Genomic DNA, 144,179 nt, shown 5'->3' on the forward strand with positions numbered 1-144,179 from the left:
CTAGAATAAAGTCGCAATTTATTCGGGTTTTGTGTCAACAGGTTGTTAATTTTAATCTCTGTTTAAGAGTGTATAGGCCGTAAGAATTTTCGCAGGCCGGTTGTTGCAAGCATAGCTGTGAAGGTTTTACAGGGCAACAAGACACAAACGCAAGTCTAAACGAAATGGGGAGAACCCAGGGATACAAAGGAGGAGGACGAGGAGTAGGAGGAGGAGGAAAGGCGGGAAGGCTCGGCGCTTGAGGACATCATCATCATCAGGCGCTACTAATAACTCCTAGTAGCGAGGAGCCCCGTACACATTGTCGCTTTGGTCTTATACAGTGTGTTTCACCTAAGACTTCACAAAATGTTTAAAAATAGGCTTTTTGAACTAGAAGGGCGCTTTTTTTCGGCATAGCACTGTCAGCGCTGTAATACATCAGAATACAACTAAGAAGTGTTAACTAGCAGGCTGGTTCACTAATGTTTAATAGTTAATTTTTTTACCTATTACCATCAGGTTTCTTATATATCCACAAGCGTTAGGCCATCATTAGTAATATACATATCAGTTTTTAAAATTTAGAAAGCGTATGGTTACCCTCGGCTCTGTGGCCCAACAAATTTTAGCGATTTCGACGAGTTACGTGCATTGGAGAGGTTGCTTTGCCTGCAAGTGTCTCGAAAGCGCATGTATTTTGGCCCGATGTAGCCAAAATTTATTGAGGCACAATGCCAAGGGTAACCGTGTTTTCGAAATTCGAAAAACTGATACGGATTTTGCTTACGTTCGGCTACACACCTCTCAATAATCAGGAGCTTAACAATAATCTTTTAAAAGTTGACTATTCAATTTCAGTTAACCATCCTTCTAGTTAGCACCTCTTGGCTGTATTCTGATATACTGCACCGCTGACAGTCATATGCCGAAAAAGCGCTCTTCTAACTCAAAGAGCCTATTTTTATAAATTGTGTAAAGTGTTAGGTGAAGCATCCTGTATGTTCTCACGCTGCAACCTGCCCAGATGAAGGCTGTCTCTAATCTCCAGTGTTAGGCGATCACGCGCTGGTCGACAATGCGACGAAGAATGAAAGGCATTTAATCAAAAGAAAATATGTACAAGCAAGCACTTTTTTAAGGCTTGCTTTAATAAAATCCGGCTGAAGAATACCAGATCAATTTTTGTGCTGTAGAGAACGGTGACCTCCCGTGAGAGGAGAATGCAAATGGGACACATATTGCTAAAAAACTGCATTATTACAAGCAATAAAGCAACTTTACTGGAATATGGACATGGCACATTGAGCATGGCAGTGTTCTCTCAGAGGTTGCACGATCTTGTATTTCAACAACACGGTCCCCCAAAAAATTTTAAAACCTATATTTTGTTTTTTTCTAATAGTCACGGCTACTATCCAAGGATATTCGTAACATACCTACTTCCATTATGAAAGAAATGTCTTGGCTGCAATGCACAGAAGAAGAGGAAGCTTAACTTCAGGTGAACAAGAGGTTTCAAACACTTCGCCTGATGCAAAGCGCACGTTGAGAAAAGATAAGGTTGTCAAAAAGACTCACCGCCTCCTCACACTAAGTTCCCCGCTGACCTCATATTGAAAACGGCCCACCGATGCGAAAATGAAAGTACCCAGATAATAAACCTTGCCGTGACGTCATGCTGAAGAAGCCATACCGCTTAATTACCTCCGGCACCGCACATTTGCGCGAATCCCTCCGTGTACGGCAACCGTCCCCCGAGTTCTTACCCGAAATGAGGAGGTTGCGCTTTGGAACATCCGGCGGGCTGCCCTCAGTCCAACCGTCATTCGAAACTGGCCTCACTTTCGAAGCTCTCTGCCTCGGGTGTTCATTATACATATCCAGGCAAGTCCATGCCATTATCGGCACCTGCTGTGGGTCTGCCAATTTTTCAGCTCACGATAAGTCAGCACCTGGCCGAAGCGCGACTCTCCCCGAACAGTCCTACATGCTATACTCCTTGAAAGCAGCACCACATCATTCGTCTCTCCTAAGCATCACTGAATCAGCCAACTATTTTTTATCCAGATACCATCAATTTTATTGATATTTTATTGATGATGATATGAACGACCAGCACTGTGTTTGTCGCTTCTTCCTTCGTCATCCTGGCATCTACTCTGGAGTGTCTTCAATCATGGGTCCGTACCGACTAGCTCAGCTTACCATTCTCGGCAGTTTTATTTATTCCCTTAACCATTCTTTCCTTCCCCATTTCTATGTACTTTCCCAGTTTTCTTAGAGCACATGTTTTTTGTTGCATCTAAATCTTTTCGTGATGCCATACCTTGATTTCTAAGAAACGCTTTTTAGTTGTTTATGAGGTTCAAATTGAAACAGTTCTGCGGGTTTGATTTTTTAATTTTATGCCATACTTTTATGCTTTAAATACTTTACAACCGTCATACCATTCTAAAGGGGTAATCGCCCGTCGAACTGCATTTTGAGCGGAAAGGGCCTCGTCAAGTTAAACTTGCGCGGTTTTTAGCCATCATCCCCTCATCGCCTCGCATATCTGTGAAAAATTCACAGGGACACTTAATTACATTATGCGTTGACAGTGCGATAGCATTACAAACAGTGGATGCGTTTAATGCCACTTCCTTTCTGGTGACGTCCCTTCCATCGAGCGAATGGGCGCATTTTATGACCGACGAGTTTTTTTTTTTTTCGATGAGGCTTCTAATGCAATTGCATTAATATGCGCTGTGTCGAATTCAATCTAAAGAATGAGGAAAGCTCAATGCATCCTTTAAGCAGGCGTAGGTCATCGAATACTTAATGCTTCGGCAGACTGCCTAAATTGCGACCTTGTTCGGCAAGCTAACCATGTCATTGAATTTGGTATGAGCAACATCAGCAAACACGACGCGACAAATCAAGCCAATACTAAAGCTTCAGAAAGGCGTCGCATCTGATCACCTACGCGTGAAGCGCACAAATTGACCTGATAGCGTCAATAGCCAATAACATGAAGCCCTTGAAAAGATATTTCCAAAACTCGGCCTCTTTACATCCAATTGCTTTCCATCGACCGCTTTTCGGGAGACGCTAATTCGTTTCCAAGATAGACCCATGCCCTTCCTACGAGGAATTCCGGCACCCGAGCAATGCATTCCGTGCCTCGTCTTTCCTTTTGCTCCACAACATACGAAGTCCTGCGCGCCAGGAACTCGTGGAATGTGTGCTCGGCAGCTGCACCGAACTTTGTGCGAAAAATAAAAGGCAGGAAAGTCGGAATACCGCCGCCGTCTCAGGACAGGCAAATCAGGGGCTGAAGGTTTAACCTCTCGATTCTTTATGTAACCCCCACGAATTTATCCGCTATCTCACTGTAGAGCAATGCCTTGCGTGCAGGGGAATGAATGGAACCGGTGTACAGTCTATTGCATTCCGAATTATGAAATAGAGATTCTTGCACCTCGCAGTTAAAAAGGGCATCAAGACGGTGGTGAGCCCACGGGGCATGACCATACTGGAAGATGTCCTACAACGACGCTCGGCCGTCCAATCATTTCAAGCTGAGAGCTACACTTTTGATGCAAAATCGATTATAATTAGTTACAGCCATTCTCATATCAATTGCAAGTTGCTCCATAGTTCGTAAAGCGGTAAGAAGACGCAAACAGAGACACAAGTAAGAATTAAATGTCAGACGCCGTGTAACTCGATGCCTGACAAGCGTCAGCCCGTCACGTCACAGGGATGCGGCGGCGCAGGCGTCAGCGGTAGCTGTTTGCGTAGGCAAAAGGCGGGACCGCCAGCATTCGGTGTAGCAAAGATTGCGTGTTTTTTTTAGCATAATTCGCCATGTGCCGACGAACTTTCGGGGAGTTGGTAGAGCAGCAATGCGCAAGAAATGAAGCGGCATAAGTTTCAACGAGTTTAAGTCGAAAAAAGCGAAAGCAATGGCAAACAGTCGTGGAGCGGGACAAGTGAGGTGACGGTCAGTTTCGCTACTAGCATTACATTTCTGCCACGGAATTCTAATCAGCTATAGTCGTATACAACTCAAGAACGAAACTGCAGATGCCCCTCAAAGGAGGCCGTCCGGTTAATAGCGTCGACCGGTTCTCGTGGCGTCAAGGTTAACACCCTTAGAACTTATTGAGTGATAACGCAAGGGGTGGTAGATGAAACGGAATTGACCACGACTTCATCGAATTAACCGCGATGTCACGAAAATCGGTCGATGTTATTAGCTAGAAGATCTCCTTTGAAGGGCACCTGCCGCTCTATTCTGAAGTTGTATCTGCGTATAGTCTGCGTCCCTTAATCCCCATGCCTACTCTTTACTCGCGCGGTGAACAGTTCAAGAATCAACGCCTGGAACTCGTTCCCGATATATCGTACTCTCCACATGATAAATTCACACAGAGTATTCAGTGTACGTTTGATCCTACGTTCAAATCACGGAGGCCGTTTTGACGTGTAGCCGTCCACCGGGCTGCGGGTCGAGGATCTCTGAGCCCGAACAGAAACACAAAACAAAAAAGCAGCTGCTGCCAGCCACCTTAAGCGTTCACAGTTAGAAGATAAACGCGAAGTTGCCAAAACAGCGCCGAACTCGGATAATAGTACGACGATTAGTTATTTTCTAAAGCCGGTTCAAGCAAGCGATTACACATCACTATGATCTCGGTAGTCACACGATGTTATTTCCAAGATTAACGGAATTTTCTTGTAGGTCAATCAGAACTTGGCGAACACAGCAAACGCCACATGACGCGAAGTTGAATGCAAATTTTAAAATAAGAAACAGAATCAGTTGAAGTAATTAGCACAACACAGTGAACGTTAATTTAGTTTCAAACTCGAGGCACACGCCTATGTATGCGCTTGTGCAGCTCTCTCAAAGGAAGGGCAGTACAAACAGAACATTTTGCGGACCTCCATAATTTTCTGGTGGAATGAGACTACGTCTTCTGCCACAAACGTCGGTTTTATTAACACAATAAACATAGCGCAAGGCCACCGCGGTGGCTCAGTGGTTATGGCGTTCGGCTGCTGGCCCGAAAGACGCTGCTTCGATCCCGGCCGCGGTGGTCGAATTTCGATGGAGGCGAAATTCTATAGAGGCACGTGCACTGTTCGATGTCAGTGCTCGTTCAAGAACCCCATGTGGTCGAAATTTCCGGAGCCCTTCACTACGACGTTCCTCATAGCCTTAGTCGCTTTGGGACGTTAAACCCCCATAAACCAAACTAAACCAATCAAATCGCGGGAAGAACGCAGGACAAAGACGGGACAGGACAAGCGCTAACTTTCAGCACAGCGGATTTATTGCAGACCAGAAGCATATATACGCAACTGATGCAGCTGACAGAAAGATGAAAAAACATAACAAAACTGCCACATGCCATCATGCCAAGAAATCGAGCTCTTTCATTCATAATGCCACAGACAGCCTGCTGACGCATTGATCTCTTGCCCGTGCTATCTCACACGCTTCCTTGATTTCTCTAGTCAAGTCGCTGTGGTGCCGATACAAAATGACAGTCTTGTCGAACAAGGGATGGCAAGGTGGTTCTGCGTCACATTTTTTGCAATGGGCCGCCAGACCACCAGATGGCCGTCTATGGTGATGTTTCCAACTTCATTGTTTTGCTCTAGGAGGCGCACATTCAAACACCTGCCCGTTTGTCCTATGTAGTACCTACCACGTGAAAGTGGAAGTTTGTATACCACCCCCTTCATTCATGGCACGTGGGCATTTCTGTGCTAAATTCTGCACTGAGGTTTTCGGGTTCGGATAGGGCAGCTCCTTTTGCACACACTCAAAAGTTTCTAGGAGCCGTGAATGCTACTTTTACGGCAGAACGTTGCCTTACCTTTCTTAGAATGTGAGAATGCTTATGCAGGTAGGGAATCACCTGCTACCTTTTTCTTTCTTTCTCTTTTCTTCTATTTTCCTTCTCTCTACCGCTCTCTGTTCCTCGTTCATGTGTGACACAACTTGTCTTATGCGATGCAGGCCTTTGGCGACTGAAGCAATGACATGTTTGGGATAACTCGCCGCCTCCAAACTTTCTACCTGGTTTTGTGCACTTTCTTCCATGGCATGTTCGAATGACTTCCATATGGCGCTCGACAAGAAGGAAAGAACAATGCTTCTCTACACCAACTTTGAGTGCGCAGAGCTTTACGGCAAAGAAAGCTTGCTGGCTCTAGGCTCATACATCCAGCAGGCATGATCGTGGTTGAAACGCAGCCGCAGATCTAAAACTCTAATGCTGTCCTCCGCGGGTAACTCATGAGTCAATGCTAGGGCCTAAAGCACGCATTAAAAGAGTAATACACGCGATACATTAGGATCAGTAAAAACAGGTACACCTAAAACAATTCAGAAATCATCAATGTACTTAGAAAATTTTAAAAACCTCAGATCATCTAGCCACTCATCTAGCCGTCATGCCAAGCAATCGAGCTCTTTCCTTGATAATGCTACAGACGGCCTGCTGACGCATTGTTTTCCTGCCTGTGCTATCTCACGCGCTTTCCTGATTTCTATAGTCAAGTCGTTACGGTGCCTATACAAAATGACGGTCTTGTCGAACAGGAAATGGCAAGGTGGTTCTGCGTCACATTTTTTGCAATGGGCCGCCAGATTATTATTAAGCAGAATACAGCAAGTTAAGTTCACTACGCACTCGGCAGTTCCAAAGAATAGAGAAATGGCATTCTTCTCATTCAAAGCAATTATTTGACTTGAGTGTCCAGCAATTTTTGGCGGTGTGCTGAGTCAAGTGGGAAAGCAGGTCGGACCTCCTATGGATTGTCATGTGAAAAAGGTGCTTTGCGTCATCCACTGCATCGTCCTCTTTCTTTCACTAGCAGTTCTCGCTTTCGCTTACTCAGCAACATAGTCGCCCGCCGTAGCCACGCTGTTACTTGCTGTCAGCTAGGAGCGGAGAAGGGAGCCCGTGCATGTCTCCGCCTGGTAATTATTCTGACGGACAGGTTGAAAAAGTGCACAGCTTTTCTGCAGGCGTATAGAAAAATGTTTGTAACCACAAGCAACGCTCTCGCTTTGAAATATTCGCGTACCCGGATTCGTTTCGAAGGCAGCGACGCTTGTAGTTCTGCAGGCATGCTGCGTTCTTACCTATACACCCTCGTCACTCACGACTGCAGCCCGCCTTTGTTTACGAATAGGACGCTTGGCTTTAACTGTAATTGGATGGTGCGAATGAGTTTCAATATATGAGATACCAATTGTAGCCATCCGGTCTTAGTACTTTTTATCTTGAAAAAAAAAGCAGCTAAACCGCAGATTACTGTAACAAAACAGCTGCACTGCATTTTTTCTTTTCCTTTGCGCATGCTCTCCTTGTTACAGGAGAGACGTCCTTTAATGCTACTCAGCGCGTTCTTCTGGCCACAGGCCAGACACGTCACATGAGATCCCGGAATGAGGCAATCAACAAGCACACAGATAGCATGCATGCTGCGCACACGGTCAGTTAGGTGCACAGATGTTTGACGAGTCCAGTGTATTAGAGAGAAGATACAAGCGGCTTCATCGCGGCCAAGGAGAAGCTACCGCTTGTGGGCTAAACGCAGCTATTCTAGGAGCTAGCCGAGGAGTATTTTTGTGCACTTTCCTGTTTGTGGTCGTTTCTTGAGCGGCCACAAGATTTTCGTGAGAAGAGGAAGGGGGGGGGGGGGGGGGGGGGGGGCATTGTGATGCAAGAAGAACTAATGATGAGGTACATGCATTTGTCTGTTCGTTCGTCGAGGTGATGTAGGGGAATGAAAAAGTCGTGAGTTTAACTTTCATTACCTCCTCCATTTCGCTCCCTTTACCCCTTCCCCTGCGTGTATGGTAACTTGTCAAGCATTTCCTGGAAAACCCCTCCCCCCTACTGTTCCTTTTTTTCAGTCTCTCTCTCTCTCTCTCGTACACTGCAGATTAAATTAAATTAAATTGGTTTTTCGGAGAAAGGAAATGGCGCAGTATCTGTTTCACATATCGGCGGACACCTGAACCGCACCGCAAGGGAAAGGATAAAGGAGAGAGTGAAATAAGAAAGGAAGAACGAGGTGCCGTAGTGGAGGGCTGCCGAATAATTTCGACCACCTAGGGATATTTAACATGCGCTGCACGTCGTAAAGCACACGGGCCCCTTGCGTTTCGCCTCCATCGAAACGCAGCAGCCGCGGTCGGATTCGAACCCGGGAACTCCGGATCAGTAGCCAAGCGCCCTAACCACTGAGCCACCGCCGCGAGTCAGTGCAGATTGGCAAAACTGATTTCTGTTACACAGTGTGACAAAATGGCTATGAATATTAGTAGCATTTTTCTGCATTTATATCTGCGCAGATATAAGTTTGCGAGTAATTGTTTAGAGAGAGAGGCGTTTATTTGCAAGGAAAGGTACAGAACGGTGTATTCCAGAACATTTACTATTTACTAGGAGACACGAAAAAGGGAAATAAAAGGGTTATGGTAGTGATACTGAAATGTATAGAAACACATCATCAACGTCTGTGGCCACAGCCGTGAGTCGGGATCCGCGCTTCTTCGGAAGCGGTGGTACGCCCTTGTTGCCTGGAGGGCTTCCAAGGCCGTAGTCAAGAATCTAGTATAAAATCCTCCAATACTTCATGCTCTAAGTTAAACATAGACTTGTGGAGTTTTGGCTTATCTCTTTGACCTAATTTAGGTGCTATACACATGATTTTAGATGTCATACAAATCAAATCTGAATGTGATGTATGAGTTCTAGCGGGCTCACTTTTAGTGGAGCTGTCGCTTTCGTGTCTTTCCCCAAATACAAGTTCCCAAACTCTTTTCATTTCCCGTGAGTGCGCTGTTACTTCATTGCTTAGCCCATCTGTTTAATGCGTATCGGAGGTGAAAGCAAGGGAAGTGTATGTGTGCACACATAAATTCAAGAGAGACTGTTGACTGGATGATATTAGTTAGGGAGAGAAACTCCTTTCCAATCGATTTCAACTGCTCGCATTGTGGAAGGGTACACTCGTAATTCTCGCCACGGAAGGCAGTAGCAGACATTGTGGCAGACGTCTCCTTACCAAGAAGGCAAGAATGGACCCGCATCAGAGGGTTTCTAGGCGCCACGTTGCTACTCTGTTTCGGCAGCGCCCTGCAAAGGGTCACTTCCTTCGCGCGACGATTCCAGAAAGAAGCGATCGATAGACGCCGGGAGAGGACAAAAGAGAGCAGGTTTCCTTACAACTGCTCCAGCGATATGTGATTCCCTTCGCTCTGTATTAGGCTTCCGGACCTTCCTACATCGAGCTAACGTTTTCGGCTGGTCCATTTTTGCAAAACTTCTCTTTATATTTCGTACTTGTCACTGAATTCTTGAGAATTTGAAGCAAAAAAAAAATCTGCAGAAGCATATTGCAAGATTTAGAGAAGTTCAGAGAATTTTTTGTAAATTTTACTCACAGCTAGGCGTGCTTTAAGTATATAAAATCAAGTAATAATATGTTGTCTTTACTGCAGGCGAAGACAGGCGCCTGTCAAGAGAAAGAGAGAAGAGGAGAATTGAGGCCGAGAAGCTTAACCACGAGTTCGCTACACTGCTCTGAGGGAAAAGAACGAGGGCACGTGAAGGTGAAGGAGGACCGGTTGCTAAGAGGAAAATAGCGCTAGTAAGGAATTTGCGTCTAGTGGGCAGGCCTTACGCCCTCATAAAACGGAGCAGTGCCTGGCAGGCTTTCACCGCCGACTATCACCGGGACCACTGTCCAAGAAACTTCATCTCTGTCAGCGGGCGTGAACCTAGGCTCTCTAGAGCACGGCTTAAGGCTGCCTTTCGATACTGTATTCAGGGCATGCACAAAAAACGTTCGCATATGACATGCAGTGCTGTTCGCCACCCTCAAAACAAAGAAGCCATGGTTCGTTAGTGAGACGCTAAGCCACTCTACGCAACGTTTTAAAAATGCAGATAAACTCTGGTTAAGCGAGCCCACGCAGTGATGCCAATTTTTACAGCGGCAACTTGTACAGCTTAGTTTTCGAGTTCTGTGGCGTCAGCGTTCACCTCGTCATTAAAACACACCACACCACAATGACTGAACAGAACGCAGTGACGCAACAGATGACATCATTGAAGAATTAAAAAACAGCGCAACGACAACGTACAAGAAAGAAGGACAAGCGCTGACTCAGACCTGAGAAAAAAACGCAAGCAGTAATACTCTTCAATAACAACCAGGACGCATGCGTCTCCGTGAACTCTTCTAATCATGAAAATCTAGATACTTAATCTGGAAGTCATGAAGAAGAATCGAAGGCGTGTTTACGCACGTGTCACCATTCACATGGATGTGATATGCCTCACACAGTTTCCCTGTTAATTTCTCCCTATGCCTGCAAATAACATTTGTCTCGTGGAAAAGAGATGTGCACATTTTCTTATCGGGGGAACCCGGAATATTATTCAGGGGGCAATCACAATTATATTGTAATACAAGGTTTGACGATGGAGAACCTTTTACCGAAGTATTATGCTCTCGCAGAGGGGTGTTCACACAGTTTGCGGTTCTTCTGCTGTTCATTTCTGGTACTCTGAGCTCTGTTTTTTGTCCTAACACTGCTCTTCTTGACAACCAGATAGGCCTGGCTTTCCTAATTTCAGTTACTGCTTTCAAAGCTCGCCTGGCTTCTTGGCATGCAAGACGTGCCATTTGCCCGGTTGAGGTGCAGGTGTTGTGCGGAGCTCTGCTCCCGTCGAAAGGATACAGTCGCCGAATGGGCCGCATATTAGCATCGGAGTGGTGGCACCTGCACTGGTTCTACAAGGACTGCCTTTGGGCATTCGGCATGTGGCAGGGACAAGCATCGAATGCGGTGTTTTCGTTAGTGGAAGCGAAGGCAACACACGGAATTCTTCTGGCATTCTTCACGCTCATGGCTACCTGCGAATACGGAGCCTTCGTTTTCTGAGGGAAAGTTACTGGTTCTGGGTGACAAGCAGGTGCCAGAAAGGTTCGAAAAGGTACTCAAGCAAAGCCCGAAATTTTTGTGTCCAGCCATTCCAAGGAAAAGATTAGAAGTTGTGCCTTGGAAGGAGTGTTTCTTGCCAAGCCCGGAAGGAGGGACAACCGAGGTGCGTGGTGGAATATGTTGAGGCTTTGAAAGGGGACAGTTGGAGGGTCCGGGAAGGGGTTGAGTTTTGCTTCCCTGGTGAACTTTCTCTCATCAGAGTATTTACGGTTGCTGGTATCGGATAAAGAATGGCATTTTGTTGTTGTTCCAGAAAATCTGTTCAGGGAAATAGCGGGGAACCCCATCGCAAAAATACTTGAAGCAAGTTCGTATTAACGTCAATAGACAAAAGACAAGCGATACGGTTACTGGGGTAGGGCTTCAGCGTACCGTTAGTAGTTCGCAGAAAAATTGTCTAGATATTTCTTTTCAGAGAAAACACATAAACCCAAAATTTCTTTGCGATCTATAGTCACGGAGCGTAACACCTGGCCGCATTCAATATCAAGTTTTCTTGCAAAAGCACCTCAGCAGTCTTGTGATTAATGATCCGTTTCTTGTTTCTAATTCTGTCTCTATTGTCCAGTATTTTCAACGCTGTAACCCGGATTCAAATGGGATGTTCAGCATTGATGTGCAGGATTTGTTTTATTCCCTACCACAGGATAAGCTCGTGCAGGTGTGTTAAGAAAAGCATAACTATTGAGAATGATGAAGAGAGACTTATTTCGGAACTATTGACGTTTTACCTGCAATCGACTTTTGTCGAGTAAGAAGGTAAACTGTATGCTCTAAAAGCGGGGTGTGCATATGATCTAAAGTAGCACCGGTGCTAATATTTTTCTGTGTCATGTTGAGAGAGTGATGAAATCTAAGTTCGGAGAATGCGGAAAACAGGTCTTAAGGTATATTTCTGATTATTAATTTTTGTGAGCCTACAGGTTTTCTGACGGTCTTTAATAGTTGTGGACAAGGTTTAAATTTACCTTCGAAGTCCCGTAGACAACGAGCTACAGTTTTTGGACTCAAGACTGGTCCTGAGCCATGATCCGTCTGCTGGTCTATCCAGCAGCCCTCAGAGAAGCCCTTGCTTAGTTATCGCGCTGCCATTTTAAGTCAGTTAAATGTAGAAGCCATTGCATGTTTAGGATCAGCAATTTAAAAATCTTGTGTGGATTGAGTGGCAAATAGTTTTTGTTAGTACGTTCAGAGATTACAATTCGGCAGCCTTTCCGGAAGAGTTAATCTTGCTTGCGTGCAAGAAACTCCTGAAGAAACTAAACTCTTTCAAGAATTGCCATCGCAGCCAGAGCCATCCGGTATGAAGAGTCATGCGGCTATAACATATGTTCATCATTTGTCACCTAGATTAAAGAGTGTAGGCGCCAAATATGGTATTCAAGTTCTGTCTTCAGCCCCGAAGAAACTTGGAAATATTTGTGCCATAGTAGACAGGAGAGCAAAGGCTAAAAAACAAAAAAACAACGGGTAGTAGAGCCTGCCAGATAAATCACCAAAATAAGTTCACGCAATGTGCTGAAAGAGTAGTCTATGAAATTGAATTTGCTTGCGGCAGGAAATACATAGGAAAAACCGGAATTGTGTGAACACCCGTCTACGACATCATAATACCTCGTTAAAAGATCCACCATCGTCCTACCTTGCCTTACATAACAGAGATTGCCCCCTGAATAATATCCCGGGTTCCCCCGATAAGAAAATGTGCGCATATCGTTTCCATGAGGCAAAAGTTCTTTTGCAGGCATAGGGACAAATTAACAAGGGAACTGTGTGAAGCATATCACATCCATGTGAATGGTGACACGTGTGTAAGCACACCTTCGGTGCTTCTTCATGACTTTGAGATTAAGTATCTTGATTCTCATCATTAGAAGTTTTTACGGAGACGCATGTGTCCTGGTTGTTTTTGGAGAGTAATATTACCTGTGTTTTTTTCAATAAACCTCAGGTCTTAGTCAGCGCTTGTCCTTCTTCTTTCTTGACCATCGTCGCTGCGCTGTTTTTTACTTCTTCAATGATGCACCAACTCGCTCAGTTTTCGGTTCTTCAACAGATGACATCACTGCAACGTGCCACGCTGAATGGTCTGAACGCAGTCATGATACCAATGACAGCACAGTGTCTTCACGCGCACTCTACCAGGAAAGACAAAATAAATATATTCACCACCGCAAACTGCTTTCGCTGAATCTAGTGTTACACAATGGTAACTGTTCTGTGCGTTATTTCTTTTATCTAACGCCGGTAAATGCCGCTTTCATCTTGCTACCAGACGCGTGTATGTAAGCATGTGCACCTTGAAATTACATGTATTAGAGGCCTGGGCAATAAATTAATAACTGTCATCCACCTTAGTTAAAGGGAATATTTGGTAACAGCATAGGTGGTGTCCGAATTTCACGGTGGCCAGTAAAAGCCTCCGAATCGTTGATGTGAATAAAACCCAAAGGGCGACAAAAGCATGCAAGGTCTTGTCTCCCGTTCTAAAAAAAAATATAGGTTTTTAACGCAAAGGCACCCGTGTACTATGCGATGTCAGTGCACGTCAAAGATCCCCAGGTGGTCGAAATTATTCAGGATCCCTCCACTACGGCACCTCTTTCTTCCTTTCTTCTCCTAGTTCCTCCTTTATTCCTTCCCTTCCGGCTCGGTTAGGTGTCCGCCGATATGCGAGACAGATACTTCGCCATTTTGTTTTTTTCACAAAGACCAATTTTCAGTTTTCGATTTTAACAAATTTGAACCGGGTAGACGTTCGAAAGCATGTGTTTAGCTTAGTTGGTAATGGTATTACTTTGCTGCGGCGTCAACACGTGACGATATTAGACTGAGGTTAAGCTCTGATCGATCTGTTCGTGCCACAGATGGAAGTTAATGAAGACTACGACGTGCAGTACAAAGCGCGAGCGTGTGCTGCAGTTTAACACGAGGCATGTTCGGCTGTGGCGATGGCCTAGTGTTCATTAACAAATTACAGTGCAGTTAGCATACCCAGCAGTTGTGGACTAAAGCATTTCTGAGCGGGAAACCGTTTATGCACACAATATTTTTCATATATTGTAAGATTTCATTATAACAGTCAATATATCCCCAGATCACCTGACGACAGTCTTGTTTTTTTTTCACGTTTTTGCTATCGTCAAAAGCGTTCTCTATTAGTTTTCTATGGCAGTCTTAACTGTTAGATGCAATCACTGAAAACACTTTAACAAAGAGAATTTGCTACTTTTCAGAATAATGCACCATTACTTTTAATATTTTATAACAGTGTCTTATAATTTTCCAATTTTAAAAATTTTTGCCCCAGAAAGTTGGACTTGATCCAACAAAATGCGGTGTCAAATGCACTTTATTTCAATTTCCGTTGCATGATACCCAAAAGAATATTGCAGCTTTGCTATCGATGAAACAATGCTCAATTGTTACTGGAACATTTGTTGACGAACCCTTAGACATGTTCTTTTTGATTGTAGTAGACAGCCTCTGGAGGACACGCATTATGAATAGAAATTGTGAATCTGTCGTTTCTTCAACAGTCCTCCTCAGCAGAATTATAGTTCACCTAAAGGAATTGCATGCCCAGGCCGTGTTATGGCTGAAGTGGCAACCACCCCTAGTGCTGTGCTCTTCAGTACCTTTTTTTATAGTGAATCGTTGCTTAGGTGCGCCGCATTATGTTGTAGTAATGGTGTGGCCTCTGTTGCGTCTCGTCTCGTGCTTGGTTGTTTAGGTGTGTCGTAGTATGCTTTGCGTTCATTTGCGATCGTTTCCTTCATTGTTTCTACATACTCCATGTATATAGATAATTGAATCACTGCAATAAGTACCATCTGTAAATAAAAATGCGGCGGTAGCCTAGTGCTACCGCGCAGCGACATTTGAAGCTGATGTGTTCGCACCGCGGCGGGTACGACTCCCTGTCGTGGATGTTTATGTAGTTTTTTTTTTACCTGCTTACGTGGCGTAGCGTAATTCTTGGTCGGTGTTGATGAGCGTATGATTGCTTTCTCACTAATAGCAACCTCCTTAAGTGCGGAAGAGACAACTATAAGTCGGATAAGTGTAATGCTAGCGTGGACAACAACAGTGTCGGCTGTGCTACAAAACCTATTTTGAATGACAAACTAAGAGCAAAACTAGCTATCGTCACTATAGAAGGATCTGAGCTTATACTAAAGTTGCAGAGCCACTTTGAACGGCAGGATAGCAAAAGGACACGTTAAGTGGAGCTTGAAGGCTTGGAAATCTATAGCTGAGCGTTGTCTTCCTTTTATCACATTAGGATGGCCGAAGGAAGTTTAAGTTAAAGCTCGGCGTTTCCTTGTACCTCACTCGGTTTTCTGCTTAAGTTTTTTTTACATGATAGAATGCTTGAGAGACAGCTATTAAAAGCAGTTTCATCGTTGAAATTGTGCGACATGTGAGCAGCATCGCCTGGAAATAAAGAGAAAAATGAAAATACCGGCAATATTAATGGGAAGAATACAGCAGAGCGCATGTATTTGTAGTGGATACTTTGATTACTCCTGCGGCTTGCCGGCGAAATAGTAATGAAAAATCGCCATATCATTTCTCTTCTGAAAAACGTAGACTCGAACATCAAAATAAGTGCAATTCTTTTCAAGCATCCAGTAAGTATATGCACGCGGAAGCTTTGTACTATGTGCAGCGCAGAACATACTTCTAGCAGTAACAACTAGAGAGGACAAAAATCTCAAGGTGTCTTCCTGATGTCTGCGATAATTAAAATCAGATCAGGGCGTCCATTCACCCCTTAGGTAAGATGTCAAGACTCACCGCGGCTACTGCTTCTGCTTTCGATTTTCCTAAACATGTTCTTCCCCACCCTCTACCCGAACAATTGCCCGGGCTGCCAAGAACCGGTCTATACTGCGGCACTTATTGCTGAAATTCTTGAGCTAATGGCGGCGAGTATGCTGCATTTTTAAGGTCTTTTGTGAGCACTACGCATTACCATTTTTTTTTTTTCATTTTTCTACGCAACTCTTTTCTTCTAGGCGTGTAGGGCAGCCAAGGAAAGTGTGGTATTCAGCAGTTCTGTTTATCTAACCTAGATGTCGCTATGCACACGCCTTATCATGTCAGATGACACATGCATTTTTATATATACCAACCACGAACTCGGGATAAAAAGTGGAGTTGATCGAATCGAAGTACGTTGCAGGTGCCGGAGAACCGCAGCCGCGGTTTTCCGGCTGCTCCGGCGTAGTCTAGCGGGGCATGGCGAAGGATACAACAGTTGGCGACGAGTGGTGAAGTGACCGAACGCTCAAGCAATGAGCCTGCACCAACCGCCCGAGTTCCTGCCGGCGCCCGGGAAGCCCACCATTGCTTGGACGCAGTGGCACTGCCTTTTCAAAATTATCTCCTGGCATCGGGGAGCGACGCCCGCCTACCTGCGCGCCTTAAAGGTTTGCTGCAGCACTGTTTGGGTATGGAGGGCCAACGTTTGTACTATGCGTTGCCGGAGGAGAAACCGTTGACGCCGCCTGCAGGGCAAAAAAAAAAAAAGGAAGGAAGCGGTACGAGCGACCAGTACGATGCAGCGCTGGCTACGTTGGATGCCTGCTTCACTTCAAAAACGAACGTCGTCGTGGAGCGGCATCAGTTCGGACAGCGCACCCAACTGCCTGGGGAGACTGCGACAGCATTTGTCACGGCGTTGCGCGAGCTGGCATTGAGTTGCGACTTCGGTAAGCAAGCTGACGATTTTATCCGTGACCAACTTGTAGTGAGAACTTGCAACACTGTTCTTCGGGAACGCCTACTTCTAGAAGGCACATCGCTCAATCTTTAACGTGCACTGGCTATTGCGAACAGTGTCGAAGAAGCCACGAAATACTAACTTGAGCTGCAGTCATCGGCTGCCAGCATTCAAAAGGTGGAAAAACATCGGATGATATGCCGTACGGAATCGCGGTTACCGTCTCCGCAGCAGCACAAGTCTGTTTTCGTTGCGGGTCTTCAGGCATCTTGCTGATTCCAAGACATGCAAGGCGCGGGGTAAAACATGCAGAAAATACGGCAAACGAGGACATTTTCAGCGTGTCTGTAGGAGCGGCATGCCGAACGAGCGGGCCCTCGCTGTCCAAGAAGTTGACACCTGCAGTGCATCCGGCGATCTCAACGTGTTGCTTCTCGACCGGCAGAGCAAAGGAGGGATACACACAGATGTCCTCGTACAAGACCTATTTATACTTTTCCTCGCAGACACGGGCTCAGCTGTCTCCATTCTGTCGACCACCACGTATTGAAGGTTGAAATGATTTACTATGCAGCAAACATTAGCGTCACTTTACGATTCCCCTCGCCGCAAAATAACCACTGAGGGGTGTTTCACGGCGCCAGTCATCTTCCAGGATCGACACGCCGAGATACTCTTCTACAGGGCACTGACATCGCTATCGACGCTATCGAAGCACTGCGGCTGCACATCAATGGTACGTCACTGCAATGCACCCATATTACGCAAGCGCCACAAGTCCTTGACCCTGAACTGTTCTGCCAATTTTCGCACTTCTTCGATGGGTAGTGAGGGCTGGCGACAAATTTTGTTCATAAAGTCAAGATAACAGAAGGAATCACTCTTGCTGCTGCTAAGTTGCGGTGTTTGTCATTTTCGGTGCGAGACCAGGTGTGCGAAGAGCTGCAGCGCCTTGAGCAAGAAGATGTCATAGAAAATATTGACGCGTCTGAAAGAGGGCCGCCAATCGTAGTAGTTGCAAATAAAAACGGCAAGAAAAGAATTTGCGTCGATATGCGCGAACCGAACAAAGCGATTGTCGTTGACAAACTTCGCTGCCGCACTTGGAAGAACTATTGCATAAACTTAATGGCGCAAGGTATCTTTCAAATATTAATTTAGCAGCTGCATATCACCAAGTCGCACTGAGCCCTGAAAGCAGAAAATTGACTACCTTCATAACCGATAGTGGACTGTAGAGATTCAAACGCGTCTGCTTCGGCCTTGCATCAGCACCATCTGCTTTTTCAGAAAAAGATGGCCACTGTTTTCTAGAACTGCACAAACACTTTTTGCTACATAGATGATGTCGTTGTGTACGGAAGCACACGTGAGGAGCACTTGAAGAATTTGAAACAAGTTCTGCACTTCATTGCAAAGGCTGGATTGGAACTGAATGACAAATGCATTTTCAGTGCACAAAGAAATCGACTTCCTTCAGCACAGGATCACACAAGAGGATACGCCCTTTACAAAGCAGCATCGACGCCATAAAAGGCTGTGCCAGCACCAACAGATGTCGGTACTCTGCGCTCATTCTTGGGCATGGTAGGCTACTACACCAAGTTTGCACCTGAATATGCGGTGGTTGTCGGGCTCCTTCACGAGTTGCTACGTAAGAATGCCCCATTCACTTGGAACCCTGCGAGACAAGCTTGTTTCGAGCAACTGAAAAGTTATCTGGCCACAAGATGTTAACAGCGATTTGATCCTGCGGGTGACATTATTGTCCCTACAGATGCCTTATCCATTGGCTTAGGAGCAGTGTTGCAACCGACAAGGAATGAACTAGCGACGATTGCTTTTGCTTCTCGCAGGCTTACCCCCCAGGAACAAAAGTACACCGTTGGGGAACTGGAAGCCCTTGCTTGCTTGTGGGCATGCGAATATTGTAGAGTGCACCTTTTGGGTCTTCCATTCATATTACGCACCGACCACCAGGCTCTGGTCGCACTCCTTATTTCAAAGGGAATAGGTCGCCGACCGTTCCGGATTGCAAGGTGGCACGGCAGGCTGCTGGCATACAACTTTACGATTGAATTCCAGGAGGGTGACAAGAATACTGTTGCTGATGCTCTTTCAAGGATGCCCCTCCCAGGTCATGTTGAGGAAGAGAAAAAAGAGACCGCTTGTGTTGTCCCAACATGCATTACTCATGTAGAGTTTGTTGTTCAAGCGATGCAGGACCCGCTCCTGCAGCAGGTTTTAAAGTGGGTGACTTCAGCGTGGCCTGCAGTGAAGACGTTGCCTGCCGAGGCAGTTCCATTCTACCGGGGCTCAGACTGAGCTCTCAGTCGTTGGAGACCTCCCGCTTCGTGGGGACAAATATGTAGCACCTTCGTCCCTCGTAGAACGGTTTCTTGACGCAGCCCACGAGTCCCACCCGGGAATAACAAGGACAAAGCAGCGACTACGTGAGCAATACTGGTGGCCTGCTATGTGCAATCAAGTAGAGCAATTGATTGCATCTTGCGGGGTATGCCAATTTGTTGACAAGTCTCCAAAACCCATGACACCACTTCTGCAGGCAATTACATTCCTATCTGCACCATGGCAGAAGTTAGGAATCGATATTGCGGGGCCCTTTTTCCAATGTTCCTGCAGATTGCCGTTTTGCAATTACGACCATCGATCACTAACTACAGCAAGTGGCGTTAGGTTTGTTTCTCAGCGAAGGTGACTACTGCAACAGTCATCTCCTTTCTGCGAAGTATGTTCAGCAGGGAAGGATATCCAGACGAGACGGTGAGTGATCATGGTGCTCATTTTGCAGCCTTGGAATTTTCCAGTTTTCTCAAGGAGCGTGGCATCGCCCATACGTATTCGGCAGTCTACCACCCGCAAGCTAACGGGCAGGTAGAGGTTTAATCGGGCACTCAAAGAGTACGTTCAAGTCTGCACACAAGAAGGCCAGCCTTTGAAGGAAGTTATCACCGAATACCTTAGAGTCTACCGTTTCACACCGCATGCCACCACAGGAGTGAAACGTTCCGTCCTTCTTCACGGCCGTCATGCCAGAACAAAACTTGATCTTGTAGGAGCGCCAGGTAGACAGTTTTTCCAAGATCCGCAGGCAGCGATGAAGTCCATCCGCAGCAAAGTAGCACAAAAGCAACAAGCAGGTAACACTTACACCGACCGTCGACGAGCTGCGAAGCATTCTCCATTAACAACAGGTCAGCCGGTGCGAGTCAAGTTGCCAGTTCACGTGCCTAAGGGTGTTTTGAGCTACTCAAGTCCGTTCACCATTGTTGACCAATGTGGTCAAGACACCTACAAACTTAATGATGGCCGCACATGGAATCGGAATCGGCTGGTACCTTGCCCCCGACCAATTACACCACCTGCAGTTGCGAAAAGCTGTTCGCCTGAAGCAGTAAAACCACTTGGCTAACCACAGCAGGAAAACCACGACCCACCTCCGCAGCCACCTGTTCGGAAACCAGTTCGAAGGAGCGTTCCAGTACTTAGGCGTTCGACAAGGCAAAGAAGAGCACCATTGTGGTTTAAAGAATATCAAAGACATTGAGCGTTTATTGTGTTTTCCAGTTGTTCGTTACTATGTGACTCTTTTTGAGGGGGGATAATGTGGTATCCGACAGTTCTGTTTATCTAGCCTAGATGGCGCTAAGCACGCACCTTGTCATGTCAGCTGACACATGCATTTGTATATGTACCGATCACGAACTGGGAATAAAAAGTAGAGTTGATCAAAGTACGCGGCGGGTTATCGACTTCGCAGTTCTCAGGCTGCTCCGGCGTAGTCGGGCAGGGCATGGCGGAGAATACGACAGAAAGCTGTTCTGGGAAACTTCCCCGACATTCCTTTCCTTGCAAACCCCTTTTCCGCTAAAGAATGAAACAAACACGTAATGCAATGAATGGCTCCTGAAATTGTTCATGTACATCTTCGCAGAAGTAGTGAGACCTTCTCCGTCGTTAATCCTCACACTTAATCTCTGTGCAAAATCATTCCATTAAGCGCTAAAGTTCTTTTCCAAAGAGTAGAGACTAAGCAACACATTGGTTCCCAGTGGATTTCTCCACAATGGCTAAAGCCTGCACAGCGTGACTGACTGTTTGCTCGTTAGCCGTTGATTGACTGGGTGATTTTCCTGCGACGAGCAAATGGAAATTGCGGGGCATTCGGATTAAGTGAAACCCGCAGGTCTGCCACGGAGCCCTCGCCGTTGATTGGACACCCTATCCAGCACGCAATCATTGATGATGGCCTCTCGTTTGGGATCAATTAGAGTCGGCAATGAACGACGGTACAAATGACGGTAGCCAACAAATCAGCCCAAAGCAAATGTCGGCTCTTTGCGCAGCGTTTCATGGCTACATCGAGATGCAGGCTTGGACGACAAGTATAGCTGCGGCGGAAGTAACAAGAGGGGTGCGTTTTTTTTCTCACATATTTTAGTACATCCTGTTTATTCACAATACGGCTGTCATCAGTACCTGCCATAGATAAATTGGCGCTTCAGGACAAAACGGTAAAAGTAATAGTGTCGTGTTGTTTGATCTATCAAAAGCATTCTGCGCACATCCAGGAGTGTAAGAGTAGCAGTGGTATAGAGAAGCTTGTACACTAGTTGTTGCACTGCTATACTGTTGATGTTTCTTTCATATCGACACTTCGAGTTACTTTTCGTCAGGAACGGAGTACACGTGTAGAGTTTGCCTTAGCTAAAAAAAAACTGCACGAAAGCTGTTGCCATAAAAACGTGTTGCTCTTGGAATAAAGCACAAGAAACGAATAGATGAATGTCTCCAAGAACGCGACACGAACGCTGTACAATAGAAGAAACTTTAAATGAACTCCATCAAGGTAGAAAAGAGAGGGAAGGGAATAAAACAAAAATTACGGACAATTTAGCATAATTAGGCCAAATGCAAATTAAGTGTGCTTGCACTTCGGCTTTCACTTCGGTTTCCGTTTCTTTTCGAGCCTCGGTTTAAGGGGGCAATGCGATAGCAGTGAGTTCTTGATCCATTGTGGACGGGTGGAACTTGATGAAGACGACGGCGTCCGAAGCCCAGCGGACATGAGAGAGAGAGAGAGAGAGAGGGAGAGAGATAGAATGATGAACAGAAAAGCAGGGAAGTTAACTAAGCGACGCCCAGTATACTACCCTACACGTGGGAAGGCGGACGAAGAGAGAGATAGCAAGGGGAGAGAGGAAGGTAGACCCTTTTTTCACGTGTCCGTAGTCCGCAAATACCAGGGTACACTGGGCATACTCTGAAGGTTTACAACCTTGAACTCAATCCTGAGTCGTTCAAGAATTTTAAAAGCGCCTTCACAGCTCTCTTCTGCGATAAGGGTTTAGTCCAAGGATCCAGCATCTCAGCTTCTGTAAGGGGACGCGGATCTAAGCGGAGGAGCGTTGCAGCCGGGAGGACACGCTCACGCTCAAGCCGAGGGCAATCACAAAGTAGGCGTTTAATTGTCTCATCGCACCCGCAGACTAGCAGTTAAACATGTGGTACATTCGTCCGTGGCAATGACGTAGTCGTCTAATGCAGTGGAAAGCGAAGCTGATCCGTTCGCGCCGCCACAGACTCGAAACCCACTCGCGGTCATAGAGCATTTGTCCATAAAGTCTTTTGCATAGTTTCCCATAGAGCCTGCCGGCCGGCTGCGCTAAGTCTTTTGGGCAGGTCCCCCTACAAGAGGCTTCCGGCAGACAAACATCGGCGAAATCTGACATTGGAAGTTTTTGTGCTAGCGCTGTAAAAAATAGCAGGCGTATCTGTCCACAAAGCCAACTGCACCTCCCCTGGTTCGCTATAGAAAAAGCAAACATGCGATAAACTTCCCAGCAGCTGGAAAAGAAATGGTTATAGTGCTGTCTTTTCTTCGTTCCACTTAGGGGATGCATTAGAGGTTTACCTTCTCGGCCACTTTCATGTGGAAACGTAAATCAATCTTTCTTTCGTTTGAGGCGCTTTCTATCCAAGTTCTTCCGGCTGACACTCATCAAGAGAATGGCGCGGTGAAAAGGAACCCTCAATAGCAAAAAAAAGTAAAGTTAAAATGAACTTTTCAAGCCACCTCGAAAGAACGATGCGCAACGGCTTCTGTGGTATATCATCAATGCGCGATCCTGCCTTCATTTCCTCATCCAAAGCACCATCATTCTACAATGTGCTTTTCACCTCTCGATAGGATTTATTTTTTTTAGTTATTTATCTACACTGTACCATGCAGCACTAAGGCATTACAGCAGGGAAGTGGGCTTCACAATGCAATAAACAGAATAATATGAAAACGGAAACGGAAATTGTATTTCTCTAAGTATTTTCTGAAACAAAAGTACTGCTGCTGGCACCTGCGAAATGTTCCGTGAGCGCATTCTTTTCATAGTTACTTCTCGGAAAAGAATGCATATTTCATAAGTTTGTCTTACAGTAAACTTCGCGTGTATTGTTTATGGTCCCTACTTCTCCTTGGTGGGTGAAAGAACGATGTTATCAGATTTTCTCCGCATCAGTCTAATTGATCGCCTCTAAATGTTTTTGCATGAACGCCATGTCTTGGAAAGACCACGCTTGTCGGTTATTCCTCCCTGTCTCTTTATTGTCAAAATTCATATATCATGTAGCGAGCGATCTCTGTTCTAGGCACAAAGAGCAAACCTATTTCCCACTGCTTCGGTGCACGCGGAGTTTGACGTCTTGCGGCACTGACATCGAGTACACTATAGTTTTAACGTCACAAAGCAAAGCACAGTTATGATATCTGGGCGCAAGGTAAGGACACCAACCACTGACCTGGGAATAAGCAGACACTAGGTGTGGTGCAGAACTAAGGCCCTTCCCTTTACATCTCCAATCAACCCTGCCCTGCGCTAGCCGCGGCTACCGCATTCCCTGCACACTTCCTAATCTCATTCCCTCAGCTGGCTCTCTGCCCCCTGATATGGTTACCTTCTCTGGAGCCCACTCCGCGTTCCCAAGTGACCATTCTTTACCTTATCTCCGCATTACACGCCCTACCGATGCGTATTTATTCTTCTTTGCCTAGCGAAAAGATCATTAACTCTGGTTCCTTCTCTAACCCGCTATATTTTCTTTCTGTCTCTTCACGTTGCGACATTAATCCGGCACTACCTGGAAACAACTATTCAAGACGCTTGAGCAGCTTTCGCTCTCAGTACTCTTGAAGCGAAAGCTTCACTACGCCAGGTTTTCAAGAGGGCGCCGTCAGTGCATCCTTGAACAATTTGGGTCGCACAATCCTTACGGGTGGCTGTGATAGAAGCAGCCACCTGCCAGTGCAGTGGCGCATCCCACTGCGCTGGTAGTAGTATGAGGACTCGCCATTTATGAATGTTAAGTAGAGAATGAGAAATTCTGCACATATGGACATTAAACCACAAAATACACCGCACCATGCTCTTAAGGCGGAGCTTAGGTGCCTCCTGCAATTGAAGCCTCACCACCTGCTATCGGTAGTCTGCTCGATTTAACCATGTTTAACCCCTACCAATTTTTTTTCGGAAAGGCTCAGCGGTATTGACTCAGGTCAAGTTAAGGTTGAAGAAACCAAGCGCGAATTCTTCTAGGAACAAGAATACAATCAGTAGTACAAAAGCGCCCCGTTTTGGCTTAGCAGTCTTTCCTTCCAGCTCGAATACAGGGGCTTTTTAGGACACAGTGAAGGATATCTCCTAAATTAATGTCGTGTAGATCAAACTAGCCTTTCCCACAATATTACATTTAGTGCGAAATCACTATACCGATTTGTGAGCTCCGAGCAGTATATTGCCTTGCTTGTATTCTTGTGGTTCTTGTGGGCTTGTGCCAAGTATAATACATTAATAAAAAGATCAAATAAATGCCCGCGGCTGGGATTCGTAGCCTGCGCCGGCGCGAACACTTCAGCTTGGCTGGCCATCGTGCGAGATGACTAGGCTATCGCCGCCGCCGAACGCGCCTCATGTTAAACTGCAGCACACTTTTGCGCTGTGTGAATATAGTCTTCTTCATCAACTAATACTTCCATCAAACTAATACAGTCGAGCCTCGTTATAAAGAAATAATGGATATAACAAAGAAATGACAAATCCCCTTCAAATATTTGGTCAGCAAGGGGCTATAACGAAGCTACGGCTATAACGAAGTAATCATCGGGGCCTCCCTGCTTCGTTATAACGAGGTTCAACAATCCGCGCTCTGAGCTATGGGGCTGCATGCGATGGCGAGGACAACGTTGTGGCAGAAACACGGCACTAGAGCAGTACGCGTTGGAGTTGACAACATTGCTGCTGAAAGCCGCACTGGAGCACAGGCCGCCGGAGTACATTGGGTAACTTGGCATTGACGCTGAAAAAGTTAAGACGCTCATAACTGGCTCCCTGGTTCAGTGCAAACCTCAATTGCGCTTTCAGGTACGTGGCGGTGGCGTCCACCAGAAAGAATCTGCGTTTTCGAACCTGTTTCGTGCTTTTCAAGGCTAAACCGCCAGCCTTTTTTTTTTACCCAAACTAAGTATTCCCGATTTATGACTCCTTGGGCGGTTCACCAGCCGGTACACTCTAAACACGAATAATTCTAAGATTGTGTAAGCTGATGTAGTTAGCAATGGGAGAAGGATGTTAAACGCGGCACCGGAAGTCGTCAGGTTAGCAGACAGAGAATGAAATCGTGGTTAAATCTTCGTAACTGCTGGAACTTCCACATTTTAAAGATGGAATTTGTTTTCGCTGCCAACCGAAAATATTCCGTATTTTTATTGATGGAAACCTACGCCAGAGATTGGGTCGTGTGCCCTTCCCCTACGCTGCAGTGCATTAAAGGACAGCTTGCTCTCTTTTTTGTCCTGTACAGGCTAGTTCTTGTTTAGCATGCAGAGTTGTCGGGTTAATTTTGCATGTTTGTTTCAGCCCACCGGAAGCAAGGTGGCTGAAGAACTTGTAAATAGAATAAAAGCAGCGGACTCACGACCTCTGGATGAATGAAAATCGTATACACAATTGGTACACTGAGAAGGCCCCATTTTCATTTTAATGGGTTCGCTGGTCGTTCTTTCGGTGCAATAAACATTTTGACTGCTAACTATCTCATCCCGTAAATCTCAGATTCGAGTGCAGAATATGCGAATACCCAATACTGTCACAGTTTCAATCGAGACCAATAACTTGCCACTTTTTTGTGTTTACTACGCCCCAGCTTGTGTGAAATCGCCCGAAGAGGTCAGAAATACCGAAACGGAACTTTCACCTTTTAAGAGTCCTCTAATGCGAATTACAAAAATGCTGTATTTTAAAACGCTAACAAATAACTCCTGTGGTTAGGTTCCAGAATGTAGTAGGCTTCGGCAGGTTGGTAATTCGTTGTAACACAGTAATCATAGCGCGGGAAAAACGCGGGACAAAGAGGAGACGGGACAAACGCTAACTTTCAACACAGCGGATTTATTGCAGACCAGGAGCATATATACGCAACTGATACAGCCGACAAAAAGATGACAAAAACATAACAAAAATGCCCCATGCCGTCATGCCAAGAAATCGTGCTCTTTCCTTGATAATGCCACAGACGGCCTGCTGACGCATTGTTCTCCTGCCCGTGCTGTCTCACACGCTTCCTTGATTTCTCTAGTCAAGTCGTTATGGTATCGATACAAAATGACGGTCTTACCGATAAGGGGATGGCAAGGTGGTTCTGCATCACATTTTTTGCAATGGGCCGCCAGATGGCCGTTTGTGGTGATGTTTTCAACCTTATAGTTGTGTTCTAGGAGGCGCACATTCAAACACCTGCCTGTTTGCCCTGTGTAGTGCCTACCACATGAAAGTGTAATGTTGTATACCAATCCCTTCCTGCAAGGCACGTGGGCATATCTGCGCTTAATTCTGCACTGAGGTTATGTGCTCCTGGTCTGCTATAAATCCGCTGTGTTCAAAGTTAGCGCATGTCTCGTCTCGTCTTTGTCCTGCGTTCTGCCCGCGCTATGATTACTGCGTTACAGTTAGGTCCCAAAGCCTAGATTTTGCTTTGGGTTTGAGTACCGCAAGAACGCCAAAAACACGCAAGCAAAATCAAAATAGACCATAATATATTCACCACACCTTTCAAAGGCAGAGCGCACATACATTATTCATAGAGAAAGATTCGAGGTGTGAACGTCCCTCCCAATGAAGAGAAAGCGCTGGAATGTCCAAAGTTTCGTGTTAAAAGCAAAGTGTTTGTGCATTGAGCTTCTCTGGCTGACATTACAGGAAAACAGTAAACGAAGCGGGCAGGCCGAAGAAATATTTCTTCGGTTGTTTAATATCTTGCTTTTCATGTTACTGCTATACTAAAAGAAAATTGCGAACATGCAAATTCGAATTGCGAATTTTTAGTTCTTGGTGAGAGTGCTCTGCTTAGTATCGAGACGTTCATTGAAGTCGTCGCACGTGCCACAACAGACTCTGCAGCTCAGTTCTAAACTAGTCAGTGCAGTAACATGTTCATGTTCTTTGTCTGGTGCATTATCCAGGGCTCGGACTTTATGGTGCCCGGAGTCTACTGCGCAGCTCATATTCGTGCAACGAGCCCATCACTGTCTTCATAGTTATATAGTCTCCCCGTCGTAGAGTTAGGGGCGACTGCGTTATATCAAATTCGTACCCCAAGACAGTGCCTGCAAAACGTATGGCAACAAAAGCACAGCATGGGCATAATTCGAGGCCCGACCGGGGCCCGAGCCTGGCCCAAGCGCGGGTCGCCAAGCCTGAGCCCGCTATGTTATCACATTACTGAGCCCGGCCCGACCTGCCAAGCTCGGCGTAAGGCCTGGGCCGAGCTCAGCTCAGGCCCTTTCTCTTAGCGAGGCAAAAGGTAGGTTACTGACTGTGTGCAAGTAGACTCCTACTGCACAAGTAAAGTACTTGCCGGCAAAGGGACTCAAATCATAACAGCGTCTGAAGAAATTGGTTTGGTAAAGGCAAAAAGAAAGGAATATAAGGCGGGTTTGCTCGCTCAGGTTTCTGAACAGACACCTCGTCTGTAACTCCGAAGTTCAGAAAACCAAATGAAAAACGTTACATCTGCGCGTAATAGGTTAGCCCTATAGATTTTTAACTGCATTCATTTTTACGACCAGTGATATCTAAATAATTTATGAATAACATTTTTTTTAATGAGCACGATTTCGAGCGTTGAATTTATGGTCGCACGGGTTGCGTCTCAATGGGGGCGAAAAGAAAAAGCGCTTTTTAATTGCTAAGTATGTTTTGAAGAGCTGAAGCGGTCTAAACCAATATGCTTTTCGCCAATGGTGGCGTGCCGATATGTTTTGGGGAGGTAAAGACACACAGTCTAAGACGCTTTTGTAACCAATGGTTGCCCGTCGTGAAATCAAATAAAGATTCTTGTACAGCAGTTTCTATGAGGCTTTAAATATAGAGTCGCAAGCGGTAACACAAACCCGTGGAGATGCGGAGCGCCTTTTGGTAGAACTAACGGCGTGCGCTCAGTGGTACCTGAAATAGCCCACGCCAGAGGTCCACTGTACTTAATTAGTCGCACTCGTGCAAAGTCGTGTGTGAGGTGTTACAACGCTCCACCAAGAACGCCGCAATATAGCTGGATTTTACGCTTTATAACCTGCGAGAATGGACTTCCGCTGCTGTTCTTTCTTCACTGAAAATTCCATTTAACTGCTTCTCTTGTATTGCACAACGTGACAGGGCGTGCGCATCCGAATTTACTTGGGCATTGCACTGTGAGTGACGCTCAATAAAATCGGTCTGAATATCACGTAGTTTGACTTCCTGCAATTACACCTCAACGAAGAACTGCCCGGCGAGATTTTAACTCGGGCATGCTTTTATATGAGAGAGGTTCTGAACAGGAGGCAGAAAAAAAGCAACAACTTGTGTTGGAAGTTTTCTCGCAACGATGGCAGACACAGTGACAATCAACGATTCGTTGATTTCATTAACATAGAGATTAGAGAAGTTACTATTTTGGCCAGCTTAAAGTGCACTGAATTAAATATAATGCTGCGTTTTGGTTTATCCGCTTTAATGTATTTTGTTCTCTTTTTGCTCTGTTGACCTACTGAAAAGATACCGTCGGCGGCGCCGAAGTTATAAATAATCGGGCCAACCTGCCCACCACTGCACTCTCCGTAAGTTGGAGGGAGAGGAGCGACAAAGTTCTCCACACCGCGTGCGAAAATTGAGATTCGACTGCTCTCCGGCGATAGGGACCACGCCTGATTAGCCGTTGACCGGAGGCATGAGGCGTAGACTAGTTTCGTAGCAAAACCAATTTACTTGCGCAGAGAACAAAAACGGTAGATTACAAAACCAAGCCCAACAAAGTGGCGCCGTACACTGACGCGATGCAAATAACAAGCACGAAATGAAGACGCGAACACAACAATTATCACAAGGAAGAAAACAACAGGGCGATTATAATTAAAGAACGCTACGAGAAGAAAATACAATGCAAAAGATTAGGACGAGAAACAGCAAGCAACAAGACAAAAAAAATGGCTGCGGTTTAGCTCTGGTTAAACGTGGAGTGACGCGACAGCTACAGCTCGCCGAGCGGAACTCGCTCAGTCGAATTGCAAAGTCAGTCTTTCGCCGCTGCGTTTCGCTGGGCGTTCCTTCTTCATCTTCGTCCCTGGACGTGAATTCGCTCTCTCCTCCTCTCCGCACCTCGCCCACTCGGTTTCGCCGGCGCGCCGCGCCGCCTGCAGCTGCCACGGTGGCCACGGCGCCGCCACGCTGCAGGCTCGAAATGCTAGCGTAATGTAGGCGCGCGGCGCGCGCACCAGCTGCGTGCTCTGGCGTCCATCCGCGCATGCTCACAGCTAATGATGCGGGCGGCGTCTGCTCCGCCGTTGGCCCGGTATTGCCAACACCCTCTCAATGCTAAGGCCTCTCCACCGGCCGCGTGACGTCACGCCAAGGGACCGTGCAGGCCCCGCGCTGCGCGATTTCAGCGCGCCGCGCCCGTCTGCACTATTCGGGTACTGCCGTACGTAGCTGCCTTATAAGTGATTCCTTCATTTTCATTTTTGTCGTTGCTGCAGAAAAGAAATTCGCTAGTTTGTGCGCGCCTTAGGCTATCATTTTATCTGCTTTATATATTTTTTTTATTGCAGAACACCTTATTGTCAAGAAAGTTCGAGCTGCTAATACAGTTTTTTATAATAAACAATTTAGCATACGGCCGCCAATTTCGCATTATTGGTCATTATAATAAAAAATTGATTAGTTAATTTCAATTAATCATCTAATTATTAGGTTCTATCACGTACATGATGTCTGCCGTGCGGTAAAATCCATCCGCACAGACCGCACATGCGTATATCTAGTTGTTAAAGTAGAAGTTCGTGAACATAGAAAAAAAAAACACCGTCTACTGCGCATTGTGTTAGTTTTATTCTGTATTGTGTTTTGCTTAAAGCTTTCACACACAGCAATAATGACACTCACAATAATGTTGCGCTGTTGAGTATTTGTACAGCTAATCTGACCCTTACAATAAAAAACGACGAGACACCAGCAATGAAGTGTGCGCAAAGCATTTTTATTGCTTGGGAATAAAACTTACTTCTTCTTAAGCGTTGCTGCTTTCCGGGCTGCGGCCTTCTGCTGCGCATTGTCTTGTATGGCATCATTTCTTAGTTTGCAAAAGTTGTTTAGAACAACGTTGGTTGCAACGCGTACTACCAAGCGCAGGAGAGTTTGTGCAGTGTGGCCATTTTCACATGTCTCAATGTCGTGTTCGTCCAGGAGGGAAATCGTCTGTGAAATCACGACACCACGTTGATTTCTACAGGAGAGAAAATCTTCCGCGGTTGCTCCAAAAGACAACTTCTCTGCAACTAGTTTAGTCATCAGTACCATGTGAACTGTGCATGGCTGGGGAAACTTCAGCCCTCCTCTCGACAGGTTAGCTATCATGGCAGTATTTTCCGCTTCGATCTCTCGATTTTCAATCACCAATGTGCTGAAGCAAGCAGAACATGAAAGCTTCTTTAAAGCAGCATGAGCAGCGTATCCTGCAATGTAGACAATAGCATCCATGTCAGAGTGGGCGTGTGTAATATCGTCGTCGCTGACAGCCACAGAAAAGTTGCATGGGACAAGATCCTCACTTACGTCTTCAAACTCTGTTTCCTCGCGTGGAAATGTCAAAAGTTTTTGAAGACGAAGCTTCTTCTCACATTCGTAGAGCTGACGCACGGAAATGTGGTACTGTGATCCTGCCAGCTGGCGGTAACGGCCGAACCGGTCTTCTAGCGCATCCGTCTGAAATTTGCCCAGCAGTACGTACTTGAAGTGAAGTTCTTCTAAGCAGTAGCGCGAGAGTTCTACCAGAGAATAGCATGTCAGTCGCAAAGCACTGTGAGTCTCTTTCGTCAGCGAGCCACTGGTGATGTTTATTCTTGCCCAAGCGTCCAACCAGTCCACAACGCCGCTCAGGAAAGCTAACTGTGTGTCATCAACAGACCTTACAGGGTCTTGCATGCTGTCCCTTAGCCTCTGGCCTTTGCAAGGGGTCTTAACATTGACTATTTGCCACCATGTGAGGATAACGTCAATGAAAAGAGCAGTCGACTCAGCTTGAGGAATCTTGAACGCGGAACCATGTGTCCTGAGGGCATTTGAAACAAACTGATTAATGACGTCGAGAGCGAGCTTTACATTTTGCCGCTCCATTGAGGTTGGATTCACGGCTTTTGCGTTCAGTCTGTAAGCAGCCTTCACAAGCGACGTCTTCTCTGAAGAATAAAGCTGCCGCACAGCTGCGAAAGAAGCAGCTTTCATACGAGGAGGCCCTTCGGGCATTGCTCCACTCAAGTCCATTTCAGGGAAATAGAGGCATGTTCCAGGGTTTTTCTGGTTAATCCAATTGTTCCTAATGCACTTCAAGAGATGCACAGGATCGACCACGTAGAAAAGAGGGCGAGCGTTATCGGCTGGATGGGGATAGACAATGCTCACCTGAGGACTTGTAGCAAATAACGACATCATCTTGCGGTTCAGAGCATTGTTGTCCGTTATCACAGCGATAATTTTGAGCCCCATTTTCTCAACATTAATGATTATGTTCTTAGCATGCTCGTGCAAAATTTCTGCGCTCAGTTTGCTCACAGGTAATATGTGAATGACGTCCTTGTTTGCAGAAAGGAGTGATTGTACCATGAACACATGGGCTGTTGTTGCTGGTTCCGTTGAATGAACCGACGATCCTACTATTGTGCCCCCTTTGTAGTCGAAGTATGGTTTTATGTGGATCTCATCGATCATCAGGGTCACTGTCTTCTCGTGGTCTTTCATTGATTTGACTCGTTCTCGGATGTAGGAGAGACAGTGCGGTTGATTTTGCTCCACAAGAGGGTCAGCTTTGTAATTTGAGCAAACACGGCGCAGTGTGGAAGGATGGGGCAGAATGATTCTTGATGCAGCTCTTGTGAAGTGATATGCGTGAGGAGAAATTGAATTCAAAATACTGGCGAATACCAGCAGCTCTGCGCTATACACATGCTGTTTCGCGAGGAGAAGCTCTATCTGCTCAACCAGAAATTTCAGCAAAGAAGACTGTTCTTTCGTCGTATCACTGTCCTCAATGAGGTCTGCAAGCAGTGAACCGACAAACTGCAATACTTTAGTATGTTTCGACTCTTTCGTCACCTCAGGTATATTATGCAAGCCTATCTCGAGTTCTTCTAGCAGCAAGGACAGGCTGGAGGTGTCGCATACTTGAGCTGGCAGAATCCTGCCTGAAGGAAGCGACAGAAGCTTCACTCCATTCAAGAAAACAGAAAGTGACAGATCAGGGAGAACTACCAAGGCGCATTTCACATTAGGTGAAGGATCATTCTCGATGAGAAGGAACCTAACGCACTGCTCATCGACAGAAACGGTCCACAATTTCGTGTTGCAGATTCCAGGCAACTTAGATTTGAACTCCTCGTAAGATGAAACTTTGTTTCTTTTCTGTTCAAGCTCATTAGACTGAAGTGACTTCCTCATAGCCTCCTGCAAAGCAGCGTTTTCCCTTCTTGCTTTTTTCGTCTCTGGCGATTCACTCCGTCCAGGCGTTGAGGACAAGTATTTTGGGCAGTTTGGAAAAACAGAAGGCGCAGCATCAATCTTCAACTGTAGCCTGTCACGCTTCACCTCTATTATTTTCCCTGTCAGTTCATCTTGGTGTGACAACGTCGTAATGAAGTCGCCTGCGTGGAAGTGCAGTTCACACACCTGCACGAGAAAATGAAGCAAGGCCATTCGCCATGACTCTCCATTGCCTAAAACACTAAGTAAAAAGAGTCTGAATAGTGAACAGCTTTTACATATTTACACAGCTTTTACACAAGCCTTATGCACATCCACAGAACTAAATGCTTCCTGGACAATTCATACATAAGTGTAAGAAGTGATATCATTGCCTACAAAGACAGCATGCCTTTCCGGGAGCGACAGCTCACAACTAAGATAATTACCAGCGCCTATTAAGCAATATTTCAGAGTCTTACCCTCGAATGCTCTGTAGGTGTGAAATCCTTCCGTGGAATGGCTCGCAACCAGGCTTTTCTTCGTACTTCGTCTCTTGGGAAGCAATAAACACGTACTTTGGGACCATTCTGGTAGTTCCCGCGGCACCCGGGAACACAGCACCGGCCCATGTTTCACGAAGTTGCACTCGCTACACGGCAGGCAATCAGTTTCCCATTCGTGCGCTAGCACAGGTACGCACGCCACACAAGAAACGGCCACACGAAACAGACACAGCCGTGCGAGGAGCGAACGGAAATGCACCCAACGCCAGGCTGAAAGACTCAAGCAGCAGCTAGACGCTCACTGCAAGACTGCGTTCGTGTCTGTGCTTGCCCGGGCAAGCGCGAGCACATCGAGGGAGACAACCGAGCGGAGCGGAGCCGCGCTTGGTGAGCAGCCTGACCGGACACTTGGCGTGACGTAGCGCGTGTGGAAAGGAGGGCCTGGAGAGGCCTGAAGAAAGTATTTAGAGGGTGTTGGTATTGCACTGCCCCATCTTTCAACTCTCCTACTAACTCCACGTGGTAGCGATTGTGGCTCGGGTTGAGCCAGTGGGCAGGCCTGTGCACTTTTATTTTCTTTTTTCCTGGCAACAACAGACAGACAGACAGACCGCCGTTGGCGCTGCGGCAAGGCACTCGGCGCGCACACCAGCTGCGGGCTATGACGCCACTCCGCGCATGCGCACAGCTGGCGGAGCGGTGGTGCCATGGCTCAGCGCGCACCCACGCTTACCTCGCGAAGCGGCTGGCGTAGTGTAGCTATCACCACGAAAGAAAAGAGTTCGAGTGGGTAGAAACGGTGGCTTAGCTGCGGAGAGGCAAGGTTCGGTAGCAGGGAGCGTCGAGCCGCGGTTGCTCGTCGCGGGGCTGAAGGGGGATTGCGGATACGGGCGAAGTTGGGCCTCGCGTCTTCGGGCCGCCGTCGTGCTCTACGCGTCAGACCACCGCCTATAGGCTCGCTTGCCGACCCCTTCCCTGGCTGACCTCACTCACGACCGCACGCACCGAAATCTCCAGACCAACTGCCCAGCTCGCGATTTCCCGCCGCCGCGTTCTCGCGGGAAACAAACAAACCGACACACACAAAAACACTCTTCAGGCGCCGCGTACAGACGAGATGCAGATTTTTAAAGCGGAAAAGAAAACACGAAGAAATGGTGAAAGAACATGGCAGAAAGCCCCTGATCCTAAAGAGGGGTGTCTGTGAAGGTCCCGGCAGGTGCCGGGGCATTCAATTCGCTCCTGCCTGTTCCCCAACGCGCAAGCGCTCTCTACCTACACGGCGAAAATACTAGGAGGGGGCGGAGTGCCTTTGGATGGCCCTCCAGCGGCGCGATGAATCAACCGTCCCCACGTAAGGGGGGAGGGGGGGGGGGGGGGGGGCAAAGTCGTCGCCGCCACGCCGCGACATGTTTCTGAGGAACAGAGGCGCCTTGGCGATTCTTCCCGCAAAAGCAAGATGGCGGACAGGGCAGGCACGAACTTTGTGACACCTGTAGCAATATATAACGAATCAACCCAAGCATGTATATTTTACAAAGCGTGAGTGCGCCGCACAGTTTGTTAATATAGAAGCCCCCAATGCTTCGTTGACCTCTCCCAAGGATAACAAGGATTTCTACTTCTCTGGGAAAACCAGGTTTTAAATTTCGTAAATACAAGCATTTATTCAAATTCTTGACACAATTCGTTCACTGCCTTAAGCAACAACGCGAGTGAGTCAGTGGTTCAGCCAGTACGAGCATTTATACTTTCGCTCATTAATGATTCCATACTCAGTGCTAGATAATAATAATTGGTTTTTGGGGAAAGGAAGTGGCGCAGTATCTGTCTCATGTATCGTTGGACACCTGAGCCGCGCCGTAAGGGAAGGGATAAAGAAGGGAGTGAAAGAAGAAAGGAAGAGAGAGGTGCCGTAGTGGAGGGCTCCGGAATAATTTCGACCACCTGGGGATCTTTAACGTGCACTGACATCGCACAGCACACGGGCGCCTTAGCGTTTTGCCTCCATAAAAATGCAGCCGCCGCGGTCGGGTTCGAACCCGGGAACTCCAGATCAGTAGCCGAGCGCGCTAACCACTGAGCCACCGCGGCGGGTCAGTGCAAGAAGCAGTTGTAAGATTTTGTAAGCCTCAATCCGAATTCCTTTGTGTTAATACGCACACCGTGTCTCAATGAATGTTCAGTAACGGAGAACTTCGGAAATTACAGAAGCTGTTTATTAAATTTTTGAAGAGAAACTCCAGCAATAACTTTTCTTTTGCATTTTGTCCCCAAAGTACAACGGCTTTAATACAAAGAGATGTAAATGTGGTACACTTCGTCAATGGCTAACGCAAAAGAAAAAAAGAGCAATTTAATATTCTCTTCATGCCATGCGAGTTTGTAAACCACTCGTAGCTTCAAGCAGGCACCGTCCGAACCATCAGATGCCCCATTGGTTGACTTCGATCCAAAGCTGAATTCGAATAAGACGCTTTCAATGCTTAGCCAGAAAAAAAAAATGATGTCACCTCTTATAGAAAAATGCTACTGCCGAGGAAAACTGAAACATCAACAATAAAATGAGCAGAAAACAAAATACTGACTTTTGGTCAGAAGTTTCGGGTCGAAAATCTGGGCCTATTTCCATAGGCTAATAAGTAAATAGCTCGATCTATTAGGCAAAAAAAAAAATCGTTAATATTTCAACGGTGCCAAAACAGTCGTGAAGTCTTTTTTTTTTTGCGCATCTCCTTGTTGTGTGGCGTCCGAAACATGTGAGCGTTTCTTTTCTTTCCAACTTTCACATTGTGCTTTTCCACGCTGTCGGTTAAGGGTAGCTTGAATCAGAGGTAAAACAGACTGCCACTGTTTGCGGCTATAAAACTGAAGTAGTAATTTGGCTGCGTTCGGATAGAAACAATGTTTTTGCCTGATGGAATGAACCATCTACTCATTAACCGAGGGAAATAGCCCCAATTTTCCACCTGAAACCTCTGGAGAGCTTAAAGCGAAGTTTTGCCAGTTCACAAAGGGTGGTGGTGGTGGTAGTGGTTTTATTAAAAATAATAGTAAAAAGGAAGGAAAAGATTTTTGCTAGCCCCGGCATCTGCCATCGATACTGAAGCACCTGAGCTGGGGCAGCGGAAATAAAGGACAGCAGGCAGAATGGAGAAATGAAATGAAAGAGGTGAGGGGACAGGAAGAGAGGATATGGGGAGAAGTAATATGTACAAACTATTTACACAATAAGAAATGTGTAGAGGTTGTGCGCGTGATTAGTTCATTTTAGAGGAATTAAATCACACACGCGCACAGCACTGTGTAGGTTACAACTGGAGTGGGGCGTCCAGTTATTAATCGTTCAAGGTAGAACTCACAAAGGGTATCGCTAATTCTGTTTTCTTGACGCTTTCAAGAAAGCGCTTGGTGGGGGCCGAGATCTGCGAAAATTTGGGCGTATTATGCGAACAGCGATTACTTGGCGTCGAACGATGCCGGATGTTTAAATAAGTTCTATTTAAGGCGAAATGAAAACCTCAAAAGAAAAGCTAAGCGAAAACAAGAATCCAAAAAAGTTTTGTTTCTACCAACATATCGCTGAGGTAACAGCCAGCTAGCTATTTTAGATTATTTTTATTAATTAGATGAGAAGTCAACATTTCCTGCTGTCCTGTTCCTGGTTTGGTTTATGGGGGTTTAACGTCCCAAAGCTACTCAGGCTATGAGGGACGCCGTAGGGAAGGCCTCTGGAAATTTCGACCACCTGGGATTCTTTAACGTGCCCTTGCACGGCACAGTACACGAACCTCTAGTATGTCGCCTCCATCGAAATTCGATCCCCGCGGCCGGAATCGAACCCGCGTCTTTCGCGGTCAACAGCCGAGGGCCATAACCACTGAGCCACCACGACGTGTTTTGTTCCTCTTGTATAACCTATAACCGTTGTATAGCTTACAAAATCTACCTATTCTTCTATTTCCGCCTGTATCTTTGTCTGCTGTGATGTATAGCCGGCAAAATCTGTAGCAAGCGTACTCGACGACCGCCTTTTCTCGCATTGTGACGGGGCAAACTTCCCAAAAGATGAAATCTTGGCACAGGCTGACTGCGCCTGTGCTTAATGTTGAGCTTTCAGCAAGTTTGTTTCGTTCTAAGGCGCAGGAGCACAAAAACGCAGCCGTCGAGCACGCTAGCTAAACATTTGGCTTGCTATGAGTGCACCCTGCAACGTCTAAAAGTTGAGACGACAGTACTTAGAAATAAATAAGAATTTAAGAATAAATCAGATGCAGTTCTCTCATATCAGATACAGTTAAATCAGATACAAAACTCACTCTTCTGTTAGCAGTTTGACGGGGTGCCAGCGCATTTACCTGAAAGCCGTTGTCAGCACTAACACATTAAAGAAACAAAGCTCACATCACCTACTGTGCCACCCGGTACCCAGTGGTTTTTCAGTAAGTATGAGCTTCACCCTGGCGAGGTGCTTGGAATCACTGCGGTAAGATAATAGAAAAAAAAATTAGTCTTTATCCCACCTGGAGCTGACCAAATACGCATAAAAAGCTCCACTTGCGCCGTAGAAATCCATGACTATCATCAAACCATAACCAAACTAAAGAAATATATAACCAACAGGACACCAGCGGACAAAATTGTAAAAGTTTCAAGTTACAAGAAAAACATTGATCGAAACTGGTCTTAAAAATGATCGGACAGGAACAGGAAAGAAAGCGCATTGAATACAAGCGAGTAGCCTAATCGCTAACATAATATGACTGCGTTCCTGGCAGCTGAGTTTTTCACTCGGTTTCCGACTCATAAACTAACTGGCTTCTTTTTATAAGTGCAAAGTCAATGACATTATATGCAAACAATAGCTCTGAGTGAAAAATTGTTCACATGGGCGCTATTTGCCAACACTGAGCCAACTGCTCCAATGTACGTACATTTTTTTTTTCCTTACGTATTTTTTTGTCATGCAAACTAGCATCTTTGCGACCCAATGCTGCTTCTTTCTCGATCGATAGATATTCAATAGCTTGCTGGGGGCAATGTCGTTTCTTACATTATAAGGGTACTATCGGTCTCCCAAATTGCGGCAGCTATATCTATAGCTGTTGACTTTCCTCCCCTTGCTAAGCTTATGTTCCTTGTGCCCCAGTTTTTATCCACCCTCCGTCTAACCTGCTCTTATTTCGGCTTTCTTCGTACTAACAAATTCCAGGCTATTTCTGAATGTAGGTGGCTGCTGAATTTTTTATAATTTGCTCGCCAGTTTTCAAAATAGAGGTCCTTATACCAGATTAGAAAACGCGCCACAGTTTCTATAGTCGCTGCGTGTGGCGACCAGTACGTCTTAAGCGCCTCAAAATTATACTTGCGGATTACTATACTAAATCATCCAGCGTTCGTCTCAAGAAGTTGAGCGTTTTTTTATTGACCAAAAAAAAAAAACTCCCTGATAAATTTCTTACGCACTTCTATGAAATTCTTAGGCCGACAGCCATAAGTAAACCAAGGCTTCCGACCACTCACAAGCATTCCTTTCTTTTCTCTCTGACGCAAGCCTTTAACGCAAAGAATGAGAAAGGTGCACCACCTCTTCGCTATACGTTCGCTTAGCTTCCATGGCCGCGCTTTGTGAATACATGGATGTTTGCATGGAAGCTCTTCAGATGCCTCTGGGCACGCGTTCCACAGATTCCTTGCTCAAATAGCGACCAAGGGCACGCTTGAGACAACATACAAAGATAATCAATGCCGATGCCAGACAGGCGCCTTTTGTCGCGGGGCTTCTCAACAAAGTGCGCCTCTATCGGAACAGTCTAAATTAGCTTCTCGCAAGCGAAGGCCGATCGAAACTAGCGGGGACTGCGAACGGGCGAGCCTAGAGGGTCCGGTCTCAGAGGCGCCCGTATGCTATAAGCGCCTGCTGTTTAGAAACAAACCGCTGCCTTGGGCGTCTGCATGATGAGACTTCTTCCAGTGTCGCTGAGCCGGGGCTCTAGGCTCCGTCTTAATAGATCGTTTCCTCCGCCCAGGTTAAGAGTATAGACGTCGTTTGGAGCGCGACGCGAGGCTTCGCAGAGGTGGTGGCTGGCGTAGCCTGCAGTTCATTAACTATGTTCTCCTAAAAGGGCTTGGGGGAATGACACGGTAACCTGAAAGTGATGGCGATGTTAACGAGTTATCGATTTCCACTAAACCGCCTAAATAAATCTGCTCCCCGATTCTTTCCCCTTGCTTTCACCTCTGGTCATCTTCAGTGGAGAGAAGGCGAATGAGAGCTTTTATGGCAGACAAAGTGGGGAGGGCGGCTCATGGAGATCGGACGCTAGCTCAGTTTTGTTGTCAGCACATTCACGTAAGAAGGGGACAAGGCAATGGAAAGCAATGAGCAATGTGGGGTGGTCAATAACCCGCCCAAAATAGCAAATAGAATGATTCAGAAGCAGTGAAAGAAGAGTAACCTAAATAAATCTGCAACATGTTGTCTAAACGAGTTATCCACGCGCATCTATTGCATCACGTGTTAGGTAAAATTGCACACTTCTACATCCTAAGGGAATGATAATCACTAAAATCAGCCCACGGATTTAAAGCTTGAAGGGCACCTCTACCATTAGCTTTGACAACGTTACAGCTAAGAACCTCTTTGTGAGCTGCCGTGCACAACTTTGCAGCCTACCAACGTTGACAGGTGACTGGGTTCTTCCCGTGGCAACAACCTGGCTTCTCCCTCCCCTTCTCTTGAAGAGGAGAGGGTGATTATCATTTCTCTACTATGCAACCCTCCAATCGTGGCAGGTGGCATCTAGCTTCTCCGTGTGCCACCTGTGGCAGGTGGCACACCCTTGTCCTAGCTGTAAGTGGCAAAGTGTGGCACCGCCGCTCAGTGTTGGAGCAGGGGGCTATTATGCAATCGCATAATAAACAACGGAATAAACGTCGCTTGAAAGTCTGTTCGCTTTTGTACACAACTGCTACAGCCCCGCAGGTTTACTTTATGATAAAAAATTGGCAGTGGCTTAGCTCGGCTATGCCAGGATATACGTAGCGAAAGCTAAGGCACAGCTTTGTTAGCCTTGGTTAATCTTTATTGCAAGTGCAGGTTAGTCTGGTTGTCTGGCTAGTTGTTGTCACGTGGTTCGTCACGCAGTTGGTCACGTGGTGCGGCGCGACCACGGTGGGAATGCGAGCACGGCGAAACTGCGTGTTTGTGGGCAGTGTAGCTTTTACTACAATACGGAGATCTTCCTCGGTGTTACTATAGCTTCGCAATGAGTTAGAAGACTCACAGTTGAAGTAACATACGTTTATCTGTAAATGGGGGCTAGAATTTATTAGGATAGTGTAAAATACCACCGGCTACCATCTATAGCGCAGTCAAGGCTGCCGAAGAAAGCAATTAATAAAAAGAAATTCACCGTTGTAGCCACTCTCAATCCATATGCCCTTTTTGGTTCATTCTTTACTGTACACTTTATTTTTTTATCACTGTAACTGTCTTTCGTTTGCCTCTTACAGAAAACGTGGCAAAAAATATAACGGTAATCCAAGCCAACAGAACCTGGAGTGCATTCTCACGAAGCACTGCCTGCATTCCCAAGAATTTTTACATTGCTATTACAAAGAGAGGTCACGCGTAAGAAAAGAAGAATCAGTTCACGTAACCAAGGTACCACGAAACTGGAAGCCGGCGCTGAGCCTCTGGTGATGTAGCAGAATGCGATATTATGAAGAAAGCAATCATCTTTCGTAGAAAACCGCTAATAAAACATGTCGTGAGGGCTAGCTCATTGGTTCCCGACGAAAGAAAAAGAACTATATTTTTTCTTCATCGTACTGGAAGAAAGCCTTGATCCCGGTACTGTTAGAAAAACACAGCTCGCAAAACATGGCGTCCGAACGCAATCTTGCAGATCTTTGAGGAAGAAGAAATTGGGAGAAATCGTCGAGGCATAAAGCAGTGACTCCGCTTTGGTTATGGAAGCACTTGTGCTGTGTTCTCGTGGGAGCTGAAGCTGCACTTAGGACCGGAGCCTCACAAGTCTCCACTTGATGGGACTTTTTTTTCTTCGGGAGCCTTTAGCTTTGTGCACCTTCTTTCATCCCTTCTTCTGGCCACAGCACAACAGAGCACCAAATATAAACACAGGTTAATTAACCGTAACGTAGGGTGTAGTGACACGTACCTCGCTTACTTTTATCTCTTTATTCTAAGTTTCCTGCATGAACGTCTTCTGCACTGCTTGATTTAGTAAGAGAAAAAGAAGCAGTTCAGCTGGTTAATGAGGTGGTGCTCATTGAAAAAAAAAGTGAACATGTTGGAATGAACCGCAGTGTCGTCGGACCAAAGACATGAGGGAGTGTAAAAAAGGAAGGCAGCGGTTTTTGAAGAAAGCACGTTGATTTGAAACGAAATCTATTTATATTTCACCTAGCTGAGCGGAACAACAGGGAGCACCATGTGGAATTTCCACTTGGTTTCGATGGCTTGCAGTTACGCAACCGTTAACCGGAGACTGAACTACTCCCAAAAAGTTTGAAAGGGTCCGTTTTCTCTCTTCACTTTTTTTTTTGTACCCATGCTTAGCGAAAGATAGAAACGACGCTTTCACTGAGAGTTCAAGTGGCGGTTCGTTTATTTTTTTTTTTTGGTTCCAGTAGTCCCACACATCAAGAGAGCTGAATTTCACCGCTTTAGCAATCGCGTAATAGAGAAGGGTCGTGGAAGAAGAAAGAGCGCTGACCTCGTTAACAATTGCCTTTTTTTTTCGTAACCACTGCGATGAGCTAAAAAGAAGTAGGGTGTTTAAAGACCAGCTAAACGAGTAAGCGGTGTAGAGAGTTTTTGGGCCATAAGAACGAGAATGCGAATAGTGCAGTGTCTCATGCTGCACAATGCAATACAAGGCTATGCACAAAGAAATTGGAATACAAGGCAAAAGAGAATCGTTACGGACTAGAGCCATGACCTCTGCGTGTCGTTAGCGGCACGCTGCGCACATCACAACCTACAGTGGACGAAACTTGAGAACCCATCCACCTTTCAATATTTCTGTGGCTGCAGATCTATACCGTGTAAATCATGCGCATCATAACAAACACAATAAGTGAGAAGCATCATTGTTATTTAATGATATGTATGAATACACACAATGGCATCCTCACGAACAGATACCATTCCAAGACCCGCCCAAAGCGCATCTTCTGTGTAATGCACCAAGGAGTTTGCAAGGATCTAACCAGGAATATTATTGTGCGGCAAACATCACCTGCGTGTTAAATTCAGCGCTATCTCATATATCTGCCAAAAGCATCTTCCAACCTTACTTCAAACACAATTATAGTGTCCATAGGACCCTTGAGGGGAACGCCGATGATTGTGTTGGAAAAATAAAGATGGAGGGCCATGAAAGCCCCTACGCCATCGTCATGTCAAACTGTGAAAAAAGTGCGCTGCATAATTTTTTTAAATATTTTTCAACACCGAGGTCACCAATATCATGCCCTGAGGTAAAGAAAGAGCCAGGTAGAAAGGCCAATGTTCTGGACACGATAACCCAAAGCGCTTCAACCTTGAATGGAACGGAAAGAAAAATAATGCAACGCTAAGGATGTTAAATAAACCGCCATAAGAAAAAGGATAAAAGATTTCTTATCGATTTTGGGAAATAAATGTTCTCGTTCCCCCTTTCTCATCAATAGCATCCACAAAAAGCCGTTCTTTCCGTCACGCCCTCGTTTTTTTTTTTTTTCCTGCCCAGTTTCACATCCCTGTGGGTTCATTCATTATAACTCAAAAGCTTTCTGGGAAAGCGACCCAAACAAAAGGATTTCTAGTTCTTGACTCAGCGCTGGAGCGGTCGAAGATGTTCCTTTTTAGTGCATGCACCGTTAATGCAAAAATTATTGAAGCACGTTCTTATAAGTTCTCTTCACCTTGCTGTGTAGTTCTTTTGTCGGATTTATTCGGTGTTTCTTGTCTTCTTTAGGGAGGGAGGGAAGGGGGCGGCGACTGCGGTTTTGTTTCTTTCTGAAGGCTTCAAGCTACTTCAATTAGTCTTATCTTGTTTTTCTATACCTTTGCAGTTTAGGTCATATCAGTTATTTTCTCTTGTGATATAGTGGCTGCAAAACGTTCTGTCTCCTTCCGTATGTATCTGATCTGTAATCTTATTTTAAGGCTCTCTATTCTTTCGACTTCCTAACAAACAGAATGCGAAATTAAGAACAGCCTCACGTTATACATGAAGATCAAAATGTTGGCTTCCTAAGGCCAAACGGGTTTCCTCTCGTTCTCCCGTTAAGTTCAGCTATGTGATGACCTCATTTACCGGGAATGAGGCGGGATGAGTGAATCGTTCGGTTCAAGCAGCGACACAACGCGTCGCATTGCTAAGCCAACGCATCTGGTTGTGGCATCATCTTGTATTTTCGTTCCACACAGCACGGTTGCACGGAAAATGTAGGGGCAGAGGCATGCTGTTATTCTTCATGACCACTTTGCCCTGCTGCATACACAGCTGCTGGGATGAGGCCGAACTTTATGTGCGTGCTAAAGCCAATGATTACTTGCCGCCCCTTTTTGGCTATAAAGAAATTCGTATCATGCCTTGTTCCGTTCATATCCAGGGAGCCTCTGGCGATGCCCAAGTTCTTGATAGTGGTGCCGCTGTTGCAGTCAAAACCACTGGGATCCTGCGTATCAGCTTCGTAGGGCGTATGCGTTGAAAGATACTGAGGGGCAGGAAGTAAGTCTGAGAGCCTGTATCAGCTTTGAAACCGGCCTGGAAATAGATGTCTGACCTTGCAACGTCTAATCTAAATCGGCTTGCTTGCTGACACCGCACTTGATGACGTCCAAACAAAACTCCAAATACTTTGCCGCCTTCCATCTCTTCCCTAGGTTTGGTTGACCTGAGGATTTCTGCAGCATGACGAGAAGTAATACATTGTTTGCATGCGTATTACCTTCTCGTAAGCTTGACACTGTCGCGGCTCGCATGTCCTGCTGTGCTGTTTACATCAAATTTTCCTTTTTTTTTAGCTTGACCATAACGGCGTAGTCTATTTGTAAATTTTCTTTGGACCAGGGGGCATTCCGCTTTGCGAATACATCTGCTGCTTAGCACATTTCTTCTGCTTTCTGCAATGTGAGGCTTTTATTTCGCAACATCTTTTGACTCAGCACATTATTAGTGACGAGCTCAGTCTCGTACCATGGCTTTCTCAAGGGAACCAGAATTAGAGCTTGGCTTGTGTTCTCAGGTCGCATGCACACCACTCAAACGGCTCTGCGTCGTCTTGCACACGCTTATGGAATACATGCGCCTGTTAAACTCGATTTTATTTTTCGAACACGTCATCTTAAAGTTTCTTCAGAAGTGTGTTGTAATAATCTTTGTTCTGACCTTCCGTGAAGCTGAAGTTCTTGTAGATGCCCAACTCCTCGTCATCGGTAGTACTGAGGATCGCTTCTCTGAGTGCTGCCGTCTATGCAACCTCGGTCAATATTGCTGCCAATAAGAATTAGAGCATCAGCTTGAAGACTTGCCAGTTTATTCTGACATTTCCAGCAAGCTGCAGTGGTCTCGGTAGTTTGAATGGCCTCGATTTTTTGGTTCAAGTGAACGGTCCTGCTTGGCTTACCTGGCACTTCTGACACCATCAATAGTTCGGTTCAAGCAGCGTCACGACAGATCGGCTGACTTAGCTAGAAAAGACCTCCGACCAATTAACCTTCGATTTATAGCTGCGTCTGCAGCGACTAACATGGAAAGGTAAGGGGGCATTGGCTTGTTATATGCACGCTTGCCCGATAACCAAGCCTGATGCATGGGCTGTCATCCGAACTTTTGCTTTTTTTTGTTCAAAGTGCATTTCCAGAGACATTTCTCAACGTGCGATTGAGTTCTTTTTACGAATGAAAATAATAGTACGGTATAGTGAACATAACATCGATATAATATTCGAATGCAGTGAAACGGGAGAGTGCTGCTCGAGCCAAAATAACTCTTCACAGGTCTTCACAGACTGCTTTTTATCAGACCCTCAAGAAACATTTTCGCGAAACACATTGCTTGTATACCATGTCGTGCGTTCGAAACCAGTCCAAAAAAAACGATCGCCTCATTTCTTAAGCTCTCATTAACGCCCAAACGAGCGTGGTCTATGTCATAGCACCCCCTTATTGTAATACTTTTTTTTTACATTCTCTGCGGTGTTCATATTCCATTAGTATTTGTTCATTTGTAATGGTTTCAAATGTATTGTTGTTGTATTTGTTGTTAGTATTTGTTCAAGCTAGCACAACGCGGCCTGTTGGCAGCTTGACCTTTTCATTAAAGCTCGTTTAACGTAAGATTTCAAGCATATCTGTAGGCGCAAAGGCAGTGAAAAAAGCTGATTTGCCCACAAATATCGACCCACCCCTGTGTTCAAGAGCTGTGGCTGTCAAGTTTTTTGCCTCTGTACTGTGATATATCGAGCCTGAGCCTAGCATTGCTGCTTCACATCTTGCACAACTAATAAAAGGTTCTGCTGAACTGATTTTCTTACGAACCTTCAGAATCCAGCTAAAAGGAGCCGCATTGTTGAACGCATTACCTCTTGCGATATTTGTTCATTTTCTTGTTAATCACGTTTCCAAGTTCCCCTTTCTTCGAAAGGCTAAGAATCTAGACAACGCAGACATTTCTTCCCAGAGACAGATATAGTAGGATCGCAGTTACTATTCTTGATTCGCGTGCAATTAACTTTTCTTTTAAAAATTTCAGTGAGAATGGACTAGGAAGGTGGGGGAAGAAAGAGGGGGGGATGGAGAGAGACATGTATCTAACTTAGTTGTGGAGGTATCCTGGAGGCTTCACCACTGCTTCTGGAAAGAGTACATGGTTTGTCTTCTGCCTTCTATATTGCCGTCTCTTTTTTTTTGTTATTGGTTAGTTAAGGTATAGCCGTGCTGCCTGACTCTTTCTCGCCTTGAATGGAAAGAAATAGCAGGGCACCGAAAGCGCTTTCTATGCACAAGATGTTCTGAGACAACTTCGCTTCCGTGGTCTGCTTGGCTCTTGTGTTCTGAGAGTGTGCTGGATGACAGCACGAATATTTCTGAAAATGCACGTTTTTTATTGCGAATAACGAACGCATATTTGTTATGCATATATTATGAATATTCTGATAACTAATTTCAGTACAAAATGGGTTTATGAAACCGGGTACATGTGCCTCTGTCCTCTACAAGTAATAACGACGTGAGGAAGAAGTGCTGTCGACGCAACACAGAACGATTACTTTGTGTGGCAACGTCTCTTTGCAGAGATCTATTTTTTCCTTGGAACGAGTTCAGAAGAAGACCCTTCGTTTTAAACAGCAAAGAGCAAAAGGCAATCTACCACAGAAGCGTATCGACGGCATGCTACCGAGCGCACGAGAAGCGAGACGAGAAATATTCGTGGCAAAGACGGTGCGAAGATTTAAAGATAAAGCCAGCGCGGGTACATTTTAAGCGGCGAATTTTAACTGTGGTCCTATAACTTCCACTGCTTTATTCCAAAACTTTTCATGTTTCAGAAATTAGGGCCTCTGGAATAAACTTTTTTTTAACTAAATAACAGAAGCGTTCTCTCAGGTGTGCACTTCCTAAAAAGTCTCCGTCAACATATGTTGACGTAAACGTTCCTGAATGACATGCGTCCACTTAGCCCTCTGTGCAAGCGTGTGGTGCAGAAAAGCCTTAAAACACTGCGACGCTATGAATGGTTGGATGGAAGATACGAGCGTCCCATTTGAAACGGGGTGGTAGCAGTTGCCGCCATTCCTGGCTTTTTCTTTATCTTTCTTCCGCTGTGTCACGTATTAGTCCCAAAATCATCCATATTCTTTAAATACATTTTCAGTCTCACACCTAAACCTTATGTCACCTCTCTGCTTTTGAGCCACCAATCTTCCAATCCTTTTTTGCTAACTTCCGCCCCAAATTTATTTACACGGCTATTGTTATCTCGAAACCATAGGGCATCAGTGAGAGCGACTGTGCCTGCATCGACATCCGGATGGATACCATAACATTCGAGTACGAGGTGTTAAAGTGTTTCTGCAGATTTACCACACACAGCACACGTGTTTTCTTCGTTAAACTTCTTAGCTGCGCATTCTGAGACACCCTGATCTAGCTTCAAAAAGTAGGGCACGGCCTTTATCAAGTGGCCATGTGGCGCCATCATGTGATGGTTTGAGAAATTGTCGCGTATTCCGTGCTTGGCGCGAATTTCCTGTGTCTTTAACTGCTTTTCGTACTCAAAGAGGCATGGAATCTCAACAAAAGTCAATAGAATTTCAAACAAGCGAGAGGTAACTAGCGTCCAAAGCCCCAACAAACGAAAACACTCGTCTCCTTTCTTATTTCTAACCACCATTCCGTTGGTCGGCTTCTGCGAAGAGGTGAATATTCCATCAGCTAGGTTAAATTGCTCTACATTTGTGCACAAATTTATGCGTCACTGATGCAACTGCACGGAAATGTGCATAGTGATCAAAGTGCCTAGTTGGTGCTGTCTATTATGGCACATTTCGATCTAAAGTGTTTTACTGAGCAACCACGTCATAATTGCTGACTGTGCGTTGAATCTCGCGAACCAAACCTTACTGTTCCTGACGCGAGGCGGAATTATACAAATTGAGGTCAAGAACTAGGCATTTTATTGTGGTGCACACGGAGAGCACAATGCCTGCGGTCGGCAACCTTCGGCAGCATGAGGAAATAATGTCTTGTTTACTAAACGGATTGCGTTTAAAATCAGTTATCTTGGCCGACAATCTCAAGAAAATTTTTAATCATTTGTGCATTCACTGCAAAGAGCGATAAAAACGACCTGTTTTCAAATTCTTCTGACAAAATTAGCCGCTTTGCTCTACACTGCATATTTTCGTCATCCCGTGGCATTCAAAGAAAGGTAGACAGACTGAGAAGTTCGGTACTGCATCATTCAAAATATGTATAAAGTCCCACTTTTCTGATGAAAAGCAGCTTTATCGCCATCTGAATTCGAGCCAGGGATAGAAGAGACGACGATATATTCTATGCCACGCACGATGATATATCTTCGTAGTTTTTACACCGACTTTGCGAATTTTATGAAATTTCGCCGAAGTTATTATGGTCAGGCAACCTGAGGGTTTCGTATGCTAACACTCTGGGAGCGCTGCTGATGGGACTTCGATAACATTTCGTGACTTGCTTAGCTGCGCGGATTTACTGCACAGAAAACGGAGTAAGGTATTGAGGGCTATCGGCGATAGCAGTCGAAGAACTTGACAGTGCGCTGTTATGCGCCAGGAGAAAAAATATGCTTACTATGTATACGCCAACATCAGTGCCGAAAAGAGCTATAGTCTTCATTCTAGTACACTACGTGGAAGGGACTAGGCTGGGCAAGGGCTTCTCAGCTGCTATCGAACAAAAGTGACTTTGTGTAAAAATATTTATTGATTTTTTCTACACATTCATGTACAAATATGTATCGTTTATACAAAGGTATCTATCACATAAAGCCATGACACATGAAAGGTGCAGTGCTCGCAACAAACGAGCGCGCTTAAGTACAAGATTTCATTGTTTCGCCAAATTGAATGCGTGAAGCATATCTAGATATACAACGTCATTATGTATACACAACTACTCCGATGAAATAAGCAAAGGTCTGTTTGCCGCATGACCGCTGTACAGTAGCGATCAATTTGAAGGTGATCGCTCGAGCGGCGACCGAAACAAATAGCAGCGCCACGTTACGTCATCACCTTCCATGGCGAGGGAAACATCAATGTAGCTTCGCTCTCCTTTCGCTGTTCCTTGAGCAGCTGTCACCCCCCTTGTAGCAAGTCGCAGCTTTTCGTTGTTTTTTTACGCGTCTACTGGCAGTGGTGAGACACCACGTGTCGTATTCTTCTGTATACTGTGGGAGTCGACGCAATCAGTCGAAAGGTAATCGTGCGAGCGTCAACCCATGCTAGAAATACCAGCCTTGCGCAGCATTTTTCTTTTTCCCTTTCAGGGATGAAATTACGCTAGCTTCCGTTGCCCTCAGGCTCTTCTACAAAGAGCGGGCTCTCTTAGCATTAACGTTGATGCCGGAGTTCTCATTTTTCTTAATTCCTCCTTTGCACAGCAGACTGTCGCACCTATTATCTGTGCGCGGTCAGTGAATGTTAGAGCTCTCCGGGCGTTCGAAATTATTAACGCAAAAAAATATATGGGTGATCCGCAGAAAATTACGGCGACGGCGGCAGCGTCCAGAAAAAAGTGGCACCAAAACCATTAAAGGTAGTATATCATAGGATGGAAAAGGTGCTTTCTCTATCCTGCTGTTTAGGTGGGCCCCTAATCTTCACTTTACCTGCACACCTGAATTTTCGGTAGCAAAACAGTGAATGGAGAAAAATCAAGGAAGTGAAGGCGCGGTCTCTTCTTTGTCACTTTTCTTAGTGGGATGTACCTGAATGGTGCGGGGGGGGGGGGGGGGGGGGGGGGTCGATAACTGACTACTTATAATTGAGATTGCTTAAGTCAACCGATTAAAAATCAGTTACTGAACGTCATTAACAGCACGAAAGTACTCAAAAGTGCCCCCTAGCTGTACCGGTGCCCTTCACTATGCAATTTCTCCATCCTTTTCTTCACTCCCCTCTATACCCCTTCCCCCATGGCCCAGTTGAGGTGTCCTCCAAAACGAGGGTGACATTTACTGCACGTTCCTTTTACGGTAATTACAATAATATACTACTGTCAACTGTTCCGGTGTTTAACACTGCCGTTCGTTTCTAACCTTTTCCTGCAGTCGCAAAAGTGTATATTAAAAAGTCAAAAAGAGCTAAGGCATAACATTGGTGAATATTTTAACACTGCGAAAAAGAATTTCTCTCTGCACGCTGCACTTTTAAAAACAACATGCAATCTAAGGTCTGTCGATACTGCCCGCTTCAGAAACGTATCAACCTGCCTTCAATACTTGATAGGGTCTCCTCCTTGCCTTCGGAGCTCTTGTGGGCAACGACGTGTATAGCGACTCTACAATAGCCGGGTCTCCACGAATGAGATTCCACTTAGCTTCTTCTACTTGGCACAATGTTTCTGGAACCCTGTGTCCGGATGCACGCGAGCCAGATTAGCTTTCGTATTTCCCTAAATGTCCTCAATTATATTCAATTCAGGACACCGCGGCGATGTTTTTTATTTATTTTTCTATGAATAACCAGTCCGGCGCATGTGGGCTCTATAAGAGAGTGACAGTGTTATGGAAACCTGTGAGAACAGAAAAACAGAGCCCGGTTATACCAATAACAATTAAAAAAGGATATACAAAAAGATAAAGCGAAGCCCAAACAATATTTTTGGTAATATGATAGCAGTTCTTGATTGAGCAGCCAAAGGGCAAGGGAAGATATCATAATTCTGACTTTGTGCAGTAAAAATGTGCCACAAAAATATGTTCTCTTAAAGATTCGTCACCCTTCGCGAGATAACCTTCAAATTCATTCAGATCACCTTATCATGTTTTGCACACAGGTGTCATTGTTAGTCGAGACATGCAGCAACGATGGGCACACATGATTGCCAGGAAAGGGAAACAAACGCAGAAAAGACGTCTGGTGACGGTTGTAGCCCGGAAGGGCCTACGAGGGGAACAAGACAGAGCAGTCTTTATCTTTGCAGTTCCGAAATCGGTCGCTGTGCAGCTTGAAAGGCGAGCCGGTCGATGTTCGCGCGATCACCTTCAAATTGATCGCGACTGTACTTCCGGAAAAGTAATTATTTGATCTTGACGCAACACAAAAATCAGCATGTTTACATGGTGTGTATTTAAACTCCGCGTAAAGCATTCACTATATGAAATGTATTTCGTCTCAGGGCATTTTAAATATGTAGGTCTGGGTTCCACATGTAGCCACAATGAAGATCGCATTTTTAGGCAACATTTCTTGTGTAGGCTAGCAGAAGTCTCTCCGTAATAGAGGGTGCAAAGTTACCTGTTCATGCCTCCTGCGCAGCAGGCAACAATATGGTGCAAACTTGCGGCCCCATCGCCCCTTGCTTATTATTGGCACAACTGCCCCTTTGCCTCCCCTGTGTACATGCTTGATTTCTTGTGCAGGGCGTCATATTGATGCAGGAGGCATTATTTGCATATAAACACAATACACAAAAGTCACAGAGGTCCTCCGTGACATACGTTTGCACAGTTAAGCATTGAAACTGTAAAGTATAGGGCGTGTCTGCTATCTTTCCCGAAAGCAAAAACTTAATTTCTTCACCTGCATTTTCTCGCTATTGAATAGGTGGGCACAATAGTCCTGTAGGGCACCAAGCCAGCAGAAATAAGGCAGGGATACAGTAAAATAAACTCTCGCTCTGCATGTACATTTAGTCTACAGTAATGAAACAATGTGACCATTTTTCATATTTATGTAACATGGGCAAAAGAAGCATGTAGGCAAAAATACCATAACTAAAAAAATTCATGGGAGACAAAAAATTCTGAAACTTCAAAAAATTTGTTCAGCGAAACATCTGCAACCCCGTGTTACTACCAGTAAAAAAGAAACCTTTTGGCCAGCGCCAAAGGTTCTCCTGCGCTACAACAAATTATGCAAATGCAGGATGCTCTTTTGCTCAAGAGCTGACTAGTCAACTTTTCTTCGCTCCTTGTCATAGCATTGTCAAGAGATAGCCACTACTCATAAGAATGGCAAGTGGCCATCGCTAGGTTATTTAGCTGCTTTGGTTGCAAGAAAATCAGATAACGTGGTCAAGAAGCTTTAAAAAAATACAACATTTAAAAACAACAAACAGGGGAGCATTTACAGCATTCTGAATCAGATACTGAAACGGCGTTAGCTTTAAACGAAAGCCCAAAGCACCAAATGCGTTCGGCACACTATCACAATATCCAATAAATCCTAGCAAATATCCAGCCAGACCGTAAGGGATACCTTTTCTGCCGAAGAACAAATTGTGCAAGATCAAGGTCTCTATCTCGCCCTGCATTGACTACATTAACAGTATGTAAAACCTGCCATGTAAAGCTCCAACACTGCTGGGAAGCATACAAGAAGTGGCTCAGATAATATTCTCCGCCTAGCAAGCTCGATGCGCTGCGAACTCGTCAGCGGATGTTTTTGAATCATGTACACCCTCGAATAACCATGCGAGGGAACATTACAGGACAGCAGCGCCTAGTAAGCTCGACGGATAACCATTTAAGTTACGGCCGTTCTTTCCCTACGTTGCCGGCAATGCATGGCACTTCAAGCAACCGGCAGCGATCACTGAACCGGTCAGCTTACATGTTTTTCGCCCGAACAGAATTTATTCGCACATCAGGTAGCTTTCCTGATATGGATGACCTCTTTCATTCTTTCGTTTTCTCTGCACCTTCAGCAGTACGCGAGGAGCAATTGCTCTCGTTGCAACATTTTCAGCTGCAAATAAAATGGTCTTAACTTCTGTGTTTATTTAAATCTTTGTGTTAACTTCTCTCCACTTCCAGTGATTTTTGTGGTTTGTGCTCTTTCATAATAAGCAATAATAAGGAAAGATGTCATGTCCAAATGCTGATTTCACTTTTTAATGATAGGATTTTTGTATATTTCCTTCGAGCAGACGTTACGCCTTCCATATTCAGTGCAGCAGCCATAGCGCAAAAGTCACTCATATACTACACAGACATACCCAGTGCCCTTACTTCTTGAGCCATACGCCAAATGGCATTTTGATTTCACACGTGTCTTATGCTGCCGTGTTGATAACCAGGAAGTGAAATCTCCCATAATCAGAACTCTCAAACAACCGCAGTCACAAAGCATAAAAAGATGATAAAAGAGGTGAGAAAGTACTGCTGCTGGAAACCCTGGTGATTGCACTCGGAATGACTTCACAAAAAGTATGACAGCGACTTGTGTAATGGAGCCCGCTTTAGGCACAATGGGCACAAAGTGATGAAGTTGGCAGGTGAAACAAACCCTAACAAAACATCCACTGCAAAAAGTCCTCACGTAGTGCAGTTCAGATGCGGTTCACCACGCAAAAGTTCCTTCAGTTTGTCTCTTCAGGCAACATTTAGAGCTGGCACACCCAGGTGTATGTTGTGAACGATCATATGTTGAGCTTGTCCTCGTATATAGCAATCACACACATGATTCCAACACCGGCCAGCACTCCGATGTTCTTAACGAGGAACATCTTGAAAGGGCTTTTCCCTCTGTACTGCTTGAGCTCAGGCAACTGCAAGTCAAAAACGAGAAGAAACAAGTTTTCAAGCAACTTCAGTTAGCATATCTACAGTCTGAAAAAAAAAAAAATCTGAAGAGGTTGGTAACAAATTCCTTCTACTTCTACTAATGGCAAGTTATTGAAGTTCTAGGAACTCTGTCTTGCAGGCTACGAACGCGCAGCATCGGTTTGTTTTACTCGGAAACTCAAACTTAATTTTGTGGGCTTCACACGCACACAGCCCGGCACACAACCCCTTACACGCCTTTTTCTAGTGCAACCAGATGAACCCGCATACGGCGCGAGTCCGGCATGTTCTTCGTTGAGTGCCATCAGCACGCCCATGATCGCGTTGCTTAGACGAGGTAAGCGCGCCATTGGGAAGGTGGGTGCAAGCGTTATTAGTGCTCGGTCAAAGTGCCCGTTGGTATCGTGACTTCAGAGGTCTCAGCCGGGTACTGGGGTGTTTACGGACCGTGCCTGGCTGGGAAAGCTCACTCTCTCCCGGCCTTGTAGGGGTGATCTGCCGGCGGCTAACACCCGACTCAGAGTCTGAAGCGGTATCTGGCGTGTCTGCATTTCTGCGGCCCCTTCACTGCATCGCGCTGAACGACGGTTAGCGCAGTGTTGTTTTATAAAACGACCCACCGGGAAACCATCTTAGTTTAAGGTTTAATTGCACGCATTGTGTTCCTTATTCATTTGGTGCAATAAATATTCCGCACTTCTATCGTTTTTTTTTATAATAAACTGCACATCGTTTGTCGGCTCACAAAAGTCGCAATAAAAAAAGCGTTTTATTCCTTGCTTGCGGTGTGTCCCTGGTCAGATGGTTCCATGGCTCACGAACTCTCTTAATTAGGAGGGCGTCGCCTTTAAATCTAAGTACCCTGTGTAAGTTTTAACTGTACTCGGCGGCGCATTTCAAGCTTTAGACAGTCTGGACAGCCTTAAAAATATGACACACTTTAGCGATCATAAAGATTGAGAAAAACCAAACGTCCTCCTCTTCCACTGCCCACATGGCAAGCATAGCTGGCGTAGCAGCTTTTCAAAACCATTGATCGTGTGCTCACCATGTCAACAAGTGCGACATAGAGGAAGATGCCCGCCGTGACGGTCAGGATCCAGTCTCTGGCAGCCACTTCTTCGCCCAGCAGGAATCCCGCGTAGAGCCCGCCGAAAGCCGCCAATGCAGACAGGAAGTTGAGAAGCAGTGCCCGACGGTAGCCCAGGCCGGTGGAGATGAGCACCACGAAGTCGCCTGCGAAAACCGCAGTCGCAGCGTCACACAGATAGCTTCGCACGATTTGATAGGCAGTGGTGCTTTAATTATTGCCAGCGGTACGTGTAAGCACTGTAGACGTCGACTGCAGGTGCGAATAGGGAATTACGCCCCTTTACTTTCACACTGGCCCCGCTTTGATCGTCAGGGAGTGTCTGAAGGAAGCACTCGACGAAAGTAACTCATTGTGACCCGCACGGAGAAGAGTTGCTGTGTGGTCTTCTTACCAAACTCGTGCGGAAGCTCGTGGCAAAAAACTGCCAGCGAGGTAGACAGGCCACTCTTCAGGCCCGAAGAAAAAGCAGCGCCGATCGCCAGGCCATCAGCGACGTTGTGGATGGCGCCGCCAATGATCACCATTGTGGCCAGCGTAGACATGCCTGCAGGCAATATGTTGACGTTAGCATACCCCTTACGCCTGTTTTAGAATTTAAAACTAAGAATTTGGGGACAATTATTTGAGTGTCACTTTTCCGCGTACTTAGTTTATTTCTAAAAACCTAGCAGGTTGTATATTGCAATAGCTTTTCCAAAGAGCAGTAGGCAAATTATGTGAAGAGGCAGCATACGGTGTGACAGAAACAGCGCTCCATAAAAACATGCCTGCAAACTGCGAAGAAACGTAATATAAAGTGCGATACTCACCACAGCACAGAGTTCTTGACTTGAGCACTGGGCCTTGCGTGCTTTCATCTACCGCTAGTGAAGGCGTGCTTGAACAGTGGGCCTGTACAAGTCAATAGTAAGAACTATTACGGCACAGCAACGCTGAAACGCTTTTTCATGCCAATTTCAACAAACGTTTGACGCAGTGACCAGGTATGTACCATGCATAACCTGCCCCTCCTGACGGGGTTCAGTGCGACGACATAAGAAAGCGCGAAGAAATCTGCATTATAGCTAGATCTCACTGTTAGGGAGTTTTTTTTTTCGTTATTTTCCTTCAGAGCAACGGAGCCGCATGCCACCACACACCTCGCCCACATTCACGAGAACAAGAGGTGTCCTACCTCCAGACCCGCAGCGGAACAACCCTCTGCATTTTTGATGGCCTCAGAACGGGCAATGGCTCCGATGACTGGGACCTTATTCGGCAACCACGGAGACAACCCCTTCAGCAGAGCCATCTCGGCGAACAATGTGGAAGGGACCGAGGTGCTGCCTTTGGAAGACAGGAGCAGGGTCTTGGTGGGGCCCGCGGTTCCACGGGCGCTGTCGCACTACGCTGACACACGCTATAGTTCCCCGCATGGCTAAGGGTCTTCGGAAGTCGAACCTCTAATATTTCTACCGTTGTTTAAAGAGACAAACAAAAAACTGTTCTCTTTGCATACTCAGTACAACGCGCCCTATTAGCGTCAATTGTGTCGCCATGTTCAAAATGCCTTTAGCGCGTATGCTTAGCAGTTAACTACTAGGGCGAGCGCACGGGCTAATGGCAACCACTAATGGATAATGCGTCCGCTCAACGTGTAACCAAGCGGTCGACTGCTGAGGGAGCAATCATGCATGCGAGATTTGTAATTTTTTGCCAGATTCATAACAAATTCCTCGTCGTCACCTCGTCGTATTACATTCGTCATGAGCCAGCATTTGGGCATTGGCCAATAAAACTCGCAAAATTTGCGCTGGGCAACTGTGCACAGCGTTTCAGTACCTACTCTACAAATCCGTCTTCTGAAGCACGAGAGCAACTCAGGGTTCTGATCGTAATGCCAGTATCTAAACATGTTCGTACGTTATTTCTCAGTCAAACTTAACGAGAGATCTTTGTGAAGTGACTGAGCCCGTGCGCTGACCAGTGACAGTACTCAATAAAGAAAGATTTAGCCAAAGAAAGACGCCGATGTCACTTGAAAACAGGCTTCAAAAACTTGGTCTGTGCCTTTAAAAAGCTGGGCACACCGACAAATTGCTCATGAATCGGTCAACCAGAGCAGCACGGGCTGCTTAGTCTAGGATTCCGCACTGTTAAAGAGAGAAAGATCATTTAAAGCATATTCAAGATTCAGCTCTTTCAATTACCTCCGTCCCACGCCTCATACAACTGTGAGAGGCCATCTTCATACTAAGACAAAACAATTTGGTTTTTTTCTACTAAGCGTAACTGTTGTAGCCCCAAGAGCAGCACAATATTGAAGTATAATTACAGTCATGATGTTCTTGACAGCATCGCTGCGACACCATACATATATTCCAGCATTAGCAGGCGAGAGAATCCAGCGAATCCAATGAGCGTGTAGAGGCCGCCAAGCTAAAGAAAATTTTCTGGGAGGAGAGCCTTACTTTACTTACTGGTTGAAACGGGAGAAGCGGACGGTTGTGATAACGAAAAAGCCGCTTGTTCTGTCCCGATAGATAATGAAAAATCCATTGGAAAAATCTCCCCAGACAATTGTAGAATCTCGCCTCATAATTTTCAGCCGATATAAAGCCTCTTGCAGGACATTTTCAGTATTCTCGTACTTTGTACATCACACAGTAAATGGACACACTGAACGTCCCTTCGGAGAAGATTTGAAATCATGGTGGCTTCTTTCAATCTTTAAGGCTCCACGCGAGTTTTAAAAATTCAGCACAAGTCATCGTAAATGTACCGGGTAATAACCCTGTAGAGACAGCAAGAAGTAATCGTAAATGCCTGAAGTGAGCAAGAATGACGAAGTTCAGCCTCAGACATACGAGCATGTTAATTACTCACATTATGCAAGGCGCACCAAAAAAACAGATTTAGAACACGTGACAATCGCTTTTTCGCCACATTTCCTTTTGCGTTACTTGGAAGCGCGACGACAGACGCCAGAAAAATGATCGTGATATGTTATTAAAATAAGTAGACTGGGCAACCACAAAGTAACATTATGTCGGGTTTCTCCTTCTTTCCGCTCTTACGCATGAATCTATCATGCAGAATTTTTTTTTTCGAGAACTTGCCATGTAGTCACTTGCGCTCTCGCAATAGGAACTTAGCGCCAGAATCATATTCGTGTTCTGCAATCCTAATAACCTGCACTACTCAAATACATTGCTATTTTCTAGATATGGGACCTCATCGAAGTAACCAAACAATTTAAGAACCGAAGGAGCGATGTTGAATATTACTTGAAGTTTTTCAGGCTACTGAATCAGCAATTACGCTCAGTTAATTGCAGTGACTGCGATGTTTCTTGCACCCGTGTCGTTCATGTGGATCAACAGGTATTTACCAGTTCGATGCTGGACTCTGTCTTAGATGAAACTTTAGTCGTGTGAAGGTCCTCGGGGATGTTTTTAGGAAGATGACTATGTCCGTGACCATCACTCTGAAAGAAATTGGGAAAATAATCAGGAAGCACTGCGTGAGAGTTGGTGCCCCTAGACTAAGTAGCGAAGTTCAACAATGTTGCAAATGAAGTCTCAATTTTCTCTTTAAATTTTCTGCGAGCCCAAGTACCATGCTTGAAAAGTGAAGCACAAAGAGCGACAATAGCTTGAGCGAGGGGACGATGCTATGCCATGGAAGCTCACTTTCTCCGCCGTATGAAGTACTGCGATGTTTAGCATACCTCGATCCGCTTCCGCGCTCCGCCACTGCGCACGAGCAGATCGGTTCCTACGTTGCCGGCAGCGCGAACCTGGCCGGCACTTAGCTCGCCCTCAGGGCGATCTGCTCACGCTCAGTGGCTCACCTCAGAAGCGGACTGTGGTAGCGGCTGAGCATCGCGCAATTCGAAACCTTGCAATTATCCCAATTTACTGGCAGAAGTGTTAGCTTTGACTGCGGTGAGCCCCCATAGCACGGTACTGTCAATGTTCGCCTTTGCAATTGCAGGTGGCAATCACGTGAACCCACTAACGTCTGGCGCATTGTCTACACTCCTGCTTAGCATGTTTCTGTGAACCGTTCACACGTTTTCGGGGACAGAATAAGGGCCGGGACAATCATTAGCTTGCAAGTACCTCTTCGCCGCCAAAGATGGCGCTCAGGGCCTCGAAGATGAAGAGGCCGTAAATGGCTCCGATAAGACCGAGCTGCTTCCACATGTACTCGGGAACCAAGCTCTCGTGATCGTGTGAGTGCGAGTGGCCCCCTTCTCCGTGGCCTTCGTCGTGGCTGTGAAGACCGAGGACCTGGAATAAACAAACAAAACCCCTTTGTTTCTTGCGGAACACTTCTGTGAATATGGGCCACCGCTCGCCTCAAACCCCAGCAAGAGAGAGGGCGGGAAAGGGAAACGACAGCCGCAAATTCTATCCGCAACCTTCAAGGCCATATAACTTCGCTTAAATATGAATCATTTCCTTTTTCATCTGGATCCATAGATTTCCCCATAATGGACAAAGAATCATCTGCTTTTGTGCTGGAGTCTGCGGCTTCCTGGGTACTGCGGCACATATCTAAGCAATGTTTCATCACTTCAGTATTCGCCACAGCCTTAGCTATACGTTATCGTGGTAGGCAACAACACGATAATCACGCTTCTTTTGCAGCTGGGCGCAACGGGTAAACAAAATATGCTGCCTTCTGGTTGCCATTTCTGACCAACGAAGCGCGTGTGTTCGCTAGACGTAGTAAAGAAACCAGAAGGGGCAGCCTTTAATGCACCTCGCTTGCGCAGAAAACATTGTGTCATGCCATTTGCTACATGAGAACTTAAGTGGTCCCCTTGTATTCACAATGCAAAATATTTCTCTGCTGTACACGTGCCATGTAAATGTCAATTCTGTTCGCAATGCACAAACTATCGCTATCATCGTAATTCTCGCTGCTGTCTCTGTGTTGAAACTTAACCTGCCAAAGCGCTAAAAATTTCTTCTTGCGCAACGAAGCATTCTTCAAACACTTTAACAGCATGCAGAATTTGAAAGATGCGCCCTGAGTTTTGCGAGTGGTGTGGCGTCGCGAGGTGCCGGGACACGTTGCGACATCTAGCGGTGATCGCCCAAAACACATCTTTTTTTTTTCTAGCAAATGCTCAGCTATGATGCTCAAAGCTCTGGGCGGGCGTAACTTTCCATATAATCTGGGCAAAACATCCCTACTCTGTTAGTTTCAGTCGGAAGTAGTTACCAATTCCATTTCTTGGGGATGAAGCTGCGAACGCAACCTTCACGCCTTCTATCGCGCAAAACAGAAGCGGAATTTTCAAACGAAGTTCCAGCGCACGTCGCGTCGCGTACAACCTCGGTAATAAAAATCCCACGATCGGTAGCGAGCAAAGAGCAAGATTGCATCCACTCCTACGGCCAACGATTTGACTGTTGCAGGGACAAATCCACGGCCTGCAGTGGATACACTTAAGACGGACGTAGCATGAAGGCGCCTCTCAGAGCTCACGAGACTAAGATCCAAATTTCACTTTTTGTACTGCTATTCAGTTGTTACATCACGCCAACTTGTAAACATAATCCGTCGAAGATTCCATTCATTATCCTCAATCATAAGCGATGATAAGCAACCGGTAACAGAAATTTACGAGTACACATCAGATAAAATGAACTCAAGCAACTAGGTTACACATTTTTTCCGTGGACAAAAAAAAAGGGGGGGGGGGGGGAGGCGGCCGTTTTGTGAAGGGCTCCGGAACTTTCGACCAACTGGGGTTCTTTAACGTGCACTTACATCGCACAGTACACGGGCATATAGAATTTCGCCTCTATCGAAATCCGTTCGCCGCAGCAGGGACCGAACCCGCGTCTTTCGGGTCAGCAGCCGAGCGCTATAACGACTAAAGCCACCGTGGCGGTTTTATCTTATTTTTGCGTATATAATCTGCGTTAATCAGCCTGCTGGCAGGGAGAATTCAGCGGGCAGAAAAGTGGCGAAGGTAAGCGTTTTGCCTTGAGCCTACGTCGCCTTCATCGCATTCTCCGGGACAGTGAAATGATCCAGAACAGGTGCTCGTTTATCATTGAGGCAGAGCACAAGCGGCGCCCACCTGTGGTATGAGGTGCAGGAAGGCGTCCCCAGTCATGGTGCCGAACGAGAGGCCGATGAAGCCCATCATGATGTAGTAGTAAGCGTGTCGCGCCAGGCACGGCAGCAGCAGCACGCCCATCAGCGAACACAAGCTGATAATGAACACGGACAGCGTCCCGTAGCCGTACACTGCGCCCAAATTACGCCTTCATTATAAAGCGCGCAGCACACAGCCGACAGACCCACGTCAAGCGCGGACGCAAGGCGCAAGAGCAATCTACAGATTAAAGCAAGAAAAATGGCGCGAAAGATGGGACAACAAAGAAGCGACAGACACAAAGCTGTGCCTTCTTTCTTGTTTGTGCCGCCTTTCGCGCCGTTTTTTTTTTTGCTTTAGTCATCGCCCAACTATTATTAGTCATTTCTTTATTCCCTGTAAGTGACAATTCCCGCGTTGCTCTTCAAACACAAGGCGCTTTGTGCCAGACTCCAGCGCTTCGGAACTCGACACGGTTGCATTAGGCAAAGCCCGCAACTGCTGAAAGCGATGCTTCCTACCTACTGAATTTTTGAATGATAGATTCAACTTTTTTTCTTAGCATCCCCCCCGCCCCGCCCCCCTTCCCACTGTTTTGAATATTTCAAGGCAATCTATTTTAAAGTAATAATCGCTGACTAATTAAACGAACACAAAAATTGCAAGAAACGTAGACATCAATATGCATTATAACTATGAGTTGAACTTAGTAACAACACAGCAGCTCTTAATTTCGCACTATGCCTAATATTTCAAAACCTATAAGCGAGCTCTGACGGCCGAAATTTCAACTCACGCTCAGCTGTCGACGGCCTCTGCGTTTCCCGGGCACTGTGAAGGCAGACGTCACTGACAGCCTGCTGGATGAGCGCTGGACACAGATGAAAGAACTCGTGTCTGCTGATGGTACCGTTTCCCGAAAAACCGAATTGCCGGATCAGCTCGCGGGGCGTCCAGCACTGTGGGCGACGTGAAAGCGCTCTAAAAAATTCTGCACGAGGAAGTCACATGGCACTGTACAGCATCGCCTTTAACAAAGCTTCTCCTGTGATGGTAGGTTTCGAACTGTGAATCAACGCGTAAAATATCAGCCACAGTGCATGGCAGCTGAGTGCTCTGAGCGTCCGTTGTGGGCTCCCTGTGACTACGTAAGAAAGATGGCTGCTTCTGATATCATTGACAATACTGGTAGTGTAAGCATAGTGAGGAGACATTATGGATAATTCTGTCCCTGCAGAAGCAGCAGTGTATTTCTTTTTCTGCAGGCCACACAAGCTGACAAGGCAAGAATGTTTCCTTCGGGCATCACTGTACTGTTTTTCGTACTTTAGACAGTGCGTAATTATTTCGAATTCGCGATTGACCCTCTACCTGCTACATTCGCAATGGAGGTGCTGCCTCTTTTTAGGATAATCAAGCGTTTGCATCGCAATAAACAAAACCAATCTGAAAGCCTCATGCAAACACTACAAATCCAAATAGTTAAGAAACAGTCTCTATAGAGGACGATAATCCCACCGCGCCATAAGCGACCTTACTTTGGAGGCAGAACTGTTGTGGTTGTGGATGTCGTGGTCCGGCACAATTGGTACACTGCGTTTTATCCTTATCAGTTCACGGGCGGGAGGAAGCCGATCCGCTCGTCCTCGAGGCGACTTATTCGTGCCCCGCCGATGGCGGGCATTGTGTTCTTCGTGTTCGTCGTCGTGGTCACTGTGCGCTTCGTGGCTGTAGTGGACAGGCTGCTCACCGAGGTCTCTGTTGGCGGAAGCCATCTGTCCAATTTCAAGGCTTCTGTGCGTATGACTGTCGATTGGAGTGCTGGACTCTGGCGGTGTAGACGTCTGATCTGTTGTGGTACTGTTGATTTTATCTTTGTGGTCGTCATGAGCCGGATGTGGGCGAGGACTATGTTTTCCATGGTTATGTTCATTACTCGCATCGTGATCATCGCCGTGATCATGTTCGTGTTCATGCCCATGCTCGTGCTCATGATGATCGTCGTCACCGTGGTCGTGGTCATGCTCGTGGTTTGGGTTATGGTCGTGGTCATGCTCGTGATGATGATCATGTTCATGGTCATGGTCCTGACCATGGTCGTTGTCGTGGTTGTGATCGTCTTCATGGTCATGGTCATGATCATGATCATGGCCATCATGATCGTGGTCGTCCCCGTGCACGTGCCTGTGTTTGTGACCGTACGCTATTTCTTCGGATGCCAGGCGCAACTTCTTCAGCAGCCTCTCCAGACCTGCATGTTCACCATGAAAACATGTTTCACACTTTTATTGTTCTATTCTGCATTTAAGTGAATAGACTGTGCAGTGTTATCTGAAGAAGGGTCATCAAATGTTGTATGCTAAGTATGGATTATGACCGTGGTAATAATGCGCAAATACATGGAAAGGGGAAAAAATTAACCTTAGCATTTGAGATATTATGCAGTCGTGACCAGGAATTTTTGACTGCTCTCGAGTTAGCATTTGAGATATTTTACAGTCGTTAGCAGGAATTTTTGACTGCTGTCGAGTTAAGTTGTTTTGCCGCCATGTGATGCAGGAAAAGGAACTGGGAGCTGTGTGTCTTTTTTTTCTGTGAAAGAAAAACACGTCGGTACCCAAAGCTCTATCTGAAAACCACTATCTATGCTGCGTAGCGTTAGACCACCTCGCTACGTGTTTTTTAATACAGTGTTTAGAACAATGAAATAATGTTCTATGTGCATGAACTATTCACAAAGCCTTTAGGAACCAGTACGACGCGTACGCGCGAAGAGGCGCATTGGTTTGGCCCTGCAGCGTGAGATGATATAACAGTGCTGCGAAGACATGACCTTTAGACAATTTTACTTTTTCTTTCCATAAGTGCGGCATAAAACAATGAGAGGAGCAGTCTCTGTTCCATTCGAAGCTACTAACAAAAAGTTATACTCTTCAAAACAAGTGTTTTGTTACCAAAAAGCGCTTTAAATTTTCGTCATTTCTATGAACCATTAAAGTTTGAATGATGATGATGGTGATGAAGATGAATTTTTATGGCGCAAGGGCAGCTTTGGCCAAAGAGCGCCACCGCGCAAGGTAGTTTTTCATTTCACAAAGTTGGGTCAAAGACCCATTTCCCAAGCATTTTCACCCTAAGAAGCCGAGCACCAGGCAGGGGAAAGCTCGTACCCATTGTATCACCGGTGGGTACCCGGCGGCACTGGGGATCGAACCCCGCACCTCCCGCATACGAGGCGGATGCTCAAGCCACTAGGCCACTAAAGTTTGAATGGTTTTGGTACAAACATTAGGCGAGACGTCGAGACGCAGTTACTTTAGATGTGTGCAGAAGACAACCTAGAACCTACAACCTGTGGAAAAGCCTAGTCTATTTTCTGTACGATTAGTTACACGAAAAACTGTGGCTTCTCCTATTGGAGAAAATAGACGCCAAAGGCAGCGCTAGCTAGCAGCAGTCCCAAATTCCTGATAACGGGGACATCGAACTTTGAGTGAATATCAAATTAGGGCACACTTCGGCATGGTGTTGGCGTAAAAGATGGCACTAGAGTGCCTCTAAGCAATTGCCCTATATGTAAACGACTTCAAAAGCTGCTTTAGTGATGCAAGAGGTTTTTTCTTTCTCTAGTCATGACGCAAAAAGTATTGTCAGCATGCCAAGTCACTTTTAAGCGGCTCACCAGCCTTTCGCCTGTGATTTTCAAATGCTTTTCATAAACAAATTGCCTACTACATTATCAAGTTAAATTTGCTGGAATCGATTTTTTTATAGATAACTGGAGCAAACTCAATTACACTGTGTTAATTTCTCGCAAACAACCTCAAATTATTAGTGAGCCACCGCGAATATTCAAGTGATGTGTCAGAAGAAAGGGAACTTACCTTGCTGGGTCATCACTTCTGTTGAATTATCACCGAAGCGCTTGAATAAGTCTTCAAGAAAATCAGTTACGGCATCTCCCACTTCTATGCAGCGACCTAAAGAGAAACACATAAAAATAAGTTGCCATTAAAATCACCTGAATCGTGGCATTTCACTGTAGCTTCTTTGGTACTCTACGCGAAAATAAATAGGCTGAACTCCACGACAACCCAAATTCTGCATCAAGAAATAAGATTAAAGTTGCAGAAATTCATGAGTACATAGAAAAAATGGGCTTGAAAACGCAAAAGCATTCGTCGCAGTTCCGTCGAGAGCAGTTTTTTCTAGATTGCTAAGCTGTAGCTGTGACTGTTTATTGTACATCTAGTATGGCGTCCTCATGCAAATTTACGTTAGCGGTGGTTTCCATATAAAAAAAAGTGCAATGCTTGTTCCTGTGGTGAACAATAAACACGAAGTTTTCCGGCAATGTGCAAGCGTACATCGAGATGAAAAGTACATGCACCTGCTTTTAAGGCGACAGAGGTAAAGACAACAGCGATATGACTCCTAAGGTGCACTAGCAGTGATAGAAGGACAAGCATGAAGAAAAAGAAAATTAAATCAGGAACTTCGATACGTAAAAATGTATTTATAATGAATCTAGGTGAATCTGTGTGCTGTGTGATACGAACGTTTAAATGCTTGTACTTATAGACCGTTTTCACGAGTGAGGTGTAAAGCGCCCGCGGCGCAGAGGGCGGAAGGGGGGGGGGGGGGGTTGGGGGGGGGGGTGGCATTCAACACGGCTTCCGAGTTAACCTGGTACAGCTGCATCATTCTGAAAATGCTTCCCTTATATTTTCCCTGAACAAAATTACACTGCAGACGAAAATCTGGCAATACTACCGTCGCCTCACAACGCTTATTACTTAGTAGCAGCGTATGTTCAGTTTCGCAATGGCTTAGAAAAACGACGTGTAATTAGCCACGTGTGCACACGCACAACGCCCCTTGTATGAAATTCTTTTTTTCTTTTTTTGTGTGTGCCAAAAGTTTTGGCCTAGCTTCAAAATTTAGCACGTGGAAACAAGGTCACCTGAAAGCGATACGCACGCACAAGCCAGAGGCATGGCTGTAAAACCACGAGATGGCGTGTATCGCTCTTCGTGTCATGCTCTAAACCGGCAAAATGGGAGGAGGGTTGGTGCCCAGCTCAAATAAAAGGGAAAAAAAAGAAAAAAATCGAATATTTGGGCGAGGGCTACCTCGGGCACTTTCATCTAGTTGCTCTAGCCTCCTTTCTTTAATTGCTTCTTGAATTTTCGCGTGCTATTTCAACACATTTAATTATGAGGTAGGGCATAATGGAAAACTTTGGAGTCATTCAGGCGAAATCATGAGCGTGTACCGATAGCTTACCACATACACGTCCTTAGCCACCATCTAAATGGAGTTGCAGGGGCAAAAATTGCACCCGTGACCTTGGGGGCAATATTCTAACGTCATCGCCACTAAGCTACGCAGCAGGTTTTCTTTGCTTTTCGGCGCCGATTCCGCGAATCAGCGCCTTATACTTTATCTGTTTAAAGCGCAATTTTTTCTCTAGAAAATAAGCTTCTCCCTGCACCTTGCATATCCGCAGCATTACTACGGCCTTTAAAATCAATTACATTAAGCTCAATTTTCCAATAGATCGGACAGCACTAGGGTGGCATAAACGAATGCAGCCGTGTGCCATGCCGTTTTAATAACGTTGCTTCTACAGACAAATGATAATTCCCTGTGCATGTTATGCATTAGCAGGAACCGTTCGAACTGCGAAGCAGAAACATCTGAAAACGCAGTGAATAGAGAAACGCAATGAGCAAGCGCCCATAGGTGCACACCATGGCGAAAATGTGAGAATAGGAAAGGATGGTGCGTGTATGCGCCATGTCTGGAAGCAGTTATTTCGAAACAACCGAGCTGCTGCTTTCAACGGAGTGTGCTACACAGCTGTCAATCCTGGGCGCAAATTCTAAGAAGTTGCAAACGCGGCTTGTCATGACGGGAAATAACGTATACCTTCTACGCATCAAGCCTGCCAGCAGCACCGGTGTGTGATAGTGACTGGTCCATCGACCCCAGAGCCTCCGTGATACCTTTGCAATTTTACACTGCGACGCATTCGGTAATAAATTTTCCGGCCATCCCGCCTAACTTAGCTGGAATTTCTCGCAGCGGCAAGCGCACATATCTAACTGCCTTCTGACAGTTTTCTCAAGCATGAAATAAATGCCAGCTGCTTACAACTGGAAAGGAAACCATATGATAAATCTGCCATATGTATTTCTACTTATACATTGCTCATGACCCTATAGCTATATGCTATAGTGGTCATGACCACCACTATTAACTCCTCCATGTCAGTGGCTAAAACAAAAGGCCCCTTTTATAAAGTTCACTTTCTGCGCAAGTTGTGAATGCCAGTAGGTAAAACAGAAGGCACCTTTCATAAAGTTCATGTTCACACAAACTCTGGTAGTGGTCCATACACTTGTTTTCCAACAAGCTATTCAAGAGTCCCCTGAATGAAATAGCACTGACCCTGTGAAAGGTGCGTAATGACTGCAGTCGCCACCTTTTCGACGTAAATGTCCTCGTTCTTCTCGTATGGCACTAAACTGTTGAGGACATCTTCTGCCGTGAAGCACTGCGAGACAAACAGAAAATACTCAACAACTTGCTCTCATTCTTGTGAAGTGCATGCCTGAAAGTTCGTCGCATTCTCACAACATAAATGCCTCTTTTGAGATCGTACCGTTGTTGCACATGGAAACACTTCGTTTCTCACTGTCTAAAAATGCTAGTTAGGAATGCCCCGGAACATTGCATAAAGTTTGGCTCATTTGTTTCCGTAATCAACCGTACTACGCCATTTTTTCTGGAGTCATATGTAATGCAAGAATACTTTACATCAAGGACACTAATGCCCAGTTAACTTCATGAACATTTTTTTTTCGTACAGGCTTCTCAGCTGTGCTGGTCTACTTCATAGCAGAGCAGCATTGTAAAGCCGAATTGTGAGAGAGATACACATTATAGCATCACGATCACACTATTTACGAAGAAATTAATGTCACACATTTCTTTTTTTTTCCAAAATGACATGTGGCGGAGACTAAAATCATGTGTTTGCAGCCCACTCCCTCACCCATTGCACCCTGCAGCCTCCACTCGACGCACACACGCACGCGCTAGCAGGCACACTCACACCGAAAGTTGTAACCTCCCCAAACTTTTCTTGCGGAGCGTTCTGTAAGCAATATAGAGAGTGGCAACGCGAGTACGAATTTGCCTTTTCAGGCGAAATCTCCTCGAGAATATGCCATCGCTGTTAGATAGCGCAGGGCTACAAAGAACGTGTCAACGTTCCAACGATACGACGGCACCATATAGGTTCAGTCGCATTAACTGCAGTACCGTAATACACTCGCACTCTTCAGTTACAGAGATGAAGCCCACAGCAAATTATCAAGCTAGTTAGAACACTGCTTCACAACACATTTGAGCGAACCTGCATCGACCCCAAGTGCAGCTGAAAAAAATCATACGCAGTCGTGAAAATTCGCCTCGCGAGTGGCACACCTTGCGTCTGCTTGTGGGCACGTACACGGCCTTGACACGTCGCAGGATGTCCTCTAGCCTCGTCAGCCGGCCCGGTGCGGTCAACTGCAGGGCGGCGCGGCATTGCTCGTACGAGCCGCAGCGTCCCACGTGGCACGGGCGCCGCAGGTCCGACAGCCGCTCCAACAGAAGGACGCTGAGCCGCTCCCGCTGCCAGTCCGCCGTCGTTCCATTAGGCACGCTGTCATCGACAATCGGAGCCAAGCTGCCAGGGGACAAACACTGCGACCAGCGCGTAAGTATTAACATCCCGCCTTATTTCCAGTGCAGTGCGAGGCTATCCGCTTGTTTTGCCTCAAAAGCAGTGGTCAGTTTTTCTTGCCTGGATTTCAGAACTACTTGACACGAACACCTATGTACCTGTATGCCTGAGTCCTTTCGATGGCCTACACAAAACGAGCTGCAGAATTGTCGAAGATAGCAAGCGATTTTCAACTAAAATATCTGCTGAAGAGAGCCCGAAGCTCCATTTCCTATTGGATACATCATCATGCATGTGCCGCATGCAAAAGCTGCAAAATGTTTCGACACATTTTATCCCGATTTGCACGCCATCTGTCCAATGACTCGTTTACAAATCTTATATAACAAAACGTTTAATGACATGGACATATTTGCCTAATTGTTGTTTTCGTGCCTGCTTTTAAATCTTTTGAAGTGATGTTTTTGATGTATCTGACCTAGTGTGCGCTCGTTTAGGCCACTTGGCTGTTGAGGCACACTCAAATAAACATATCTATCTATCTATCTATCATAAATTTTTGCCCCAAAATATGTGCAGCCTTCGTCAAAAATATACAGCCCATAGAGTTTGCTCCTTGACCCGCGCACTGTGATTCGTTTTACTTTGCCAGTGTTCCGAACCTCCTTAAAATCATAGAAAATCATGTTCTTACCCCTCCGGATCCTCTAGCACCCCCAAGGAATATACAACAATCCCACTACAGGCCTTATAGCAAACCCCTTTGGCTCCATATTTGTGGCAAAGAGGGTATGTACTCAAAACAAATTTCAGCCCAGGAATGTCACGCATGGCACGCAAGAAATCAACATGCGTTCGGCTGCGTTATCACACCTTATATTAAGTAATCTATTCGACATCATGCTAGGTTCCCGACAAAACGCAGCAGCGAAGTCACTGCATTGATCTTCACACAGCTTGTTTAATTCATGTCAAAACTGATACTGGGAAGACTTTCACATCAGCCACTGTTGGTTCGGTGGCCTTAGAACCTCGTGTGCAAAGTAGGTTCTGGCAGTGCGTGGTCACTTTCGTTGCCTGCCTGCACCACCAGTATACGCCATCAATGTCAATGGCACCGCCCTTGACACCAGAAAAGAACGATATAATGGGAAATTGCCTGAGTCTGCGAAGCTCACCTGGACGCACTCGAAGGCTGAGAGCCCAGAACAGTGGACCCTTTTCTGCAGCCCTCGTGCCAGCCGCTCAGCGCCTCCCAGCGGCTGCTCAGCCGCCGCTACCGCCAGCAGCAGCGGCAGCGCCAGGCACACAGATCCTCCTCGGCACATCGTGGGCTTTGATAAGTGCTACCTTGACACCTGCGGTGATTATACCAAAGTCACTGCTGTTTCAATCCATTTTTCACTTGCAGTCGGATCAATAACTTGATCTGCTTTTGCACTGCACATGAAAAATATTATATCAGTACCTATCAAATAAACCCCTTGTAGGGTTCGGCGCGCTGTCGCATCTTTTTGTACATGTGTTGCGAATATTCCGCGAGAGGGCAGTGACCTAGGCTGCGCGTTCGGTTTTGTTTTATTTTGTTTTGCTTTGGTGCACGCCGTTAGAAGGGGACTCATGTCTTTTTGGTTAGTCTCCCCATTCCTCCTTGCGGTTTCCTTCGCCGCACCGGACGGCGGGGCTATCTGCCGGTCTCGACCTTGGACCCCTGTGCCCTTTGCGAAGGATTGCGAGACCACCTAGGGAGGGGACGAACTCGGGGGTAAGGGAAAACGCTGACATCAGTTCTGAGCTTTCCTATTCGTCAAAACTGATGAGCCGCAGTTAGCAGTTTACTTTTACGTGTGGAAAGGGGCGCGGGCATCTTCGGGGTGCACCCGCGAATGGAGCCGCGCCCGTGTGCTTTTGTCTCTAGCGGCTCCTAGCTGGCAGGCGCTCGGTCTGGCCGAGTGCGGAGGGAGTGACCGTTGAGAGCTGGTGCAAGGCGCGCCAGTTTGACTGTTGGGACGCGGTGTCCCTCGCCTCTGTGCAGGCGGTCGGCTAGGCCGGCCGCGTATAGTTGTGGCCGTATACTGACTTTTGTTTGTACCCATCTGTAAATAGCCTGTATAAAAGTTCGTTTCTCACTAAATCGCTTCGCCTGCAAGTCATATCATCGAGAAGCCTTCAAGCAGTGCATCCAGTTTCTGGAAATCACCGGACCAACACCACCGGCAAACCTTTACTCCCCTATTGCCTTAATTTCTTTTCTTAAGAGGATAAGGAGGAAGGTGTAGAACTACAACTGCAGTCCGAGTCTGTGGGGGTCTTCATCCAGCCCAGCTGCTGCTGGTGGCTAAAAGTGCTTGTGACGGCACTGATGGATGACCGAAATGCCTTCTCAATAACAAATGCAACATACGTACAGCCCGCCGGTGTTCCTGCCGTTCTGAACAATCAGCAATAATTCGGAGGAGACATTCTCAAGTGTGTCTGCAGCTTACACCCATATTTTCTAATAAAAGACAAATATACTTTAGGTGCTTCTAAAAGCGTCCGTACTGATGCACACAGACGCGAAAGGGTTTTGTTCAGTGTCTCCGTTTTTTCTGCGCTGGACGACTTCATAGCTAAGTCGGCTTTCACAGTTAGCCCGAAAACTAAAGCGTTTACCGAGTGTGTGCTTACTCCCAACAAGACGCCGAGATTAAAAGATTAAGCACGTGCGTGCCTGCGCAAAAAGATCCACAGTACAACGGATTCGCATCGTCCACCAAATGGGCATTCATGCACGGCAGATCACGCGTCAAGTGGCATAGTGACTCTCGATCACGTAGCCAGCGCAGCTCGATCCACCGGCCGCGCTGCATTATGACGGGGACTGCTATCACTGAGTCGCGTTTTTGGGGGGATCCGTGGGCCGCAGATTGTGCTCACCCTTACAAAGCTTCGGCGTAAAACTAGTACCAGGCTACTAAAAGAAAGACAACCACTTGCAATGCTTTCGCTGTTCGTGGCAAGCCAGCGCGCGCACCCAGTGGTCTCACCTCGACTGGTTTCGAATGGGAAGCCAGCATTTCCGGACACAACCGGACCGGCTGTCGGGGGATCCTGCTGCACGCCTCCGGGTGAGCGCACATGTAATGGTCACAAAACCTGCGCAAAAAGACAGTTGTCGTTGAACCGTAAGCGGAAAACGTTGGACAGAAATCCACCGTGGAGGTACAAGAAAAATGTCAGACAATCAACACTTATCACTGCAAGTAACACAAGCAGGTATTCTCACCTTACAATGAACACAACGTGGCGCATTCTTAACTTTACAAGAATTAACTATACGGGATGTCTACGTAAGTATTACAATCTCCATTTACCGCGTCCAAATCATAACACTTCATATTTTCTCACCCCTTGTCATCTATGTCGACGCCGTGAGTGCACACAGCGAAGTGAAAATTGTCATTGTCCGCAATGGAAACTAGAAAGAGAGCTATATAGTATACTATGCTCGGCTTTGCAATTGCATTTCTGTGACGTTAAACTGGGGTGGGAGAGTGGGCTTCGGCTAAATACTAATTAAGTTCATATTGAACCCACGATTCAAAGAAGCTTTGATATGCGAGCCAACACAATTACGTGGAGAGCACTGCGGCCTATCGGCTGTTTTCAGAACTAAGCGCAACCACTATACAATTCTTTATCACCAACGTCGCAGCAAGAAAATAAGCGTCTACTACCGAACACACTTGGGCCGTTGGATCAGGACAAGGCTAGGAGTCCTCGTCAACCTACACACGGCCGCTATTGCACTACTAAATGCACTGTAAAATGGTCAAAGCCTTGAAGATGTCACATCGATTGGTTTATTTTAGCTATTCTCGGCCTTAGCTGATATTGATGATTTAGCTGATGACAAAGGATGATTCGTTTTCTTTTTAGTTAATGGCATATCACTCCGTCCAGACGTCCACCTCTTGTTACGACTTTTCTACCTTTATTCTTCTTTTTATGTACCGCCGGTATGTTAATGAAGAAGGTGGTGATAACAAACAGAAATTAAACTGCCCGCCTTTTATAACTGCAATAATTTTCTTTGGCCCGCGCCGACGCCGCATCAACCACGCTTTCAGGTTTAACGGCTCCAACCTTCAGCATATCACACGAGCGTAGCGTCGACCGGGACAAAAGAGTTCCGTCGGCTGTGCAAATAGTGCAGAAAAAGCGCCAAACGTCCAGGCAATATAGGCTGGCGGCGCTTTCATGTCGAGGCCGGAAAGCCCGGCCTCGACCCGAAGGCTGCGAGGCCGCTTGGTCGCAGACGCAGCCGATCGTTTGAATGCGGCCACGCATGCGGAAATAGATCGGCCGTTCTCATCACTCAACTTCCGGACAGCCACAAGGGCGTCGGGACTCAATGGGGAATACCTGTGAATGCTATAGTGATGCTACAACACGTTCTATCTTCCTTTTTTCATCACACTGGGGCTGGAATTTTCAATAGGTGAACTCCGCTGCAGATAAATGTGCCAGTCAACATGACCTTGTTTCGTACTGCAAGCGTCAGATGAAACGCGAACACGACTATTGCAGTGGGAGCAACATAACTGCAAGACCTTAGTGAAGGGAAGCTGAATGCTAATGCACTTGGTTTTAAATTTGGCGGCTCGGTGGCTGCTGCGTGTAAGTGTAAAGATCCCTCCTGAATTCTTTTCCAGGTGCTGATAATTGTTTGTATTCTTGTTTTAGCACCAATGCGCAACTTCCCTAGCAAAGCTGAAAAACCCTAGGAACGTGTGAAGCCTCAACCTTTGACGGAGAGCTAGCGGCGGGGGCCTTGCGCAGAGACTCTGTCAACGCGCAGAACCGTCACCCCCCCCCCCTTTCACTCCCCACACACGGCTGCCTACCCCCTACCTTTCCCGCAGACGGCTGCCGATAGCGCTGATGATAAGATCTTGCAAGCGTTTGCATTTAGAGCGATGTTGCCTCAAGTGCTTTCGCACGTCCTATTGGGTTTAACTACGTCAAAACTGTACCATTTTTTGCATTTTAGTTATGCTGTTCTCGTTTCATTCGGCACTGGCAACAAAATCTCCTTCAAGCAGCACATTTCCTAAAGTTTGCGCTGTCTTCTCCGCCCATTTCATGTGCCTCAAAACCTTTATCACTAGTAGACTGTATGAAGGCAGGTGTGAAACAAACACGGAGAAAAATATGCGATCAGATTATAGCAGAATATGGGGACTGTTACGAGATCTGTCGCTTAGATTAAAGAATACCTATTCCGACTACATTACGCCCAAATTTCCGCATTGCGAGTGGTTTGTGAACCTACTGGACTGGTCTTGTATTCGCAATATGCACAGCACACCAAATATCAGCAGTAGTGGTTTGTTTAAAAAGGCGTTGGTAGATTTTACTATTCAGGGAAGCAAACCACTCTATTTCCACCACGCTTGGAAAAAACTGCTTGCCCTTTTTCAGTGCTTACACTTGTTGAGTGCTCAGAAAATCACGACTGCATTAAAAAATTTCCAGCTCTGTACTTGGTTAATATGGTCGGCTACAACACTAGTCTGCAGTGAAGCTCTGCACACTTTCAAGGCCACGACATATTGTTCCCCGCATCAATTATTAAAGCTTCTTCTGTTGCCACCACAAAAAGCTCATTCCTAGAAGAAATTTTAATCACAAGGATTTCGACGCCTCTGACTTGCTGAATGCAGTGAAACGTTAAACCACTGACTTTGTTTGGTGCGCCGAGTGATTCGAGTTAATACGGCGTACTTTGCTCTTGGTTACACCTACTGTTTCTTCTTTTTAGTATTATCTTACTACGGATGATCTGCACTAACATATCTCAGCATTGACTATAGGCCGACGAACCCACAACATCGTTTATAAATGACTGCACAGCTTATGTAGGTACTTTTAAAATTTATCCTACATCAACTGCGCTGCTACTGAGCCATAAGGCTCGCGATGAGAAAGTTAACTGCATTCCAGCGTGAAATTTTTTTAGCCTGTTCGGCCCGTGTGGCCGCCGCTGTAATGAATTATGTCGTTGATTCCGCTGCTGTGGTATCACATTAAGCTTCGGCGAGTCTGTGCAATGCGCTTTTCATAAATGCACCCAACAGCGTGTGAGTTCGCGGAAGGGGCCGCGAAAACACCGTGATGCTGAGGGAAGTGGACCGTGTGTTACTACAGCCTCGTTTGCTTTCGCTTCATGTAAAGCATATATTTCAAGCCAGATGACACACGTTGTTTTTAGGGAAGGATAAATGCAGAAAGCTCGCAATAATATCACATAAACGCAGCTCCACAAAACAGACACGTGAACGTTTATTCTAACTTTACCAACCGGTTTACACTATGGGGAAAGGCAGCCAATGCCACAGGGCGTGCTTCACTTTCATGGACTCGCCCGAACAGTGGAATAGCCTTCAACTTTTACTCTCTGTGAACATGTCAGATGCGTAGTGTAACGGGCCATGAAGTATATTTACAAAGCGATCATTATGCCTCTGCTGCTATGACGCACCGGGGAGAAGAAAGATGAGAGCATAGTATTCAACTTTTCCGCGGCCCAGTTACATATTATGCCCCCAATAACGTCTTCAAAAGGTGCATGTAGGTTTTCATGGAAACGCAAAAACGATAGATGCTACAACTACCGTTATCCTGGCGTACCTACAAGCTACGATCAAGCGCAAGTTTTATTTTTTTTCCTTTATAGCTAACTGCGCCTCTGATGTACCACCCAGCCCTTTCTTTTCTCTCTAGGCGGGCTTGACCATCCTGTTCATAACATGGACATAAACTTTTCAGCTGGGTATATGTCCCACTTTATATGAGCAGATTACACAGCACGGTGGTGAAGTTGCAGATCAGGTTCAGTTCTATTAAAGGTGTTTCGGCTCACCAGGAGCAAAATAAGGAAGTTAAAACAAAGACCTGAAGGACGGAAACGAGCAAAACCTTTAGCCCAGGCCGGAATTACTGGCCGCAATTGATCAGTGTTGCTATCAGCCAATATCGACACAATTTTCCGTGAGCACACAGCTGCCTATTTTGCCGCGGAAGGCCAACTGTAGCCGCGGGCCGCTCATTCAGCTCTGACCTTGCCGGCGCTGCTCGGTGGTGATTGCCGCCAAGGATCAGCGCACTTCCAGGGCGTAAGCGTTCGCAGCTATTCTGTCCGCCAATCCTTGCCTGTTTCCATGCATGCTTTTTGTTGATCATAATTAACACGATTTAGAAGCATTCGTGGGGCCTCCTTCGGCTTGGTTTTCGATACTGCGCTTCAAACCAAAATACGCAAAATGAGACTAACTCTGCTCTTCCGTGGGGGAGAGTAGCTACGGCTGGTGAGCGCTTTTCGGTTTCTTTCTAAGGAAGTAATCATCGCTCTTTTAGGGGACGGTTATCGTTAGTCCTCAAAGCGCTAACTCCTTTACCCATTTCAGTCTAGGGGGGGGGGGGGGGCATCTCCGTGCATCAAAATAACCACGCCCCACCCAAGCGCATTATATAAAATCTAAGATGTCGTTATAACGTTATAATCAATACGACTTCTGCTTAAAATTCTGGTGTCTCTTCCTAGCATTCCAGCAGAATGCAAATACGAAACCATAGCGCATTGTTATGCAAAAGGTGTTCAGTCAAGAGAACCTCACTATCAAGAGGTAATTAATTGATGTGTTGAGCAATTCGGACTGCAACTCGGTCATAGTGCGCATACACTTTCGCTAAAGAAGGAGCCATTGAACCTTGTCGCATAATTATCCCTCATAGACAATTGCGGGGAGCGCCGTGTTACACGCTCTAACGATGAATTTCTGACACTCCATTCTCTTGCCTCTCTGCGTGCAGAGGTGGAATCGGGGGGCGCGCAACAACGTGCAAAGAAGGATCCTAAGGATATAGTAGTTCGGAGCCAGCTGTCGCTAAGTGTCTCTGCTAGGAGTTTTAGTTGCAGAGTGAGCGACAGCCTCTTTCTCTGGAAACTGAAACTTGGGAGTAAGTCACCTGCAGGCTATAATTCAACAAACTATCAATTAATAAATAATTAAGTCCTCAAGCCGCCGCAGGTCTATGACAGTCGCTGTCGTTGGCGGATGAAGTTTCAAAGTAACAAGGTCCAAGAAGAGGAGGTATGCGATAAAAACAAAGACAGCAGAGAGGCAGAGAGCATGCAAGCGAAGCTGCGAATAATACCCATTGCAAAGTTCCTTTTAAAATAGCCTGGGAATCAACCAGAAGTCCAATTCTTCGCAGCTACGAATTGAGGTGCCTTGAATAAAATGTTTCTTATAATTTAATCAAGCTTTTTTACTCTCGCCACAATCAGCGAAGAGTGGCGTTTTCGCATTCCGCTTCTTTCGAAACGCGGCCGCCGCCGCTACTGCACAGCGGTCCCGGCGGCGGTCTAGCCATGGCCTGGATAGCGTGCAACTACGGAGCGCCTGAAGATTGTTCTGGAATTACGTCCTCCACAGCAGTCTTCATTCGCGCAACGGGCAATGTTTGCGCCTTGTACACTCCGGCTCCAAACGGTTCCCTAAAGTCAAGCTCCACTTACTTGGGGAAGGGGCGGGGACGCTGGCAACGCGTGCTTCTCTCGGACGCAGCGGGGCGAGGCACCTGCGCACGCTCCGCGGTGCGCCGTCAAAGTGGTTGGCGTCTGTGCGAACGGTGCTGAGGAAGCAACGCGTTTTGGACGCCTTGCGGAAGCCGCGGAGAGGGCGCACGTGGCCGGCTAGCGGACATTGGTGTTGCTCGTCGGCGCAAACCCGTTCGCCCCGTGCGCTCTGACCAGACGGACGGCCGCGCTGCATTTAGTTGCCAGCCGCTGGTGAAACACAGCGGGCAATCAAAGCAACCATGTTTTTTTTTGTCTTTTTCGCGCGCACTGGTTGGCAGCATGGGTCTCTCACGAGTGAGCTGCTCCGCACAAGGAAAACGAACGCGCGGACCACCGTCGGCAGCCATCGAGGAAACTTGCTCACAATAGCCGCAAATGGGAAGGAAATAAGCACCCCCTCTCCACGTGAGTGAACGTCAAATCACGAAGAGCGAGATTTCGCACGCATTACATCGGTGGTGCGTAGCGCGAATCAATGAAGATGCGAAGCAGAACGCCTTCATCCGCCATCCATTGCGGTGTGATGCGCTTTCCACTCCTGAAGTGCCCCGAAATGTGTCACGTTATGCACCCGGAAAATATGCTTCCGAAAGAAATTAGGCTCGTTTCTCTCTTCACTCGACCCTCTTGGCCTTGTTGCCTCACTTCCGGATTCTATTCTTTTCGCACGACAAGAATGTTGTGAACGAGATTGAGACGTGCAAGAGCGTTGCGCTTAGTAACCCAAGTCAAGCGCAGCAATGAATCACACATCAATGTGGTGTGCTTTTTCGTTGCGATTTATGCGTATCCGGCAAGTTCTGAAATGCTCTTCTCTGATTATCTTCCTCTTCTTGCGGAATTGCTGAAGCTACTGACCAGGTTCACAAGCGAAGTGTTCGGACGGAAACCCAATTTCTTATATGCTGGCCCGCCTGCGCTGGTGAGCTGAAGAGGCAGGCAATTGAAAACTAATTTATTGTATGAAAAACTCAGTGGGCAACCGGGGGCCGTGAAACAAAAGCCTTTTCTTTTCGCCCCCACACCGCTCCGACTAGCATATCAGGCGACAGCAGGCAAGTATAGGCTCTTGATCCAATGACGAAAATTGAAAATAATAAGAAAAGCATGTAATTACAATCTAGTCGTTATGCACGGAGTTTTGTTTCATTCAATTTGTTTTTTTTTATAAATTAAGCTGCCATAATAGCTACAGAAGACTGCTCTTGACTTTCATTATGTGGCCAAGCAGGCACTCCTTTCTACCGTAATCCTTTCACATCTAGTTGTAAAACTGCATTTATTAATTGTCTGCGTGGTTCAGCTATTTTCCAATTGATTTAGTCAAAATAATCATAGTTGCGTAAAATGAAACAACCTAAATATTACTGGTCCAGTTTTAAGCAAAATCTAGCAGCAGCGCCCACGAAATGTCTTCCGCCAGCCAACAGCCAAACAAACTAACGAAGCAGCTAGCTGCCCCACGGCTCCAGCAGTCAATAGAACCTTTGACCAGCCGACTTGAAGACCAGCGGCACCCGCAGTGGAGGGTAACTGTGAACGGCGGTGCTCAAATTAAATGTGTCCTTGGTCTTGTTCCTCGCTGGACGCCTCTGTCCTGATCCTTACATCTATAGGGCGGAAACTAAGAGACGGAGATTTCATGAATGCAAGGAAGGATGGTAAGATCGGCATGAGATCTTTGGCCTGTTGCTCCGCTCCAGAATAAACGAGAACGGAGAACGACAGACAAGACGATGGATGAAAGGAAGGAGGCAGAGATATAATTATGGTGCAGGCAACGCTTGAGGTATTGAAAGCTTAATACACAAGTGCTTGCACCCACCTCGCACATAGCCTACAGAGTTCTTTTAAAACGGCTGTCTTGGCTGGCCTCAAGGCATGGGGCTCGAAAGAAATGCTCTACACACCACGCTTTGCGTTTTGCGCAAGAGGACATTTTGTCACAAAAAATTTTTACAAATGGCAACAATTTAAGTCCACCCGGTAACTAAAAATTAACATGGACACCCAGTTACCTTATGTATTGGAAATGCGATATCATTAGACAGTGGTGATGAATCTACGAAAGTGACCTCACCGCCAGTCTGTTGACGCATCGTCTGGTATGGTGGTGCCAGTTGCTCTTAGCCAATTGGCAAATTTTATAACAGATGACACATTTTTTTCCCGATGGGGCTTTTAAGGCTATCTCATTAATGTCTGTTTTAGATGTCATTTATTAATGGCGTTCTATGCAAAGGGTAGAGCCATGTTTATGGACCCGTGGCTCATAATGCGCGAAGTCTTCGTACGCTGAGCATATAAAAATCTCATTAAAGATGTGCAATAACTTTTTTTAAGTTGCCACTCCCTTCCTTCCCTCTTTCATATCCCTTGGAAATATATGAGCACCTCTGCCAAATGAGGCGTTGCTGCCTTTCCCAGCAACACACTGCGAGTGAGCTCCATATACGCTTGTTCACCGCAGGCCAGTAGAGCGGTGCGTGGGGTTTTGTGGAAAAGTGCACGAGATGCCCTATTTCAGCAAACACAGGCATCTCAGCCACCTGCTGTGTCCCGCATAAAAATAAGGAGCGCCACTCGGCGCGTAGTTATGCAAGGTCGTGTAAATTATTTGTAATAACTGCAAAGCGTTTACGAAAACGGGTGATGAAATACGCCGCTCACGGATTACGCTCTATTCCAAAAAGAATGTGCTGCCCTAAAACATTAATCCTGCCAAGCGCAGATCTGTCCTGGTGAGCGCCTAAGTATTGTAGTCCAAGGCAACAGGATCAGCTCGAACATGAACTAATGTGTTTTGTTTTATCACTTCATCAATAAACAAAGCTCTGTTTCCTTAAATCAAATATTATGGGCTATTATTTTTTCATTGAACTGATAAATTTACTATTCTATATTACGAAACTTTTCCTTCAAGGTGCATGGAAGTTTTCATTATAATGAATAAACATAGTCAACAGTGATAGCTCTCTCCGTTTTCTGTAGTTTTTCGTCACTGAGCGATAAAAAATTACTTCCATATGTGCGCCAATTCTTGCGCCATTTGCCGTGTGAACGAGGAGTCTCGCACGTGTATATTGTTGCAATGACGGCCGGATGCAATCTTCACACAAACTTCTTCGTTTACCGCTATCCAGGCTGCAATTCAGATTTGTGCCATACGTTCATTTTGCACTGCAGCCGATAACAGTAAAAAAGCCAGCGCTGGAATGTTTGCAGTGTGCGTTCAACATGTCAACAGCGCTGCATTCTACATTCTCATTGCTTTATCCCCTAGTCGCAGAAAACGAAATGCTGTTTGACTGAGAAAACTCGTACGAACTTCATAGGACGAGTGGTGCACTTGCCATGAGTGTGAAGGTAATTAAACTTCTATAAACCTCATTTTATGCTAGAGCGGACAAACGAGATTGACTAAACAAAAGCCCGCAAACACAAATTCGTTTCATGACATGTTTGGATGACCTCGATCGACACAAAACTTAAGTGCGTTTTGTGGATGTCTCAAGCGCTTAGCGTTCGTTGTCTCGAGTTAGCTGTTATGTCGTTGGCTGTCACCATGGCCACAGCTCGTGCACCAGTGAATAATCACCTGATTCTCGTGATTAATAAACGCCTTGTCACTCTCAACGGAGAACCCTCGCTCTCCGGGCTTTAAAGGGACGCTGAGAGAAAAATTTAAGTTGGGCAATGTTTCAACAAAGAAGAGGCTAGTTTAAGTGAAAATGGTAATTCTTGACATACCCAAGAATTCTGGAAAAAGCATTTTTGAGCGGCAGCCAGTCTTTAAACGCAATTTTCTCATATATTGTAATATTTTTCAATCAATATCTCCGCAGATCGCCCGCCGTCAGGCTGGATTTTTTTTTTTTTTTGCTATTCACATGCTTGAGTTGTCAAAAGCGTTGCCCGTTGGTTTTCTATGAAAGTCTCAACTGCTCGATGCAAGTGATGGAAACACTCTAAAAGAAAGACTGTTGCACATCGCAAGACTGAACCATTACCTTCAATATTTCCGTAATAATATCTTACAAAATTTCAATGTTCAACATTTTTGTCCAGTAATGTTGGAAATGAGCTATATAAAGCCAAGAAACTAAATATCGGCATGGTCACCATCGGACGAAAATTCTATGCGGTCAACACCGTTTTTAGTGCACTGATGTACCTGTGGCAGGAGTACACAGCTAGTCACTTCCATACGCTCATCACGGAGTCCCTTTCGGTACTTGGTTCACGAGTTTGACTCGAAAGGCAAGGAAAAAAAATATTCCGTTTTTAAATGAAATTTACTAACCAATAAAACCGCTTTTTGTAGCCTAGATAACGTCAAAAGAGACAGAAAGCCATACAATCTTTTTTTTTTCTTTCTCTTAGAGCATAAATCGAATGGAGCTGTCCTCCGTACGCATTCAGAACATAAAAATTCTCAATATTAGCTTGACATAAAAGAAGCGCCGCCTTGAATTATGCTACCTGTACCATTTCTCTATGTTTTCCCCCCTACAATGATGCCGGTTTCAGGGCGCTGTAGGCATCTGAATAAATAAATAAATAAATAAATAAATGCTAGTTCCTTATCGAGCACTTTAAGCACCGCGGGAATGCCGAGAAGTAGCCACTTGGCATTTGGCTTGGATAATGTTGGGCCAAAAATGCGGATTCTGCCTTGGAATCATGGTTCGATCGTGATGCACGGAGAAACGACAGCAGCGCCTCTTTTTCTTCAAGGCAACCTTGAGAAACTTTATGCCATTATGAGTAGCTAATTTCTAGAGACCTTTCCAATAAGGGCTCCGTAGGCGTCACGGCAATGCTCTCTGAACTATTTTGTGCACCTGGCAGGGTCGAAATCGAAGCGGAACGTGTTTTCAAAAGAGAAATCCAGAGACGAGGCATTTCAACACTTCCTCGCCCGACGGAAATATCAGTAAGCATAGGCTAATACTATCGCCTGATATTTCGCTTTAGTTTCAAATATTGCAGTTCAGTGATGCCGGCCGGAAGTTCTCGAACGTGTACTTTTCCGTTGCTGAAAATGTTGCACAGTCGGGCGATACACCGCATTTGTTTCGTCTACCACACAGCTCCGGTGAAAGACAAGTTTTAGATTCTACCTGCATAGCGCTAGAGGCTTGTTTAGTCCACACAGAATGGCTTTTTTTACACTTTCTTTAGACAACGGTAACGACAAGCTTCCCCTCTCTAATGCGCGAATTTACAGCGCGCTCCAGTCAGCTCGACAGCCTTTCAAATGAGCTGTGTGCGAACGGCCTAACTTTACGCCGTCAGTCACCGCCGACCTCACCTCCCAATACCAGGCTGCCTGCGCAGACGACCATGAAATTCTCAATTATAATGGCCCCCTTTACATCTATGCTTACTTACCCCGAGGCAGCTCCCTGAGGCAGCTGCATGTTGACAGACCGCTTGGTTGAAACAGGCATCACGAAAAGCACCAATGCCACCTATTCCAGGTCCACTCGCAGTACTTTTCCGCGTGCTGGTGTAGCCTCATACAGGTCCGTCGTTCACGTAGGCATGTACGTTAATTTCATCCATTTAATTTTCGCAAGAAGCCGAGCCTGCTGACCACTAATATCGTTCAGACTGCAGATCGTATTTTTGCCGCCAGGAGATCCCATTTACCGTTATCTTTTGGCACAGGGAAAGTTCAGGCCGTAGTAATTAGTCTCTCATGAAGTGCGGTATTACTGGAGTGCTCCACAAGAACAAAGCAAACACAATGAGAAGAACCAGCTGTAGCTCAGTGGGGATTATTATTCCTCGTTTCCAGGGGCAGGCTTGCTGAATGCCTTCCAAATTCAACGTTCGGCGAGCGCTGGCGCAAGTTTCGCCTGCGTGCACTATTTGTTGACCGCAGAAACAATCCTTGAGATTGCCGCTGTCTCGGTGAAACCGGAATTTTGATGCCTTTGTGCACGCCCTGCATCGTCCTTGGTACTGCCTTGATCGTGCGTAACGCGGTGCCTGAGCGACTTCTGGCAACGCGAGGAAAAACCCGCCAGGCCGGGGCGTGGCCGCGCCACTGACCTTGCTCGCGGCCGCAGCAATCGACAACAGCCGCGTACGGGGTGCGCACCTGCGCGGGTCGAGACGAGCAGGTCGCGCTCGTCACGAAGGTGGCGGAAATGATGGGCTGCCCACGCTGTTTACAACGGCGGGTTGCAACAGCGGCGAGACATGTACACGTCGGTTCATCCTCGTTGTCAGGACGGAGAGTAACGCTCCAAAACTCAGTTGCATGTGCGCCGGACAGAATACTCCTCACTAAGATGCGCTTGTCATCGTGACGCCGCTAAACCACTGCGCAAGGCCGTCTTATGGTGGTGCCACCTGGGGACTGAGTTGTGCAAGTGTGGAGTGTGCAAAATATGATTCTACGTAGCTGGCTTCTGTTCTAAAGAAGTGAACATTTTTCTTCGCCGCACTTAGCTTAGAAGCTGTCTTACGATTTTTCTTCTGTGAATAGCTGCGCTGGAGCTGTCACTGTCATTATTTCGCACCACTGTAGAGCACAAAATTTAGGCTATCTTACTAGTCCTTTTTTTTTGCATTTACATCAGCATAAACAAATCAAACGTATGTCATTTGTGGGGACAATTTTTAGTTGTGTTTTTAGCCTGAGGTTCATGTATAAGTGCATCTTGCATGCCAATACAGTCTGCAGCTGTAATTTAAAGGCATTTTTATTTCAACTCTATTTAAATGCAGCCGCTGCGGCCAGGGTCAAACCCGCGAACGCGTACACAGTGGCAGAGGGCCTAAGCAGCTGAACAAGGACAGCAGATGGGTGCTTACTCTATTCTAAGTGAATTAAAAAAAAGCATGATAAGTGTTCGCGACCGCCATTAGAAGCGATAAGCATTATAGTGTGCCGCCCTTGACACAGAATGAACGAATGAATATTTCGGGACGAAGTCGTAATGTTCGCAGCGACGGTCACCAGCTTCTTGAAACACTGCCCTTTCTATGACAGGAAAAAAAAAATAACGCGGAATGCAATCAAGTCCTTGCGCCAGTGAAAGCTATGGCTATAAATACGTAATCTTCGGGACCCTTAAACTTCTCTATAGCGAGGTTCAACTGTAGTTACTTTAAGCTGCTTGTTGCACGATGCGAAAATCTACACTCATCTCATAGTCCCGTCACGCGCACCAAGGCATACAAACCTGTGCCACATATGATAGTGGCTACGATTGTCAAGACTTCGCTGTGGCTGTGAATTTCTGCATTTCCAGCCTTCCTTTAACATCGCTTTCAAAAATCTTCTGCTCAATACCGCAGCGTTTATATTTTGTTTGGTTTTTCTTTCGTTGCATGCTCTTCCCCTTCAACACAGAGAAGCAACACTGCAGACATGATAGCTTGCTAGTGGCATTCCTTCGACGACAAGCCACAATGCTACCTGCGGTCCAGAAACATGAGACACCAATAAACTCGGCTGATAAGTTGCTCCCAAGCATCAGGAGCTTATACTGTCAAAAACGCCATTCTACGCTCGCTTTCCGCGTGCTGTTCCCGCAGGCACAAGATCTTAATCTTCTTTTTAAGTAGCGTGAAAACATTTAGTAAATTCAACTGGTTCAAGCCAAAACCAGGAATGAGCCACAACAACAAATAAATCTTGCGTTCGCAGCCGTTCATGTAGAAAAGAATGCCAGCATTCCGGGGTCAGCTTCTGGTAAAGTCTGTGATTAATCTTTTAACGAGCTGAAGATTTTCCCTTTGATAACGGCTGCTCAGAAGGAAGACATGAAAATACAAGTGGCTAATGCGACTTAAACAAAAAATTACGTTCAGGTAAATACACCATGAAACGATGAATTTCCTTGATGAATTCTTAGCAGAGTAAATCTGCGTAGATCTAACATACCTTGGTGGTAAAAACGTTTGCAAGAATGGAAACCTTCCATGCAGGTCTTACATATCTTCGTGACAAAAACGCATACAAAAGCTACGTATCCAGGCGTTACGTACCTCTACACGGCAGGTTTACGCATTTCTTAGCACTACGGCTGCTATTGCTCATCGCGGTTACTGCAGGTTGGCAAGCGCCTTGAAGCTTTCGCAAGTCAATGTAGGTCACTCTGCTGCAAAAGGATTTTTCTTTATCTTCAAAACCGAGTGGCGAGCCATGTACGAGCTTCGTCGATATAATCAACCCATTCCCAAATTTGGAATTGTATGCCTGCTTGAGAACACGCACAATGAACGCACCATTCCCGGTAGCCAGGAAGCTACAAGAGACAGTATTTTTTACTCCAATGGGTCAATGGTACAATGGTTCTTACTCCAATGGTACAGCCGACAGATGTATGAAATTAGCGGTTTAGCATTGTTTAAGCGGCTTTATGATCATATATTCTAGCGCGAGGCTTATCAGAGCAGATATTTCGAGTAGTTTCGTACGCGCAAAAATTTCGCGCAAGAGCAAAACAAAATGCTTCTGGATCGCTATTCATAAATGCTAAAATATATATAAAATGCGCAATAAATGAAATCATCTCAACATACCTGTGGTGCGAAACAACTGTCAATGGTACGAAGTTTCAGCTCGCTGTCTCCAGTGCTAACTGCCCGTTCCAGCGAGGGCAAGCTCAGTATTTAGGTTCCCTGAGTTGACGTAAGTCACGCAGCAGCACCTCCTGGCGCCACGCCCCTTCTGGTAGAGTAACCACCGTGCTTAAGTGGCCCACTTATCTGGCAACTAGACCGGCGTCCTGGACTTCCCTCGGGTGCAAGCAAAAACAATGCTCGATTGAATGAACCGCCAGCCGGATCTTATTGCAGCCAGGTAGCATCACGTACTTTCCAAGATACCACCAGACTGCGTCAACACACAAAAACGTGATGGTGTGCGAAGTGAGAGATAGGTCTTATTTGCGGCCGCTGTCACTAGCAGCTGCAAGGGCTCTATAATCTTGAAGCCGTGCCATTGTGTCGCAATCGTGGAGCCCTTGTCGGCCTGGTATCAGCCTCGTATCGGTCTGGGATAGATCCGTTTGGCAACGAGCGCTTTCTTCGGAGAAGAGGTCACCTCTCCCTTTCTGGTCGCGTTCCACCTCGAAGGAGCCGCCGTTTCACTTTCTCTAGAGCGTACGTTCGAAGCACAGAATATGCCGCCTCCGGTCAGCCAGGACCTCGCGTGGCGGAAAGCGCGCGCTTCCTAAGGAGGGAAGAAAGTTCAGACAGACAGACGGTCGGCCGGTTCTAGCGCGTAAACAGGGCTTCATCGCTATACTCCGCTGATGGTGCTGAGAAATTTGGCTCAGGCTAAATATAGCCTCCGGTTTAAAAACGCGCACGCGCAGCCTTGAATGCTCCTGGCACCCTTCCTCTCCCCGAATACGTGCTTTCGAGATCGTAGCGTGGACGCAGGCGGATCCTGGTTTGTTCTGGCATTTTCTATGGCTGCTCTGCGCTGTGAGCTCTACGCTGTAAGAGAGTGTTCAAATCTAGAACGTCTACGTTAAAAAAGAAATTGGAAATGGTCGGCATTGACCATTTCCAATTGATCCACTGTCTTTGCCCCAGTGCGCCAGAGAGCGTCCATAAACACTTCCGACTTTTGGAAGTATACGCAGTCACTGGTCGCCGTGTCGCTCCCTGCAGCGTTTCACAAATCAAAAGCCTGGCACAACAAAGCTGGCTACGTTAGACAGAAGGAAGTTAAAAATTGATTTCACTGTGTAATCATGACTGAAAAAAGCTCTGAAGCCTGTCAGTCCCGTTATCTGACAAGAAATTTTTCAGCGTGTGATAACCTTAACGTTCTGTCATTTTAAAGCACTCAAATAATCAGGTTTGCTGCTGCGTACAGCGGTGCGGTTAGTGCAACGACCTCTTGTACTGAAATACTTCGGTCCCATGTCACAAATGAGTGGCCAAGGCTGAATTCACAGAACTGCCATTTCTCATGATTTGGTTCTGCGATTGAACGCGGACAGATCTACACCTGGCGATCACGAATTCTTTTCGCACACGTAAAGCTTCGACAGCCTTACCCTCTTTTTTGACGGTAGTAAACAGATTGCCATCCATGTTATTGCTGAGCCGGAACTCACATTCGTTTCTATTGGTACCTATTTTTTGAACACACCATGAACTGTGTGTAATATTTAAATTCACAGCTGGTTGCTCGCATGCATAAATTTAATTCTGGCACAGGCGGTGACGTTAAGCACCACTTCCAAATTTTAGACCATTTTATCTGAAAAAACAAAACCCCTAGGATTCTATGCTTATCTCTGTACCGTGCAAGCACACCCAAAATTAAGCTGCGCCAGAATACTACAGCGTACTGACAAGCTGCATTACACAAACTTGCCAAGCGCTGGCTTTGAAGGTTAACAGCTCCTCCAAGAGTTTCATTAAGTGAGGTTACGCATTATGAAAACTCGCAGATTTTCTGTAAGACTAAACTATTAACGTTCGCTCAGCAGCAGAATTTCATTAAGCCTTACAGTACAGAATACAAATTGTTTTTACCGGAACGAACAGCTGCCGTCGAGTAGGCGGCAAGGCTAATACAGCGACGACCATTCAAAAAATAAGCATTAGCGCGCAAATGGTGACGAAGCTAGTGCTGTAGGCTTGGTCGTAAAACTTCGTGTGCACTGTTGTTGTTCATGCAAACAAATTTGTGATAGCAAAGAATCGCAATAGCAATCACTGTACTCGACAATACAAAGAAGAAAGAAACAAGACAATAAATCCGTCAAGCGTGTACTCAGATCTGTGGCTATCACAGAAGCGGTCTACCACAGAAAATTCAAGACCATTTTCAGTGCTCAGAATGCATTGTTTGCTCAGAATCTCAGAATGCTCAGAAGTGTCACCAATCCTTTAATCATTTCTATTCTTCAACCAGACGTGCCGGAACCACAATGGACTTGCAAATGTCGAAAGTCTTCAACGTCATTTATGTTCGTACTGACAGCCAAAGCTTTTCGCCAGTCGATTGCAACGTTGCCTTGCAAGGCCGAGTGACATTAGTTGAAACCTGACAGCAGTTGTGGTCTGCTGAGTGAGGGACAAGACAGCTGATGCTAGAACGCACCCCCACAGTAAGCAGAAACGATGTCATGGCCGGAGATTTCAAATCCAACGAAGCTTCTCCCTGCCGCTTTGTCCGTTCACAAACCGCGACACGACAGCAGGCATTTCGTAAGCAGGTCATCACGCACGTGGAAATTGTTGTATCGCCTGGAAGGCCAATGGGAGACTCATCTCTATTAAGAGTGTTGTGATGGAAGAACAGGCTATCTTATCATTATACCTTATTTTAATTACCAGGTTAATGCGCGAATTGTCTGCATTTAGACATCATTCCACTGCTCCCAGGTCCATCCGTTTTTCTCGTAAACTAAGTATCACAAAGATCCCCGAGCCGAAGCGCAAGCATATTATAAAGACTGAGCATAGCGACGTTCAGAATCGTTTTTAAGTACAGGGCTGAAGTCATTTTACATACGGTTCACGCTACTATTCGAAGTGATGTGAGGCATCAGCTATTGCTTTTGCAGTCTTTTCAGCAACACTAACAACTTTTTATTACAAACAAGTAGTACGAACCAACTGCTAATGCTTCTGCGTAGTAAACAACCTTCCTTACTGCAGCACCTTTCGCGAGCTGTAGATGGGCAGTGACTTTCAGCACACAGATTTCCGCACCCTGGCCCAATAGATTAAGACCTTACTACAAGTTAGCGCATTATTTAAACATTTTTTATATATCCCACTTAAAATCGGGAGACCCTTTCACATGTCCCGTTATGCTGCAACACATCGGAGGGTTTGAATATGTTCAGGCAGAATAAATAAACTGCAGTATTTGAGACGTGCTGTAATAATTTCCCCACAGCAACTGTAGCGATGGAATGCTGAATACTCCAAGTACAAATAATACCTCAGGTGTCTGTAAGAACTTAAAGTAAGAACTTAAACAGTATAATCAATCAGAAGCGAAAACAATGAAACCCTCCCAGCATCAGTAGCCTTAACGTAACCACGCTAACTATATGCCTTCATACTTCTTGACGTCTTGATTTCAAAAACAAAGAAACACATTCGAAGCAGTCTATGCATACAGGTCAACAAGCGATCGCTGGCAAGCGAACGACAGCATCAAGTATTAATGAGCAAACGAAAGCGAAACTCGGTCACACGTGCGTCGCGTGGGATCACAGTCGTCCACAGCGATGGAGGTAGGTGGTCTATTGTTTGTCAACGGGCATTGTCTCTGCGGAGAAACCAGTTCAGTACCCGACCTTTGACCGGCTGGAAACGACTCGTCGAGATACAGCTTCCGCCGTGTCTTTACCCAAGCGCGCAGCCCAGATCCGCGTCCAGTCAGACAAGCAAGCCTCCCACGTGTGTGACGTCACCACGTGACGTGCGCACCCTCTCTGTCGCGCACTATCGAGGTTCAGTGAACGAACCAGGCGTAACCTTGTCAGACGTGTCTGACGCGACGGTCCCCACTGTGTAGTGCCGCCGCACGGAGCGTTTGCCCAGGCTACATTTCGTGCGCAGAGATGTAGGAAGGGAAACTGTGCTCGTATCTTAAAGCTGGAACGCACAGTTCAACGCATCATTTTGGGCTATGGGCGTCGTATTCAACCCACGTTGCCATGGAGGCATGAAATTTTCAATTCATTTGCGGCACCGGTGTCCATTTCACCTACCGATCGATTATTACGCGACTGACAGCTGTTCCGTTAAAGGTTAGCGGGGGGATAAGTTAGTGAGGATAAGTTCATTGGTCTTCATACGTCACAGCATATTTATCTCATAACACTTCAGAGTCATGCTCGCCCACAAAAGAAAATGTGAATGCGTCTGCCCTCTCCGTAACTGGGGTCCGAAGAGTCACTATTGATATCCTCGTACCCTCCGTCCGAGCGCCTCGCTCCATGCCCTCATTTCTATGCAAGGACTACCACCTAAGAGCTTGACTTCACACCTATTGTCAGAGCGATTGGCATATTTGCAGTTCCTCTTCTAGTAATCCTCCCCGGCCGACTTTTTTAACGCTCCCAGCCGGCGATACAATTGTGATTCACGTCGTTAGGCCGAACTTTCAGTATGTTGTGTTCAGCCGTGCCCGCAGTACCATCCCTCAGATGTATACCTCTGCTCCGACGACCCGCTCTACTGAACGTAGCAGTTTACTAGTCTGGATTCTAGAACACGGCCCTGTCCTAATTACGCTCCGTGCCGACTACCAGCGTCACAGGCAACCCATATCTCTGGCCGCAGACATCTGACAGCAAAGTCATCCCGTTCCGCATCCGATCGACAAATAACCCTTTTCGTCCATTGTGATGAAATGCCCTTTGCTTTTGTTCTCTGCTCAGACACGCCAGGATGGCTGCGCTTCCTGCCACTGCACGATTTGGGGTTGCATTTGCGTGCCAGCATGCTCGGATGGCAAGATGTGCACACATGCATGCTTGCGTGTATGGTGCGCGACTGTGATTGAGGGTGCGTGTGTTGGAGCTTGTGCGAAAGAACTTGTATGTTTGTGTCTATGACAGGGAGCACGCCAGCGCGCAATAGCACGTGCGTGTATGTGTATATATATGTGCTGTGCGCGCGGCACCACACTCTTGTAGAGGGGGCGTAGAGTGCGCACGACGGATGGCGACTGATCAGAATTAGCCGTTTCCCAAAGTTTCCGTTAAAAACGTGTACTATACGAAACACAGTTACGGACTCTAGCGCTATTCGGAACAAGTTACCGAGTGTAGAAATGGAGTGTTTCTTCTGACAGGGTTATTTGCCCCTTTCTGTGGGGTTTATTGTGGCAACTTTCATCGTACAAGGCCAGATGGGCTGCGACACAAGTTACTTTAATGAAAGCACGTTCTTTCTTAAGGCAGCCTCGTGAGGTTAGCTCCCGCTAGCTTTCTCGCAGACAGTAAACGGTTACATAAAACCTGTTCGTAGTTTGTAGAATAGCTATCGCTGCGGTGCATCTTTCGTGAACGGAAGGCGCTGCACTCCTTCTGTTGCCAGCGTCTTCCTTGATCCTGCTTTCTCTCTCTCTCTTTGCGTGCTTGTGTGTGTGTGGGGGGGGGGGGGGAGGAGGGGGGGAGGCGTGCGTGATGTGCGTCAAAATGTAATTTGTGCGTTTATCATTTCATTGTTAACGTAGCAGTGAAAGCTTCTCCAAATAAGGCCACGGCTAAAGTGTATGGTGTTTACAAAGTGAAATTAAATGCTTTTTTCTCAAGCATTTCAGAGAAGAAAAATTGCAGCAACAATTTATACCGTGAGAATGCAGTTCCTTATACGCTGTTTCTTGATGAAATAGCCAGTCTGCAATTATTTTACAGAGATGTCCTGAAGAATGATGACTTTGTCTGAAATGTAAAGGCGCAATATTCATGTCCAACACCAACTGATGGATTTTTCCTCCTGTGTTCAGACCACTGAACACAGGCTAAAATTTTATTTCCTCGTTATTGAAGCACTCGCCACGTTTCACTACCCAAGGGAGTCAACTTAATAAACGCAGCAGCGTGACGCTGCGTGAAGTTTGTTGCCCCTATTTGACCCTGCAGTTCTATCTCAAAGCACCTGGTGGCACCTTTTCCAAGCAGGTTCTCTAAAAAGCCAAGCCTCAAGCGGCAACTCGACATCAGAAAACATGCATTAAACTATGAATAATTTACACTGCATGCACTCTGTTTTCTTCTCTTTTGGCTTTGTTTGCCTCTCAGCCCAAACAACAGACAGCATGCTCACAATACTAATCCAAAGCCATGATCCGAAACCATTTACCAATTGCCTATCAATCAACGTTATTGCATCGAAAAGCTAATTGCCGCGAGCGTTTCTCTGTCATTATTTTGCGTTGTTCTTCTTCCTTGAATTGTCAAAATTCAATGCATTTCCCTTTTTTCGCATAGTAGTTCCCTCGTCAACACATGAGAGCATGAATTTGTTCCTTGTCATTTAGCGATTGGGGTCGCTAAAAGGTATGCATGAAACGTACGTGGACTTTGTGATCTATGGCTTGCTTTCGGAAGCAGTATAGACAAGAATGGCGTTTCTACCAAACTTTTTCATCCACATCATCCGTAAATGTTCGCTGTTTTCTTTTTCCGACTCTTCCCGTTGCCTTCTAGTGTTTAGTTGTGCAGTTTTGTGCACTGAACTGTAAACCGTTTTGTAATAAACATTCCGTTAGTTTTTTAAGCACCTGTTTGTAGAAAAAGTAATGACTGCCGCCTTGGCAGAATTACTGTGGTATGGCAACATTTAGCGGCAAGAACTTAGCAGTTCGAAGAACTTTACCAATACCAGCTCACTGCTAAACAACGCCTTTACCAGTAAAATGGACTTCATTCTCAATATGTCATATTCTTGACATAGCTGTGATGCTGAGCATTTGGCATGCAAAACTCTCCAGCGCAGCATCAGCTGGGGATTATGAGAAACCGCCTCCTCTCCATGTGCAGTTTTCACTCTCTCGAGTACTGAGGTAAACCGCTTACAATTTTGACGGATGCATCCTGACACAGAGAGCGGATTTAGAAACAGAGGGCGTCTATAATGTTTTGTTCTAGCCTTTACTCCACCTGTTACATTCCGACACCAACGTCGTCACAGAGACGAGTGACGTGTTCCGTCAAGAAAAATCATAAAATATGGCTCCTTGCTTGCGTTAAAGGAAAGTACTTGCCGCGATCATGATTAGCATGACGTCTTTACTAAGCCTTTGTTTAAAACAAAAGTAAAATACAACATTCGTGTAGACTCGAACTTAATCATGCGCACCTTCCACATCGGCGGCGGTCACTGACGCAGGCCAAGGAGGAGGAGGAGGAGGAGGAGGGAGAGGAGGAGGAGGATAAAGGCAGAGCGGACGTAGGCCGAAGATAGCCTAGAAGTAAACTTTACAATATGATCGTTATGTCATTTAACCCAAGGTGTTCGTGGAATGACGGTAACACCTCAGCGAAAAAAAAACTACAAAACCGTCTGAGTAAATATCTGACATCAGCAGCGAACATTTTCGAGGCATCGCAGAGCCGTTACCCCAAGGGCGAATGCGGAAGAGGGTAGACAGCAGCATACCGGTAGTGTTGGGCGGGGTCGAGCATCGCACCCTTGTGTTTACCTTGGAAAGATCTGCCAGCTAGCGTAGCTGGAAAAACGCGAAGGCTCTGCGCTCGGAATACATTAACGCGGGAGTACCGGCCGCAAGCCCTATACGCCCTTCCGGAATGCCACTCTCGTTAATCCTCGCCTGAATGGAACGGCTCAAGCTGTGGGCAGTGCGCAGAAGCTCGATATTTCTAAGGATGTTGCAATAATCGCTGTACGCAAGCCTACACACGTGGCTCGAGCGCAGTCCTAGTCCAGCTTACTCTTTTCATGGTATATACATGCGTAGTCAAATGTTTATGGAGCAGAATACTAGCCGAAAACCCTACATTTCATTGCCGTTTTTGCACAGAGAGTGAGATTGATGTATGCGGTTTGATTTTCAGCACGAAAATTACACAGTGCAGCAAAATAAGTCAAGCAAAACACACTGCATGCAAAGAAAATGAATGTCTTCGCCAAAGTTATGCTTACATGATTATTACAGCGGGTATTCATTGAGGCGGTTCTGACATAAAGCCCACATGAAAACGCAAACACCGGCAACTTCCAGTTTTAAGCTCGCTCGGAATAGTAATGTTTTTTTTTTTTAGTCCAAACACTGTACTTGAACTAAAACAGCCCAGACTTGTCTCGTTTCCTGTGATTTTCAAGCTATACAAAGCTTCTAAGTTCAGAAGCCTCTTTCGCCCCGGTCTCATTGAATACTCGCCTGGTCCTCTTAGCTGAGGCGTTTCCAAAACAACTTTGTAATTCTGTCAGTAACGTCACCGTAAACCGCTATCTGACGACGGCACAAAAAAACACCGGGTTCAAAAGTTTTCTGCCCATTTTCAGTGTTGTCCTCTGACGTCACATCAGTGAGCCCAACACAGAGTAAGCCGAGACGCGCACATCGCACCAGCGTCGTCACGCTCCGGCCAATGTCCTCAGCGCCGCGAAGGACGTCTTCCCGCGCGCCTACACAAGGAGCCACACGCCCAGAGGCCTCCAATGCCGTCTCAAGGCGAGCGGCATCCACGCGTAACGGCGCGGCACGCTGGAGGCATCGGCGGTGCGCTACCTTCGTTGCCCCGGCAGGTCAACACAGAAGATAAGTGAGCCAATACAAGTTCAAGGAGCAGTTGCTGCATCGAAGCAGAAACTGGCTGGCAAAAAAAAGGGAGTTCTGCATGCATCGTCAAGAGTGCTCGTTTGTCCTCTTCAGCTTAATCGTTGAGCCTTGGGCGCGTACTAAACCGAAAACTTATTTAAATCTGTGCAGTTCGTTCTTAGCTGGCTTGCTTATCGTACATAATTGCCACCGGACCGTCGTCTCGCCCTATCTCAAGGTTGTCCAGGTGTCGTGGACTTGCCTGTCTCGCAGTTCTTGAGAGGTAAGCGTAGTTTTGCTAATACAACTCCTGGAATCTGTATGCCAGGAGGTGTTTTTCTCAATAATTGTCTTGCTGCGTTGTCATTGGCAGCCGCCGCCGGAAAAATAGGACTGGTAAGAAGCTGTAATTGGTATCAAGGATGAGGATGACTAATAGCAGAGAAGCAAGAAAACGAATTCAGGACACAGATACGGTTAACTTAGAAGTACTTTTTGCTGGGTGCGTTGGTTCATGGCTCTAAATTGGCAAACAACTTGGCTCATACAAAAGACAGACACAGGAGACGAGGTTGACTGGACTGGCGCAGTCCCATCATCCTTGTTTCCTGTGTGCCTTTTAAGTGAACGCAGTTTGTTATCAATTTAAGATACAGTTAACGTGTACAGTCAAGCTCCCAAACAATATCGCACATGACAATTTGTTCCCAACGAAACGCAGAATGGCATTTGCTGTTTAGTACCATTCTGAATCAAGACCACTCTTTGCGCCTCTTGCTCCATTTGATTTTTTGTGTACTGCATGACACCGTATTCCACGTTTTCTTTTAGACACCAAAAAGATTTGATTTCAGACTGATGTTTTGTGAGCTTGATTTGAAAAGAAGAGAAATTTGTACGTTTTTATTATATTCATTTTTGTTCTTGCTGCTGCATAATTGTCAAACCGTTAGTTGGTGCTCAAAAAAAAGCAACAATTGTTTTCTTTGAATTTTCTTATTGTCATGTCTTTTGCCCTTTATATTTGTTGCCTGTATTCTACTCTTGTCTTGTACCTGTCATTAGCCTTTGGCTGTTTGTCCAGAGAGTTTTTTGTGATTTTTTATTATTAAAACGCCAATAAAGATGATGATATTCTTTTTGAAAGCCCGCCGGCTTTACAGTGCCGCACTGTCCATTATAAAAATCATCAGGCAAGCCAAAACTAAACGTAGAGAATGCATTCTAAGTATATTCACTGCTAGTCCTGTCTCAACAATTTCGGTCTTTTTGATAAGAATTAGATAAGAGTTGACAATTCGTGTGCCTGCCTACCAAGTTCGTTTCGTCGTTTCATCCACGTTCCCACGAATGTCGACGGCTTCGAAAGTTTTGGAATACCCTTTTAAGCATCTTTTCGCAGCTGACTCCACCAAAAAAAAAAATTTCCTCAACTCCCACCAGCGCCAGTCGTCAGGCAAGCTGTAAACCCCATCAAAACATCTCATTTCGACACAGGTTGTTTCTTTCGCTAGGTCACGAGCTGCACTCTTCACTTATGGAGATCAGCACCTAAGGCTGCACTTTTTCCGGCGTTTTATCACTTGTACAGCTGCATTTGAAATTCATATCCTGCATAAGATAGGGCATGTAGATCTCTCCGCTATCAGCATTATGCGCTGCATGATTTTGTCTTTCTCGCGCATTAACAAGAGTTGCGAATACAAATTTCCATTCGCCTTGTTCGTTGGCCCCATCCTGATGTCGCAGACGTCACATGCCCATGTGAGGCTTTCCCGAAGGTCGCGAAGCACGTGGCAGAGTCGGCGTTCAACCACAACGCCAAGAGCACGATGAAAAAGTAAGGCTGTATTTTGTTTTCTTAGAATGCGCTCTGTTATTTTGCCTCATTTACGCCGCAAAAAACATGGAAGCTTGAAATATTGAGTTGAGGTTCTGAAAACTTTCACGACTGCTCTTGAGCGTCACTTGCCTATAAAAAAATTAGCGGTGGTTTAGCTCTGGTCAAACCTGGAGTGACGCGATAGCTACAGCAGGCCGAGTGGAACTTGGCCACGTGACCAACCACGTGATCAGCCACGGCGCAGCGCCGCCGGCAGCTGCTCCGCACGACGTGACCAACCACGTGACAGCGTGGCGGCGCAGCCACGCTGAAGGTTCGAAATGCTACCGTAATGTAGCTATCGCTACAAAACTAGGAGTAATGTATAGGGCTGTACGAAGACGGGGAAAGTATGAAAACAAGGTTCCCTCTATGCAATCTCAATGATGAAGCTCCATCCAGGAAAGTTCAGCACCCTCCTCTATCCACGAGGTTTGAATCACCTTAGAGCAAAACACAGAAAACAGATCTGATGCCAATGCCCGCAATGTAAGTCGGGTCCGTGATTCTCTCCTGCAAAACAGTACGTGCCGAACAAGTCGGGATGTAACCTTTTCATCTCTGAAGACGTGACGTGCTCCTCACACCGCATAGCACGTGCGCAGATAGAATAAGTCCAAAGGTGAGTTTTCTAGTCCACGCGGCACGCGATTAGGAAGCGGTAGTGCGTGGGATAAAAAAGATAGCGCACGAGCAGAGGCCATTAGCAAACAATACCCTTCGGACGCACCTCCGCATAAAGTCATTGCACTTTTGACTCCCGGAATAAGACCTGTTGTATAAAGCCGGATAACTGAGGGAATGTATTTCCGTAACAGCAGCGGAAAGAGTAACCAATGTTATTGTGAGCGAAGTACTTTATTACGTATCAGAGTGCGATCGGTGAGACTGCCAGTAATGAGGATCGAAGTGGTGCCGCAGATTTGGAGGGCGCTTCAGTTTGCCTTCTGCATGCGGACACGTTAGCAAGAGTAGCCAACACGTGTCTTTTGAGTGCGTAATAACATATTAAGCCTTTTTTAATGCAGAAATGCGTTCAAGGGCCTAGTTATGAGTACGCGGACACAATCTGCTTCCGTACTCTGTGGCGACACTTTTTGTGTCTGTACTTCAGGACTGCCCTTGTTAAAAATAAAGAGCACAGTGTCTTCACAAGCGTGCGCTGCATGGATCACAATGAATAGCGCACACTCCGTATAGGTAGGTAGGAGCACAGGTTATACATGCTATCCAAGGGAGCTTGGAGGGATAGAAAGAAGAGGTAGACGCAAAACATGACGATAGCCTCGTTAAAATGATGCATGAGCTGCTGCGGGCAACATGTGGGAATGTATTTCTTCAGCAGTTGCACCCAGCGGGTTCCAGTGCGCATGAGTTTTTTTTTTTTCCTCATCTATGCTCGTATTAACTTGCTTCCTTTATTCTCATCTTTCATTCTATCTTCTTTTTCGTTACTTTTATTCCTTTCTATCTTTCTATTCTTTTTTTCTTTATCGTTTCCAGTTGGTTCAATTTACACTGTTCCCTTTACACTTATTTACCTGCATTCGGACAGAAGCAAGGTATAAATTACTGCATAAGGATACCTTTAAAGATATCAAGACTAAAGAAGGCATTCTACAAATTCATTCTTTATACTCACGTATTTTCGCTATTTCGCTCTGCATCACTTTCTTTCTCGGGTGTGAGATAAATGCTACAAAAGCGTCCACATTTTGCCTTCCAACAGAGATGTTTAAAAAAACGTTTTCTTGCTTTTCATTTTCTCGAGCAGCCGATTTGCACCTCTGGATTGCATTTTTCTGCAATTCGACGACCACTTTACGACACACACCAGCGGTTCGCACCGGGTCACCGGATGTCAGCTCCCAGACCCCACTTCTTTCATTTTGCTTCCCACCTACCTCCTCCGTTGCGTACTACCAAGTATGGCCCGCGATGCGAACACTTCCTTCCGGTACTCTTGAGAGATCTCTCACCCGGCGCGTTTCATCATTGCGACACGGGGAATCGAGCACGCTCTGGTGCTACGAGACCAACGCACCCATCATGCTCGCGATTCCTAGGCCTATAAAAGGCCAGCAGCTAGGTTCACGATAGCATGCTCGAGGGCTCACTTTCCTCGGAGACTTGGCACCACCGGCTTTCTGCACCTCCTCGCGGAGCGTCCAAGGTCCCTCTGGATATTGTTGAAGACGTGGCGTGGAGCAAATGCCTCCATTTGTGCAGGCGCCAAAAGCAGGAAACAAAGAAAAGAAAAAGCGACAAGTGATCATGCACGAAGGTGAAGCCCGCCTGCCCGGCCATTATGCAAGCCGCCGGATGAGCAGCGCCTCCCCGCGGCTTGCGACACGCGTGGCGACAGAAGACGGCGAGAGGGCACGGAGAATTGCGCGCGCGTGACGGAACGCCGAAAGCCTCGAGGGGTGCAGTCGGCAGCGTTCGCTGCTCCCTCGCCAGCGCCACATGTTCGCGGCGTGCCATTCAAATTCGAGTTGCGGCAACCCATGCACGCACGCGCCACGACGCTCGCACATCGCGAACACGAGGTCGCGCATTGGCAAGTAACACGTGTATCTAGGGTCACTGCCTCGCGTCATAGGGACGAAAGCGCAGCGAACCTTAATCGAAAGGTGCAACACTTTCGCATTCGCGTCTCCGTATTTGAAGGCAGCAGAGTAACGATCATGCCGAGGCACCTGAGCCTAGCCTGTGCTTTTTTTTTTCTATCAGGTGCGCTAGGTATTTGACCCGCAGCGGTGGCTCAGTAGTTAGGGCACTTGGTTACAGATCCGGAGTACCCGGGTTTGAACCCGACCGCGGCGGCCGCGTTTCGATGGAGGCGAAACGAAAAGGCGCCCATGTGCTGTGCGATGTCAGTGCACGTTAAAGATCCCCAGGTGATCGAAATTATTCCGGAGCCCTCCACTACGGCACCTCTTTCTTCCTTTCTTCTCTCAGTCCCTCCTTTATCCCTTCCCTTACGGCGTGGTTGAGGCGTCCGCCGAGATGTGAGACTAGACATTGCGCCATTTCCTTTCCCTAACATCCAATTTCCAATTTTTAGGTACTTGACAAGAGTATACAAAGTCCTGCATATGTCCTGGCCTTCAGGTTCAGACCGGAGCTTTTACTGCATTTATGTGGTCTCGCTATGAATCCGTTAAAGCCTGACAGCTTTCACGCCAAAGATAAAAAAAGACACGTAGTTCTCGGGGTCTTCCCCGCAGACAGTAGTCATTTGAGGTCGCTGGCTTCCTCAGTGCCAGCCAATGATAATATGGGCCTAGCTGTTCGCAATAGAATTGTTTACGAAATTAACCATCACGGAAGTGTTTCGCAGCTAAGAACGCTTAGAACTGCTGATAGTCTTAAAAACCATGCTGGTCAGCTAATATCGTCGCAGTGGTTGTGTTCATCAAGCTTGTGCATCGGCATTACACGAATGATGACCGCAGAAAAGAAATGAGGGCCGAAACAACAACGTAGACTTGTTTACAACAATGCAAACAACAATGAGCACGCTATATAGAAGACAACGAATTTATGTTCGACCAATTTAATGTGCATCAAAAACTCGGTAAAAGAGTGTGTCAGCTTTTACCTGATTCAAAATGCGGCTACTACGGCAGCGATTCACACAGCGAATTAGTATTGAGCAGCGGAATGTTCTAGCCACTCATCATTTTGAAAACCAGAAGTGCGGGTCAACAGAGGCCGTGCCAAATTTTGTGCAAAAACACTCGTTTTCGTTTCGAAATGTCGTTGTTTTTAAAGATTTCATGCTTACGGTAACAAATGTTCCGAGCAGTTGCAAGACAATAGGTGACCAAACCACTCCTTGTTGTCTTTTCTTAGACTACACGAACAGAAGTTGGCGGTTGATGGTGCCGGCGTGCAAGCTGTCTTGTTCACAACAAAGCTAGCCCGCTCACTAAGGCAGCAAAACGTTTAACCTTCTTGTTTTCATATTTGTTATCCTCGCTGTAAACATAAGGCCTAGCCACAGCTGTAACTTGAAGATTTCTGCGGGAAACCTCTGCACTAAAAAACGCGCCCGCCCCTTTTAAAGGGTACAGCTTTCTTGCCTCGCAGAATTAACCTCTTTTGGGAGCGCGTGCACAATGACACCGCTGCGAGGACATTCTCTCTTGATGAGCGACGTTTCTTGCGCCACAAAAGAATGGGGCACGGGGAGCGGTGGAAGCCTTGCAACTGAAGGAAGAAAAAAAAAGCTAACAATGCTGGGTGTGCATTATTCGCCGTTGTTGCTAAGCCTTTCGGCGGCGCAACGTCGTTTTCGTAACAAGAATTTCCCATGTCAACGCTGAAAGGCTGAGTACCTGCTCCCCAACAGCGCGGCTCAAAACAAACAATGACGTGTCGGCCGTGAGAACACGGCTCAGTTTACTTTGCGACAGGAGTGCTTCCGTTTGCGGGATCCTGCGAACGCGACTACATTTGCCGCGTGAGAAAACGATTTTGTCGACCGAGCCTGAGAGGCACAGAAAACCACTCAGGAGGGTAGATCGGGCCCGCACAAATAATATTCTTGAACGCTTGTAAACTTCAAATTGTCGCGCGAGAAACGAAACAAGGGAAGGACGAACAGGAATAAGTTGTTTTTTTCATTTAAGTATAAAAACTAACTAAACTTGGGGAAAAAAATGTTGTTCCATCTGCATTAAGAATTAAGCCTTTCATCACACCTACCTCAAAGACAGCCGGAACAAAGCTATGGTACAATTAATTCTCCTGAAGCCCTGTTTCCTTGTTTTCTGTTTTTTTCTCACGCATGCCCCTTGCAAGCTCATGCGCAAGGATTGAGAACAATAACTGAGCAGATTTACAGCATTATTATGCAGCTACAATTGTCTTCCAAACTCGCATTTTGCAGCTGTTCTTTGTCCCTCCTGCACACTGCAAGCTACACCTCATCTTTTAAGGTCTTCCAGTAGGAATAGAGGACATAGAAGCGCGAGACGACAGCTTCGAGACATGTGTGGTTGGATCGCAAGTGCGTTTCAACAACCCACCTGTGAATGTAGCATCAGGGCAAAATGATGGAATAAAGTACACACACCTAGCTCTATCACTGCCACTAAATACTAGACCTCGCATCAGGAACTGGGCAGACCAACGGTAAAATAATGAATATTGCGACAGTTCTTTATAAAATACGTTTCTTGACAGTTATTTTTTACCCTTGCTGCATCGAACCCATGAGAAACGAGCACTTTTAGCACCCATATGCATTGTACCAAACCACTTGGCTAAATCGCCGACCATCTGTGCAACGGGAGCCCGCTACCGTTGAACGAACGGATAAAGAGCCAGATAAAGAGTCTGCTGAACTCACCTGAGGTCATAAACTTAAAGGTTAAAGCTCCAGGATTAAAATCGTGGGTGTTAACACTGGTGCAGAGCATATTTGGCGTTACTGGCAATGTTTAAATTGTAGCGCGAACAGCATGGCAGGAAGCCTCAGCGTTTCCCATGGCATAGTCGTCAGAGGTGTTTCGAACAAAGTTTTGTTGAAAACACGACCCTTCTAAAACCACAGCCCCTATTAGCCACGTGCTCCGGCAGTAAGCGCGGTGGTAATTTCTCACATTTCTCTTCCGACTTTTTATTCGTTATAGATGTGGTGAGCCGAAGTTTAACCCGCCCACTGACCAAAACGACAGTTCTGAGGCTAAGACTTTTATGAGGTAAAGTTCAGTATGCTCGCACAGTTATGAACCCCTTTAAAGATTCGTTAGCTACGCGCCTCATGGTAAATATAACCGCTGTAAATTTTCTACGCAATCATGCGGCAAATCTACCGTCGTAACAGCGTTTCCCAATGCAACAGACGATCCTAATCATATTGTACGTTAAACCCCTTTTATGAGACAGGAAGAGAAGCTGTAATTTGTTCCTTCAGCTAGAGTAACACCGGAACTTCCTTGAAACAGACGCTCACAAGTACGAAGCCAAGGCATTGTTCCGCTGATGGCGCAACCAGAAGGAATGCCGCCATGCAGGCGTCAAAGCAGCTCCGCCAATTAAGGCGTTCCTTTTGAGAGGTTGCTCGAGCGTTAATTTATCTGTTTATCGGTAGAAACATGTAGCAAGTCCTAGCTTTCTGTTCGGCATCCTCCTCCTACCAGTTAGCAGGTAACGAGAGACAGTGGCTTAATTATGCTGTTGAGAGCGAGAGGTTCCTGGGTAAAATAAACGGCCTTCTTCGCCTTATCTCAAGTCGCTTCATTTGCGGGACCCAAGGCCTATAGAGCCTCGCGCCAGCTCTACCCCCCGCCTCGCCCCTCCCTAGATAACAAACACGCAACACTCTGGCGCAAACTACAGACACACACACTCCTCACCCTTGACCCTAGCCCACTATCATCCCTCCTTCCCCACTCCTGCCTGCACCTTGTGCCCAGAACCCTTCGCCTCCTCCCTCCACATCCTCTCCCTCTGCCCGGCGGACCCTCCCCCGCGCGGCCTAGAGGACCTCAAGACCTGGGAGGACTGGGAGACCCTGCTGCACTCAGAGGACCCGGCCGTGCAGACCATCGCCACAGGCCGGGCTGCCAGTGTTATGGACCTTAGGGACATAAACACTTGAGTGAAGTGGGGTCGTGCGGGGACCCAAGGGTTCCTCTGGACAATAAAGTTTTTCTCTCTCTCTCTCTCGCCTGAAGGAACACTGAAATCTGTGGCGTCTAAGTTTTCTCGCATGACCCTCTCGCCTTCCGGCTCAACCTTATAGTGCCAGGAGAGCATTCCCCCAAGTTTTCAAAAATAGCTACCAACTACGGATAGACTATTTCAATGCAGAGAAATAGAGCTTTTACGTGTGCATCGTCTCAGCTGTAAATACAAAAAAAGAACCATCTTGTGATTGGCAGTAACAAGCGTCATGATAAAGCTGGGGCCAATGTTTGGCAGGTTGGCCACGACTGGCACAAGTCAAATGCAGCTGTAGATGCTGTAAATGCAGCTGTAGAAAGGTTTTTGTCCTGCAATATATTTAGCCTCGATAATGATGATGATGACGGAGATCGTGGTGATTAATGAGCATCCGCAGCGGTTATTCACAGCCCTTCCACTCAGCCATGCAGCAGGGCAGCAATGGCGAGATGGCAGGAATACGCTTACTAACAACATAACGGAAGTTCCGACGAACCGAGTTCTGATAGCTCGTTTCAATTTTATTGCATTAGCAGTGGATCATTGCTTAATAAAAGAAGCCATGAGGGGAAGGCAAGAATGGCTGACGTCAAGATCCTCTCGCTAACGCAGGGGGATACACTCGCGCACACAACATATCCGCTTTTCTAGCAACCCGCCTCCTCTTCATGGCAAAGCAACCGCAACCTAAACTCAAAATAGTTACCTCCAAGGCCAGCAGCGCGGTTGCCTCAATTTGAATTCCGAGGTTTTTCCGGCGAGCTGCCGGAGGTGCCATTGCACTTCGTGCACATGCGTACGAGCCGGACATCGCTTCTCGCGCGCGGGCTGATCTTCCCTTTTTCCAGCCGTATAGCCGGCCCGGACCTTTATCGGAGTGCGCAATCTCGCGTGCACTGCGGCCGCTTACTCGCGCGTGAAAGCGGGCCCGGGAAGCCGCAGCGTGCTGCAACAGCCAGTGGGCGCGAACGCGATGCGCTCGGGCGCCCCGCCGCCGCCGCCGCAGCGGCCGCGTAGTACGCGTGCTGCCCGCCGCTGGAACGCCGGCGCGGCCCATAAAATGCGCGCGCGGCCGAAAGCGGGCGCCCGTTCGCACGGCACCGTCCCACTTTCGTAATCGAAGAAATTAAGCGCGCGAAAGAGAATGGTGGAGGAGCGCGCGTTAAGGCGCTGCCATTGCATGTCAGCAGCCGTTGGAAACAAAGGCAAACATGGCTTCTCGAAGCGTAGCTTTGGACGTCCTTGGCCCATTGTTTCCGCGAGGTTCGTGAGTTTTATCTCAGTCCGGGGTAACTGCCCTTGAATCTGCCGGCAAACACAAGTGGGCGCAATCCTCGCGCATTGGTGACCGGGTCGCTACACTGCAATGGGAAACAACTTTAGCTAGCAATCTTTTTTATTCTCACCTGCTAATTCTTCTGCGGCCTTTTCTTGGCATTGGATGTCCACAAAAGAGAAAAGAGAAAATGTGAGCGTTCATTGAATAAGTGACAACAGGCGGGAGGTGGGAAGCAACACTTATGAACAAGACTCCTTCCCAAGTTTCCGGTCGGCAGAGCGCCACAGCCGGTCCTATTCGCACGTAAACAGCTGAAACTTGCAAAGCATGCATCGACTCCGCAACAAATCAAGACTCACAGATGACTCTTTAACAAGCTGAGTTCGCGATGCATGACTCGCGTCGAATATATGCCACCCGAAGGATAGCCGTGCCTCAGTAGGAATTTCGGTAGTCGAAGTTCGGTGCAGCGTTCTAGGAGAAGCTGGAATACGCTATCCGCAGTAGGAACTTTCAAAGTTGCTGCCAAGTTACAGTAGTGAAAACTCTAACGGTAACCATGCGTCGGTCAGTCCGGATAAAAGGGACACAGTGTTTTGCACGTCTGGATCTTTACCACTAATCCCGAACCGTTCTTACATGCGACTAACATGTGAACTCGATTTCTGGTGCGATGACTCCCGCTGAAGCTGCCATAACACTGCACGTTTTTATTTTCCTTTTGCCGCCGAGGCAGAGCGTAGGCGGAAAAAAAAAGCGCAGCGCTAAATCACGCCCTGCGACGCGATGCAGCGTTCCCAGCTGCGGCCACCGAACGCGTGCTGGCAGCTCGTGCCACTGGATGTGCGCATTCCGTTTGCCTGCAATTTTGTTCCTGCTTCCTTTCTTTTTCAGCGAGCTAAGCAGGTGTAAACAACTCGGAGAGGTCATGGCCCGGCTGGAAACCTTATACCTCTCCGATGATGGTGCGATACGTTCCTCCAAAGCAAGCTCTTTATCACCTTCCACACGCTGGAGTCGAACAAAATTATAAATCATGAAGATAGAGACACGTAAAACGTGCTCGATGCATTAAAACGGCGCAAATAACCCATAAACCTTTTTGAGTGTTTTTTTTTTTCGCCAATCGCTGAAGTGAGCCAAAACGATCAGTGTCATGGCCGCTTTCGCGGCTTTTACGACTAACACCAAGTTTACGAATGAAAGTGCCTCTTGCGAAACGCTGCAAGATGATCAACGGAGAAGTAGAAACGCAGTGCAAGCGCCAGTTCATCGCACATATTTCTACGGTAGCCCATGACTTTGCTCTTTTTGAAGTTTAGCACTCTACATCGGCAGGAATATGTCTATATGAGCGTAAAAAGGGCGCAAAGAAAGTGCACTCGAGAACAGCTTACTTCATTTTTACTCATTTCTGTTTACAGTGCATCGGCATAAGTTAAATGAAACTTCTTATCACTCAGTAGCATGAAACTTTATCGACGGAGAAGAATCACTAGTATGTCTTCGTAAAGGGGCCCGCCTTCAATCTTCCCATTTTATATTTCCGTATGTTTCTCTACTTGTTCGCCAAACGTAATAACGTAACTTAAGCCATACCGCCGTTATATAGATGAGGTGAAGCTAAATCACAGTAACGAACCCCTTCTCAGTGTTTCTTCTGGTAAGAGATGAGATAATGACAGCCAAAAAAAATAATTCGGGCATCTGATAAAGTCAGTTGATAATACTAGCGGATTTCTCACTGACGAATGCAAGGGTCACGTTACAAAGATTGAAGTTCGGCTTTCTTGGCAACACGTGATCTCTGGAATGTGCCACAAACCAACAGCATACACCACAAACCAACAGGATAGAAACGGCGCATATGAGTACGAACTTTCTGCAGGTGGTTTGTTAAAAACCTGCGTGCACGCATTTGTAAGGTCGGACATCAGCGGCAGTACTATACAGTCAGCTGTAAACGTTTCCTGTATGCTCGTGCGTGGGAACAAATTTAAGTTAGCACTGCCTCACAACCCTTTCACCTAGTAATGAAAGCAGCGTATGAAGTATGTGTGTCGCTTTACACTTGCAGGCATTTCACAAGAATAATTTGCGTCACGCAGCGGAAATAAATTTTCTCACGCACCCGCATTCCGTAAACTCTTGCTGGAGACTGTGCCTCTTTTATTACAAGCTATACTACTCAGATAAGCTCGCTGCATGCTATTGTACATATTGTAAGACCTACAACGCTTAGGCGAAAATGCTATCGCAGCCCATCAAGCTGCTTTCCCCACTGTGCAGCTGAAAGCGCGCCAATGGGGCCCCCTTGGTGAGTAGCCAGGAGCGCCCGTAGGAATGACGTCATTGCCGAAACCAGTCACAGCATTCGGCACCGTGGCCAATTGTGTCCTCGCTTAAGGCATGTAATGACAGTGATGTCACGCACAAATGTGCATCGTTACGGCGTTCCACGCGTCCGGCAGCTGCGTAACTGCGAGAAAACAACTTTCACGCCTTCAGATTCGCCACTTGTGCACTTAATAATACCCCGTGGCTAAGCACGCGGAAGGAAGGAATGTATGCGAGATGACGCACAGTAGACGTTCGCTGTTTTCCCTTCAATTCCGGTTGCCTACAGTTGCCAGCTCATATGAAGAAATTGTCAGTAAAGGAAAGGAAGAAAAGAGAGAAGAAAAAAAAACTCTGCCAGGTTATGATATTCAGCCCCGGCTATGCACTCGAATGATATTCGTCGCTGCCTACTTCATGCGGTTCGATGCCTTCGTTGATTGAATGGAAGGTGCGGAATTTTGTGGCGCGAAAACTCCGTTCAAATATTTTGCAAATACATAATTATAAACAGCACACTCTGCTCAGCAACAACATATTTCGTGCTGATGCTGCTGCAAACAGTCGTTTATCAAAAATGGCTTCTGTTGTCGTGTACCTCGCCTTATAGCAAACTGGAGCCGCACGATGAAATATTAAGGATAAGGTATATGTCTAGTTTGTCAATCGACATAGACAAGAACGGGGACTACATCGTTTCTGGAACGAACAGACTGGTTTCTAGTACGATGTGTTTGAGGTCTTCAAATGCATTCTCAAATCAGATTTCCCACCTGCCTTTCACTTCCGCGATCACCATGCCTCCATTTCGCTATGCCACTTCCATCATATTTCAGGAGACGACAGTATTTCTAGACACGAGCCAGTCACTATGCCAGTCAGTGTATCGGATAAAGCGCCGTGATAATTGAGAGACCATGCGCCGCGATTCCAATTACACCTCAGAATGAGTCGCAGCAAGCGCGCCCCTCATTTCCGGGAGGCGTGCTGACTTCAGCGCACGTCGGAACCCCGTTGCTCGATGCTCACCGTCCGCCGCACGGCGTACGCACCGGAAGTCGGCGGGTGATCCAAGATGTGGGGCATCGGCGACGCGAGGCAGTGCGTGCAAAACGTGTGGCGGCCGCTTTCGCCGATAAGACGGCCGCCCGGCACGATCGAGGTACGCGCTACGGAGCCGTAACCGCCATGATAGAGAACAGAACGCGCAAGGAGTGAGCGGCCAGTTTGTACTTAAAGCCGAGATAGCACACTTTCTACGCGAACATTTTGGCGACGGTTCGTTGCCTGGCGCAAGGGCTGGGAGCGCTTTTGCACCCCTGAGTGTGTACGTACTACGGCACTAACACTGCGCCAGTAGCACTGCTAAAGCGCGTAGACAGCGAAGGACAAAAATATAGCGCCGTAAGCAACTGCAGGTGTAGTGTACAGTGCAGACCCGTTCATTGTCACCTATACGTGCACGATGCAAGCTCCAGCGGAATACTGTCTTTGCAGCGCGCACTCCTTTCTTCTTTCCTGGTGGGCTTGTACATCGATAATGCCTTGGCTCAGTCAACACATTTTTTTTAGAATCAGGAGCCAGTGAACGATCCCTCATGGCAAGTAATTCCTTGCAGAAATTTTATATTATTTCTACAACCTTGTAGGGCTCGTCTCTTCGCCTATAGATAAACTCTGGCTTGATCACGGCCGCAGCAGGTTCCTCTTCGGTGCTGACAAATTGCGACACAGGGTGTAGCATGGTCACTCCTTTTGCTTTTAGTCTTAAAGGTTCGGGTGACCTATCTGCATGCGCTAGCATCACTTGAGATTCACCGAAACTTAACTTTTTTTTTTCACTGATTCCCTTCAGCTCTGCCTATCGAATTTTAACTTTTCCCGCACACTGCCTCCTGCACTGGTTCGCCTCGCTATTGCTAGTTTACAACGCTGGACCTTCTGTGACGGGGCTCCTCTGCATTTTGGTATTCAGTTTGAACCGCCCACGAAAACAGCGCAAGAGGGAGGGGGCTGCCCTTGCCCACCATCTAACGAAAGCCTATCACATGAAAAAAAAAAACTGAGTACGTTCACCTTGCAAAAATTCATTACAAAGCCAGCACTGCACGAAAAGAAATATCTTTGACCACCTCCACTTCGCGCGTTAAAATAATTCCCCAATGTACAGGGCGGATAACTAGGCCCTGTCTTGCTACCTGCTTGGGCTGTTGTGCTGCGCAAAATATAAAAATCGGCAGAAATGGAAAGCAAGACGCAAACAACGCAGACGCTGTCCTCTCCTTCAACACACCAACGCCCTTATCTACATCATGCAATGAGGGCATGACGGCTAACAAGAATTGGAATAAATTAAGAGGCCTTGGAAACTGCCGCCATTGTGCCAAAGCGTAATGCCAACTAATTTTTGGCGTCAATAAGTGGCCTATTAATAGCCGACAACTCGGAAATTTTGTTGACTTAGAGTTGCTAACATATGCAGAGAGTTGATACCGAAAGCTCTGAAATGTAAAACTTCGCAAGAGTTTCAGTGCCACCCGTGGAATTTCGACTGGCATGAATGCCAGCGGTAACCACGACAAGCGCACCTGTTTTGACTGCTACAACACGCGCTCAGATATCCTCAGCGCGTCTCCACTTCACTCGGCAAACGACACGGGCAGGGCGTCACTGATACGCCGCCTTAGAGCCCGACACAACAGTGCCTGGCGTACCCTAAACATCGTCGCTTTAAACCACGCCAAGAAACAAAAACGAAACAGAACATTTTCAGATTTTTTTTTAAAGTATACTCCATAGGGTGGGCGCAGCTGTCAAAGCACAGGGTTAATTGGAGATACATGGGAGAGGCATTTGTTGTTGTTGTTGTTGTTGTTGTTGTTGTTGTTGTTGTTGTTGTTGTTGTTGTTGTTGTTGTTGTTGTTGTTGTTGTTGTTGTTGTTGTTGTTGTTGTTGTTGTTGTTGTTGTTGCCTTGGTCGCACGGCACATACCCACGACGGGGGATTGGCCAGGGTTCGGTGGGGATACCCCATAAATAGGAAAAGCTGGCGTTAAGCTATTTAATGAACCTTGGGTGAAATTTCAGATTATTTTAAAAGAAAAAGAAGGAACAAAATATCGGGAGAGAATATTGGAGAATTAAATAATGTAAGATGAAAATACCCAAATGCTTTTTTGAATGCGGAATTTTTTTGGAAACATTTAGCAAGGGAATCTGCCGGTAGCTGTTATATAACTGTGGAGGTATTCATAAACTTGATGCAGTGCAAAACCCCTGTCGCTCGCGCCGAAAGAGAGGAGGAGAGGAACCGACAAGGTGAGACCCAATTTTGTAACCGGAATTTCTAGATGTGTTCTCCTCTGATGTGCAAACCTCCGGCAAGAGAGTAAGGAATGCTCCAATGTCTCTACTTCGCCACAAGCCGCACAGAGGTTTGTCGGACCCGCATCTACATAAATACAGATTTAGACGGGGAATCCTGCACCGCATGAGTGTCATCGTTACCTCACACTGCCGGGTTTTACATGCACGAGTCTTCCATGGGTACATGAGATGTTGGTAGTCGACAGTAAAGAGTAAGGGATCGTTGCATGCAGTGGATATAAACTGAAAACGCTGAAATCGAGTCATTGCAAAGAGAACCAGATTAGGGACGCTACAAGATTAGAGAGGCATTTGTCTTGCGGTGGGTGTAGTCAGGCTTACGAGGATAATGATGATGATGATGATGATGATGACTGCAGTTGCGCCGGCTGGCCTGCTCAAAACCTGCATGTTCATTGACTCTTAACGAATAGTACCGGTCGCAAGACAAGTTTACACCTTTTGCCTGTAGTTTTTTTTTATATTATTAGCATGCCTGACGCGGACCAGCATTCTTCGAACCCTACACTTGCTGCTGCATTGTGAGCTTATTTTTTGCGCTGCGCTCAATTCGAACTGTCGGCCTGCGGCTCGCTGCAGTCGATGTGTTCCCTTGAACAATGCCCGTAAGTCACCGCACGAAGCGACCTTGTGCGCGATACAGTTTCCCTAAATAGACAAAAGAAGAATTGGAAGCACGCCGCACTGGCAAAAGACGGTCACTTTTCGCGGCGATCAGAGGCAAACCTGTTTCGCTTTTATATTCTTTTTTTTATTACGATGCACTTGGCCTCTCAGCACGAGGTGCGCGCGTGCCGGAAGGAGCCACAACACGGTAATCCCTTCGCTTTCCCATTCTCTTTCCTTATCTTTCTCTTCAAGCGCCTGCGAAAAGCGCCCCTCAGCGCCAAGAGAGTCGCAGTGGTCGCTGTTGCCGTTCAAAGAATGCGTTTCATTTTAACGATGTAGCTTGCACCAGTACGACACGGAGAATGCGGAAAGGACCGAAAAGGAGGCTTCCAGATCGGACATGTATATGCGGAAGTCGGGGGGGCGTTGTCCGCTTCCTCTCAACTCAGCAGTTGCGCACGTTATATCAGCTACCAATGTCTCCATAACATGCATTTTAAATTGACGATGGGAAGGCCAAAAAATACCGTCTATTCGCACGCTTAACACTCCAGCATGATGGGACTAAGTGAAATACAAGCAATCCGAAACGCAGTGCATTAGCAGCATGCAGCCAGCAATTAATCCGGAGTTATTAGAAAGGAAATTAATTTATTTATCCAGTCAACTTTCTTTCTCGACAAATCCCCCCCCCCCCCCCCCAATTTCTTCTCTCCTAAGTTTCATGCAGAAGCAGAAGTAATTTTTTTTTTTAGAGAGCGTGACTGACCATTTAGTATATTCTGTAGTTTGGGGCTGCTCTGAAAGTATTCAAAAATAATAAGCCCCGCCTGCTAAAGGACACACAGGGCGGCGCCGACAGAAACTTCCGCAACGATAAGAAAGTACACAACTGCACCATGTATCCACAAGCAATAGCGTCGACGTCGGCTCGAGAGCGTGTTAGTGCCTGAAGGTCCGCGCGGTAAGGGCGGAATGCGAGGCACCGCTTTGCGAGGGGGGGGGGGGGGGGGGGGAGGCAGAATGAACGCGAGAGAGTGCGATTCGTTCCGGTCTCCCGGAATCGATGTCCCGCTTCCTGGTCGCCGGCTTCCGGCCGAGCCTTTGTCTGACCACACTGACCTCTTTCCCCACGCCCAAGAGAAAGCGCTGCCGACCGAACGTGCCCTTCTGATTTGCGCACCCTCCCCTGTCTCTCTCTCCCTCCTCTTCCTTATTCTCAGGCCAAAAGCGGCCGCGGCGATCACGAACCTACCGGACACACCTGGACTGCGCTGCGCACCACATAATTCCTGCCTGAGGCTGCATCCCTCGTAAAGGCACCCACTCTGTCGTACAACCGGAACCAACATATGAAAAACCCTTGCGCACGACCTCAGGAAAGCGAAAGGAGAACGCCGCGAAACCTACGCGACGAGGAGACGTGAGCCGATGCTGGCGATAAGTGGCCCCATCCATTTAGCGGCGCTGGACCCAACCAGCACACAGGAATTCTGCTTAGCCTTATTCAGAGCGGAAGCGAGAGGTGCCGCGGAGAGGAAAGGTTTCTGGTGCTGTTCGCGAAATTATCGTGCCAAACATCTAACCTTAGCAGGCCCGCACAGCCTTAAGGTTGATATAAAAAATGTTCGTGCTTGGTTCAAATAGTGGTACTTGCGTTGCGCACGTTGTGGAATTGCTCTGAATGTCACTTTACCTAACGGGAACTGCTCCAAAAGACACATGGCTGCCAAACGTGCTTGTGAGCACCCTGTCCTCATAGCGTTCGCCGGCTTACTTCCAGAGACATATTAAGAAAAGCCGTGAGAAGAACCATCCATTGATATAAAACTGACAAAGCAGTGCCTATCAAAAATAAAGATCAGCCGCAAGGAAATGTAGAAAAAGTGAAGCTAACGAGACTCGAGAGATAAGCATCTTCTGAGGAATATTCTTCACCTCCGTCATTGCAGGATGTCCAAAGCAGAACAAAGCCCCCCCCCCCCCCCCCCCCCCCCCATCGAATGCCACTTAACTACATGACGGCCACCAGCCACTCTAAACCAGCAAATTCCCTTTTCTCCTTCCCCACAGGACTCCGCGCCACCGCCACCCACACACAAAGAAAAAGAACTTCCATCACAACCGGTATCATCTACACAGCGGTAATCTACATCAGGACGCAATCAGCAGCAAGGAGAGAGAATGAAGCGCTACCTCTTTCCGCTAAATGTTCCAAGACTCGAGATGGATGCACATTTCAATTATCAGCTCCCCTTACTCGACCAACTGGACCTTTGTTTTTTTTAAGTCAATCATGAACAAAACGGCTCATGAGTCAGCCTTATCTGAATGTAAATATATCTCCTCACCCCGGTCATCGGAACCCTGTATGTCCCCAAGACGATTATGTACAGGGTCGGTTAAAAGTTCCAAGGCGACAGGGTCTGATTTTGAGCAGTATAGTCAGGCAGGTACGACATGCTGAGAAAGTCTGTAGAGGGCAGAAGAAGTATCTTTCTAACGTCTGCTAGCTTTATCAGCATCTAGCTTTATCAGTGCCAGGATATGCCGATGAAAAGCAGACCAGTGGCCTGGGAACTTCTGACCAATCCTGTACTCCAGCTTTCAAACTGCCTGTTCTCGTAACATACCTGAGGCTTGCAAGTGATCCGGAGCCGCCGTCTATACGCGCCTTCTCGGCCAAGAGGGGCACAGCGCTGCCAGACCAGACAGCTGGCATCGTTCCCGCTGTCTCAAGGTTACCCCGAGTTTTCCTAACTACTATTGCACAAGTTACGCCTTCCCTTCTCTCTTCTTCTTTTTTTTTTAGTAACTGAAGCTCGGACAGTTGCGTCGATTTATAGGGCTGTTGTTTTAGATCACAGCGATTCAGGGGGTTATTTTCGGTCCCGCACATGCCTTGATAAAGATCCCCCAGGGCAAGTCACTGAGTGACAGGATCTTCTCTCGGCGCCTTTTTGTGAGGCGCTTAACTCAAACGTGAACATGAGCAGCGGACTCATCTTGACACGCATGGCTTAGCACGCAAGCTGCTCAGGTGCTGCTAAGCGGGCCTCATGATGCAAATGTGTCATGTATAACTGGTTCCGGGTGCTCCACGCACACCGCAACTCGGAAAGGCACTCCCGGCTTTCAAGTCGAATGCAGCTACCCCCCAGGACAAATAGTTGTGGAGATGGTAATGCATCACCCAAGGAAAGGTTTTATATAAAATTACTAAAAAGCCCAAGAAAATATAGTCACGTTAGGCGGAATTACTTTCGCCGTCAAGGCCGTTTCTGTTTTCACTCAACTCGCATTCGACTGCCTGTCTACAACCACTGAAATAGTGAAGAGAAAGTGGGCTTGGGTATTTCCTGTTGAGTGAACTCATAAGGAAGAGCGGTGTACGTGACGCAACCTTGTCTGCTCCGCGCTGCAAGGGCAGAGGTCTCCTCGCTGCGTCGAAAGCGTAGATGATCCGTAGCCTTGCTCTGCATGCGTACGTGCTGTGAAAGATTTTGCACTTGACAAAAAGCTTGCCACAATAAAGGAGGAAACCTCTCCTCCATAGAGTAAACTACTGAGAAGTTTGACTGCCATTTTGCTGCAGTATATTTTACCGGCAATGCCGTGTATTCTCTTGGCGTCTGACTGCTAATTTATCGACGTCAGAATTTTTACTAACTTCATGTTTACTGACTTACTGCGCCTGTACTACTTCTGTCTCCTGTTGTACCCTTTGCAATCATCACGTCAAGAATTTTACTTACACTTTTTCTCGTTTATTTCAAAGCATAAATAACTCAGCGTGAAATTTTTACAGCTTTTATGTTCTTGTTTTTACCCAGGAATTTTCTTTCCGCTTTTAGCTACTTTTCCTTCATTGCCATTTTCCCGCTCAATCGCCAGAACAGCGTCATTTTAATTTTTATTTTGTGTTGTTTTTCTTGTAGCTTGCCAGGCACTGGCACATGAAAGCTTCGTGCCTCTGGCAGCCCTGACTTGTTATGCAACCAATGCTGCCAATAATTTTTTTTCCCCTGCACCTTAGCGTTAAAAAAAATTTAGGAAAAAAATCCCAACACATGCTATAGAGACTAAAAAGCCCCGGCTACGCGTTGTTTACAGACATGCCTCTGCTGACTCTTCAGAGAGTTTCAGCATGTACTAAGCGAATGCCTCCGGAAGCATCCCTCATCAGTGAAGCGTTGGCGGATTCCTCGACGGTCCTCGCGCCAGCCTTATAGCCATTTCTGTCAGCCCACCGCAGAGGGTACTCATTCGCCACCTCCTCTCACTTCCTAGTCACATTAACTGCTCAATGTTGACAGTCTGCCTGTATGGCCCCGCCCATTTCTGCTACCATGCAATTCGTAGGTAACACTTGTCCTCGATGCATCTCCAGGTTTCTAACCACGCTCGCAACCAGAATAATTCGAGGAACTGCTTTTCACAAATACTAGCACTCTCGAATCTAGTCAGCCTTGCCTTGGAACAGGAGTTATTTTAAAAGGGAATTTATAATTCTCATTCGATGCGATCTAAGAGCAAACTAAATATATTATATTCCCAAAAGTGGGAGCATCGCTACATGGCTAAAATTAAACGGGCAAATGAACCCCTGATGCAAAGGGCAAAAGTCCGCTAACGCAAGAGGTAGTTTCGTTTTGCGTACTCTAAAGGGTTGCTTCCTTAACAGATCGAATCAATAATTTCGATTGGCGCCAAGAAACCTGGAAGCAATTTTTGAAGAGATGTGGTTTGAAGTGTGGTCAGTGCCAATCAGAAGCTTACGCAGATGCCTTATCGGGCGTTCATTTCAGAAAAAAAGTGCAAGTTTAGGTATGGTGGACTGCACTCCCAACATACAGCTGGACACAATAACGTGCCGATAGCTCGCGACAGGGACAGAAAAATGGGTGCTCTCTCCTGCGTTCATCATACTTTTTCAAGTGCAGGATTTTAAGGTACCTGAAGAACTCCACAACAAAGTAGCGCAACAGTAGTTGTGTGCACCGCTCTTCGTGTCCCGCTTATGAAAGCGCTCGAATTTCATAACATGTCTTAATGTTGTTGCATTCGCCAATCGATAAAAAGTTACTCAATTCTGAGTACCTTGATGTTTATATGAATAGATTGTTTGATTAATTAATTAACTGATTCATTTATTGATTGCGACATGGGTGACATTTATCCAGAGAATTATGATTGAATAAATTTTACGGGCCAGCGCAAAACACTGAGGATCATGTGCCACGCAGTAGTGGATGGCTACCGTGCACCTATTTCGACATACAGCAGTAATGACGATGGGAATATGAATGTCTTTTCGAAAGTGACTATTTGTTTCTACGGTTCGGCATTGATGTCGAATAAATTACATTTTATAAAAGCTCGCTTTGAAAATCCTACCCTTCTAGAAAAAAGATCGTGCGGGCAAGAACTATTGCAAATAATTGTTCTTCACGCGGACCTAAAGTCGGAACGATTAAGAAAGATTAAGACAGGACACTCTGTTTAACTTGGATTACCTCTAGCAACCGGAATTCAATTTTTTTTAGCACGAACTTAGATTTAACAGAAAAGGGAGCCAGCTTTCTACAGTAATTATCTGTTTGATGCCTCTCTTGTTTCTTTTTAATCCTGAATATAACAGCCTCAGACTGACCGACACACCAGTTTCAAGCCGGTCATATTTTATTCCTAACCAGAGCCGATTTCTGTTTCGTTCCCTTGTTATGCAGAAGTACCTAAACCAATTCCTTTTCACATTAATGCAGCATTTCTCCCTTCTAAGCGGCGCTTTCTGTTCCGGCAGCCTTGGAACGACAACCTAGGGGGGAAAAACATATTTGCTCAGGGACCCACCCCGCGTTTGCCGCTGTCAGGTGAGCAGACACACCTTCAAGAAAGATGGCGCTCAGCGTCCAGTGTGTTCTTCAAGGAGTGCCACTCGTTGGGCTTGGTTTCGATTTCACAGGTGACTGGTTTCGGACAACAGCAAATTCTTTTTTTTTTCGGGGTCTAGTGTAATAGCTACCAAAGCGTTCTCTCCTCTTCTTTACAAACGCGTTAAAACTCCTCCTATTCAGCAGTATAAATAGGCCACTTAGAAAATAAAACATCTCTCAGCGGGGACATTTCTTTGCAGAAACCCTATCAAGGTTCCTATCGCAATTTTTAATCTCTACTGTTACCGATTTGCTTATGTTAATAAAGCAGTACTTTTCTGGGAAATGTCGCAAGGATGAAACGTCAGCAATCGTATGTTGGGACATCATCCTTCTTTTTCGAAGCGTGCACCCCTATCTAGCATGGTAAAACAGAAATGCGCGATTTCGAAACCGATTGGCTCTAATCCCAAGACACATACAGATAATCGCAACTTCATATCTTAGTACAGGGGTACGTGATTGTCTACGTCACTAAAAACGAATTCAGTGGCGACGCGTAATGCTACGAGCGGTAGTAGCGCATGAAACCTTTCAAGGAAAATTTTTTTTAGAATGTGGTGCGTCAAGTTTTTCTCCCTTACTTCGCAGAGCATACGCCCTAGGAGCTCCTGATCAGGAGACGGAAGTTTCGTCGGCTTGTTCCAAAGGGTTATGCTCCGTTGGCCTCGGCGAGTGATGAAAAAAGACAACGCATAGCTTAGGATATCGACTCGACTATAATACAACTTCAGTTTTCATGACCGCAGTTCGAGAAGAAGGCGATGGAATTGTGGGTGAGCAAACGTGCACAGTTATTGTAAAAACTTATTCTGTCATGGTCATAAGTGTAAGGGTCCACCTGAGGGCAAATAAAAACGGTTAGCTTTCTGGGAGGACTTTCATTCGTCAAAACGTGAGAGTATTGAGAATGAGCTAAGCTTGATTTTGTGGCGGCAAATGCTGCATTTTTAATTTGTGGAGATATTTCATGCTAACCTGTGACTAAGAACATGCTTAGTAACAAGCCAGATACTTTGCACGCGAAAAAAATTATATGAAACACTGTCCAAAATTAAAATATAGCCGTTGCCATCACGAAGAACACGATTATAAATGAGTGAGTAGCAAAGATGAAATAGCCACACGGAAGGAAAACTCTGGCAGCCAGAGGGGCTCTAAAACCTGCATGCGGTTCGCATGGCACTGGACAAACGTATACAAAACGATTTCTAAACCCTTAGTAACGCGTATTTATGCATGTACATTAGCTCTACAACAATTTGTTGTCCATATTTCACATCGTCCTTGAGTTACGACACAAATAAATTAATCTACGCGCCACGTATTCCCGAATTACCCCAATATAATTGCGCCATTCTCAATAGGTAAAATATATCCTAGCGTACGTCCTGTGTATTTGTGTTCTTGTCCCTTGTGTTCACTAAGCGCTAGAAAATATGAGTTCCGTCAGATGATTGTTTTACCTATGGACTATCTAAACATGTTATATACCATCCGCACGCGTACATTTTTTCAAGCCACAATACGACCCATTAAATTCGCGTAGCTACTGGATGCATGCTGCAGCAGAAGGTGTATGTAATCTTGACGTATACAACTTATTTTTTTTTAATGAAAAAGCAAGAGACAGACAGTTTTTCTCTCTTTTTGTTTTGTGCCGACAGGGAATTACAACAGCCACACATCAGCCCTATACACAAATGACAAAATCCGACCGACAATGGATGCTCCCTCGTCTCTCGCATTTATAAGCAGCCGGCATGCGATGTACACACACGTGAGTGTCAGAACGACGTGAGAGCTCGCGTGAAGATAGTTGACACCACTGACTTAAGACTTCACCGCCAGTAGCGTCACTCCTCCATGCAATGTATGCTAAACCAAACCCTATCGTACATAAGACACTTCCAGTGTTTTCCAACGACCCGACAGAATGCATGAAGTGAAAACAACGCGGTTTCCCTACAAGCGTCCCCTAAAGCGTCCCCTAAAGCCTGTGAACGGCCAGGGTAGAACGTGGCACAGTTTTAAGCACCTGGTCCAGAATACCGTGCGCAGTAGTCCTGGAGTGCCAGTTATCACCCACCTGAAACCTTTAGGGCCGTAACTTGTAGACCCGGCATAAAGGGCAACGGCACTGCACAAGTTACAGACACGTCGCAGTACAATACCGACGGCAACGAATCCACCCGTCATACCGTCAGCGAAGCAAAACAAACAAGCAACTTGACTGCACTGGCACAGTTGTCGCCGCTTCCCCGAGCACTGCTTGGCACTCGCGCAGAACGCACCCGACGCAGTGGACAGACACCGCGAACAGCGCACACACCGCGGTTAGATGGAAAATAAACCGGAGGGATGGCTGCGACAGACAGCCGTGTACGCGCGCGGACGCTGCACATAGCACTGTGGTGCAGGAGCACTTTCGCGACTCACCGGCGACGGCGACAGCGGAGTATCCGAAACGGCTCGGCCGTCCTTGTGGGGCAAACGGGGACAGGGCCTTCGGCCGGCTCCACCGGCGCAGCAGCAATGGCAGCAACCGCGTGGCCCGCGCGACGGCGACGGCGGCGAGGGGGTGGGGAGAGGGCGAACCGGCTTTGACGAGCGTTGCTGAATACCCCGGCGGCGCGACGACGTCGAGACCGAGCAGGGCTTCGAGGCGCGCCCTGCCGGACGGAAGTCGCCGCTGATGACCGCTGGGTCCACCTGCAAGACAGGGCGCCGTTGCTTCTTGATGCAGCTGGCCGTCTCTTACGCCGTTTCTCACGTCTACTCTTTCGCTTATCATCTCTCTCTCTCTTTCACAAGCGCCGACAATTACCCGGCGTGAGCATGCCAATTTTCGGGGCGTCCAAGAGGAAGCGTGTGCATCTGCGGAGTATAATTTTCGGTCCATTCGTCGGAGACTCCGCAGAGACTTGCAGAGCATCCAGCGGCCCGAGTGCAGCCCACCGGGCAATTAGAATATGTTGCAGAGTGAGTTCTGGAATGCGCAGAAGGGTTGTGTTAGCACGCACCTGTTCCCGCACTTGGAGGTTAATCGTTGCCATGCATGAAGCCTTGGCCGCCGGCAGACCCCTCTAGAGAAACTGGAGCGTCTCTTAGTGGTCTTCTGGATCCTCTTTATGGGCTTCGACGCCAACGCAGACCCAGGCATAACCGCGTGTAAAGCCGTCCGCACACCAGTATAGAGCGCTCGAAAGAGGCGCTCTGTTGCGCATCTATGACAGTCGCAACTAGTTGGTGGGTCCAATACAACTTTAAAAGTTGTGTGCAATTGATCATGGTGTATGGGTATGTGACTGCATGATAAAGCCTTGTTTAGAGCCATGGGCCTCTTGTAAATGACGTCAGTGCACTCCCCGTTGCGCTCTATGAGCGCTAGTCTAGAAACATGTGTGGGCGACTGTAAACCGATGCTAAAATTTTAACTGTTATAAAATGCGAGATTTAAGACTACTCATCTTATAAAATCCTTCCGTCCCTCATAGGCTGAGTCGCTTTGGGACATTAAACCCCATAAAACAAAACAAACAACTCTGAAGGCGTGTACGGAACCATAAGGTTCTTCAAGTTACAAATGAAGCGTCTTAAACGATTCTACCGCGTCCATAGCAAGTTATATCGGAAGAAAATAGCAATCGCAAACAGCTGCTATGTTTGTCGGTTCACAGGAGAGCGCTTTTTAATTGTACAGCTTTCATAGTACCGCAGTAAAAGATTTTGGTGGAAGCATAATTTCTCAAAGTAGCAGTGATGCAGCAGTCACTCTAAAAATATGTGCTGCTGCATATGCGTCAATTGTGCGAAGTACATTTAGAAAAGAAAATTCGGTGAAAACATTTCTTACTCTGCCAAGCGATTCTGTTGTGTTCCTGCGCATATGATACCAATCCATACCTGCAGCTCTTGGCCAGCCTGCATGGAAGAGCTGTGTAAAGAGGGTGCGTTATAGAGTGCAGTTTCCTCTTTATTTCCTTCACGTGCGTGCGTGTGTGTCCGCGTTCATGCGTGTACGTGTGTGCGTGGCGAATGCGCATCCCTGTTCTTAAAACCTCGCGAGTGCATTTTTATAGATCTACACAAAGGTGGCAATACTACCTTCCCCGAGCTCAGAGCATTCCGTATCACTGGCAAGACGTTTATTTAAACCCAATGGAATCCCAGTGGTAAACCTTCAGTGTTGTAACACGAGTATACCAGTATACGGACCAGGACATTCTTGCTATGGCCTTAAATTGACTATAGAAAGTGCCCTTACTTTGAAACAAGGTTTATAACCTGTTTTACGTCCAGGGGATAAATAGAAATAGCCCTGTTTAACAGCGATGACGAGCTGGCAAACAGGCCTCGTCATACAGGGCGTGTTGCACCGGGAAGCCACAGGATTTTTCCTGCCCCGTACAAGCGTATCCGGGCGAGATGCTTGGGTTTCCCCAGGGTTCAGAGACTTCGGAAAAGAGATGCAATGCTTGGAAGCAGATTTCGCTTCTTTCTAAAGAACACTTCTTACGATGATATTACGGTGCTCTGCCGTGCGAGTGCTACGGATTTATTTTCTTTCATTGCCACCCTGGGCACATGTTTGAAATAACATTTTTGAACATGCTGGTAAAATACGCTACTTCTTCAGCGTTGCATAATTACCGGCCATGGAGTTTCGGTAACCAGTGACCTCAATAGCTGCATGATACTTACTTAAGAGAGCATACATCCTTATTACGCCCGAAAAAGATCGGCTTGTCAGCAGTAATCCAAATTCGTTTCTGCATTCCGGGTGTTCCCATGACTGCACACAAACAGTTTGGCAGCTGTAGGTCGCGTACTTCCTGCTTAATGTGTGTTCTTCATGTTCTCTTCTACAAGCATCTGTGCCTACAGAAATTTGCGACAACGTCTTATGACGTACATCAGGTTAATACATACAGGATAGAACACAGATCTACTTCAAAATTACATTTAATGTCATGGCAAAGTAAGATAAACTTAGGAGCTTCTTAGCCGATGGGGAAAAAACCTCGCTTAGACACAAAAACTAACTTGAAATGCTACTTAAAGCCCCGATTGTTACACAGTATTTGAAAAGATGGCCACGTCGAAGCACAGTGTGTACTCGTTGGTTTTCCAATTGCGCCTAGCCAGCAAAAGTGATTAGTCTTTTTTTTTAACTGACCTTTGAAAAATGTGCAATATAGTGTATGCGAGGTCTGACGTGGATATTTTTCTTTTTCTGTGCAAAGCTCTGAAAATCTTTACATTCACAAATATACGCCTCAAAAGGACAAAATGACAAAAACTAGCAGGTTTATAGCAATAAATGGAGAAAGATAAGGGAGAAATGGCTTCGTTACCAGGTGCTCTAATCCTGATCGCAAGGATGAGATTTCGATCCTTACGGCTGCGGCCCGGTTTTGATGCAGTCAGAATGAGAAAACGCTGTTGTACTGGGACTTCGACGCACGTTAATGTGGTAGAAAAGGTGCTGTAGACAATCTCTATGACGGGGCTCAAAGCATACATGTAGCTTCGGCAAGTAAATTTCGAAGCTACTTCAAACCTACGAAGCCTAGAAGTGACAGCTAAGGCACGTGAAAGAAATGTAGCGTGCGCACTCAAGCGAACATTAATACGAGTAGATATGTAGTTCGCGCAGGGTAGACGCACATCGCAACTAGAACTACAAGTCTTCGCTCAAGTACCTTTTAAAATCAATAAGATCAAAGTGGACATAAAACCGAAAAAGTGGCTTCCATTCTTTCTCTGATTACCAGGTGTCTGACTCATGAGACATATTGCTGTATATGACGTGGCGCAACACGCATGGTTACCGCCGCATTCGATTTGCGGCCCGAGACCTTTTCGGCATCCTGGATGCCGAAGCGAAGGTCACCCACGCTCTAGACGCTATTACAGCTGCGACGCGTCCTCTACATCTTGTAGCGGCACTTTTTCGGTGGTGAGGCCATAGCAAACAGAAGCCTACGCAATAGTACGTGGGTTCCCTCTATGCAACACTCTATGTGACGTCACACCTACACCCTTCCCTCCTTTTCTGCGGAGCAGAGGTGCATGACCGGGCTGAGTGCTGCCGCAAGAGCTAAACTTGGCACACCCATATGACGGTGCAGCAGATGCCACGCACGCACGCACGCACGCACGCACGCATGTACATGCGTATACAGACTAGTGATTTCGATATTTAAGCGTAGACGGGTGTCGGCATATGATTTTCATGAAGTTCAATAATTGGCATTTGAAGATATATGCAGCTGCATCCTGTACTACATTTCCTGTCGTTGTTGTTGTCGTTGTTGTTGGTGGTGGTGGTGGTGGTGGTCGTCGTCGTCGTCATGGTGTTGCTGTTAGGCAGCCTACAGCTAAGCGCAGCGTCCAATGGATGACAGCAATGCACGGAACTAATTACATTTCTTCCTTTGTGTCCTTGGTTCTATCGGAGCCGGCTTCCGCCATGCCAGTGCACGCGCCTCCGAAAGGCTGTAAAAAAAAAAAAGAGACACGAAAAGCCAAGTGCGTACCATCTCCTTGCCTATTTATTTCTGCGCACACAGTGAGCTGCTGGGAACTTTGAGATGATGTACTTCGGTGCGCCGTACCTTTCGTATTAACACCTCGCTACGCATGTGCACTTCACCTGCATTGCGAATGTCTAAATCCAGTAGAACACGTTCTGGGGCAAGTTTGTGCATAGCTTCAGTAGATGAAGCGCACAAAAGACAGCACACAGACAAAGAATAACACGAGACAGGTGAATAACACGCCTGCCTCGTGTTATTCTTTGTCTGTGTGCTATCTTTTGTGCGCTTCATCTACTCAGTCTAAAGGCAGCATGAGGAATAAGATAGCAACCGTCGTCTGGTGAAATTTAACACGCGACTACGAAAGCGACACGCTATTCGTTAAGGTGCAGCGTTAGGTTAGTCGGTGGCAAGGCAACATGAGATATAGGGAGCTTTGGGACAAAGGCAAGTAAAAAAAAAATGACAACATTACGAGTAGTCCTGCTGTACTTCGCTGTGCTATCCTTTGAACTGGAGTTTCTTTGTCCGTGCGGACCTTACCTGGTAGCCTGCGTTTTCATGTCCTAAGTGCTCTTCGATCTCGCGTTACCACTGCAAAGCACAGGCTGCCTTTTGTTTGGCGAGCAGCGAAACACTTTCACAACCTTCCTTCTGCTACGGGATCTCTGAGGCTGAGCGTGATGGCTCTGTGTATGTAGGGCACCGCAGTAGGGTTGTTTCTTCTCCTTCTTGTTTTCTTTTCCTGCAGTGCCGCTCGCCTGGCATGGTCGACTGATAACAATGATATCAGTGCCCACCATCTGGTGGTTTCACTGGCCCGCTTTCTTACGTTCTCTCCGACAAGCGCGTAACACTTCTTCGCTGGGGCAAATACGAGGAGCGTGACGGTCAACGTCCCCGCCCGTCTGTGGTATTGAACCGCGAAGCCGAACTTTACATTCTGCCTCATCAGTGCCTCGCTCGCAAATAAAAGTCATTCGCTTACATGAAAAATAAAATTAAAATGTCGGCGCCGTAGGTCAAGGTCTTGGTCGCAACGTTGAAATATTAACGCGGAACAGAAGTGAGAGAGATTTGACGCCGCATCAAGAGACTGCAGGCCCCTACATACGTGACGTCATGCTTTCCCCTATAATAGCTGTGGCTAAATACAGGAAGCTTTGCACCCGTCATGTTAGGCCATCACTCGCAGGAGCCTCGGTAATCATTTCTGGAACGAAACAAGACAGACATATGTGGACAAATGCAGGCAGGAATCATACCGGTAATCTTTATATGTTTTTTTTGTCTTATGATGCGCAATTTTTCGCAAATCATGACATCAGCGTCAGTACCGCTTCAGTTGTCGTTTCAATGACTGACATGATGTAACATTTGACTCACACCTGTCGGCCTGGAGCCGAACAAAGGGCAGGTTACATCCTTCCATAAAGGCAAACCATTAGCGCAGCCACAAAAATTCTTCAGTTACGAGTGGGTGGTATTCAAGGGTGCCTGGCTTTCAGGGGAGGAGATAAAACCATAAAAAAATTTAGCCATTCTCAAACATTTCATATAAGAGCTCGCAGTTATAGGCACTGGCAAAAGCGAGTGCATACTGCTGAACATCCTGCTGGAGTCGAGGGTGAGAAAGTGTATTTTGGAGTAATTGAATCGTTTTGCGACCTTCCATCAGCTCTACGCAGTAGTTCACGGGTGCGTAGCTTCTGTCGACCACATATTTGCGGCGGCTGGTAAGGGATGCCAGCACAAATTCACCCCTGGACAACTTTTCTCGGCAGTGCAGCAGAAACACGCCCTCTCTTCCTGTGCAACTGAATATAGTCCCCGGTTGCAGTTGATAGTTTCCCCTAAAACACAGTACATTGGTTAGACTGGTTATTTAAGGCATATTTTTAAAATAACTCCACATTTTAAAGTTTAAAGTTTCACGGCAAAAAATGTACTGGACAATCCGACATCTGGTGCGAAAATTCTCCTAATGCATTTGGATATATCTTCCAAGATTGCATTGATGCTCTTATTCTAATGAATTCTTTTACTCTAGGTCGAGGCTTCGCACACACAATTTTTATAATTTTTATGGCGGATGAAAGCGTCCGGAGGTGGGTTGGTGGTGTATGGCGCCTCTGAAGGGTGAGGTGGGTAAGGGAGGGGTAGAGAAGTGGATAAAAGGGTGAAGGTAGGTGGGTGGGCAACTGCCCAGCTGAGGGGGGTGCGGTGGAGAGGTGGCTGGGGGTGGAGGCCTCATTATCCAAGGCTACAGGCAGACTGACGCCGGAATTTTCGCGCTGTGGCACTGGTCTTGATTTCGCAGTAGCTGTTTCTTTGATTACAACGAACTATTCAGGCCCGCCGTGTTAAAAAAGCTGCCATAGATCAGTCCAGCTGCAACATCAATGAGCTGAAGCAACCGCTGAGCGAGCAACTTGACAGGCGGTCGTCCTACGGATAATGCAGTTAGCCAGGATTGAGTTGAGAAATAGCTCCTCACTTGCTGATTCACGCCTAATCACCAAGTAATCATCAAGACCAAATTTAGTCTCTTGCGAGGAGAGCTGAAAACTGCGTTTGCTGAACTAAAATGCCACAGTAGGCTTCTATAGTCGGTCATGCCGAGAGTACGTCTACATGTTCGAAAAATATATAAAAGATACCTTACCTTTGCATATTCATACCGCATCTTAAAACCAAATTTTGCCATGGGCTTGTAGCTTGTCTGTGCCTTTGCAAGTGTACGTACACTTATGCCCCGGAAGCTTTCATGCGTGAAAGCGCTAGCACTGTGTCTAAGCCAACTAGCAAAACGAAACCTTTGGATTTTCATTCTGTTTCTCGGAACGATCAAGATGGTTTTGAGCAACAGCATATGCGCAAACCCTTACTATCGGGTGTACAGAGCTCCTATAGAAATGTCTTGCTCCTTCCCCACGTCTCGCGGGGAATGGAATGTCGTTGAATAATTCATGCCCTCTACTATCCACCGCAGATAGGCACTGGCTACCGTGTCATGCATATTATTAGTAAGAGAGTGGCTTCGAACATACGTTTTGATCAACCTTTTCATTCTGGTCACACCTCGTTGCCACTCTTCTCTCCTTGCTTTTCCTTACAGGAAAAGAGATGCTTAAATTAATGCACCTTCCTAATCACTACGTTTACACTGGTCGTCACGTCTAGTTCACGTGCGTTGCACGCGCGTATTGCGTCCATGCTTTTAAAAAAGGAGGAAGAAAACAGAATTATGTAGATTTCCTTAGGGCCGAATTCATAGCTTCATGCAGGCGGAATGCACGAGAGATTGGTGTCGCACAAGTTTAGCATAACAAACACGCAGTATTCTGCTGCGTCCGTTCAAGGTCATTCGAGTTTCCAAAGCAAAATAAAGTTCAGGCAAATTTCTACACCTTTTAACGGCATAAAAAATACCTTCCGCCTTTTGTACTAAAAATTGTTATCTTTATGAATCAGCTTAATTTACGGGAATTACCACTGGATGCACTGATGTGACAGTGATTCTGCAGCCTGAACACTTGCCTGTTCTGTATAGTAATTGTCCTGTTAGAATAGTGCTTGTTGACATCGAACTGTGGTCGAGTTGCCAAGGAGAGTGCACAAGCAAGCTGGAGGCTTGGAAGAAAACACTGAAATTCAAACAAGCGTCAGCAAAGGCAAGATAGAATGCGTGGTTTCTAATCAAGAAGACCTTACTTGCAGACAGCCTTGCAACATGATACCATTATCAAAACAACAATGCATTCCAGATGCCTTCGCCCGACAATTGATGAAGAAGAAGGCACAGTAAAGTAAATGAGCGAGAGAGAAAACCTTTATTTTACCATCCTGGTCCGGGCAGCCGCTTCAAGTCAGACCGTCTGAGTCCATATCGCCTAACACTTGGGTGATATGGGCAACAAGCAGTGGCCACAGTATTCAGCGGAGTGCAAGAGGAGGCGAGGCCCAGCTCTTCCAAGAATAGAGTATCTGTGTGGGATCTGCGTTGTAGGTTGCGTGGTGACTGTGTGGCACGTGGGCAGGTCCAATATATGTGTGTGTGTTGAAGGTAAGCGCCACAAACCTGACAGCGGGGGGTAGCCAGATCACTCGAGTATTTTGTGGTTGCACAGGTCACATGGAAGAGAGTTAGTTCTTGTCTAATTAAAGTAGACTCGCGGCGAGTAAGATAGGGAAGAGAAAAAGGAAGGAGGTGGCGGGAGTGCCCTAGTTCTTTCAGTCTCTCTCTTTAGTGTTTTCAGTGCATAATCTGCTAATTCATGGGGTGTAATCATCCACCCAAGGGGACGTGCCGCTAGCGATTACATGTGCCCTTTCGTTCCCTTCTATTCCTTGCTGACCGGGGACCTAATCCACAAGGACATGCAGGTTTGCAGGTTGGTTATTTAACGCGACAGTAGATTCTATGCAGCATGGAAGAACTGGAAAGCTGTTTCTGGTGTCCTTTGTAACAAGAAGATGCCGGTTAAAGCGGTGAAGGCTTCAGAACAATGGTGAGGCCAGCAAAGCAATACGGAACGGAGGCGTTACCATCAAAGACGACCAGCGTGCCAGAGATGAAAGTTGCAAAAACGAGGATGCGGAGATGGATGTGTGGAGTGACAGGAAAGGACAGAGCCCGGAAGGACCACATACGAGTGACCGCCAAAGCCAAGGATATGGTACGCAAATTCAAGAAGAGATGCCATGGTAGTTTGGTCATCCAGTGTTCAAGGACGAAGAATGCATTGTAAAGAAGGTTATGAAGCATGAAGTTTGTGGGGAGAGGACCAAAAGAGGACCTATAAGAGGCGCCAAGACAATGTGGAGGAAAATCTAAGCGTTAAGAAGCTCAAGACAGAATGAGTTTATTCAAGAGAGAAGTGGAAAATCTCCAAAAGCAATGGTCTTATATAAAAATGGGACAGAAGCTGCAAGAAGAAGAACAAGTGTGCATCAAAATACCGGACTGTCATTATAAATTATGACAAATTTACATGTAAAAAAATAGATAGCGCAGGCTAATCCGAAATTTAGAACAGACCTTTCCATGAAAAATTTGCTTTAGCAATTGTCGATGACAAATTAACATATCATTGACCAATCAAGTACATAACCTTGTATCGATATCCAGTGTGTTTGTATTGTATAAATTAACCAATATACAATTCACTTTTCGCGCTGACACAAGCTGGAAGTTGCACACGTTGTAAGCCCACCCTTCAAGGTGGTATCGATGGTCAGTGATTGCTACTGAGCTCCATTACAATTTCCGGAGCCACTCGTTCGTTTTATGACGCAGACGACCAGTTAAAAACGACAGTGAGTCCTATGTGCACAAGCGAAACTGTGCTAATCCGCATTCATCTAACTGCACATTGTTCTTTTAGCGTTACCACTGAACAAATTCACTGATGACGTCCGCCTTGTATAATCGCAGTAAGGAGTTGTCTCTAGTACCCGAATAACACATCAGTGTTATTCCGTCCGGCTGATGCAGCAAGCAAGAGTCACTTATTTACTTGACTTTTCTGAGCCGATTAAGACGTCTACAACATCACCAGAGTTGCCAACAGTATGAGTGCAACCGCTCGTGCAGCAAACTATGCCGAGATGAGACGTCGATTTTTATTTTTTGCATGAACACGTTTCATGAAAAGTGCGTGATCTCTCAGATCACTGCCACCGCATAGCTGAGGCGTTCAGCTCTCCTCACTCCCGTCGCTCGTAATGGCTTATCATTTTCCGCCAAGCGCTCATAATCTTTACGGCTTCAGTAAACAGCGGATAAACTCAATTGCCAACGGCTGATGGCGTAAGATCGGCTCAAAAGGTTATGCATGCAAGAGGCGTACTCAGGGCCTGATGCATCTCTTTCAGTGCACTTGGTAACATCGACGTCATTGGTTGCTCCGACATGCTGATGCTGACACAGGTAAGCACGCAGGCACATACGTATATATAGAAGGCCTCGCCTTCTATCGAACGGGGTTCGCGAGCCATGTGACACTCGGGGTTCGCCCTCCGAGTGACACAACCACAGTCAGCATAAAAGGCACCGGTTTATTCCGGACCGAGCCAACGCTTCCAACGGGGCATAACAGTGAACGTAGCCGCGAAGCAGAGCATGCGGTCTAGGCTCTCGAGAGCGCATTGCTCGACTACAACAAAACGGGTGCTAAGACCTGAGCGCCACAAAACAAGCACACTGAGGCGCGAATGGGACGAAGCGGCACAGTTACAAGGGGGGCTCGATGCGGCATAAGCCAGGCTGCTCGCGTAGCAGCCACTCACGCCAAACAATACAATACCATACAATATTTATTGTGCACAATAAAAAACACATACGCGTTACAGGCCTGACAAAGCCTCAGAGGGCTTGACTCGTACTGCCTAGCAGTCAGAAAACAAAAAAATGCAGAAAGTTCTTACTCAGGATTGCAGTATCAAAGAGAAAAAGTATAAATAAGATTGAAAAAAAAAATTAAGTACTTCTTAACAGTCTTTTTATCTCTGGTTTAATGTTCGCTTTTAAAATAGGCGCTGGCAATTTGTTAAATATGGCGGGCACAAAATATTGTAGCGTTCGTTTTCTTTGCTAGTGTCTTGTTAAAGTCTTGTTATAGTCTTGTTAAAGTCTTGTTAAAGTCTTTGTTAAAGTCTTTTTTTAAAGGCTTTAACAAAAATTTTGTTAAATTCTTGGGGATTATGAGCAGGTCCTTTCGTATTAGGCAACTGGTTGGTGTGTATAGTATTTTAAAGTCATTGTTCCAAAAGTGCTTAATTGTAACAGTTTCGACCATAAGAGACGTAAAGGAGGGCATATTCAAAAGCTTAAACGCATCTATGTCTTTCTTAGGGCATAAATCTCATACCATTGACAACAGCAAGAAACGTAAAATTGAATGAACTCTTGAGCTCCATCTGAGGGTGCAGTGACCATACACAGTCAAACCATAACGCATCATACTGTAAACTAAGGCACGAACAACTGTTTTTCCTACAGAAATTGACATGAGGCATCGGATATTGTACAACATACAAGAAACATGTTCCACCTTCGGAGACACCGCTTCCATCTTCTGTCTTCCAGGTAACTTGGCGCCCCGTCGTCCGTGCACTCTCCACGGCTCGTGCTGGACGCCGAATACGTGACCGCCCCCCCCCCCCCCCCCCCCCAGCAGCACTCTCTCTGGAAAACCCGCCGAAGCGCTGCTTTCGCCTCCTTTATCAAGTCATCACAGCGATCACAGGCCACATCTCGCGAGCAGCGTTTCTGTCATGCGCAGTTGCGCGGCACCCGTACGCACCTAGATGACTGGAAGACAGCGCGCGTAGTTTATATGGATAAAAAGTATTCTAGTATGAGTGGTTTATTTGGTGACACCGGTCGGCGGAAGGAGCGGTGAAGCAGCGGAGGTTTGCTGTTGATCAGGCTGATCAGGATGATATATATATATATATATATATATATATATTTATATATATATATATATATATATATATATATATATATATATATATATATATATATATATATATATATATATATATATATATATATATATATATATATATATATATATATATATATATATATATATGCTTGATTTTGGTTTACACGAAGCCACAAATAAGACACTTCACAGAAGTGCGGTACTTACACTACATTTGAAACTGATTGCACAACGCAGAATATCATGTGCTGGCCACGCGCTGTTTTCTGCGTGCCATGTATTTCCTAACTCCTGCCTTCAAATCGCCAAGGAATTGAAGTGTAAGAACAACGGTAATGAATTTTACATACGAAATTTTTTTTTCTTCATAACGTTCATCACAAACATCGGCATTTCAGAACCCTTTCAAAAGTTGCCCTTCGTCAATATTTGGCTGCCGCGACAAAGAATTGGACAAGTGATGTCATGGGGCAAATAATAACTAGTGGACGAAGACGTTGGGTGCTGGTAATAATAGAAAGCACCAGAAATGACCCATTTTGCTATATTTCTCGAGGCGTGCCCGGGAGTAAGAACGCTTGCTGTGCATGCAATCCTTTGCAGCACTTTTGACTTCCGCTTGCATCATCGGTCTTGTGGCTCCATGCGGAATTCCGAAAGTACCGTGGTGCTACCAAGCCAAAGGCAGTAAGTCAGAAACGAGGTCGTGCGAACCTGCCACAGGCAAACGCATAAAGACAAGCGCGTAAGCTTGTCCTCTATCAATTCTTCACGGAAGTGCTTTCGGTTTAGCGATAGCACATGACGTTAAGATGGAAGAAAACGCTTCGCGGTCTGGTGTGCAGCTATTCCAGGAAATAGTCTGGAAGTTACTTTTGTAGCGCTATCTAACCAACGGCACCGATAAACCCGATAAATGGCGTTGCAGACTGCCATCACTATTCGCTATTTCAAGAAGTTCCGGTCCATTCCGAATTATGCTCAAGCAACTTCACTGGAGGGGATAATTTATTTGTTGATTTTGCAACAGTGCTTCAGAAAAAGGGCAGAGAACGAGAGGAGACGCACACACGGCGATGATTTTTCTTTTAACTGCATGAAGATGTAGAGCGGCTGTGCCTTACTATTGGCATGTTTCTTGGTACAAATATTTTGAGCTTTAAAAAGCTGGCTTTTTTAGCTTTCCGACATGTATTGTAGCGCAAAAGAAGGTGCCCGAAGGCAAAACGAAGATGGGACAGGAAAGAGCGCTTAAGTGACAACTGATATTTATTGAGTGAAACGTACACAATGTGTAGGAAAGCATTAGCCGTGGTAACCAGATAGAGTCAACTTCACATGGTGCAAAGGGTCATTAGAGCGATAGAATACGTGACAAGGTGATAAGGCTAAAAGACGATGAAATATTAAAAGGGATTCTACAAAAATAATGTATATTTCATGACTATATAACAGCTAACGTCACATAGTGTAAAGAGACATAAAATCGCTTAAAGGTCTTTCACCGATTTTATGGCTCTTTACACCACGTGTCATTAACTATTATTATTATTATTATTATTATTATTATTATTATTATTATTATTATTATTATTATTATTATTATTATTATTATTATTATTATTATTATTATTATTATTATTATTATTATTATTATTATTATTATTATTATTATTATTATTATTATTATGTTACTACGTTATTATTATCATGTTGACTTTAACTATTCTGTTCAAGTCTTGGTGTAGGGCTTCTACATCATGTTTATTACGAACTCATCTCTAAACAACGCATCCGTCTGCGAATAGCCTTATTTGTGAGGAAATGCTTGAAGCGAAACAATTTATTTAGAGTGAAAGGATTAGTGGTCCAAGCACCGAGCCTTGCTGCACTCACGGAGTGAAACTTTTACCTCTGGTTAGCACAAACTGCATTCAGTCGCTTAGGTAGTGTTCAATTACATTCATTTCTTTGCTACCTAAGTTAAGAGTTCTCAATATTTGTTTTAGTAGTTCATGTGAGATGGAATCAAATGCATTGCGATAGTCGAGAAGAGATGTGTCTCTTTGCAACTTTTTTTCAGCACTATCCGCAAGCTCGTTGAAAACTTCAACTAGCTGAGTGGTGTAGGACACGCCTTTGCGGAAACCATACTGCTCGGGAAAGGAAAAGCTGGTTTCTTCTAAGTGCCTTATTATATTGCTGTAGAGTATGTGCTCAAACACCCTACAATACATGGGACACATTGAGATCAGCTTATATTCAGTTACAGAGGATTTGGAACCGCTTTTAAAATCCGGTACTATGTAGGTCTTTTTTTTTTCAGTCTTTAGGGAGTATGCTGTTTTCGAGTGTTTTGCAGAAAATTGTTTGTAAGCATTGAGATACAGTGAAAGAACAGGCTTTCAGTATCTTAGGAGAGATTCCATCTGGACCAATTGGTTTGGCTACAGTAATGGAGTTGAGACACCTCCTGATACCCTGCAATGTGATCACGATTGAAGGCCTTGCGTTTGGCACGCTGGAAGTAGTGCTGGAAAAGCTACAATTTTTTTTTTCGTTTTTAAAATACTGATTTAAAGAAGTAATTAAAATTAATTTTCACGTTATTAACCTTAGCAGTCACGTTATCCACGCAAACGTGTTGAAGATGCCGCAAAAGGCTGAATTTTTTTATCAACTAGCGCTTAATCCGAGAATTCGCTCCTTTGAAATATCTTCAACATGTTCTCAATAGGACCCCGCGGAGGCTCAGTGTTTATTGTGCTCTGCTGCTGATCCGAAAGACGCGGGTTCAAACCGGGGTGTGGTGGTGGCATTTCGATGGAGGAGAACTGGTAGAGGCCCGCGTACTGTGCGATTTCAGTTCACGCTAAGGTACCCCAGGTGGTCGAAATTATCCAGAGCCCTTCACTGCAGCGTCCCTCAGCCTGAGTCGATTTGGGATGTAAAACCCCCATAAACCATAAACGTTCCCAATGTGCACAGTAAGTTGCCGTCGTAGCTTTGGCGAAAATGGTTTCTGCGACGCGAGACTTTTCTTTCCCTTCCTTTCATATCTCTTTCATCTCCCCTTTGTGCACACCGCAGTGATAGGCCCGTGCATTTTCTTCCTCTTTCTCTGTCCGACCACAGCACCATCGTAATATACCACCTGCGATCAGGTGATGAACCCTGTGCAATGTAAAACCTTCGTTGTCTTCAAGTGGGACGCGCGGTATAAGACGCCTGCAGACGCTTAAAAACGCCTCCCGGACGTTTTGTACGTGTCTCTGTAGCGGTTTAATGTACTCCTATGAAAAAGCGCGGTCACAGTCTTTCAGTGGGCGGACACCTGGACGGTTCCGCAGATTAAGCTTACATTAAAAGTGGGATGAAGGAGATGGAAAGGTGGAAGAAAAGAATAAGTCTCAGGTTAGGTATCAGCGCGAGACGAAAGCTTTCCCCAATCTAGTTTTGACGTGGCCTTGAACCAGCCACAAAGCAATGGAGGCTATCATTTAAAGCTCATTGCTGCCTCTTCCCTACAAGTAGGGTGTAGCTGTAGGGTGTAGTAGTAGGGTTCTGAGGTGTAGCTTAGTGCATGCATGGTTGGGTACTGGATGGACATATAAATCTAACTTGTGAGTGCAGAAAGCATGTGTATCTGCAAACTTATAATATTCTGCTTCACAACTAATTTGGCGAATCGCATTGGTTGCTTACCTCGACTTGCTTGCAATGCCACTGTAACTTTACCTTGCACCTGCAGCCAAGTAGCACCGACTGCAGCTGCTGCCGACTTAAATGCTAACTGCATATCAGCTGACTGCTGACAAACCGGAAACCCAATGTTGATTTCAATGCCCAAACACATTACAAAAATTAGCTGCGGTTTAACTACTGCTGCACCTGGTTAGAGAGCGAAAGCTGTGGGCTATCGGGCAAGTAGACGTGGCTTGGCCTCTGTAACGTTGAGTGCGTTCCGCGCACTGGATTGGCACCGTGCCCACCCTGCCACCATGGCATGTGGCGGTTAAATTAACGGTTGATCGAGAGAGATTGGTCACCCAATGAACGCTGCGGCTTATTGTTGCAGTGCCGCGTGTCTACCACAATGTTGTCAGCGCTGATGCATGCAGCCCACATCTATCTCTCTCTCTCTCTCTCCACACCGCTACGTACCTAAAAGCGCGATTGAGGCGTCCACTGACCCAGGCAGCAAGTTGTGCGCCCTTCCTTTCTTCAGAATCACGATAGTCTAGAACGTTGTCAGTGCCAACGCCAATGAACGCCGACGGCCTATAGAAACAGAGGCGAGCGCTCGGTTTCGGTGGCGGCGACGGCGGCTGAGTGACGTCATATCTGTCACGTGGTTTCTGCTCAATTCAAAGTCAAATCTAGTGCCACGCGAAGAGCGGCTCTACCTACGGTAGTGAAGCTTTCGCTTCAAAAACACGCGCACGCACGCTTGTATATAGGCATATACTTCAGCCATTTCCAAATGACATTCGGTGCTCACCCCAATACCTTTGAAAGGAGAATTGCTCTCATAATTTTTCTCTTTTTTTGCAGAACACACGTCCTCATTAATATGCAAAGGCAACGCTGCACCCAGTATGTGGTGGGCGCAACTTCGAGCTATATTCACGTTCTATTTTGAAAAAAACCGTTCAGTTATTTGTAGTAAAGGAAGAACCTTGCGAAGAAAGAACCTTGGAATTTTCTTCTCGCGAATTGATTCTTCTTGCGTTCAGGTGGAAAAAACTTTCTTCTAATGCATAACCACTCTGGCGTCTCAATAAATTGCCTTCTGATTGCATGCAACTGCCGTAGTATGCAAATATACAGACTTAGTGTACTCGTACAACCTAACGGAATGGATAGAAGATATAAGTGCGGAGATAATTTTAGGAAACCCGGCTGAAATTGGGTGCCTCTCGGCTGACACCGCACAACGTATCACTATGGCCTGTAGAAGAAAAAAACTTGGCTGGTGATTAGTATACATAGTAGCGCACGTCAGGACATCTGGGAAGGACAGAAACGCGCTTGAAAGTGACAAACAATTTCAAGTGACCTATGGTCACATAGTATATTGCTCGTCTTGATGGCTTCTTTATCTAGAGTCCAGACAATATTAATAAGAAAATTTCGTTGAAGGTCGTGCATGTTATCGTATTTTCAATTAGAGTTTAGCGGTCCTATGCTGTCCAGTGCTCCGAATCTAACCGCCAACATCGGCGGAACAAGCCGCGTTTTTCAAATCGAGAGGTTCAGTGCTGCCTTCAGGTGGGCACGGTTCGAAACAGGTGAGCGACGTTTGCGTTCCCACCGTTTGGCGGCGTTAGTTCCCTCAGCTCAATAGGCTGATGATTAAACAAGTTATGTGCGGGGTGCTGTCGTAGAAGGAAAGCGGCTGGCTATGCTCTACACATACAATTAATTATCTTTCCCTTAGATGACAAAGAAACTGAAGATGACATTAAAGAGCAGAAACATTCCTATGGGAACTGTACAGTTATCTGGAGGTTATGGTAAGCAGCTTCCAGAATTTATTCGAACCTCCTCTTTACACCACTATGTATTAGGCTGCATGTAAACGATTACTTTCTTTTTGTGCACATCTACATCCTTGAGGCGTTCGTGGGCTGCTGTTGAGTGTGCGGAGGCAAATGCCGCAACACAGGCCGAGTTTGTTAACTGCCGAATAACTTTTGGGGGGGGGGGGAGAGTTACTATCGAGAATAAATGTAGTAGACTCGACCAACGCAGCCGGCTACGCCAATACGTTCACCATACTGATTACTTTGAAAGGCTTGGCGACCATTCGCAAAAAAAAAGTTGAACAGAAACACACTGAGGGCTGTATATCACAGCACGCACAATGGCAACACTATTTGCTGGTTGTAGAATGCAGGAACTAAAAAAAAATAGTACTTACGACACTGAACATGCATTATCTGTACCGTTGGTCACACCATGGTCGTACACGAACTATGAACCATTTCAATGAACAAGCAAAACTTTTGGTGGAACGAGTAAAACTTTGCAATACCCTGGAGGATCAATATTACGGGTGTTGTTCTGCAGATAGGACGAAAAAGCGATGTAGGACGAGTAGTCAAATAAGCTATGTAGGACGAGTAGTTAGGTTAAGTAAGCATACATAAACGTGAAGTACACATGAGAGCCATATTGTTTCAAGAGATGCTTTTATTCGTGTCTACTCTACATGCGCAGGCGACAGGCAGCACATTGTGCCGGTGCCGCCGCTGCTGTGGTTCCGTCTATGTCAGATTGTCGGAGGCGTCTGTTCTGGATGGACATCATGGCTGCGTCTACTCCTCGGTCAAGAGAAGCGTCCTGCTGTAAGTGGAAGAATAGCAGTGTGGTAGGGTTCTCATTTATTTTTGTCGCTTCCATACACACACACTTGGTTAATTTAATACAATAACTAAAACACAGTGTTTGCTCGCTATTAAAGGGACACTAGGACATTACCTGAAGAACTCGAGAAAGGTCTGAAAATAAATTCTGAATATATGTACATGCCAAGGTGTAGTGGTAACTTTGTGTATTTTTGAACTGATAATTTTATTTCAGAGATTTAAAGAGTGAGCGTCAAGTACCTTACCAAACGCGAGGTGGCAGGTGTGACGCCATAACTTCGTCAGCTAGTTAGCTGGCTGAGGTCAGTTGAAGTGCACCGTGTCGTAGCTATATGTAACACGCAACCTGGTTCTCATGACTGCGAAATTCACTACACCTGCGTTGAATATGGCTTTGGGGGTCAAAAAGTTTCGCATCCACTGAAAAAAAAAAAGAAGCTAATTATAGGGCTAGAAGCGGTCCGCGTCAAATAGCGCCGCGCAACTGAGGGCAGTGTACAGGTAATAGTCAACGAAAACTACGTTTTCTTCTCGCACACTCAACGTATAATTAACGACAGAAACAGTTAAAGAAGCCTCACTTCAGGCGTCAAAAAGGGAAGCTCAAATGGTGTGTTGAGAACTTGAGGTTATTCAAGAATTCGAATCTATGAAGCTTCTTGGTAAAGCATCCAAGTGTTTTTGCACAATGTTGTTGTTGTTATTGAAAACTTTTATTGTCCAACAGAGAAAGACCACACCGCCTGGGCCGCTCTGTCTCACCCCCCTTTACAGGGGAGAGGACTTAGGAGCAGCCTAGCCGCACGGGATGGTCGCATTCGATGCTGGCCGGGTTGGTTTCGCCGGCGGCCTCTTCTGCCAGTTGGACGGCGGTGATTTGGAGCTCAGGGTCCGAGCTCCGCAACAAGGTTTCCCAGGCTTCCCTACTGCTAATGTTTTGCGCCCTGCCTGGGGAGTAAGCGCACTCCCAAATTATATGGTCGAGGGTTCCTCTCGCCCCACACTTTTTACATTTATCGTCCTCGCAGTCCGATCGGATATGTTTGTTTAGTACTGGGTCTGGGTATACTCCAGTCTGCAGGCGTCTCCACGCCGTCGCCTGACTCCTATTTAACGCCGTCTTTGGTGGGGGAAAACACCTCCGGCATTGCTTGTAGTGTTCTGTAATCTCTTGATACGAGATTAATCGCCCTTCTCTATCATGTTCGGCCTGGGCCGACCCATCCTGTACAGCACGGAGGTAGAGATCTCGAGCTGCACTGTGGGCCGCCACGTTACCGCTGACAGATTCGTGCGCCGGGGTCCAGATGATGTTGATCGTCCTATCAATCACTCCTTGTGCTAAAATTTTGGTGGTGAGGGGGTTTATCCTCCCTCTGCTGAAATTTTGGATTGCAGTCTTACTGTCGCTAATAATATATCTAGCTTTGGTGCCAGCGCAAGCGATCGCTATCGCGGCTTCCTCCGCTATCTCGGTTTCTTTCCCTAGTATGGTGGCCGCCGTGATGAGGGTGCCCTCCCCATCTACCGCCACTATGGTCATGTATCGACTGTGTCTGTCCCCTGCCGCATCTACGTAGGCGACTTCATTTCGGGGTTTACCCCGATATATTCTTTCTATCGCTTCCGCCCTTTTCTGTCTCCTTTCCTTATTAAACTCAGGGTGCATATTCTTGGGTAGGGGAGGGATTCTTAGGTGCGCCCTGATTTCCCTGTCAATGTCGACCCTTTCCTTTTGCCCCCTGTCTGTGGCCATTCCAAGATTACTTAGCGTAGCTCTTCCCACTCGCGTCGTGTTGAGTCTTTCAAGTTGCGAGGTTTTAACCGCTTCCGCGATTTCTGCAATCGTATTATGCAGTCCTAGGGCCAGTAGCTTCTCCGTCGATGTACAGATTGGGAGCCCTAGGGCCTTTTTTACGCATTTCCTGATGAGCGCGTCTATCTTGCTCCTCTCATCTGCCTTTAGGATCAGATATGGCGTGGCGTATCCCACTCTACTAATGATGAAGGTCTGTACCAATCTTAGGAGGTTTTTTTCCTTGAGGCCGCCTCCCTTACGTGAGGCCCTCCTGATGAGGTTTAATGTCTGGGTCGCGTGGTTTTCTAATTTGTTAATTGTGATCGTGTTCCTCCCGTGTGTTTGTAAGTGGAGGCCCAATATTCGTATTGTCTCTACCTTTGGTATTTCCCTTCCTTCCACGTACACCTGTGGGTCAGAGGGAGGTTTTTTCCTGAGTGCCTTGTCATTATACACGAAGATTTCTGATTTTTCAGGCGAACATTTAAGTCCTCTGTCCTCCGCGTACTTTGAGATGACGTCTGCTGCCGCCTGCAGCGTTTGATTGATCTCTGCGTAGCTCCCTCTGTTGATCCAGAGGTTGATGTCGTCCGCGTACAGGCTGTAGTTTAAGTTGTAGTTCCCAATTTTTCGCAATTCCTTCGGGAGCCCTCTCATGGTCATGTTGAAAAGAGTGGGTGACAGTACCGATCCCTGAGGTGTCCCCCTTTTACCCAGCCTGATCACGCCGGATTGTATTTCCTGGAAAGTTATAACCGCCGTGCGGTCCGTTAAAAAATTTCTGATATAACGATAGGTTTTTAGCCCTATTCCTGCCTGCTGGAGCCCCTCCAGAATGGCTTCGTGCTTGACGTTGTCGAAGGCCTTTTTTAGGTCTAGTCCCATAATGACTTTCGCGTCTTTGGTTCTGGAATGAATTATGTCTTGCTGCAGCCGCAGCATGACGTGCTGTGTGCTCAGATGGGGCCTGAACCCATACATCTCGTCTGGCCATTTCTCTGTTTCCTCCATTTAATTTGAAATTCTGGTCTGAATGATGTGTTCCATTAACTTTCCGACACATGACGTGAGTGATATAGGCCGGAGGTTTTCCAGCTGCGGTTGCTTCCCGGGTTTTGGAATCAGGATCACGGTAGCCTCTTTCCACAGCGGTGGGATCTCCCCTTTTTCCCAGCAATCCTGCATGTAGCTGGTAAGGGCCTCTATCGAGGTGTCATCTAAGTTCCTGAGCATCTTATTCGTGACTCCATCTGGCCCTGGCGCCGACTTGGTTTTGAGTTTCGCTATCTCCGCCCTTACTTCAGCACAAGCTTTTAAAATGGTGACGTAATCGTCGCTTAAAACCGCGCCGTTGCTGAGGCTTCTCCTCATTCTGCTGGAGAGGCGCGGGAAAGCTTGCAGTGACGTCATTATTGTGGAAATTTCAGATGTCCACTACATTCGCCTGCACGCGGCTGTGCTGCGTCGTCCGATGCCTCCAAACAATGCTTCGTGAGCTTCACCATCGATGTCGTAGGTTTTCCTCCATAAAACAACTATTTCTTCGCTGGGAATGTAGCGCCGTCGTACATCACGTCACTATCGGGGCCTCTGCCCATCGCTGAGCATTGTAGAGAAGCCTGAATGCCGACGCCGCTTTATTCGGCGATTACGCCACCGTTCAAAATGCTAGCGCTGAACGATTTCGCAGGCTCACCTGCATGTTTCACACATCCGGTCCTTTTAAACTCTTCGAATTCTAAAACCTAAAAACTTCAGACAGAAATGCACTTATTGCGGCTCTGTCGACGAGTCAATAGGTCGTTGGTCACTTGTATACCGTTCTATCCCATACGTAACATGAAGAAAATGTAAGCTCATTGCAGTCAATTTTAGAAGCGCGTTATGTGCGTAAACGCAAAAAAGCACTGTCACAAACGCGAACACACCAGTCATCGTTCAATGCGCTGTTTTATGGTAAACAAAAGACTACACGAAGCTATGCGAACGCACAGAACACAACGCTGCATTGAATTGCAATACGGAAAGCATTTTGTTTTCCCAACCTAATAACACACCAGTCAAGGATACCATTTCGACTGATGTACTATTAGGATGGAAAAGGTTGCGCTATTAGGTGGGAAAGAATGGGACTATTAGGGATTAAGAGTGGGAAAGGATGTACTATTAGGGTGGGATGTACTATTAGGGTGGATACGATAAAGTATTGCAGAATGGGGGTTGTAACCACCCCCACATTCTTCCTGCGTTGTTTATTCATTTAGCCTAGTAGTTTTTTTATTGGCACGTATAAGGCCAGGACGTCGGGAAGAAATTTTACGCGCTGTTGCATATTGCATCCGAGTTGTCTATATTGAAAAAGCGCTCGTACGAAAACAGTGAAAACGTGCCTCCTCTCCCCAAACGCGTCGGTAGTCCTGACTGCTTTGCTTTTGCTTGAGAAGATAAAGCGAACGGCATCAGGCTTTCGACTTTGTTTTTTGGTCGGCATGCCGAGGATTCTCGACACAGCTGCACTAGTTGCATAGCATTCGTCCAGAAATTGCTCTAAAACAAAGTAGCCGCCTTCAAAAGCATCTAGGTCGGCCGGGACGAGTTTGCAGCGCCACTCCACAGTAGTCGAAGCTTCTCATACCGAAAACCCACGCGAAGGTGTATTATCTCTGCCAAAGATGCTGTCATGACAGCTTTAAGCGTAGAAGTACCTATCATTGTGTTTCGCCCGACCGAACGCTTCCTTACCAGGGCGGACTACGGGAAAGCTGAATGTTTGACAAAGAGTCAAGCTAGATAACTTCACCCCACCAACAACATGCAATGCTGTTTTCACGTCACATTTGCAGGTTCCAGACGCCAGTTCCAGCGGTACGGTAAAAAATTGCAGAAACAACTCGGTTTGCGCCAATTTTCTTAATAAAGGCTTTTCGTATTCACCAGCCTAACTCACCCTGGCATCAAAAACAGCAGCTGCAATACTTCGATTCAGTATCCCTTTGATCGCGCTGTTCTGCACCACGGCATGATCTTCGACCTGCTCCGACTTCATTACGAAGAAAGAGCAGAGGTGCGAATCTTGATAACCGGACTAGGCAAAAATAATTTGCAGAGAATGATCACCCTGAGTGTGCCGCAAATGACAGCGGCCGTTGTGGTCTGACATATGGTTTAGAGAGACTGAGGTGCACTTTGGTGAGATGATGCTGACGAGGATTTGAGAGATGATAATGAGAGAATGTTGTGATAGATACTGTCATATAAAATGCGTTACTGGAAAATTCTTCATGCCTTATTCTCTATTATTCAGTGATTAGAGTGTGACCTTGGGGTCCTTGCAATACGCCGGAAGTCGGGATTGAGAGGGCGCTTACCGCCTCTTGATACACGTTCTTTGCGGATCTCGGAATCATCACGCGTTTTTCGCATACGCTCCGGTTCCCGAGCGTGATAGTCGGGGTCCTGCGTGCCGTCACGTCATTTCGCCTGTTCAGCTCCGCGCTTCCTGCTCGCTACTGTTGCTCCTCAAACGGAACCTAAGCCTTGCGTGGATGCACATCTGGAAAACTGAGCGAGGAGCAGGCGTGGCACGGCTATCGCACTTGCTGCGTAATTGCGGCGAGGAAGAAGAGGCAAAAGCAAGTCTGAGAGCGTTACAGTGGCGACGGGACAGCACGAACGCATTTGCGCGTGAGGAGCGGTTTCTCTTTTTCTTCATTTTTAACTTTTCGTGCGTGTGTACCCTTATAAAAATGGTCTATAGACAGTCTATAGGCTTCTTATAGCCCATTGCCTTCCTATTGATATTTCTTTTTGTCTACTCATAGTCTATAGACTGTCTATAGAGAAAAGTCTACTAAAAGTGTAAGGTCATAAATCTGTTGATTGTGTATAGACCGTCTATTGGATTTGTGTTGCCTTCACACTGTTCTGTAGGGTTTGTCTATAGAGTCTATAGACATGTTTATGGACAGTCTATAGACTGTCTAAAGAAGTTTTTGCAAGGGCAGTTTGTCGGAGCATGTGTATTTAAGGGTGTAGTGTCGGACGCTGTTTCGCCGAGACGTCGCACTAACAGCTACCACTGTATAATCAAAATCACTCGTTATCATGCGACATTGCTAGGCGAAATATTTGCATCGGTACTGTCTTCTTCAGGCACGTGGAGATTTCTGCTCGCGGCTTTCAATCGCGCCTTCCTCCGCAGCGTTGCTAATACTGTTACAAAAAAAAAAAAACAAGACAGAAGTTCAGTTTTTCGGCATGCTCGTAAGCTAAAAGGAAAGTTTCTTCTGATGGCTCTCAGGGACTGCTAACAACAAGAAAAATGTTTGCACTAAGCGAGATGTGCCCTTTCGGAAACACCGGCCGAGATCAAAAGGCCCGCAATCAAGTGACCACGGTGCTTCCTTCCTATCTTTTCTCGCTTCCTAACCGTTACTTCCTGGCGACTAAGGTGCGGGGACCTCTGTGTCAGCGCTTCCGTGTTGTGGTTCTTTCTCGCACGAAGCAAAAGAAATACATATGCGTTTTTCCCTCTCCAATTTCGGCAAGCAACAAGTCATGCTTGTTGCTGATTGCGTCTCTAACAACCCGCTCTTTCTCGTCCGTTGAGCCCTGAAGTCCTTCTGGAAAGCACATTCATCTTATAGTAACTTGTTTTTTGCCCATCTTCGTCTTGATGTCAATTAACTACAAATGCACAGACTGCGAAAACATTGTCAAGCGTTCCAGCTTGCTTTTTCTGCCGTGATCGTCAAACGGTGCCCAAATGATATCACACATACATACATACATTCCAATTACAAACATTCCAATTACTACATACATTCCAATTACAACCTAGATTTTTGTTGTTTCTGCAACCAGTAAAAAAAAATGTTTGAAGATTGGCATCGAGACTTGTGGAGGAGGAGCACGCCGAAAATGGTCCAGGCATACTTAAGCCTGTTCTAAAATATGAATAAAATATAAAATCTAGCCATTTCAAACGTTCTAAACGCAACGATAACTCTACTTGTGCCTCGTAGATGTAGCATCTGCGTGGTAATGGTATACATGGTATGTTTTCTCCAGTCGTTTGGTTGTCAATAGCAAATAGAGACCATTTTGGCCATCTGCCTTAGCTGCTGTCACATGCACGCCATGTATCAGAAACTAGATATGTTGCGCTCTTTCCGAGAAGTAAATAATGCATCCTATTTATCTTTTTCTCTTTACTCATTATGTGATTTCCGCATCTGTCTGGGGGTTTTTATTTAATTTATGTATTGCATACGGAAATATTTCACTTACATTAAAAGAACTTAATAGGAAGCACTTCAGAATCTGATGACGGAAGTACAGCGAACTTGCTTGGCGCTTTACCCTTGCTCACCTGAGCAAAGCCACGAGGGGCGTGCTATTGGGTTCCGTCCTGAGATATCGGGAACCACTGGCTGCATGTATCCCAGACGGCCTCGCACATGGCATACTTGATGTCCGCGTTGTTAAGGTCACCTGGACGCGCAACACACAACATGCTTTTTAGTGTCT

General features: G+C 46.2%; 2 protein-coding genes across 5 annotated transcripts in view; both read right to left on the reverse strand.

The window, feature by feature from the left end:
• Positions 1 to 48,756: 48,756 nt before the first annotated feature.
• On the reverse strand, positions 48,757 to 119,054 carry LOC144136437 (zinc transporter ZIP6-like). 3 transcript variants are annotated; one of them, XM_077668751.1, is made up of 15 exons: positions 118,925 to 119,054; positions 71,540 to 71,648; positions 69,689 to 69,868; positions 68,270 to 68,530; positions 67,229 to 67,334; positions 64,660 to 64,755; positions 62,314 to 63,026; positions 61,572 to 61,734; positions 60,758 to 60,927; positions 58,779 to 58,949; positions 58,046 to 58,141; positions 55,485 to 55,566; positions 55,067 to 55,219; positions 54,631 to 54,818; positions 48,757 to 53,566 (listed from the first exon to the last, which is right to left on the reverse strand). In XM_077668751.1, the coding sequence occupies exons 3-15, from the start codon at positions 69,836 to 69,838 to the stop codon at positions 53,438 to 53,440; spliced, it is 2,478 nt and encodes an 825-aa protein (XP_077524877.1). In that variant the 5' UTR covers positions 69,839 to 69,868; positions 71,540 to 71,648; positions 118,925 to 119,054; the 3' UTR covers positions 48,757 to 53,437. The 3 variants fall into 3 exon arrangements, with proteins under 3 accessions (XP_077524877.1, XP_077524879.1, XP_077524878.1); XM_077668753.1 differs by lacking the exon at positions 118,925 to 119,054 and adding an exon at positions 85,684 to 85,823; XM_077668752.1 differs by lacking the exon at positions 118,925 to 119,054 and adding an exon at positions 77,077 to 77,211.
• A 17,603-nt stretch (positions 119,055 to 136,657) lies between these two features.
• SIFa (neuropeptide SIFamide) overlaps positions 136,658 to 144,179 on the reverse strand; it is an 8,222-nt gene continuing 700 nt past the window's right edge. Inside the window, exons 2-3 of one of the 2 annotated variants that reach the window (XM_077628509.1) lie at positions 144,022 to 144,143; positions 136,658 to 136,826 (exon numbers count right to left, since the gene is read on the reverse strand). In XM_077628509.1, coding sequence (XP_077484635.1) covers positions 144,046 to 144,143 — 98 coding nt within the window. In that variant the 3' untranslated portion in view covers positions 136,658 to 136,826; positions 144,022 to 144,045. Of the gene's footprint in view, positions 136,830 to 144,021; positions 144,144 to 144,179 lie in introns of both variants that reach the window. The other variant, XM_077628508.1, reaches the window with a different exon arrangement.

This window comes from Amblyomma americanum, chromosome 6, assembly GCF_052857255.1.
Source record: "Amblyomma americanum isolate KBUSLIRL-KWMA chromosome 6, ASM5285725v1, whole genome shotgun sequence".
In the NCBI taxonomy this organism is placed as follows: Eukaryota; Metazoa; Arthropoda; class Arachnida; order Ixodida; family Ixodidae; genus Amblyomma; species Amblyomma americanum.

Coding starts and splice junctions, on each gene's coding strand:
- LOC144136437 (XM_077668751.1), bottom strand. CDS start 69,838: ATGTGCCGAGGAGGATCTGTGTGCCTGGCGCTGCCGCTGCTGCTGGCG. Junction 61,735..62,313: donor ACAACAGTTCTGCCTCCAAA/GTAAGGTCGCTT, acceptor CGTCGCCCACAG/TGCTGGACGCCCCGCGAGCT. Junction 55,220..55,484: donor GTCAAGAACTCTGTGCTGTG/GTGAGTATCGCA, acceptor TATTGCCTGCAG/GCATGTCTACGCTGGCCACA.